The following is a 144,179-nucleotide window of genomic DNA, read 5'->3' as shown; positions in this document are numbered from 1 at the left end:
ATCAGGGATAACAGGGAAATACAACTTCTGAGTGCCAGAGTCTGGAGGATTCCTACCTTGGCTGTGGTGACTGCGGGATCCAGGGCTGTGCTCACCATGTTCTCCAATCATTGTGGAACACTGTAGTGCCCTCTGTAGCTCAATGATCACTGTACATCTAATATAGCTCAATATGCTATTTTTTCACTATTCAGAAATATTTTATCAGCAAGTTTGACAATTCTGAATCTTTTTCTCTTTTTATTTGTGTAGCAGAAAGGAACCAATCAAGTTAAATTTGTACAAGATAAGGAGAGGGATACAGCAGTATGTTTCCAACTGTAAAACAAAAGAACTCACTGTGTCATACAGTCAGTTAGTTCATGTTCTTGGTACCTGGCTCATAAGCGATGCTCTAGACGATGATACAACTGACAGTGACAACAAAGCACATCGTGGAAGAATCCATTGTATTTGAACCACAGTCTTACTTTTTTTCTTCAAACCACCTTTATTTTTGTAACTCTTTTCTGAATTAACATCATCCTGGAAGTCCCGTTAAGGAAGGCCAGTTGAAAAGATGCCAAAAAGCAGCCATGACCATTTCTTCATGTCAAGCACAAACCAGAAGTAAAAGTCAGTGTGTTACTTGAATTAGTTTTGTTTGATGTTTGGGATATGACTTGATTTTTTTCTTTTATTTTTATAAACTAAAATTTTGTTTCTTAAGTCAAACGCAGGAGGGGTACAAAGAGGTCACTACAGGGGAAAGTATTTTTTCCAAAGCTGTCATTGGTGATTTTGTATTTATTCACCGTGGGAGGGCTTTAATAACTGCATTGCTTTGTTGATTGCATGGCCGTGTTTGCACTGGTCTTTCTTCTGAATACCTAGGCAAGGCTCTTTCATCTTACTCACACATTGCTCAACATTGGATCAATGCCAAATTCCCCACCTTCATGAATGATTAACTCATGTAGCCCGTTGCTAATAATGTGTGCACTTGATGGCAGATGATATTTATTTTGGACAGAGTGAATGCAGACCTTGGACGTTTGATCAGGACGCGGTGGCACATAGTGTGTGTGGCCACACTTTCCAGGGAAAAGAACACAGTCCAAATCCTCAGGTTGCCCCCCATTTCCCCTTTGCACTGTCACAGGAAGGGAGTTTTCAATTCACTTTATCATTCACAAGTTACCTCCAACTCAGCCTTGTCATTACGATTCGTCACACTTACACTATATCCTTTTATGTGCTGTGTCTCACTGATGTCTCCACACACCAGGCTGGTGCCACAGGGTATACATCTACAACAAAGATCTCAAACATAGTTTAAAAGGAAACACCATAAAAGAGAAAAATAACGGTCACAGTTGCTACCAGAGGCTGGTTCCCACAAACCCGATAGGTTTTCCAACTTCAACCGCGGCTGAATTACAAGGACAGCTATCAACTCAGCAGCTCTGGGTATGATTTCGAGTAGTCCCACCATGACACTATCTTTTCTTCTTCTTCTTTTATAGTAATGCCCTCCTATCTAACCTTCTAAACTAAGAGGTAGAAAGAACAAAGTTCCTTTGTCTTCCTTTAGCTCGCTGGCGGAATCTACGAAGAGCAGATGGAGCAGCCTACCTGGTTTCCAGAAGGAGCAACGATTCTGCCCTCAGCCATGATGTGGGGCCACATTACCCATCTGGCAGATTCACATAACTCAGCATTGATAACTCCACTCTGATCAAGTCTGGCCATATCCGAGCTGCATGACTCTTCAGTGTGCCCTGCATGTGAGTCACCTTGGGAACATGTTAGAAACTCACATACCTGGAAGACCACCCCTGGAGATTCACAGTCAGTAGGTGTGGTGTGTGGGTTGGAAGAGTCTATATTTAACAAGCATCTCAGAGGATACTGATTCACTGCCAAGTTTTCCAGTTCCTGGTTTATATTAAAGATTTTTTTTTTTGATTTATAGTCCTGTAAATATACAGGTACAATAAAATCAAGTGACAGCCTCAGTTGGGGAGTGGAAGGAGGAGAAGAGAGACTATCACATATGGAGCATTGAAAATGTGCTAAGAAAATTACATTTAATTCTCACAAAATGCTTAGAAGTGTACTTTATTACTCCATTTAATGATGGGGAAAAAAGAAATTTGCTGCCACTACTTTCTCTGCTTAGATTAAAAGTGAGATGAGTTTTTAAAGGCTGTCCTCTGATTCTCCTTTTTCTTTCTTTCTTTCTTTCTTTCTTTCTTTCTTTCTTTCTTTCTTTCTTTCTTTCTTTCTTTCTTTCTTTCTTTCTTTCTTTCTCTTTCTTCTTTTTGTTTTGTTTTTTCTGCTCTTTCTTTTTCTTCTTTTTGTTTTGTTTTTTTCTGAGACAGGGTCTCCCTCTGTTGCCCAGGCTGGAGTGCAGTGGTGCAATCATGGCTCACTGCAACCTCCACCTCCTGGGCTCAAGTAATCCTCACACCTCAGATTCATGGGTAGCTGGGACTATAGGGGAATGCCACCACACCTGGCAAATTCTTGTATTCTTTGTAGAGACAAGGTCTCACTACATTGCATAGTCTGTCCTTGAACTCCTGGGCTCAGTCAATTCACCTGCCTTTTTCTCCCAAAGTGCTGGAATTACAGGTGTGAGCTACCACTCCAAACCTTAATTTTTCTTATTGTGAACACTTGACTGTAAAATATAAACAGCAGAGTGGTGTGGCATTCATAGTCATTGTGTGTGTGTGTGTGTGTGTGCATGCACATGTGTGTGTTTTCTGGAGAAACGATTTATTACGTGTGTATTATTACTTTCTTATCAGTGACATAAAAAACTACTGCAAACTTTGAAGCTTAATATAACAGATTTACTTTTTCACAGTTCTTGTAGCTCACAAGCCTGAGTGGGCTCCACTGATGCCTTTGTTTCAGATCTCACCAGGTCGAAGATAAAGTGTCAGACTGCCTGGTCTTTTATCTGGAGGCTGTTAGGGAGGAGGTGGAGGAATCCGCTTGTAAGTACAACACAATTTCTAGTGGTTGGGAGGCTGCAGTTCCCATTTCCTGGCTGGCTATGCTGTAGCAGCATCTCTCAGCTCCTTAAAGCCACCTGTGTTCCTTGTCATGCTGTCCTTTCCATCCCAAGACAGCAAAGGTGAGTCATAAATGTTTTGAGTCTCTGACTTTCTGTTCTGCTATATCTCTTGTCTCCAGCCAAAGAAAGTTATTTGCTTTTAAGGGCTTATGTGATTAAATTGGGCCCACACTGGAAAATATTCCTATCTTAACATCAGCAGATTAGTAACTGTAATTACATCTGCAAAAGTCATTTTTCCATATAGTGTGACACAACCAGGAGAGAAAAGATCATGGGGACAAAAGTTCTGCCTTCACTAATATCAAGTGAAAACTTCTTCCCTCAAGACTCCCTTCTACTCTCTTGCACTGATAATTTTAAGAAATAAGATCAGTGCCCTAAATACATTATTCCATGCTTATCAGCAGTTTCTCTTTCCATGGTTCCAGTTATCCTCAGCCAACAAATGTCTGAAAATATTAAATAGAAAATCTCAGAAATAAACAATTCATAAGTTTTAAATTGCACACTGTCCTGAATAGTATAATAACATCTCATATCATCTTGCTCCGTCCTGCTCAGGATGTGAATCATCCTCCTGTCCAATGTATTCAAGGTGTCTATGCTCCTAGCCCCTTAGTCACTCAGTGATCAGGCTGATCTTAATGGTATCTTGATGCTTGAGTTCCACTAACCTTTATTTTGCCTTTTTTTATAGTATACTTTTATAATTGTTCTATTTTATTAAAGTTATTGTTGTTAATCTCTTATTGTGCCTAATTTATAAATTAAATAGATATCTTTATCATAGATATGAATGCATAGGACAAACACATAGTAAATGTAGTGTTGTGTACTAGCTATTAAATTCGAGCATCTACTGTGGGGTCTTGGAATATATTTCCTTGGATAAGGAGGGACTACTATATGTAAAGAGCAAGTAAATGGGCTTTTCTGGTACTGGGCTCATATTTAGGTGTTTGAATAAATATATATATTTTAATTGAACAAATAGTACATATTAACTTAGGAAAGAAGGGTGGGTTGAAGAGTAAAAAGATTCAAGTACTAGGGCTCTCACACAGCTAGTTCTCTCATTTGTCCTTGATCATTATGTTTGTGGAATACTCTTATGTTCTTTAAAATATATTTTATAAAGATAGTAAAGCAGGTGGAGACTTACTTTCCTTAAAGCCTTCAAATACACTTTCTCCTAATTTCCTTGAGCCTCTCCCCCTTCCCTTTCTTTAATAATTTAAATCCAGGCACTTTACTGCATATCAGATAGGGCTGGGATGAGATGACAGGAAACAGAATCTTGTTTTCTTCTCACTGGAGGCATAAAGATACTTTGGCAGGCAATGCATGGCTGGTCTTGGAGCATGGGTGGGTGGACTGACCTGGCTTAGTCATTACCCCTGGAGTCTCCTGGGACTACTTGAGGTACAGACTGAGACAGAGACCATGGCAAAGTACCCAATGAGAGCCTGGGACAGGAGGAAATGACAGCACAGAGTTACCTGCCCATGGTTGTGTAGCAGCCATGGAGAGGAAGAGGTGAGAGGGGGCATATGTTTACAAAGGCCCACTCTGGCTACTTTACCTCTCTCCAGGTCCAGTCTCACTCACTCTAACATCTGGCTCATCATTTTGAGGTTACAGACCTAAGAGGAAACTCCAAAAACACATAATGAATAATCTTTCAAAATGAATTAGTACTCAGGAGATTGACGAAGGGCCAATGTTGGGCAGCAGGAACACATTTCCTAATCCTCCTTTTATCTTGTTTGCTCTCCTCTTCCCATATGCAAACACTTGATTGCCTGCACTTGGCTCCTCAACTCACCCGAAAGTGCTTGAACTCAGTCCAGTAGAAATTTATGTTCCTGACTTATGACTGAGATAGTTCTCATCCTCTTATGGCCAAACATAAGAAAGCTTCATGTTCAAATAAATCACCAATATTCAGATCTGAATGGCTAGTCCAATCATATCCTGAATTGGCTATTTAGAACTACATCTCCATATACTATCAAATGTTCAATGGCCTGGGGACAGTGGTTTGGGTTTTATCATCAACTTATTATTCATTTGTCAGGATAAATTGAGCTTGAAACTTGATGGCAAGACTTCAAGCAACTATCGAACCAATGGCCTCTCGTTTTACTATTTTAGATAGCAAGCTGCTAAGTACAATGCTCATGGGGTATTAATGTTGCTTTGTTCAACAACCAACAGAGATGAGGGCATAGGTAAGTGCTTAATAAGAATACTTAACAATTATTTTGGATATTGGAATACTTATGAGCAGAAGAGTTACACTAAAATTTCTCTCATCCACTGTCTCTGCAAATATGCGGCGGTTAATGATCATTTGGGTCATTTCATTGATTATACAAGCATATATAGAACACCTATATTTTATCTCTTATTTTCAAAATAGATGAGATGCAAAATCCCTTTAAACTGGGGTGGCAGCAGTGGGAAAATGTTTTCAATATATTGCTTTTCTTTGAAAATTTGGTTTTTTTCCAACCAGCAATATAAATCTACTCCATTTTCATTTCTTTAGTGGGAAAAGGCTTATTAGAAAAAGAAAAAAAAAAGGATAATGGCAAAACTTAGGAAAGCAATTAGCTTTGTATAAAACACAATGTACCGTAATAGTGTATACAAACTCTAAATAAGGCTTTTTAGTTTAGAGCAACCAAAACACTTATGCCAGCCTAAAAATAACTTTTTTCTCATTACTATGAACCCACAGTCAGCAACACCTAGAAGGACAAGAAAAAACAACCCATAAATGGTTTCATAGATGTCCTGCAGAGAGGTTGAATTGTAAATTGTATGTTTTTAATTATACGCATTAATGTCTGCTAGAAAAAAGTGCCCAATAACAATGCTTTCTCAAAGGTAATAATACTCCAAAGTAAGCTCCAAGATAATCACTTAACTGTGTATTATATAGGAGGTCTTTGATGCAGTGGACCATTTTCTAATTATCTGGCAAATACGTTTAGAGTGCATGAAAACTTTGTTCTTGAATTTTTTTCTTTAGGGTGGTATGGCTATAGCTTCACCACTCATAATGCATGGTCTAACTAATGGGAAATACTCCTGCTTAATGTGCAGTACTTAAATAAACAAAGAATTAAGAATCATTCTCACACATTGGAGAATGAGCAAGGCTTACTTGTGATTTAAGTGCCATATGTAAGGTCCATGCAACACTATAAATATCTCTCAACCTTCTCACTCTCCATTTCAGAATACAATACCATTAAGGTTTCATTCCTTCAAATAATTTATTTTCTTCTCTTTAAATTCAGTACCAGTTTAGAACAATCTTACTCATCATTCTCATTATAATGGAATAAGTCTATAGATCATTTCCAAACTGAAAGTTAACTAAGTGTCTGCTGTGGTCATATTTCAGAGGAGAGTGGATGGATGGGAAAGTTGAGAGCTTGAGTAACCGGGAGGGCTGGATGGTTAATTCCACTGGTTAATTCTGGCAAACTGAAAGTTGTAGAAAGGCCCTGGTTACCTGAGGGGAAGGAAGGGTGGAGCAAATAACAAAATACATTCCTTTTCTTATTTCTTGGACGTTAAAGCTGTTTTAAAGACTTTCTATATGCATCAAAGTAGCAGCACAAGTCTGCAGCTTTATCTATCACAAGTTTCAATTTCATCACAAGATTTCTCTAGAGCCACAAGTCTTCTGCCTCATTTGGTACAAGTTCCCATTCCTGCAAAGGTTTTAACCAGGTCTTTCTGCGTTCCCATGTTGATCTTCCAAACATAGGCTTTCTTTCTTTAAAATTCTCTCTTCCTCAGTCTTAAAAAGTAAAAACCATGTTTTCCCAGGCCATAGATGCCTGCGGGTTATAAGATAAAAATAACAATACTAAAGGTTACTTTTATATATGTATGCCCACCTGACCTATGGAAGCTGTAGTCCATAAAAACATTTCTTCCAGGCCAGGTACAGTAACTCACGCCTGTAATCCCAGCACTTTGGTAGGCCGAGGCAGGGGATTCACTTGAGCCCAGGAGTTCAAGGCTGCAGTGAGCTATGATCACACAACTGCACTCCAGTCTGGGTGACATAGAATAAGACCTTGTATTGAAAAAAACTAAAAAATAAAAATAAAATAAATGTCTTCCAAATGGTTCTGGGAGTCTAGAGAATGAAACTCTGTATTTAATGCTCAGAGCTAAATTTTTACAAAGTAAGGACCTAGTATATATATGTCATTTGGATGTCTTGCTGACCATAAAGGTAAGCTATGATAATATATAAATATATTTGCTTAATCACTCCTATATCTAATTACATGAATTTAGGAAAATGACCCAACAGATTCAGAAAAAAGTGACTGAGTCTCAAAAAAGATTATTCAGACCAATCAGAATCTCTCTTAAAGGTACAAAATGAATATACATATATATACACACATAAATGAGTATACATATATATACATAAATAATCATCATGGCACTCATGAATAAGTAACAAATGGAAAGATCACAACACAAATGGATTAGAAAGGATCCAGTGAAACACAGGTTAAACATAGATATAGGTACAAAGCACTGATAGAAAATTATTCTTAACTGACATTGATTGAGTACTGACTATGTCCTCTCCTTCATTTGATCTTTACAAAGATCCTATGAGGTAGGTAAAATTTTTATTTTATCTGTAGAAAAGAAGAAATAGAAGCTTACAGAAGTGAAGTGCTTAGCCCAAGTTCTAAGACTCAAACCTCAGGTTGTCTGATAAGAAGACTGAGCTTTTAACAAACTATAAGCTACTGTATCAGAGAAACTATTTAGTGGTGTGATAGAAATAAGAAATTCTTCAGAAAGTAGACACTAATTTAAACTGTGAAGCCCTACTATGAAGATGACTGAACTGAGGTCTTTACAGTTACCAGAGACCCAGTATCCTTGTAACTCCCTCCAGTCTCTGCCAAAATCTACTAAAGCTTTTGCTTTTGAATATTCATGATATCTTATTCTTTTTCTCACAGTGCCTATCTAGTTCAAGTTGCTGGGGCCTTTAGTGAATCTCAGATTTTTTATAACATAGTACCTTGCCAAAACTGGTCCAGGATTGTCTTACTGTGCGCACAGTAAGACGGCACAGTACTGTGCTCGGGAAGTTGTCCTCTCAGTTAGTGTCATTCCCCTTTTCTCCCAGTCTGGATCTTTCCAGTGATATCAAAACCATTGTAGGGTCTCCCATCCTGATCTGCCAACTATACTCTCCATTTTATCCCAAATCATCATTGCTGCAAAGAAATCTCCTAGACTGACCACAGTGAAATACTATTTCCAATTTTTCTGGATTCCAGTTGTCAGCTGATCCACTTCTCAGACACTGTGACATTTTCATGCTCAATAGAAAGCCTGAATAGAGACCCCACCCTTCTACTCACCCCTGTTCCCCTAATCTCAGTAGGACAGAGGTTACAAAGTCCTATTGCCTTGGGCTTCCAAAATCTTTTAGAGATTCTAATGAAAGAGCTCTTTCAGCTTTTAGTCAGTCTTTGCAATCTTCCCCCTACTTCCCTGGGAGCCAGGCACGAAGCCAACAGAGCCAGGGGACAATCTTAGTGAGCAATACCCAAACCCATACAGGATTCAAAATTTCCCCGCTCTTCTAACACTGACCCATTGTCCTTGGAACATATTTGGGTGCCTCTTGGGAGTTACTTCTTTGTTATATTATATATGCCAGTTGAAAGATTAAGAAAGGGCATTTAAGGTTAAATCCTATGATGCACTATAATTGATGATGAGAATGTGGCTTGAGTGGGAAGTTAAGAGAATCTCTCTCTGTCATGACAGATGATTTGAGTGAGAGCTGGGAATCTCACAGGTGAAGCAACGTCAGACCAGAATGAGAGGCTCTTAAATACAGTTTCAGTAGAGGAACTCATTTTTTTAATTAGTAAATTACTATGAAAAACTTCAGTATATAAAAAAACTTAGAAACAAAGTTTGGCAATAACACTTCTATTTCTATTTCAACCATCTCTTCTTGTTCTCTACCAACTACCATATTCCAATAGGGACTACTCTAGTATATAGTAGTAGAATAAGTAAGAGAAAATAACATTTGATGAGATATTATTATGCATCAAGTGTTACATACATTACCATGCTAATATTTATAGAGCACCCTTTTACATAGCACCAAAGCAAGGCACAGAGAGATAAAATAACTGACCACATGACTTTGATCTTCTCTTAACCATTATATATTATTTTCAGAATAAACTACCCACAGCACATGCTGACGTTTTAAAATAATTATCTAGTATAAAACTGACTTCACTTTAGAAAGAAGTAATTATTATTATGAAGTATAATTCATATGTTACATGGAATTTCATTTGTGATGAAGCTAAAAAATACAAGAGCCACCTTGAAATAATGTTTTTGAGATGTGATTAAATCACCTGTGTATGACTCTATGTGGTAATGTTTTTTATGTTAAATGTGTAGAAAAATTTCTGCTTGTGTCTGTATTTTATATAGTTGTATTATAAACCAAATTTTCTAATATCTGGCTTACTTAAAGAGGAGTTGCTTGTATTATACTAGAAGATAAAAAATTGGTGTGAGTGAAATTTGTAAATTCTGAGCATCTGAACTTAAAATACATATATATATATATTTATACATTACATATAAGTTCTATTTATTATATTTAAGAGTCAAAGAATAATAAAAATTGGGAGATTAAACTCTAATTACAGAAATTGCCTGGAATCTGTTTTGTACTATAGGAAAAAAGGCAACTAGCATTGAGCTCATATTGTATAACCAGTTGGACAAAAGAGAGAAGCGTATGTAACATTATTTCAAAGTTCCCAAGGTTGCCTCTTTAATTCTCTTTTAACGTGTATGTATTTCTTATTGATGCTTTATGTTCATTTTTTTTGTTGTTGTTAAAGCATTTGTAACAGAGCCTGGTAATCTCTTTTCTATTTTAGTAATGTCTTCTTCTTCTTCTTCTTTTGTTTTCCAACTATTCTTTATTTTTTAAAATCAAATACTTTACTGATACCCTATCTCCAAAGACAGTGAGAAATCTCACAGCATTCTTTTTTGGGAAGCAGTTGTTCCTTTTAAGTTAGGTCACAAAAGCGTCTGGAGCTTTTGCTATTATAGAAAACAAGGGGAAGGGAGGCATCTCTGGATCTCTGGTCAGCTCTCCGCATTTGTCATTCTCGCTGGCATTACTCATTTTGGCGTATAATACTATTGCCCGTTACTAGACGAACTGGCCCTGGTTGGCCTCAAAGTTGCTTTTCACAATAGTTTTTGTTTGTTTGTTTGTTTGTTTCTCTTTCACTCACAAGATTTATCCACAGTTAAGCAGTTAAGCATGACCATTTTTCTTTTGTTCAGTGTCCACATGAACCCACAAGCCAACCTCCATCTTAGGTCCTGACACCGCTTGGGTACAGACTGCAAAAAAACCAAGGTTTTGTGGGGCCTGAAGATTATATTATTTGGACAAGTCTTTTAAGGGTCAGAATACCAATTACAAATCAAAATTAGTTATGAAAGTAGATAATTAGCTGGAATGAGAAAATAATCTCTAACAGATTACAAATTAGAAAACAAAAACCTGACCCATGAAACAAACCCACAAAATCCAGTGAAACAAAACATTTAATTTTTTAAATATTTTATATGTTCTATACCAGTATTAAAAGATAACTAGATCTTTCCTTAAGAATGGTTGATAGAATTGATTTTTAATAATAATTTTATAATTCACTTTGAGCTTCACAACTTATTGTTATTTTGTATCAAATTTTAGGATTGTTGTCATTTGTTTTCCACAGAGCACCTTTTGGCTCCAGGCATTTCAACCCTATTTTCTCTCCCCCGCCCATATGTCTCTGGTGATCAGTGTTGTAGGACACATTCAGGTTGCAATACAATCTTGGGTTCTCCTGTTCCACGTCATGATACTGAGAGTGTTGATAAGGTGGATGGCAGAAATATCCTGCGAAGGCATTCCCATAGCAAGAGAGCTAGCAATAATGTAACTGTACATAACAGTGGCTGTAAGTCACAGCACTACACCCAATAAATACAAAACAAGTGTAACTGGGACACAACTTATCCTTAGTCAAATTCCAAAAATGTCGATGGTCCTGTGGCCATTCTGACACCAGCCTACATAAAAGGAGATATGATGAAGGAAACAAGTGGAAAATGCAGGTAGTTTTAACTAATTATAATGAGGATGAAATATCTTAATTCTGAAAAATGTTTAAATCCTATGACCATGTAAATAGATTGATAGGGCCTCTCGTGGGCAGTAGAATTGACCTGTTTATGTAGGAGACTAAGACAATTAAGTTCATCATCTTCACAAAAAGTATGTCCTTGATCCTAACCATCACACTCTGCAACGTCGATACACAGTTAGTTTTCTTTTACTCTTTCTTTAAACATTTTTTTCTTACATCTCATATCCCTTTATTTTTCAAATATTTTATATTTCACTCAATGTTCAGATTTCAGAGGAATATGTAAAATAAAATGAGTAGGTTAGAATTTAGGCACTTGGAATTGACTTGGTCCATAGTATGATTTCATACACAGCTTACTATTAAACTCTAATTCCTAAATGTAAAGTAGAAAGTTTCATGCTATTGCATCACAAAAGAATCAACTCAGCTAATGCTTTCCCTTTCCCAGAATTCCTTTAGTTTAAGTAATGGAGATTCAACTTACACTAGGCTGGTTTAAGCCAAATAAAGTAAGAATGAATAATAATTACTCATATAAAGTAGAAATGATGAGGCAGCTCTCCAAATCAAAGAAAACACTGGGGAAACCTTAAGAATCTCAGAACCAGGAACCAGAGATTCAATACTGCTAAAATTATTTATCTTCTGATATTTTTCTTCTTTCTCCCTTTCTCCTTTTTCATTTTGTTACCACATTATTTCATCCTTTCCACAGGACAATTAGCCATCACACAATTGTAGAGTAAAAAAGTGCAAGTCTCCCTACATATATCCTACTTTGGTAAATGAGAGACATATGAGAATCTCTCTCCTCTAGTGACACTAAAATTAAACATTCTAGAAAGAAAATTGATTTATCTTGATTAGGTAATGCAACCACCTTTGGAAGTTGGAGGAAAGTGGAATAATGTGGTCACCTCCAAACCACTCTAGATCATGGTGTGCCATTGTATAGATGGAGAGGGGTGGGGGCCAACATTTATAAATATCATAGATTCATAATAAATAATCTATGAATAACTTTATTTATTCATTTTTCTCATCTTATTGTTTGCCTCTATATTACTTCACAGGCTATAGTCTTTCAGTTTAATCCCAAATGTATCTAGCTAAAATTTAACTTCTAAAAATACAGTTTCTTTTAGGGGCAATTTTAATTGCAGTTATGAATTCTTTTCATGAATTATAAATCCTTTTCTCTGTGTATTTTACTTAACATATAATCCTAGTATTAAAGCTTTCAACAAACATGTTTATGCCGGGGACTTAAATCACAGAAAAACTTTGGTGAGTAACACTCCTAAACTATTACTTACATTTTATGACCTTAAGGTTTTGGTTGAAACATTATCCATAAGTTTAATTGTCATAACAAATTATCTTTTTATATATTTTTTCACAGTCTTTTTTTTCCTCTAGATGCGCTGTGTCTATTCTAGATTTCTTTGTGATAGATGTGTCTCAAAGAGGAAACCAGAAAAATATCCTCAACCATAAACAGGCATACTTTTTCATAATTTTCTTACCGCCTCTGTTTCTCCACTTTTATTCTTTAATAGATATTGGGGTGGTGCAAGTTTCAAGGTATAATTTGTTATTATTTTAAAGTTTGTGTAGTTATGGTTATATTAACCAAGTATGGGATTGGCTGGGAAGATATTTTATAGAACTGAAGTAGTACCTTCTCTAAAGCTACTTACCCTTCTTAATATTTTATAATCCCTCAATATATCATCTTTTTAAAAAATATATATCTTTGTTATTATACTTTAAGCTCTAGGGTACATGTGCACAACGCGCAGGTTTGTTACATATGTACACATGTGCCGTGTTCGTTTGCTGCACCTATTAACACATCATTTACATTAGGTATTTCTCCTAATGCTATCCCTCCCCCATACCTCCACCCCATGACAGTGTGTGATGTTCCTCGCCCTGTGTCCAAGTGTTCTCATTGTTCAATTCCCACCTATGAGTGAGAACATGCGGTGTTTGTTTATCTGTCCTTACGATAGTTTGCTCAGAATAATGGTTTCCAATTCATCCATGTTACTACAAAACATATGATCTCATCCCTTTTTTACGGCTGCATAGTATTCCATGGTGTATATGTGCCACATGTTCTTAATCCAGTCTATCATTGATGGACATTTGGGTTGGTTCCAAGTCTTTGCTATTGTGAATAGTGCCACAATAAACATACGTGTGCATGTGTCTTTATAGTAGCATGATTTATAATCCTTTGGGTATATACCCAGTAATGGGACACTTGGTCAAATGGTATTTCTAGTTCTAGATCCTTGAGGAATCACTACACTGTCTTCCACAATGGTTGAACTAGTTTACACTCCCACCAACAGGGTAAATGAATTCCTATTTCTCCACATCCTCTCCAGCACCTGTTTTTTCCTGACTTTTAAATGATTGCCATTCTAACCAGTGTGAGATGATATCTCATTGTGGTTTTGATTTGCATTTCTCTGATGCCCAGTGATGGTGAGCATTTTTTCATGTGCCTGTTGGCTGCATAAATGTCTTCTTTTGAAAAGTGTCTGTTCATAGTCTTCACTCACTTTTTGATGGGGTTGTTTGATTTTTTTCTTGTAAATTTGTTTAAGTTCTTGGTAGATTCTGGATATTAGCTCTTTGTCAGATGGGTAGATTACAAAAATTTTCTCCATTCTGTAGGTTGCCTGTTCACTCTGATGGTAGTTTCTTTTGCTGTGCAGAAGCTCTTTAGTTTAATTAGATCCCATTTCTCTATTTTGGCTTTTGTTGCCATTGCTTTTGATGTCATGAAGTCCTTGCCCATGCCTGTGTCCTGAACAGTATTGCCTAGGTTTTCTTCTAGGGTTTTTATAGTTTTAGGTCTAACACTTAAGTCTTTAATCTGTCTTGAATTAATTTTTGTATAAGGTGTAAGGAAGGGATCCAGTTTCAGCTTTCTCCATATGGCTAGCCAGTTTTCCCAGAACCATTTATTAAATAGGGAATCCTTTCCCCATTTCTTATTTTTGTCAGGTTTGTCAAATATCAGATGGTTGTAGATGTGTGGTGTTACTTCTCAGGCCTCTGTTCTGTTCCATTCATCTATATATCTGTTTTGGTACCAGTACCATGCTGTTTTGGTTACTGTAGCCTTGTAGTATAGTTTGAAGTCAGGTAGCCTGATGCCTCCAGCTTTGTTCTTTTGGCTTAGGATTGTTCTGGCAATGTGGGCTCCTTTTTGGTTCCATATGAACTTTTCCAATTCTGTGAAGAAAGCCTTTGGTAGCTTGATGGGGATGGCATTGAACCTATAAATTACTTTGGGCAGTATGGTCATTTTCACAATATTGATTCTTTCTATCCTTGAGCATGGAATGTTCTTCCATTTGTTTGTGTCCTCTTTTATTTCATTGAGCAGTGGTTTGTAGTTCTCCTTGAAGAGGTCCTTTACATCCCTTGTAAGTTGGATTCCTAGGGATTTTATTCTCTTTGTAGCAATTGTGAATGGGAGTTCACTCATGATTTGGCTCTCTGTTTGTCTGTTATTGGTGTATAAGAATGTTTGTGATTTTTGCATATTGATTTTGTATCCTCAGACTTTGCTGAAGTTGCTTATCAGCTTAAGGAGATTTTGGGCTGAGACATTGGGGTTTTCTAACTATACACTTATGTCATCTGCAAACAAGTACAATTTGACTTCCTCTTTTCCTAATTGAATACCCTTTATTTCTTTCTCCTGCCTGATTGCCCTGGCCAGAACTTCCAACACTATGTGGAATAGGAGTGGTGAGAGAGGGCATCCCTGTCATGTGCCAGTTTTCAAAGGGCATGCTTCCTCTTTTTGCCCATTCAGTATGATATTCACTGTGGGTTTGTGATAAATAGCACATTATTATTTTGAGATACATCCCATCAATATCTAGTTTATTGAGAGTTTTTAGCATGAAGGGCTGCTGAATTTTGTTGAAGGCCTTTTCCGCATCTTTTGAGATAATCTTGTGGGTTTTGTCTTTGTTTCTGTTTATGTGATGGATTACATTTATTGATTTGCATTTGTTGAACCAATCTTGCATCCCAGGGATGAAACCAACTTGATCTTGGTTGGTAAGCTTTATGATATGCTGCTGATTTCGGTTTGCCAGTATTTTATTGAGGATTTTTGCATTGATGTTCATCAGGGATATTGGTCACAAATTCTCTTTTTTTGTTGTGTCTCTGCCAGGCTTTGGTATCAGGATGATGCTGGCCTCATAAAATGAGTTAGGGAGGGTTCCCTCTTTTGCTATTGATTGGAATAGTCTCAGAAGGAATGGTACCAGCTCCTCCTTGTACCTCTGGTAGAATTCAACTTAGAATCCATCTGGTCCTGGATATTTTTGTTTGGCAGGCTATTATTGCCTCAATTTCAGAGCCTGTTATTGGGCTATTCAGTGATTCAACTTCTTCCTGGTTTAGTCTTGGAAGGGTGTATGTGTCCAAGAATTTATCCATTTCTTCTAGGTTTTCTGGATTATTTGCATAGAGGAGTTTATAGTATCCTCTGATGGTAGTTTGTATTTCTGTGGGATCGGTGGTGATATGCCCTTTATCATTTTTATTGCATCTATTTGAATCTTCTCTCTTTTCTTCCTTATTAGTCTTGCTTGTGGTATACCACTTTTGTTGGTCTTTTCAAAAAACCAGCTCCTGGATTCACTGATTTTTTGAAGGGCTTTTTGTGTCTCTATCTCCTTCAGTTCTGCTCTGATCTTAGTTATTTCTTGCCTTCTGCTAGTTTTTGAATGTGTTTGCTCTTGCTTCTCTAGTTCTTTTAATTGTGATGTTAGGATGTTGATTTTAGATCTTTCCTACTTTCTCTTGTGGGCATTCAGTGCTATAAATTTCCCTCTACACACTGCTTTAAATGTGTCCCAGAGATTCTGGTACGTTGTGTCTTTTTTCTCATTGGTTTCAAAGAACATCATTATTTCTGCCTTCATTTAATTATTTACCCAGTAGTCATTTAGGAGCAGGTTGTTCAGTTTCCATGTAGTTGTATGGTTTTGAGTGAATTTCTTAATTCTGAATTCTAATTTGATTGCACTGTGGTCTGAGAGACAGTTTGTTGTGATTTTTGTTCTTTTACGTTTGCTGAGGAGTGCTTTACTTCCAACTACAAGGTCAATTTTGGAATAAATGTGATGTGCCAGTCTGTGCCTTTTAATTGAAGCATTTAGTCCATTTACATTTAAGGTTAATATTGTTATGTGTGAACTTGATCCTGTCATTATGATGTTAACTGGTTATTTAGCTCGTTAGTTGATGCAGTTTCTTCCTGGCATTGATGGTCTTTACAATTTGGCTTGTTTTTATGGTGGCTGGTACCAGTTTTTCCTTTCCATGTTTAGTGCTTCCTTCAGGAGCTCTTGTAGGGCAGGCCTGGTCATGACAAACTCTCTCCACATTTGCTTGTCTGTAAAGGATTTTATTTCTCCTTCACTTATGAAGCTTAGTTTGGCTGGATATGAAATTCTGGGTTCAAAGTTCTTTTCTTTAACAATGTTGAATATTGGCCCCCACTCTCTTCTGGCTTGTAGTGTTTCTGCCGAGAGATCTGCTGTTAGTCTGATTGGCTTCCCTTTGTAGGTAACCCATTCTTTCTTTCTGGCTGCCCTTAGCATTTTTCCCTTTATTTCAACCTTGGTGAATCTGACAATTATATGTCTTGGGGTTGCTATTCCTAAGGAGTATCTTTGTGGTACTCTCTATATTTCCTGAAATTGAATGTTGGCCTGCCTTGCTACTCAGGGGAAGTTCTCCTGGATAATATCCTGAAGAGTGTTTTTCAGCTTGGTTCCATTCTGCTCATCACTTTCAGGTACACCAATCAAACGTAGATTTGGTCTTTTCACAGAGTCTCATATTTCTTGGAGGCTTTGTTAGTTTCTTTTTACTTTTTTTTCTCTTAACTTCTCGCTTCATTTCATTCATTTGATTTTCAATCACTGATATGCTTTCTTTCATTTGATCGAATTGGCTACTGAAGCTTGTGCATGCATCACATAGTTCTCGTGCCATTGTTTTCAGCTCCTTCAGGTCATTTAAGGTCTTCTCTACACTGTTCATTCTAGTTAGTCATTTGTCTAATCCTTTTTCAAGGTTTTTAGCTTCCTTGTGATGGGTTCAAGCATCCTCTTTTAGCTTGGAGAAGTTTGTTATTACCAACTTTCTGAAGCCTACTTCTGTCACCTCATCAAAGTCATTCTCTGTCCTGCTTTGTTCCATTGGTGGTGTAGAGCTGCAATCCTTTAGAGGAGAAGGGGCACTCTGGTTTTCAGAATTTTCAGCTTTTCTGCTCTGGTTTCTCCCCATCTTTGTTGTTTTATCTACCTTTGGTCTTTGATGATGGTGACATACAAATGGGGTTTGGTGTTGATGTCCTTTTAGTTGATGTTGATGCTATTCCTTTCTGTTTGTTAGTTTTCCTTCTAACAGTCAGGACCCTCAGCTGCAGGTCTGTTGGCATTTGCTGGAGGTCCACTCCAGACCCTATTTGTCTGGGTATCACCAGCAGAGGCTGCAGAACAGCAAATATTGCAGAAGAGCAAATATTGTTGCCTGATCCTTCCTCTGGAAGAGTTATCTCAGAAGGGCACCTGACTGTATGAAGTGTCAGTTGGCCCCTACTGGGAGGTGTCTCCAAATTAGGCTACATGGGGGTCCGGGGCCCACTTAAGGAGGATGTCTGTCCATTCTCAGAGCTCAAACACAATGCTGGGAGAACCACTGCTCTCTTCAGAGCTGTCAGACAGGGACATTTAAGTCTGCAGAAGCTTCTGCTGCCTTTTGTTCAGCTATGCTCTGCCCTCAGAGGTGGAGTTTACAGAGGCAGGTGGGCCTTGTTGAGCTGCAGTGGCTCCACCCAGTTCGAGCATCCTGGCTGCTTTGTTTACCTACTAAATCCTCAGCAATGGCAGACGCCCTCCCCCAGCCAGGCTTGCCACCTTGCAGTTGAATCTTGGACTAGCAGTAAGCAAGGCTCCGTAGTCGTGGGACCCACCGAGCCAGGCACAGGATGTAATCTCCTGGTGTGCCATTTTCTGAGACTGTTGGAAAAGTGCAGTGTTTAGGTGGCAGTGTCCCGATTTTCCTAGTACAGTCTATCACAACTTCCCTTGGCTAGAAAAGGGAAATTTCCCTACCTCTTGTGCTTCCTGGGTGAGGTGATACCCAGCCCTGCTTCAGCTCACCCTCCATGGACTGCACCCACTTTCCGACCAGTCCCAATGAGATTAACCAAGTACCTCAGTCGGAAATGCAGAAATCACCTGTCTTCTACATTGATCACGCTGGGAGCTTCAGAATGGAGCTGTTCCTGTTTGGACAACTCCAGTACATAATCTTTTGATAACAAGTATTGTTTTATAATACATTTTTAAAAGACAAAAAATAGAGCAAAGCAATAATTGATTATGTATGTTAGGAAAAAAGAAAGCAACTTGTATACATCATTCACAGACAATTCTTAAGAAATAATTGAAATGTTTTTGATGGGACTACTGTTAAAGATTGCTTTAAAGACCATCAAAAGCCATTTCTGTTTCCTGAAATTTGCTTCCTTAGAAATTTTATTCCATTCAACAAGAACAAAAAAAATCTTAGAAGGAATTATCCTGTCTTTTCCAAGATACTGAAATATGTGCTGTAGAGATTCTAGGAGAAGAGTGAAGGTACAAATTTAATCAGGAGTGGATGTCCTTTCTTTAGACTTATACATCAGGGACAGAATGTCTTTGGAATTAATCTGAGTTTTTGTTATCAATGAAAAAGATAGTAATGCTACTGGACAGGTAACCAACCATGTCTGCCACTAGGGAGTAATAATACTTACTTCAAGAATTATTTTATGGATTCAGTGGGTTAGCATTAAGTTATAATATTTGTAAAGAATTTAAATTTGTGTCTAAGATGTAGTAAGTGCTCAATACATTTATATGTTTTTCATCCTCAAAAAGTAATCATTCTGGCCAAGATGGAGTAACAGGAACTGAATTATCTTCCCACTGGAAACATAACAAAAGCAATGACAACAAAATGCAGACAAAATAAACAGTAGCTTTCAAGACTTAGGATATCAGGTTATGAAGGTAATATCATGTTATGAATACCTGAGAGGTGGAAAACAAACAAGGTGAGCCCTAAGTTTGCCCCTAGGTTATTGCCTCAGTGGTTACCTGGCCACAGCACGAAGAGAGGGAACTGAGATGGAGCCCAGAGAGATTGCTGAGTTGAGTAGAGAGAGCTGGGAGCCCAGTGAAACCAAGGCCATTAGACATCATGAGACAGAATACCTGAAGGAGAAAGCTGCACAGGAGAACCCTGCACATGTGCACAGTCTTCCTTCAGAATTCAGCAGTGTACCAATCAGCACATGCATGTGGGAAACTACTGAAGGCTGGAGAATCATTCAAAACGATTAGAGGAAAGAGTACCTGGTGTGCACACAGGGCCAGGAACGATGCTTGTTCCTACAAAATATACCAGAAAGACTCTTAATTCACAGAGCATTGGACAGTGTCCTCAGGAAGGTCTTCCCTCAGTACTGAGGAATAATTATTCCTGAGTGAACACTTCTGACCTAAATTGCATCCCAGAACAAAGCTCAAGATTTAAAAGAAAGAAGAATAGATAGCATCCAAAGAGACAAAATCCCAATGTTTGGCATTGAATGAAAGATTAACAAGCATGCAAAAAGACAAGAAAATGTGACCTGTAATGAGGAAAATTATCAGTCAATTGAAATGGACCCAGAATGAACACAGATACAAATAATAGGAATGACATTAAAAAAACAAAAACAAAAAAACAATTATTACAAAACAAGGAAGGGAACAAAAATCCAGTTATTACAACTCTATTTCTTATGTGCAAAGAGTTTATAGAGCAGAGAAAAATATGAAAAGATCCAGAATGAAACTCTAATGGTGAAACTACAATGTCTGATATGAAAAACAAAACCAAGCAAACAAACAAAAAACACTGAGTGGGATTTAAAAGGCTGGACATTGCAGGAGAAATACTAGTGAACTTGAAGCCTTAGCAGCAAGAAAGTATCTAAAATGAAACACAAGGAGAAAAAAGGTAATTTTAAGAGATAGAAAGATCATTAGTGAGCAGCAGAATAATTTCAATTGACCCTAACATAGGAGTAATTGTTGTTTCTGAAGAAAATGTATCTGAAGAAATCACACCTAAAACCTCCAGATTTAATGAAAACTATAAACTCACAAATTCAAGAAGCTCAAAAGACCCATAAAAAATAAAAAAAATAAAAACTATACTAAGGTATATCATGACAAAATTTCTCAAAACCTGTATTAGGAGCAACCCTGAAAAAATCCAGAAGAAAAGGACATGATCTGTTCAAGGAAACAAAGATTAAAAAAAAAAAAAAAAAAAAAAAGAAAAAATATTAGATTTCTTGTCTAAAACTTACTTTGTTTTTTGACCAAAAAAAAGGTCAATCTAGAATTCTATAGCTGGCAAGAAATATTTTCCAAAAATGAAGGCAAAACATATTTTTATTTTTATGCCTGAGGGAATTTATCACCAGCCCTACAAGAAACAGTAAATTAAGTCCTTCAGACTCAGGAAAATGAGAGTAGATGAAAATCCAGATTTACACAAAAAAGGAAGCAGAACTAGAAATGATAACTACATAAGTAAATATACATTCCTTTCTTATTATCTAAATATCTTTAAATAATAATGGATTCTTTGAACAAAAATAATAAATCATTTGGGGTTTTATAACATGGGGAGTAAAATGCAGAACATCCATTTTATGGTTCTGCAGATAATCTAGGGAGTGTTTTGAGCATAAGCCAGCCTAACTAATAACATTGTTGGAGAGAAAATTATAAGATAATGGTCCTGAATATGGGACGTACATGAAAATTCTAAATTAAACGAATAGAAATGTGTACAGGACTGTACTTTGAGATCACTGACATATAGACAGAGGTATTGCTGTAGGATCCTTCATAGTTCCTTCATTTCCCAGTCTCCACACATGAATCTCTCAAATGGTACCCTTAATACAACTGAATTTTACTAATAAATTATGAAATATTAATTAAAAATATAAAATTATATATCCCTCTTCAAGGTTGAACAACTAGGGTAAGATGAATACTATACTTTAAATGATGGCTCCCAAAATATCATTACAAAAATGTGTTCCTTATGTCTTAAATCACAAATCTGTGGAGAAGGAGATCAAATAGAGAAAAAGGAGGAAAGAATCTTACTTTTGAACACTTGCACGTGAAAGATTATAGGCATCACTGGAAACTGTACAAAGGCTCTGCAATTATAGATTGATCTACCTGTATATTTTCAGAACCAAGTAACATCTACCACTCCAAGGGTTTTTTTTTTTTTTTTTTTTTAAGGCATAATAGTAGTTTTTTAGCTATATACAAATGATAAAAGCAAAGACATCAAAGTGGGTAGCCTTTCAACTCATGCTCAATTAGAATAAAAGTTTGGTTGCTGTTTTAAACATTTATGACTAACTAACTGTGACAGACTCTCAGCTTTGCAAACGGGATGATTTTCAGTTGACTTTTGATCTGACTGACAGTTCCTTATACACTTCAGTGTTAGTTTATAACACATGAGCCCACATCTGAATACACATGTGACTAATTAGGGACTGTTTATGGGCCATCTATATAAATTTAACACACAAGAGTGAAGGCATTTTCAACTAGAGGTCATGATTTTAATGAAATACAGCTAATTAACAAAGGTGCCTGACCTAATTTTTTGTATTGTTAAATTTTTAAAAAATGAATAAAATCTAAAATAAAGTAGATTTTGCATATATATTTCTGATGGAACATAGTAGATCATTTTAAAGGTCAATATTATGACTAGGAAACAAAAATTATGAAGGTATTTCTTTTAAAAGCATGGTAACACTATAATAAGCTAATATTGTAGACAGTATTCTGGATCTTGATTTCTAAGAACTTTGTGTCTGAGCTTTCCCAAGTGTCATAATGTGCTTTGTTTTAGAGGTTTGACTGCACCCCAGAATTTAGGTCTGAATCCCAGCTTTGCCACTTACTAGTTGGAGAATTTAGGGAAGACTCTTAACCTCATCTGCCTTAATTTGTGTATCTAAAAAAAATGGGAATAATAACAGTGAAACTCCCTTCACAAAAATTATATTAGTGAGATAATTTTGTCAGTGGGGGAGATCCAGTCTAAACTACCACAATTCTTGCCTTTAGCTTTCAAGCTGCCTTAATTATTTCTGGGCTTAGGCGGAACTAACTTTGGAAGATATTTAGATTATAGTTTAAATGACAATAGTCCTTCCCCTAAACTCAACAGCTTTTATAAAGCTAATGAGAGACCACCAAGCTAGGGGGAGGAGAAGAGCATGAATTCTTTTAAGGTGTAGAACGGTCATAAAATATGAAACTTCTCCAATCACTCCTACAGATAACCACTATTGTAGATTGGACTTTTGAGATATCTCTTCTGGTTTTTTTTGCATGTCTAACACTGATAGCCCCAGTAGTGACTCAGCTCAAGAGGACAGCTTTAACCCTCAATGATTTCATCTCTAACCCAACCAATCAGAAGAAAGTACCCATTTCATAGTCACCCCCACTCCTTTCCCCAAGCTATCTTTGAAAAACCCCTAACCTATAAGCTGTCGATGAGATTAATTTGAGTAATAACTCCATCTCCTGTGTGGCCTCGTGTCAATTAAACTCTTTACTGCAATGCCATGGTCTTTATTTGTGCAGTGGCAGGAAGTGTCCATGAGGTGGTTACAACAGTACCAACCTCAGGATTGCTGGGAGAAGTTAACTCATGCAAGGCACTTAGAAGAGAGACAACACTTGGTAAAATACACAGTAATGGCTATTTATTATTATTTAAGAAAAACAGTAACTGTCAGGTGTGAACTGCCTATACTGTGCCTTAATGAGTTATGCAGTGGCAGTTGTATAAGAGGAGAGTCAAAAAAAGGTCTTAGAACTTGTTAGGCAGGAATCTAGACCCAACATGGAGGCATTACCCAGCGTAGCAGGCCTTTTGTTAAAGAATCCCTTCACCCTTGTACACACCCGCAGACTTACATGTGTCAGAGTTCTGGTTGGGCAACCACACTCCCCCATGACCCGCAGCTCATCTGCATTTCACAAGTTCGTAAACAGCAGTTTCAGTTAAACAGTTTCCAAAGACCCCTTCCTCGTGACATTGCAGTTTCAAGACCCCCCAGGACTTGTTTTGCACAATCAACTTCCCCATCGCTCAAGCTATAAAAGGTCCCTACCCTCTTCCCTCAGCACGACTTCGTCGGCTGGCACCTTTGGACAGAGGAACCGCCCATGAGCCCTAATAAAGGCTATTCTCACTGCCATTTGCCTTGTGTCTTTGTTCCCGGTTTGGCTCCAGCCTCAGTTTACCTTTACAGAACTCAGATTTATCAGTGAGATGTTATCAATTTAGTAATATCATTGTTCCAATTCACCTTTTCTTCTGTTTCAAGCAGAGAATACTGCTTTTTTTTCAAGTGTGAGTTGTCTGACAAGAGTCTCCTCTGAACTTTTACTTGAATCTCTCCTAGGAAATACTATTTACAATGACTCACCATGCTGGACATGGAGGGAAGACCCAGTATTTCACTGAAACTCTCCATAGATTTTAGGGTATTGTGGTGATGTTCTCATTTCCTCTAGACTCATCTGGCTTTGAGCTTTGGACTTTTCTGAACTAATTCATGTCATCACCTGATCCCTAGACTTTTATTCCATATCGTATCACACAATAATGACTACTTTTTCTAGCTTACTTCTGTGGTTCACATCACGTGTCCTGAGTCCACATCAGATTTTAGCCACTGCATGGTAGACCATTCAGCTTCACCCCAAACCTAAGATCATCCCATCTTAGGCACCCACAGTGTCTTTCTGCATTCTGTCGCAATATCTTCTTTGGCTATGTGGGGGCTCACTGACCTGGACACAAGTGTCATCTATAAATAGAGAAGAGCTAACACTTCTAAGATGACCCTCAACCAAAGGGAAACAGGAACCTGTGGGTACAGTGCTCCAGGCTCCTGTCTTTTCATACCATCCTGCACATTTCTGTGAGACCATGAAGGAATGAAGGACCTAGTGTATACAATAGAGATCTCAACGATCCACCCTTACTCTGTTTTCCTCCTACCTTTTAAAATTTTCTCTGCATCTTAGAATCAGAATTTATTTATCTAAAATAAATTAACTACCTGGACACAAGTTATTTTTCCACTTGGGCTTTGCCTCAGGGAGTACCTAAACTGAGTTATTCTTCAAAATTCTATTGGCACAAAATGCTGACTTGGGAGGCTTTTCTTTAAGAATGAAGATTGCAGGGGGCATTTATGTGAGAGAATTGCAAACTAGTTAAGGCTGAATAATTAGATATTCCTGTTCTTAAAATCACCCAGTTTCCTCCATGATTGGAGACTCTAAACTGGCAATATCTTACAACAGGCTCTACCCTCCTGCCAGGATGCATGGCTCACTCTGCTTCTCCCCAAACTTGGTCTTCTTTCACCTCCCACCTTCATCCCCTAATCCATCTTAAATTTACAAATGAGCAGTTTATCTATTATTGGTTTTCTTGGTTTATTATAGTGTTGGTTTGTGAAATGTTTTCTCAATCAAAGTTTATTATCTCAATGGAAGAAATCTCTGGGACAAGAGGTTGAAATAACAATACTTACCCTATTAGACTACCATTGTTTACTAAATGTAGAAATTCTAATAGGGTACCCAATAAATGGGACTTGTTTTTTTTTTTTATTATTTTTCCAAAAGAAGGTTCTAAGAGATACTAAGCAAACATGAGCCATTACATTGGAACAACAATTCTTTGATATCTTTTTCCCTCAACATTTGGACGGTTTCCATTATCTCAGAGGAGTAGCTAGTAGAATCCTTCATGCTGGCATGGCTTGCCTCTACCAATCTCCTGTGTTATTCATAAACTTTTTTTGGAGATTTGCATAGTGGTCTCTGAGCGTTTTGGGAGACAATGAATGAATACCCTAGCCCATTTTTGTTGAGATCCAATGCTTGCTGAACTTCTCTAATTAACTATAACACTCCAAATTGAATCACACATTTTTGTAAAGTATACTAAATCCTTAGAGAAGAAATAATCATACGAGAAGTCAAAGTCAAAAGTGGTCTCCTGGGCTTAAAAAACAGAATATGGCTTTTCATATTGGGAATGAAGCAGAAAACCTTGAGACTCTTGCTTTGTGATAGTGCTTTTGAAAGTGTGATTAATTTTTCAGTATAAACTAATATTAGTTTTAATTTTAACTTTAGTAGCACACATTGGTCTAAGTAGGGACTGGCCTTGTGACAGTACCTCTGCTACTGTGGTTTGAAATCTAATGTTGATGTTAAGACAACATTAAAAAGAAAAACTTTAGTTCTCCTTTTCCTCTTCTCCCCTCCCCTTCCTTCCCTTCCTTTCCCCTTCTACTCTTTCCTCTCTTTTCCCTGGTGTTTGGCAGTGCAGTTAACCAAGATATGCATTAACTGTAGTTTCTACTAAATATGCATATATATGAACACATATAATTAATCAGAAAACAATATATAATGTGATCGTGTACTCCAAGCTAGTGGAAAAGGTCACGCTAGTCACATGTTATGTTTTGCAGACTCTGCAGTGGGTAATAGCTCTATTTGGGTACTATCTTCATACTCCTGTCTCAAATGTTGAGCTGATATTCACTACATGCTAATGAATATGTGATAGAGAATAGAGATAGTTGTACAAATGTCATTCATAGAAACAGTAAGAGACAGATGAATCAGTAAAAAAGAATGAAATTTTTGAGAAAAGGAAAAGGAAATCAATAAGGTAGAACATCACAAGATCGAGGAAAGTAGGCTTTTGAAATTGACAGCATGATAGGTGATGTCTTATACCTTAGAGAAATAAGAAAGAAGATTCAGAATAAGTCTTGATATCAGGTTTGTATATCAAAATACTTCAAAAGCCTAGGTTTTAGAAAGTGTGTACTTTTATGCTTCCCAGTTCCTTATAGCTTTTTCCACTGGAGTTGTTGCATGGCATTATGGTGATAGTAGACAGTCTATAAGTTCTTCATATAGGAGTTTGTCCAAGCAAAAAGTATCATGCTATGGGAGAGGGGAAATTTACCCATGGACACTGCAAGTTCTTCATTAGATCCAGCAGGTGATAGGAGAAATGGACGGATGTAAATTAATATGATTAAAAAAATCCCTCTGTCTTGCACTTTTGATTAATTAATATAGAAAAATGAAAGCTCAAGATGATGGTAGAAAAGAAGAACTACATAAAATACGTAAAGAGACATGCTTTAGAAAGAAGTGACAGTTTTTTCCACCAATAAAAGGATAAAAGACAAAATATTTCACTAGAGTTATTTTCTACTGCCACATAGCAGTTGCATCAGATCCGATGACATAGTAAAAAGTCACTGGGATACAGCATCATGTGGAAATGGTTGACGATATCTTTATGGAAATACTAGAACCTTTCAAGGGGTGATATGTCTACTCGCACGCAGAATGAGATTACATGTCTGTAAGAAGAATGAGGATGATGAGCACCATGGTCTGCGTCTCCTAAATTTTAGACATCCGTGTCCGGTCTTCACATTTTTACCACAGCATTACCTATATATTCCCTTTATTCCCAAGCAATATTTGAGGTATTTTCATGCATAGATTCATTTTCATATAATGCATGTTAAAGTAAATGTGCAACTATTTAAATATTTGAAATAATAAAATCTACCCATGCCTTGTCCAAATTCATCACATGAACAATTGGTTGTGAGCTTGCTACACTTTGGGAAATATTGTAATATGAAATATAATAGGAGAAAAGAAGGGGGGCAAAATAACAGGTGAAGTTAAAGGTTATCTTGACTTATTTATGCCCAAACTTGTAGAATTCCAGGCTGCTTGGATAATACTAATTCTTTGCTGACTCAGAAAGACTTTTCTAATTTTCAGAAATATATCATAATAAAGAATGTAGTGCTTTCACCAAGACTGTTCAGTAAAATCCATGAGGTTGCTTAAGGTGTGACTCTCCCAGACTACAAATCTTTAACAAGCACCTAAACATAATTCAGCATATAGTTTTAAATCTCTTCCAATTTCTTCATTGAGTTTGCAATTTTCAAACATGAGTGCCTGTTAGTCAAAGCTTCAGACTTTGCTATGATTTCTAGATAGAAGCAAGCAGAAAAAAGAAACAGAGGAAACCTTGCTTTTTTAAATCACTTCCTTAATTTGATAACTCAGGATATTTTACACAGGTAATATTCTACCACCACATACTACAAGTATCTGTGGAACTTCCTGAGAATCTGCAATGAAACGTGCTCTAATGTCTAAAAATATAATAACATTTTCTTGATAAAATAATGCTTCCATGTCACATAAAATAAAATAATGCTTGATAAAATAATGCTCCCAAGTCAGCGTTTCTTTGTAGGTTTCTCTCAAGCTTAAGAGCAGGTCCTTGACAGTTCTAGCATTGCCTTTAAATATCTTATTGAAATGTATATTAACACTATAACATCTTGTAATTGTTGGAAAACCTTTTCCTTTTAAGATTTGTAGATAAATGAGTATTAATAAGTATTAACATAGCCACTACATTTTAGCATTTTATTCTAAATGTTGATCTTCCCCCAGGACCTAATATTTAGATTCATTTTAAAACACAGCAGATTACCTAAGACTACAAAGTGGATTTTACAATGAAAGGCTATGTAGATAGATATGTCTTCAGATAATCAATTGCCACTGCTCAGTCATTATCAAGATCAAGTTGAAGATAAAAGCAATTGCTTCTCCAAATATCTGTAGATCCAAAAGGATCTAAAATTGAGGGGGAAAAGTATACCCCATACAATTTTAGCACAGTGTCCTAATTTAGCAATACTTGATAAATGTGTATTTATTGATTTAAAATTATAATTAAGTCTATGATAACACAAGTGAAAGTAAAGGTAAGAAAGTAAAAGTAGAGTTTTGGTGTTTTATTAGAGGCTATTGACTTTCTCCTTCATCGTTACCTGCACCCCACTGGTGGGTAGGACAAGATTGAGTGCTTATCTTTTACCCAAACTTTCCTGCTGCACCTGCCTTCAGGGTTCCACTTCCATTTATTTCTGAAGTCAGGGTAATAATCTTATTACTCCCAGTAGCAATCAGGACATATTGATCACATCTAACACCAAGTGAAGACCTGGCAAAATAGTTTTTCTAAATAAATGATTCTTAATTTTTTTCCTTAATGAAATGCCAGAGTTTTGCTTTTAGTTTTTCAACTCCAGCATTGCTAAATTAACTGTGTAATATTTCTTAATAATCAGTTGAGATTGCTAAATATTTGGAGTAAAAAAGCATATAATTATCAAATATTTATTCATATCTAGAAATACGCCAGGATTTATGAAAGATGCAAAGGACATAAGACATTGCCTTGCCTTTGTGTGAAAATTCAATCATATTGGAAAAACTAGGTGGATATGCTTCAACTCAATTAGAAACCTTTAGTATAAAGACAGTGAAATAAATGGGGCAGAAACAGAAATCAATATTGGTTGCATTTGGGAGAAGGTAGAAAATGAATAACTAGGAATCAAGATTTGGGAATTAAAACTTTTCTGAAAACCTTGGTGGCATTTATTTAATTATAGAACTCACTTATTGGAGAATCTGTCGAGAAATACCCCAGGTTTTATAAATTTACTGAGACACGCTATTACAGCTTCAAATTTGTCTTATGACTTGTAACCTTTAACTTTGCCAAGAACAATTATAGAAATATTGCATTATGAATGCTAATACATAGGATTAATATAGGATGGATGTTAATACATAGCAAACACAAGGAAGGGTAACCTGCTCATGGAAATACTGTAGATTACATGTTAGAGCTAGTGCCTTTTCAATATTATATGCTCAAGAGGAATTCCCCTAACAAATTGCTTTTTACCCAGTCATTTTCAGTAAATTAGAAATTATACTGACATTTTATTTTAAAACGAAGGAATGAAATAAAGATATAGCCATTTTTATCTTTATCTATACACATAAATATCTTTACAGACATGCTTACATATACATATTCTTAATTGTCATATCAGTTTATTGAAAAATTGCATCAAAAATACTTAAGAGATCATGAGAGTTATTTATGCCCCCAAATGGTATAGTATTTAGCTGAGTAATTTATTATTGTTTAATTACTTATCTATAAAATAGGAGATTTTAAAATAGGAGAATTATTTGGCAAAAGTGGTGTTAAGAAAAAAAAAAGAATGTGTCACAGAAATGGAATTACTTCAGTGCTGCAACAGGCAGATGCATATCAAATGTATATAAACATCTGAGTACAGATAAGAAAATATTGGCCTTATTTCAAATGAAATGGGGACAAGATATTAAAGAAAATTTATCAGAAATGAAACAGTAAAAGATCAGAGCCAGGTATGTGGAATCTCAAAGGCCTATGAGCCAAAGAAAAAGCAATTTAACTTTAAAATACTCAATGAAAATGACCTCATTCCTATAGAATTGCTTAAATATATAAAATAGTAAATGTTTAAATTGTAGAAAAGAATTTGTTCTTCTACAGTATCCAGTAATGAAAATGCATTAAAGCACCTCCTTGGGAAATGTTTCCTCTACTCAAATGCAAGATTAGATGTAAATAGGTTCACCATAAAGTTGTTCATGTTTGAGCTTTAAAAAGGAAGACATACTTAGTTGGCCTAATCCAGGTTAAATTTGATATCTAAAAGGATTAAAAAACTCGGAGCAAAAAAAAAAAAAAAAGACGCAGTCAGCCTTGGGCAAAGCAACACATTTTATGAACACATCTTGAGTTCTTAATTAACATACAATAACTGAATTCCATGATTTAGGATTAATTATCTTAATTCTTTTTTTTTTTCATAATCTAGGGCATTTGAAGATTAATCATTCCAATAACGCTTTTGAAAATCTAGGCCATTAGAATTACCTGGGAAGCTTTTAAAACTATAAATCTATCTTCTGAAATTCATTAATTAATCCAATATTTATTTAGTACTTGTTCTGGTCACATTGATAGGGGACTCAGAGATGATCATAGATGATGCCTGCCTTCACAGAGCTCAGTCTAGTAAGGAAAAAAGGTTAAGAAAATTTATTTTTGCAATAAAAGTTTTACAATTTTAAAACGGGGTGTTTGGAATATACAGAAATAAATAATAATCGAGACACTTTAATCATAAGAGCTTAAGACAGATTTCATCCTAAGAGGGGAACTCTGGCTACTGTGTACAGAATGGATTTAAGGATTGGTTTTGGTGAGAGAGAAAGCTGGAAATCCAGTTACAAGGCAACTGCAGTAGTCAAGGTAATCAGACTCCAAAATGCTGACAATCATGAACAGCATAAAAACTGCTCTTTTGTCTTTCAACTTCCAATTTTGTTGAGCTAGTAGGAGATACCAGCCTAAGAAAGGAGAGTGGCAGCAGAATGAGTTGGCATATTTATTCCCCCTGCTCCCTTCTCGTTTCAACTTTTCTAGTCCCGCTCTCAAAGGCAACGCCTTATTTCAGACAGTTCTTACCATCACGCTATCCTGTCTAGTTTCCAGTAACTGTTCCCCTCCATTGTCCCTTTAGCCTAAATTGTTACAGTTCTCTGTTGCTCCTAGCCCTAAGATCTTGAAGTATTTCTTTTTGTTTTCCTCGAACCTAATCGTATCTTTTAAATATGTTTTTATTAAACTCCCTCTTCACATTGCTTACTTTGAGCAGGTTACTCTTTCCTGGCAAGCCTCTGAATAATACATGTGGCAGTTGTGGAGGGAAAGAGATGTGGACATACTTACATGCATTTGATGATAAAGAAGACAAGACCTAGTGATGGTTTAGAATTGGAGGGTGAGAAAAAGAGAGGTATCAAAGATGGCTTCCAGATAGTTTCTGGTTTGACCAATAGGTAGATGGAGGGACCCTTTGTAAGAGACAGGGAGAGTAGAGGAGAGTAGGTGGGATTGAGCAGGTCAAGAGTTCAGTCTGAGCCATGTTCAGTAGAACTGTTGAGCAGACAATATGAAATTAGTCAGGAACTTAGAAGAGAAGACAAAGATGTCAATATGCATTTTGTTGAGGTGAGCGCATCAGTGTTATTTCAATGGCATGCAGAAATGAGAAATACAAAGGTCTAGGTCCCCATGGAAGTTAGGATATGCTAGGGAAGAAGATTTGAAAGAAATGATAAACTACAAGATTGAATTAATGCTACACAAAAAAGTATAGGAAAGCATAAGACAACGTAGTAAGAAGACAATCTTTTTTAAAGAGTAAAAAAAAAAAAAAAATTGCAACTCAAACTACGTCCCAGTGGAGACATGTTGAGTGGTTGAATAGATGGAGGAAAAAAGTTCGAGGCAGTTGAAACGGTATTTGTTTTAAATCTCTGTGGAAAGAAGGAAATTAGTTCATTTGAGAAACTAAAGAGTGGCCAGTGTGGCTGGAGAATAGAAAGAAAAAGAAGAAATGGCTTAAGATAAAGTTGTAGGTCATGCTAAAGATGGGTCTGTTAGGTTCTGACTGTTAGGATGCTATTTGATATCTAGAGATTTTGCAGCTTAACTCTAATCAAATCCTAAAAGGACCTCAGCTGTTATGAGAGATCCATTCATTATTAGGTATTAGGTCTTACCCAGGCACATCAGACAAAATTGAGACAATATTGTTCAAATGATTTTATGGCCAGACCAATTGACATCTAATCTGTGGTAAAGCACTATTAGACAAGGAAAGGTGTTGATGGAAAAGAAAGTGTATTTGGTATATTAAATCATATAGAAACAAATATATACAAGTCTAGTATTTATGTATGGTCTTATACCTTGAGTGGAACTTTGTAAACTGAAAATCATTTGTGATTTTTTTCTCTTATGTACCCTTGCACTTGTTTATATTATTATACGTTCAAACCAAACCTATCACATAGAAATCCTAGGAAGTAAAACTTAAGGTTACTTAAGGCTTATTTTGGAAAACTTCACTATGATTTGAGCATTAAATTTAATTATCCAGGTCTCTTAGCAAAGGCTTGTGTTTTCATTGACTTAGAGGAAATACATTTATAGCTAAATCCCACATTGCTGATGGTCACTGACTCTGGTCCACATAACAAGTACACATGAGTGAATTACATTTGTATTCAAGGATTATGCATTTCTTCCTCAAATGAAGAAAAAAAAGTTAGGAATATTTTCAAACAATGAACTCATATAGTGGTGCTATATGCCAGGCACTGTTCGAAAGCCTTTATATATATTAACTTATTTAATCCTTGCAACCATCCTATGAAGGAGGTACTATTATTATAACCATTTCAGAGATGAGAAAATCAAATCACAGATGGTTACTGAACTTGTCTAAAAATGCACAGCAATAAGTTGTAGACTGGAATTTAATTAGACAGTCTTGTTTTAGAATCCACAATCTCAGCTCTCACTGATTGGTACTTTTTTTAATGCAAAAAGATCCATTTGGAGGCATGTAAACACTCATATTGTTGAGTAGGTCCCTAAAAATGATTTGGTCACATTTTCTTCCACAATCTTTTCTTGTGTGACAACATAATTTTTTAAAAAAATACGCATATTACAGAAGCTCTTGAAACTGGCCAGTATTTCTTGTAACTAGGACTATGTCACTGTAGTCAGATAAAGTCATATTCAAATCAGTTTTTCTTTTCTATTTAAACACCTACAGAATAAAATTGAGTAATGATTTCGATGTAGTTGCTGATTTGACCTAAACATCGGTTGATGAAATTAAATGTAAACTTGACTCTTACGGAAGTGGATTCAGCTATCTTTTAAATGATGCAGAAAAATCTGAAAAGGAAAGAAAAAATATTTCTATCTATCTAAAATCTTCACACATTTCTTCAAATGTCGGAATCAAATAATAGCTGAGTTTAATGAACATTTAAGAATATTTGGCCACTTTATTTTTGAAAGAATAAAATTTCAGTAATTATCTGGAGTCGCTTCTCAATCTTAAAATGTCTTTGAATACCACGATGAAAATAAAGTCCATTTTGTGAGATTTTTATTCAGACTGTGAAGGTGATTTGTTTTGAGAAGTATCTAAGCATCTACAGTCCACTCACCGTTTTAGTAACTCTGATCACTCTGTGTAGCATCAAGTTGCTTCATCCAATTTGGACAGTTCCCTTATATGTAACTATAAATTTCATTCTCTGAGATTATCAAAAGTTGATTTGGGGAAAATATTCATCATTATTACAGGTAATGAAAAAAAAAGTCAATCAAACATAGATTTCAAACATCCTATAATATAATCACACACTTCTAGGTAGGATTCAAAGTATAGAAGATTTTAAAATACTGCTGTGACCTTTAATAGTATCCATTTTATTTTATTTTATTTTTTGCTGTCGATATAGACATAATATCTACTGAGAAACTGGCTTCACTGTTAAGAATGTCTTTTGTGAATGTTGTTTTCATTTGGAATTTCTTTTCCGTGAGATATTTTGCTGTTCAGAATTTAATTCTAGGATAAAGTGTCAAATATACGGTTGCTGGCTACATAAATACTAACCCTCTACCCCCAATTCAATTTCAAAGAGCAACTCAGGTGAATGTAAATAAATAAATAAAAGGTTTGGTTAATGTCGGACATTTGCTTGGTACCATGTCATTCAAAACTCCTTCCATTTAACAACAAAATTTACATTGACATATGAATGATGTATAATGCAGTATAATTACTTACGGGGTCTTTGAAAAGAGAAGCCCCTTTTTTTCCAAGTGATTTAACTTTGAAAAGGAATTACTTTACATGCTCAACAAATACTATTAAAAGGCATTTTATGAGGCTTTTTTTCTGCATATTTCTACACATGGACAGACTATTGTTTGTTCTAAAACCTGTATTTACATGACACACTTTTATGGTCCAATGGGCAAACACTACTTAGTCCTAAAATAACATCACAGTAATGACTACAGTCAAGACAGCAAGAACACTCCACCATTATTATCCATATCAGACTGCACCAGATGGGGTATCTGTGGTAGAGTGCTGACAGTGGAGAACATGGAGCAACTGTTTCTGGTGTATTTGTGTGCTCTTAGGCACAGCAATATTACACTCAAAATAAGTAGCACATAAGCTCTTTCATTTTTGAAGACATGCGTTGTATTTTGTGTGTTTATATATGTATATATACATATGTTTTTATCTGAATTTAGTAGACAAATAAGTTAAACAGAGAATTGGAGATTAGTCACATTAAACGGGATTTAGCCCAATTTCACTAGATATGAAGCAGGATTTCTAATATTGATCTTTCTATAGTGGATCATTCTTTGTTACAGGGGCTGTCCTGTGCATTGCAGGATATTTTGCTGCATTGGTAGCCTCTACTGGCTACGAGCTAGTACCTGCCTCTCAGATTTGTGACAACAGAAAAACGCCTTTCAAATGGGAATTACTGTTATAAAGGAATGAAGTCTTGAAAGTACACATACTCTTTGAACCAATTATTGTTTGTCCTTATATATATATCAGTTTGTATTAGTTTTCAGATACAAGGTATGTATTTTTTCTCATCATGTGTTTCATTTATGTTTGTTTTAATTTGCTGGCACAGCTATAGTGGGTAAGCATTTTGCATCTACAATATTATTTTATACATCTTATGTAGTCAGCAAGAAAATAAGATGGGAAATATTAAGGGTTAAATAATACTGATATAAGGAGACATATTTCAGACAAAGACCTCAAGTCTTTTGTTAAGGAGGGGAATTGGCTCCTGCAGGTCCCCATTAAGTCATAGGCTCCTGCAGGTCTGAGCTTTGAGATAGTTTTTGCCCAGTGTTAAAGAAAAGTATCTCAACTAAGGAATACTTCATGACAAAAGCTGCTCCCTCCTGGTATCAGTGTTTTTTAAAGTTACTTTTCTCATCTTATGCTTTTGGAATAAAGAGGCTGGTTCCAGGAAATCAAGTAGTTGGAAGAAAGAAAGGGACAAGATTATTTACCACATCACTGGTTATAAACATGACTCGAATTGCAATAATAAACAGAAAAGAAGTCAGTATCCCTGCTTCTTCATTTTTGTGAGTGTCCACCAGTGGGTCTAATTATCATGCTAAGACTGTCAATTCTGTCATTAGGTGTAGTCAGGGATTCACCGTTTTAGTTAATCAAAAATTCTGCTTTGCAAGGAGTAACCATAAATATATGAATTATCCATTTTCAAATTAGTAGAATATAATAAAAGTCTACTTAGTACTACATTTTTTCTCATATTATTTAATCTTTTTACTTTGATAATTTAAAAGGGATTTCAGAATGTTTTGTTTGCTTTAGGGTTATCACTATAAAGCTAAGTTATCTTTATTCCATAGTTATGAAGAATAGCTATGAAGAAGCGTCCTCTGACAAGGATTTCTGGTTAATATAATGCCAAGAAAAATAGCTTTCAGCATCCCATACTGACATTGAAATATTGATAAGCACTAAACAAGTACAATGACAAAAATAATAGTATATGTAATTATGTACTTTGCATAGTATGTAATGTTATAAACATTCAACAAATATTTTAAAAGATCAAACTTCCATTTTTCTATAAGCTCCTAGCACTATGCATAAATTGCCTTGCTAAATATTACACAGTATATAGTGAACAGAGAAAAGGAATGAGACTATTGATATTTCAGAAAATGCATGCTTAACATTGGTAATTGTGGTTTTAATATTGCACTAATTTTCTGCATATATACATTTTTTCCTTGAGCAAAAACATTTAATGTGCCAAATACCTATTTGTCATTGTATATTTCTCCTGACTTGAATAGTTTAAAAAATTGACCTATTCATGTAAGTTTATCAAGTCTTTTCTGAAACTATAAGTGTAAAAACACAAACCAAAGTGTTGATAGGTTAAGAAAGAAAACAAAGTCTGTTTCAATAAACAACCACATCAACTCCCCCCAAAAATATATGTTCTAAAGAAATAGAGATACGGAATAGGCATTGTGAATTTCTAAATTTACTTTAATTTTTAATGCCTTTTTTCTTTGTAATTCTCAAAACTTTTGATACATAGGGAACAAAAGAAGAACCATCCTGCAGTTAATTTTTATAATTTCATCAACTGGTACCAGAGGTTTCGTTGCTTGGTGGATAAAGTGTTAGCTTTATATTCTAAAGGACAACTTCAAATCCTGTTAAGGTTATATTTTTATTAAAATTTCCATTAATTTTTCCATCAATTGTGATTATAGATTAATATTAATTAATTTTTACAATTTTTTGAAGAAATAAATGGAGCCATATCTGATTTAAAGTTAAACAAGACACAGCATTCAGGATTTCTTGGTAACCCTTTCCTGGGGTGCAGAATTGGTTGGGGAGCAGGGGAATAAGATATCTTTAATGGCACTTTATTGAACTTAGCAATTTAAATGGCCTACCCTGATTTTTGAAGATATCAAATTACCATATGGATGATGTCTTTTTCATCAAATCTAGCTCTTATTGTTTACCAAGAAAATGACAAAGGTAATTTTTAATGTTGGATGTAGTACTTATGTGAATGAGTATCTGATATTAATGAGAGTTCTGGGATGAGATCTCTCTGTGCTAAAAACTGCTACATCAACCAACAGATTAATATTATAGAAACTGATCACAGAAACCACTGACATTGCTTCTTTGGAGTTTTAATTCAGTATTATAAAAAATAAAAAAAATATATCCCATGAAGAGGATAATCGTCATGCTCCTTAGGGAATTCTGGGATATTAAGGTGAGGCAAAAGATATCCTATTTGCATAACATTCTAAAACTTCTAGGAGAGAGGATTGACAGGTTTGGTATTGATGGGTTTGGCTCCGTATCATTGGGAACAATCCTTTACAGACAGTGTGACAAATAATTATTACAAACTTCAGGGATGGACTGTTATTCAAAGTAGGTTGCAAACTTGACTGGGCCTGGCAGCTCCCACTTGTAATCCCAACACTTTGGGAGGCTGACTCAGGCAGATCACTTGAGCTCAGGAGTTCAAGACCAGCCTGGGCAATATGGGAAAACCCTGTCTCTGCAAAAAATTAGCCAGGCTTAGTGGTGCATGCCTGTGATCCCAGCTACTGGTAGGCTGCGGTGGGAGGATTCCGTGAGTCCAAGATGTCCAGGTTGCAATGAGCCATGATCCTTCCACTGTACTCCAGATCCTTCCACTGCACGACAGAGCAAGACTCTGTCTCAAATAAGTTTTTTTTTTTTTTTTTAAAGTATGTTGCAATCTTATCCTAACACCCTTAAGTTTTAGTAATTAGTTTGAAAGTCACATTCTCTGAAGCACTTTGGAACAAATAAAATTCATGTTCAACTCTGTCATCATCATCTAACTCTGATGGGAGATTTTCAGCATTCTAGGATTTAGACAGAGATCCAGAGCTCATGTTTTGGAGCATGGCATTCATATTAAAATTTACAGAAGAAGTGTAGTAACTGATATTTCTCTACATATTGCTTGCTTATTTTTTTGTCTCATGTAATGTTTATGTGAAGAGAGGTTTTTAATCATTTTAGAAAACATGAATACTATAGAAATATATCAAAATATAATCCTGAATGTGACAGATCAAAGAAAACCTGTCAAACCCCCAAACACGAAAATGCATGGGGCCAAATATTTTATGCTATATATTGATATTTTTCACAGTAAGAAACTTATTAGACTATTATTTTTAGCAATAAAATTAGGAGTTAACATATATTGAACATTTTTGTTTGCGCCACACACTGCCAAGAGCTTTGAATCTCCCTGAGTCCTGACAGCATTCCTGTCAGGAAACCATTTTTATTTTTCCCATTATAAAGATAAGTCAACTGAGGTTTAGGGAAATTAATTATCAAAGACCAAATAGCAAACAACAGAACAAGGCAGGGATAGTTTCAGAATGACTATGTAGGAATTCTTCAAAGTAACAATTTGGTTGGAAATTGCATTGAAAGTAGTATTTTCAGAGAAGCACAAAAAATGAGAGTGTATTAATTGTCCGTGTCATAAGTGGGGGGAAGAGGTGCAGTGTTCCCTCTTAATGTTGTTTTGCAGCTGGGATTATTACATTAATAACAAAATGTTCTAGTAACCCATAGATAGACATTCCCATTCAAAAGAGTGAAAAAAAAAAAAAAAGACTGCCATATCCAAATCTTCCCCCAAAACACACGCAATCCATATGGGGCTTGGGCGATCCAGAGCCGAGGTTCAGCACTTTTTCTCTAAGATTGGATTTCATTCTGCTAACAGCGTGTTGGCTGAGTGCCCACTAGCAAGCAATTAAGACTTTGTGCTTTCCTGCATTTTAGTAGCTCTCCTTATGAAACATGCAGCCACATGGGAGCAGAAGCTTTGCCAGCATGGGTCACGGTCTGGGAGCAACATCAGGAGAGCTTCTATGCCCTCAGGACTCACAGTCTTCTGGAAGGTTGAGGAGAGGATGGATGATTGATTGGCTGTGCCTGTGAGAGAAGATCACGAAGGGAATCTGAGAAATGGAAACTATAGGAAGATATTGAATTAGAGTTAGGAAAAGAAAGCCAAATGCTATTGTGGAACCTAAAAAAAAAAAAAAAGAGAGATAAAACAATTGCTGAAAATTCAGAAGCAGTTGGGTTAAACCAAAAGGGAACAAAAACTGAACTCTTGATGAGAGTTTCTTACCACTGAAGTTGAATGATGTCCTCATTGATTATTTTTTATAAACTACACACACATCTAAAATGTGCCAGGTACTGTGCTAAGGACTGGGGATATAAAGATGAGTGAGACATCTTCATGTGAGGATGAGTAAGAGGAGGAGAGCCCCCAGACATGTCAGACTGACTGGTTGTCGTGCCATTCATATGGGCTCTGTGTCAGTGGAGGCCTGCCGCAGATCCTGCTTCTGTCTCCCAGCTGCACTTCACTTTATGTCTGGAAAACATCATGACCGAGCTGGACCTAAGGTATGATAGCCTTAAAAATTAGGAAGCTTTATATAAAAATAAAATCATCTCCTTGGAAAGAAGTAAGCCTTTCACATCTGAAAATCAAATAGGGCACATCAGTGGTTTCAAATCTGATTGATTAGTCAAGATCTCCTGGGCATAATTTTACAGTACAGTTTTCTGCTCCCTACTCCTGGAAATTCTAGTTCAATGGCTCTAACCAGATATAGTCTCATAATATAAGCAATGCCCTGAACAATTCTGAAAAGAACTGAAATCTCAAAAACAGTATTTTCTGCTTCACGATAGACTTTGTTAGGTTAAAATTAAATGAAGAACTTCCCTCTTATCAGCTATAACTTGCATATAATCTAGAAAAATTCAAATGAATAAAAGACTGCCCTGCCCTTTGAATCATTAATACAGCCCCTTGAATAAGCAATCTCAATGATGTATATGAAAGCAAACTTATACACGTTATTTTCTATTACATTAACTGGAGCATAAAGGTATATAATTAGTAATTCATACATTCTTACTATTTGAAAAATTGAGCATAAATTAGTTTATATTGAGCACTAGTCTCATCAGTGACTTGATGTCTTGACTTTAAGGGCCTTTTCATGTCATGCAGAAATTGCAACTTCATGTAAATTATTGTCTGGATCAAATTATTTCTCAAATATTTTTAACATGCTCAAAGATCTGAGTCATAAAAATTCTTGGATTTAAAACATTATTTTTTAATAATATAAACCTCTATATAAATAAAATCCTAATGTGTCAAAAAGGTAAGAGTGGATCTTTATACAATAGCAGGAGTGGGGTCTCAGTGCTACCTCTTTGGCTACGTGTTCGCCTCAGTAGGAGCTCCTAACCTCCCTCTGCAGAACTCTGGAGTTCCACAGGGTACAGAGGGAAAACAAAGAGCACCCCATTTTTAACTTTATTTCCAAGAAAATTTCCACAATTTGATCATTATAATGATTCTCTATAGACATGTGAGGTTAGTCCCTAACTGGCTACCCATTTGTTAAATTCCCCAGTGCCTTAGGCCAGGTAAGTGCACACTTGGCCAAATCTGGCCTCTGGGTCACTCCATTGGGGCACTCCAAATGAGGTAAAAAACACAAGCCTATTTGTCAAACCTAACTAGGTTCAAACCTCTAATCTCCATTTACCAGTTAAATTACCAGGAGCAAGTTAGAGAAATTTCCAGGGTCTTCTTCCCATGGCCTGTAAAGTAGGGATAATAAATTCTACCATTCACTCTGGTCTCCACAAAATTAGCGTCAAGACTGGTACTTGGTATTTCTTTCCTTGCTTTCTTGGGAATGGATCAGGTTAGGAATTTGCAAAGCTGCTCTTACTCCTTCAGGTCTATTCAGAGCTTATTTCTTTCACGTCTCTACGCTACATTTACTTCTCATGATACAAAAGAATTAATAATGGGATTCCATTGACAAAAAATTGCTACAACTTCTTCCATGGAACTGTAGAGAATATCTTACTAAATTCCTGATTTCTCAAATGTGTTGGCCACACCTTAGTTTATGATAATTATTTACTATGGTCTTCAGATATGTTTATGTATTAATAATCACAGAAGGTAAGTTTTGTTACAAATCACTGCATTTCAATATGCTCTGGAAAGTACATATCTCAACATAGATGAACCTGTAGATTGGCAAAGAGAAAGAATAGGACCCTCTAAGTATACTGTGTGTATAAGGAATGTGTGTGTGTGCATGTGTGTGTGTGTGTGCATGCTCACATGCATTCCCCAAGGACTACAAGGGAAACAACAACAACAACAACAAGAATGATGAATGCCTCAGAGGTGGGAGTTCCATCTCATTTTTGAGATTAATTTTTAAGCCAGTATAGGCAAAAGAAAGAGTTGTTTAGCTTCACAGCTTACCACATGTTCTTTTCAAAAGAGTTAGTACTATGGCATATGGTCCATATATAGCTTTTGTATAATGACCAGATTTTTCTAAAACATAAATGCAATATAAGCATAAACTAGTGCAACTGAGATATTTATTTTTATTTTTAACAGGTAGGACACCATCACCTGTTTAGACAAATATTTCAACACTGAAAGAAAAATTTCCCCAAATTCTTCATTATTGATGCACTTCACAATGATTTTGCAAGCACCTAGGGCAGAGAACCTAATGTTTTATTTTGGCAAGGGAAGCTTTGTAGAAATATTTGCAATATTTTGTGCTAATCCCTCCACTAGTCACTTTGGTGTGGCAAATATTTGTTCTAGTGGACTTTACTACAGTAACAGAGTACATCAATCTGTTGTTTAAACCTTTTGAAAATAACCCTTGTGTCTTCTTGAAGGAAATAAAGAGTCATTGATGAAACCTTTTAAGTTTTCAACTTCTTTGCAATAAGGTGCCTGGAAGAGAAATTGGTGTGTTATCTCAAGGGAATAGATTAAAGGGAATTGAGTGCATCTCTGCTTACTTTCTTGGCTCATAGCTTTATGGATATGAGGGACCTAAAAAGTAAATGGTGGTCAAAAAGAACAAACACATTTATTAGAGCAGTTAGAAAGGACTGGTTTGATATTTGCCAAGTTTCTTCTCAATAACATGTTTGGCAGCTACCAAATGACATGGCCTGCCCAGAGTTGATTTTGACGAAGCCTCTGGGATGTGTTAAAAAGTAAACCAGAGCAAATCACGTACTGGAAAGCATAACTCAATCAAGGAAAAATGTATGATTAAGGGTGACATGGGCAAGGAAAGCCTTGCCAGAGCTCAGGGTAAATATTTGTATCAGTGTGAAGAGAAAGCTTCGTGACGCTGATGTCAACCAGCTGGAATTTTCATTGTTTATAAACTTTTGTTGTTAGAGTTGAATTCTGGCAGCAAAGGTACCAAAGAAAGAGCAGTTTCCCAGCATGAAAGTTTGAATTGTGATAAGGCAGCTTGACCAGAAACAAATGCAGCCATGCAAAGTTTCAGCCACTTTTCTCTTCCAGAATTCTCCTGCCAAGAAGCAACCTTCTTGCCTTAAATCTTACTTTGACAAAATTCATCAGGATTAGTTAAAATAAAAGTTTTTGGCTTGTTCTGTTTTATAAGAACTTATGGCATCATTTTCCTCAGATAAACATAAAATGGAGAAGAATGTAAATGATTTTCTGTTAAATTTTTGTACAAAAGAATGTTGTCATCTGAAGTAGATTTTTAATGATCGAAAATAAACGCCTTGGTATTAAACCCAACTTTCTGAGTAGTGTTTATTAATTTTATGACACAAAGCTATTTTTTACCTCATGATAGACTATTGTATAATTTTAAATAAAAAGTATAGCAATTAAAAGCATTTGGGCACTTAATTTAACTCACCAACTATTTCTGTTAAAAAGGAATCTGTATTTTCTCCCTAAGCTGTGTTTTGTTATACTTTTCAGAACTTTGAAGGTAGCCAAAAGTTATGAATCAAACAATATCACAAGGACATAGGTTTGTATAAAAATTTACCATAGTTCAGAACAAATAACTCAACTTTCAGGCAGAGAAAGAGAGATTGTTGGAAACTGATTCCTGACACTTAGTCTTCCTCTCGGAAACAGAAGCACATAGATGGTGTTCTATTGACAAAGAAAGAAACCCCGAGCTTTTGCATTTCATAGATTGCCTACTAGCAGAAACCTGCAGCATAGATACTCTCTGAACAGTAACCTTACTTCTCCCTCAAGGTAGCCTGGAAGTTTCAATCTTATCTACTTTCAGTGAGGGCTGTGTAGTGAGATACACTGAACAGGAAATGCAGATAACTCAAAATTCCTATCAAATTATCTGTTGTTTTAACAATTTTATGTTTTACATAAACTTCAATCGTATTGTCCTGAGACACAGCACAATAAGAATTACATTGATATGTTGCTTTTGGGAATCCTGAATTACCTCTATCTAGGAAAAAGAGCAAACTCAGAGACCGTCCATTTGTGCACCCTAACACAGAATGAACTGAAGGCTATCCCTGGCAGTGCAGAAACTAGACGCATCGTGAACATAACCACATTACCCAGATGCACTAAGAATAGAAACCAAGCCCCTGCTGGTGTAATTAAGAAATCTTCTCTTCCAGTCCTGGGCTTTAGAGACCTGGATCACTAACTAATTCCAATTTAGAATGCTCTTTTGATAAGGGTTTTTGTAAACTAAGAGTGAGCTGAACATGAAAACTTTACATTATAAGTTTCTGAGCTAGCATGTCCCACTTATGCAGTAGAGTCTCTGGCTTACACTGGCCAAGGAAACAGCCTTCAGAGTGTGGCTGTTTCTGGGACATCACAATGATGGTGTATTTTCAGGAGCCAAAGAAGTGCAGTGACTTCCACTGGAGTCTGCACGTTTCTGTTCTATTGTGGTACACTCACAGTCTTGGAGCTCAAAGGAATGCACAAAATCCAAACACCGTACACAGAGCTAGAAAGCCCACTAGGTGGGAGTTCTGGGCTCAGACATAGTTAGGCTTTAGTTATAGTAAGTCATGCAAAGATACAAAGGTGACCAATCTGTCACTGAGTTACTTCTCTCTTATCCCTTTCCCACTTCTCAATGACAGGGCATTCTCTAGGTCATTGTGTGTTGTGGATTGGGACCCTTGGGCATTATATTTTAATTAAGTGGTCAGATTATTAATGCATGGAAATCAGTCACTGCAAATGTTGAGCTAACCATTTTTCATACATAATGTGTCCATATCAACATTATAACAGCCATCTACTAAAGATTGACATGGTCACTTTAAAAGAAGAAGCCTTGATAAATACTTGAATTAAATATTCTTGGGATCATATTAAGGGACTAAGAGGTCAAGTCTCATTGCTGATTTATTTCCCCTGCTGTGTGGTGGTGAAGAAACCACTCAGCCCCTCTGTACATTCATTTTTGAGTTTCAAAACACAAAATATTTAGTCATGTGTTTATGGTACACTAACATGTACTTAGTATTTTGTTAGAAATGTAGGAAAATCAGAATTTTTTTTAAAAACTATTGCTATAGTCTAATGTCACATGTTTTCCTAGTCTAATCTCCCTTTTTTGTGGTACCAGCGCTGTATCTTTTGGGAATTCTCCTCCCCTCACTTCAACCTTATGTTACTGCTGAAGGTACCAAGTTAATACAATTTTTAAACTCTTGCCTAGCCACATTTTATTGGTCCAAGTTAAAGAAATCAGATTACTTCCTAAAAATTTGATATAAGAATAAAAACTTTCTAGCTCAGTTTAGAGGCACTCTTGAATGAAGCAGATGCAAACAAACCTAGGGTCTGTTGGAAGCCTTGTACCTCACTGTATACTGAGAATGAGACAAACCCAAACATGGACTAGGGAGGAGAGCTGAAAAAAATAGTTTGGTTTTTGTGTCCCTGCTACCAGTTAACCCTTGCCTATCTATGTCTTTCTCCATGAGATATTACATTAATGCTTTTTTAGAAGACCCTTTCTGTATCATATTTCATACACCTTACTATGTACTCACAAAAATGTTTAAAATAAATATATTTTTAAATTAAAAATACACTTTACTTAAATTAGTTAATTTGGGTTTCTTATCTCCTACATCCATAGCCCTCAAGGAAATGATCAAGGTGTTTATTGAATGACTATTGTGTACAAGGCTGATTATATGAGATCCCTTAAGTCATCCTACAACTTTGAGTAGCCTTATTTCCATTTTAAAGATGAAGAAACTAACAGACAAGTTAACTAACTTATTCAAGGTCACACATTTAGTCACATCAGAGTGAGTCCAAACTTCATCCTCTTGCACAGCTTGCAAACATCCTCTGGAAATTTTGGAAATCTTGAGAAAGAAAAATTATCCTGCATTAAATAATTAGAGAATATAATACAGTTGTGAATATTATAAGTGGTGCTATGATTACAGATAAAGGAATGTCAATTCAGGATGGGGTACCAAGGAAAAGTGTCTCAGACATAACTCTCTGAGTTACAAATGAAAGCAAACATGTTCAAACTAACCTGTTGACTCAGGAGCTCGAAAATCCAAGAGTCAGTCTTCCTTCTCACACAGCTGGATCTAGAACTCCAAGAAGTTCATCAAGATTCTGTCTCTGTCCCTTGATTGCTTGTCTCATCATTGGTTTCGCTTTTAGGCACACTGACTGCAAATAGTTGCCCTAAGCATTCTCCAAACGCTTTCAAGGCCTGCAAATGTATATTTTAGGCTTGCGTAAAATAGGGATGCCTGCCTTGAAGTCCTTCCCCTCTCCCTGAATATGGAGCCTTAAGAAGAGCCTGTTATGGGCCCTGGAAACTGACAACTGTTTGGCAGAAAATTCTAGTGTTTTTGTACCAAGGCAGGAGTGTGCTTCCGGTAGTCATGTCTCCTTTTCTCCTTAGGAAAGGGCATGGTAGGAGAGCAAGAGTATGCCTTGGATGGGGACAATAGTAACCCCCATCTAAGAGGAATACTGGGTGGTAACCAGCAACATCAGACTTAAAGTTTTAAGAATCAATAGAAAGTCCAATAAAAACATAAACAGACAAAAGTTCTAAAAGCAAAGCCCTATATTTAAATCCTATTAGCCAGACTTTGGTCTGATGCTCAGCCTTGGCCTAATTATTATTGTCAGAGGATTGGACTATGCTAATTTGGTAGTTCTGGTTTGGAGGACACATCTGGAATAGGGTGTTGGGGTCAACACCACAGAACCCTACAAACAGAGAGTGGTTGAATGGTTACGCTGCTACTTCAAGCCAGGCAATAGACACTGAGCAGGGGAAAAGAACACAGACTGACTACATAAAAGAGTTATAACCTGAGATAGCAAGAACTATTAGAACAAGACTGCTACTGGATTCTAAGCAGTAACCTCAAAATAATAGCCAACATTTATTGAGCACTCAGTATGTGATAACCACTTTGCTAAGAACCTAAAATATGTCATTTTTATTAACTTAAGAACCCTGTAATTGCAGCACTTTGGGAGGCCAATGCATGCGGATCACTTGAAGTCCGGAGTTTGAGACCAGCCTGGCCAACATGATGACACCCTGTCTATACTAAAAATACAAAAAATTAGTCAGCTGTGGTTGTGGGCACCTGTAATCCCAGCTACTTAGGAGGCTGAGACAAGAGAATCACTTGAACCTGGGAGGCAGAGGTTACAGCAAGCCGAGACCTCGCTGCTGCATTCCAGCCTGGACAACAAGAGCAAAACTCTGTCAAAAAACAAACAAACAAAAAACCGTGATATATACATATATGTATATGTATATATCAGGTATATTAATATGTATTATCATCTTTATTTTATAAATAAACTAAGGCTTAAAGAAGTTAAGCAAAGTGCTTTGTATGTGACAAAGGTAGGAATAGATCTCAGGACTGTGTAACATCAGCATCTTTTAATTAGCTTCTACAATATGTACAGAATATTCCATTTCTCACACATTAAGCTCTGAACATCTGATGTTATGAAAAAAAAATCTGAAAAAAAAAGTTGCAGAATTGTAATTCTAGATCTTCAATTCTATGCCAAGTCAAAGGTGAACACATGAAGATTTCGGTACAAAATCTTTTCCCCATAAGCCTGTTCCTCTGTAAGAGCTATGCCTTTAGTTCAAGATAGTAGGTCTGAAGACACTGGAGCCTGAAGTCTCTGCTTGCAGACTCAGAAATTTTTCTATTTTGCTTTGTTTTTATTTTTATTTTCTTTATGGTTTTTTTTGGCTACAAACTGTGTAATTTTGTTTGCCCAGGGGAGGGATTTGGGTTGAATACAAGAATCAAAGCTTAAAATTTCTGCTAAACTCTTTGGCAGATATTTTCATGACTCTCAAAATTCAAGACTGAAAAAAAAATCTTTTTCTCTTGTTATTTTTCCTATTTTTGCTTTTTTTGAAACCAATTTTATATGGTGATAATCAACATAATTTTAAAAATTCATGGACTTGTGAATAGTTAATGCATTCAATGGTATAAAATAAAAGCAATATAACATTTGCACATTATAATTTTATTTTTTCTACCTATGGCCCCTCTTCTCCCTATTTGTAATCACTTTTTTGAGTTTTGGTGTAATTTTTTGTGCCTTCATAGTGTTAACAAAAGTATTATGTAAAATTATTCCATCATAAAGTTTACAACTTTTAGCTCTCATGTTCCTTACTAAAGTTTTTCATATGAAAACAGTCATAGTGGCAGGTAGTTCACATTATTTTTTTCTCATTTGAAATCTTGCAAAATGTCTCTCATCTATTCTTCAACATATTAAAGGACTAATTTGCGTGCCAGTAGTCTCTGCAACTTCAGCTAGGTCCAAAGTCCAGCTACAATGACCAAAGCTGACATTCCTGATGGAGCCAGGCATTTATGGAGTAGTCAACTCCCGTCGAGGTCTCAGGGCTGTGGGAGTTAAAGAAATAAAACCCCTGAAATGGGCAAGAACTCATTTACTGTGCCCAGAAGCCATCATATAAAAGAATACCACCTGGAAGTTTCAGCAGGCAGATGAAGACATGAGTGGGTGTTCACGACATGTGGGTTTGATTCAGATTCAACCTAGGAAAGAGGGTAGTGAACAATGCTGATGAACTTTTAACATCTTTGCAATTATGTGGTAATTCTTCTTCTGTACTCAATTCCAAGCTCTGCAGCGGCAATTTTGTTTACCACTGTAGCCCCGTTTCTTGAGTGGTGTGAGACAATAAACAAACATGGAATAGAAAGCCTAGAAGAGGAAAGAGTGCTTCTTCAAAACATGTTCAAGCAATACTCAGTTCTTCATGCTGGGAGAAATTTGTGAAGTGGCTGATCTGTAAGCCTTCATCCAACACCAGGATTCTAGGATTCTCAGAATAACAAAATCAATTACTATTTGGATTCATCTAAGGAAAGGCAGAAAATGGATGGCACACAAAGAATACTGGCTCAGGCCCTGCAGGTGATGCTGGAAGTGAGGGCAGTACCATGGGCTGGGTCCCTTCTGAAGAAGTGGGGCGGTGCCGTGGGCTGGGTCCACTGCCATCAGAGAGAAGAGTGGAGCTTAACGGCTTAGCTGAAGGGTCAGATCACTGGCATCAAGTCCTTCCATTAGCCATAGTGCTTTTCCATATTTCCAGCAAAAAAAAAAATGTAGAAGACTGTGCTTCCTAAACAAAATAAGAGAATGCAAAGGTAAAAAGCAGACAAATAGTCTCGGAAATGAAATGAAAACACAAAAATGAAAACAAAAACCAAGTAAACAAAAATCCAAGATATCTAAGAGGAATAAAAGTAGAGCTGGAAGCAGTAAATCAGAAACAAATGGAAGCAGAGTGCTGTGTTTTCCATTACCCACTTTAACCAAACTCTATAGTTAAACCTTCTCATCCAGTATCTTAGCAATGTGGTAAGCACCTGTAATTGGTTTATTACTGAAGATCAATTCTGTTAAAAACCCACTTGCCTGAAAAGGAAATCTAAATATAAGACTGATACAAATGGGTCTTTATATAATTGTATTTCTTAATTGATGATATATATGTAATTCTTTATTGGGAAGGGGCTTCACCTGCCTTTAGGGAAGGGGTGTTGGTACCCCTAGAGAGACAGAGCTAAGCATGTGTAGGTTGCAGCCCCTGGCCTAGGGACTGACAGGCAGCTATGTGAAAGACCTCAGATCCTTTTCGGAGGCACCTAGTCCCCACCCCAGCTCCTCTCCCTCTTTAACCACAGCTCCAGAGCAAGTTCGACTCTGCACATAGAGACTGGCCTCTGCACATAGAGACTGTGCGTAGCAGGTCACAGGAACTGCCAATGTAGTGCATTGTTCTTGAGTTTCCACAATCCTTCCTTCTCTATCTCCATCCTTTTACAGCAAGCATTTCTCCTCTTATAAACAAACAAACAAAAAGAAATAAAGCAGTAATTATGTTTTTCAAACACTTTACTAATGTAAGTTCTGGAAACATCTGTTTTCTTTCTAAACTTTGTAAGCACAGGTTTGGGGTCCAGCAAGCATTATTTTAAAAGGGCCGTGATTATCTGGTACTAGAAAGAGCAGGAGCAGCAGCTCCTAATTCAGATCTTTTAAATCAGTCTTCTCAGAATGCATACATTTGGAGTATTTGAAAACTTGATCTTCTGAGGCCTGTTACTTCTTCTCTCTGGATCTTACCTTTAAATGGCTGAAGATATAATGCCTCAGAGACCTAAGGTGAGTGGAGATAGGTTAGCTAGGTCCCAGAGTAATCAGAAAAGCAAAATAGCTTTGTAACTCTGTCTCTCTCTGCATTATTCCCTGAAGAGGCAGCTGAAGCAGAGTGTGGACCCCGTGTCTGCACATGACAGAAACCGGGCTGCCTCACATTTAAGGCCTAAGTTAGCCAACTTGTCAATGAATGCCATTAGTGCAGACGGGCCACAGGCACTCAGGGATGGAGTGGCAGGCAAGCTCAGATCAGCTCGGGAAGAGCAGGCATCGGGTGGTAACAACTTTCAGTCATTACTGACCTGGGCTCTATTCAAACCAGTGACCTAGAAATGAAGGGCTCCAAATCCCATTACTAATTCCCCGAGCCATCAAGTCTCCCCTATGGCCTGGATCTTGTCCTGAAACCCAGGTCTCCTGTTGAAATAGCATTAAGACAGCAGCCACTGCGTTGGCAGGCAAGGTTTTTAAAATAAAAGGAGGGGAGGGAATGTGCACGTAGAGAGTTGGCTTTAATTATTACTTTAAAGTTTTTCAGTTCCTTTCAACCTAAAAACCTGAACCTTCTTTAAAGTCGCATGCTTGCCAGCCAGCACAAAAATGGTGTTCAAACAAGCACAGCTTTTTATTTTGTTTCAATGGTGAAAATACACACACCCCCTCCCAAATGAAGGAATAATGAGAGGAAACCAAATGAGAGGAAGTTGTTGAAAAGGAAAGAAAGAGATTAAATGAGTATTGCGAGGACAAGAATATTTACTGCCAAAATAAGAAAAGGAGCTAAATGAAAGCACCCTTGAGCTGCATTCCCCTCACTTCTTATCTCTGTGTCGCTCTCTGAATCCCTCTCATCAAAGAGGGACACTTATTTTTTAGTAAAAATGTAAGATTTTCGTCAGTGAGGTGAAGCCCATGCAAAGTGAGCTGGATTAAAAACTGCATGTAAAGTTCTGTCTTGGGTTTTAAGCCAAAAGATCCAAATTTACAAACTGTCCTGTAGATGGAGCTGTGCTCTGCAATTCTAAGATCACTGCCTCAACAATGAAGCAATTGTTTCCTGTCTCCACTTAGCAATTCCTCCCTCTCTTTCAGTTCTTTCTGCTTGCATGTTCTATTTATTTTAATGTATACCTTTGTGTAGAGCCTGTCTCTGAGTGGTTAGATACCCCGTTGATATGTGGCCTTCAAGGGGGAAAAGGGAGTGCAGCCTATTCCCATGACATCCTAAGGCTTTGTAGGGCCAAAAAAACCTTCTCAGGAACACCTAATCCTTGGGCTCTATCCAAGTACCACAATCTCTCTGTACAACTGACATGGGCCACTTGGGACACTTGAGAGTTTTAGGTGTGTCTCTCTGAAGTCAGCCCCGGCCAAGCATGAGGCAAATGTGCCCGACCAAAGAAAATAAATTATGTGGACTCCAATTTTCAGCAGTTATGAAGTATTGAATTACACATGCAAAGAATTCACTTTGGGATTAACCCTTTGGAACCGAAACACAATCTTGTCACAATGCCTGAAAAGGGAGCATGCTCTGAGTGAGGCCTGACTTTCCAAAGACACAGAGTTTTGCTGACCAGGAGGCAGAGATGCTCAATGAAAGACGAATGGAGTTAAATGCAAATGTCTTAAACTGCTGCCTGAGTATGGAGGAGGGTATATGTAGGGGTTCTGCCCTGTCTCTAGATAGTCTGGTCCCTGGATACTCCAAGTTTTGCTGGCATTGTAAAGTTTAAGGATTCACTGCAAAGGCCACTTCAGCACTTAACGGGAATGCATCTTAGCATAATTCACACAGTCCCTGTGGCTGCTTCTTCATTCAGCTTTAGAGAAGTGGTTGAAAGCCACTGGAACTTGACTGAAATCACAACTACAGAACCCCTGAAACGGCATTCATCCTCCATGACTCACTGAGCGATAGAAAAGGACATCCTGTCCTACCCCTTTAAGAATTCCTAGTTCCCCATAACTATCTGAAGCACTAAGCTGTGAGTACACGATGTAGCTGAAATTTAACACATAAACCCTGCAGTAGAAAACCAAAACAAGGCCATTTGTTTTTCCCTATAAAGCTATTTATTTACCAAATGACCATAGAAAGCAAACCTCTAACAATAACAGGAAACAATCAATCTTGAAAAACTTAGGGAAAATTTTTTTGGGGAGCAAAGTTAACTTTATAATAAAGTACGTGTCTTGAGTATGCAAAGCAGGATTTCAGGAAACAGGCAACCTTGCACCTCTTCCCCTCAGGTTATTATCAGAAAATGTGTGATCTACAGGAGGGACACTGTTTTGGGACTGAGAAGCTGTGTCTACATACAGATACCTCACTTATTTCACATGTGCCCTGGAGGAAATAGAACTGTACAACGATATCCCTGACAGACACTGTGGACCTCATCCACTGCCCTGATATTAACCAGTGAAGAAGCTGAGTTGCTCAAAGTTGCACAGATACAACTAGAAGCAATCGGACTTTTTATGTAACTTGTTTCTAAAACAACAACTCTCTAATCAGAGAAATATCTCTGTCTCAGCTGCTCTTGCCTGTTCAGAGGGATGATAACTATCTTGTCAAATACTTGCTATTCTGAGTTATATGGAGTATTTTGAGACACATGTAGAGATCTGCTAAAACAATATGAGTGATAATAACTGGGTGCCTGCGTGTTAGTATGAAAAAAGGAAGAGAAAGAAATGAATGAGAGGGAGAGATAAAGACAGAAACAGATGAAGTTTCTGACATCATATGATTGTTGGGTGGAGTAACTAATAAAAGTAATTGCTAAGCACGGTGAAATTAGACTGCTGTGTAAAGTTAAACCAGGATGAACAAAAATTTGCAAATATCATGAGACTTTTATTTTCAACAGGTGGCATTTTAGAATGCAAACTAGTAGCATGCAAGTGAGAGCACGCTGTAAAGGGGAAGAGACGTGGGGATTTACACGCTTAGGAAATCGGGGTGACTAGAAAACATTGTTTTATGTTTGCAGTCTTACAGATCCACTTATTGAGAGGAATGGCTGATTAGAAATATGCTTAGAAAATGCTTCTCTTATTTTCACTGGCAGAGGGTTAACATAGGTTTCTACTTACAAGGTAAGAAAATCTGCTGCGAAAGGAAAAAGCCAACTGACACTGCTTGTGGACAAATGTGTGTGAGCCAAAAACTAAAATGAGGCAGGCAATAAAACCGTATCAAAGCCCACCCGTTGCCCCTCTCACAATATTCTTACCAAATTGCCTTGCCTTTATCAGGTCCACCCTCACTTATTTACTGAGATAAGAAAGAACTTTTTTGCTGGCAAGCACCCCAAGTTTGATTTATCATTCACAATGGGAAAAGACTGCCAAGTAAGCCTTTATAATTCCCAGTCCTTAAAATTATTATCATCATAGGGTTTAAAAATAAGGCCAGAGGTGGTGGATGTGTATGCAGTGTGACTGAAAAGAGGCTGGTTTGTTGAGGCTGGTTCTCTCTGCCAAGAAAGTATCATAAAAGAGGTGCCTAGTTCATGTCAGACCTAATGAAATATTTTCCCCAAGCTGTTTGCAGATAGCAAGGGGTTTGTGTAGTGTGGCAGTTGTCCTAAGAATATATTATTTCTCCTTAACAGGAGGCCCAGACTCAATCATCCTCTATGAATATAATGGTGACCTTATTTACCTGACCAAGGAATAAAAATGTTCAACCCTAAGACATTTCCGAAAAGGTTGCTGTAGTTTTTGGCAATCTGAATTATTCTCTACCTGTCAGATAACTGATCAACAGCTACCTTTGAATATCAACAGGGTATGAGACACTCAGGAATTTTCCCACAGTGAAGACTTAGGTATAATCCCAATCCCACTTCTCCCAATCCCACCCCTTGCAAGAACTTTTTAATGGTTTAATGGATGCACAATGGAGGCAAAATTGAAATGGGTGATGCAATAAACTTAGTGGAAATCAAAGATAGGTTTCTAGAAATCCTAACTTCCCAGCTGTACTTCAAAGTATTATGAAAGGGGCCAGATCTCAGATTCTCCCAGTTTAAGGCTTCATAGCATTAGTTTGAAAAATAATTTGATTTTAAGTGAGAGCTTCCACTGGACATGTGCAGAATTCAGTGTGCATGTGTAATTCTGAGGTGAGGTTTTGACTTGTTATCATTAAAAATAATCTTTAGTTTCTCTTTTAGTCTCCTTTGTTTGTTTGAACATACAGTGAAAAATAGCTGTTAGAACTTTTTTGGTGGAGTGCACACATTATTTTTTTTAAAGCAGACAAAGGCATTTTGACCAATGTGTATTATGAGAGCAGATTTTATATAAATATATGTGTATAAAATAAGCTCATTTGCACATGGCTCAAGGGAAGCTAAACTCACTATAGAAACTTCTCTAATGTTTATTTCAGCCTAGTTTTCAGATTTCAATATGTGTAGGGAAAATAAATGCAAGTGGAGAATAGTGTAGGAAAGAGGGCTACATTCTGTAACTTGAATTTGTCTTGATAAGATGCACAGAATAGAGACCAACTGAGTTTCTTTATCAGTCAGATACAGACCTGTTGACATTCTATCACAAGACACTGCCCAATAGCACACTTCCTTCAAAATGCCACTGAAACCAAAATATGTGACTCTTACTGTGTTTAAAACTATCAATCGCTTATCAACCAATGTATCTATCTACCAATCTATCTAATCTATGTATCATCTATCATTTGTCTATCCTCTACTGTCTATAAACCTCTTAATGCCTTTATTAATTCCAGAAATGAGATACAGTAACTTACATAAGTATGTAAAATTGCAACATAATAAAGTAAAATTAAAGATTAAGTGTGTTTAGGGAATAGAACAAAGGTAAAATAACAGTAGGAAAGATAAGAAAGAGGCACAGGTGAGGTTAGTACATAAAACTTGTTCCCTAAGGGACTTTACATTCGCTAGGGGTGTCTAACCAATTAGACTCTATGCTTTCAGAAGCACTGTAAAAAAAAGGTTACAAACTATTTTAAAATTTGTAGTGTCATAATGTAATAAAATAGTTTTTCAGGAGGAACATAATTATACATAGTTCTAGGACGAGAAAGAACTTTCTTTCATGAGGCCTCAAAAAAAGGGCAGAAAATTTAACCAATGCCCACCAATAGTATAATTCTCCAGCTCAAGTTCCTAAGAACAACTCGACATAGTCTCAACATGCTTACGATGTAATCACTCCATTCTCGGACTGATTGCTAGATACTCTTCAAAGCACTCAGCCCTTGAAACTCCCCCTCTCTATTTTCTCATCCCTTTGGTGGTCTCATTCAGACTGCAGATGTTAAATATCATCTTTATATGGACAACACTAAAATGTATCTATCACAGCCTTCTCCCTTGAGCTCTAGACTCAACGTTTCCATTGAGATGCTCAATAGGCATCTCAAACTTAATTTAACAAAAATAAAATATACTTTTATCCCCCAAATCTGCTCCTTCCCCAAGCTCACCTTTCCAAATAAAATGTAACTCCATTACTTCAGTTATTAAGCCCCCAAACTTTAGAGTTATCCTTTATGCCTCATTTTTTTCATATTGCACATTGATAATTTCTGTTAGCCCTTTCTTCAAGATGTCTTACATTGGACCACTTCTCACTACTGTCATTGCCATACCCCGGGACCGAGGCAGCATTGTCTCTCTTCAAGAACATTTCTACTTTTCAATCATTGTATCTATTCTCTGCCTATTAGTCAAGGTGATTCATTTAGTAAATAACTCTGATCATTTCATTACCTTTCTTAAAACTTTCATTTGCCTTCTTACTCAATTTTCAGTAAAAAACAGGCTTTTTTTTCCCCCCATGGCTTACATAGCCCTATGTAATAGCGACTTCTCTGTTTTCTGCAACCTTATCCCTAAGCTCATCTTGTGATTGCAATGGTGACTTCTTTGCCATTTCTTGCACATGCCAAGCACAATCTCACCTCATGACCTTTGCACTTATTATTCTCTCTACGTGGCACATTCTTCCCCTAGAAAATATCATGACTTCTCTATAGATCTCTGATCCAAAGCTACGTTTTCAGAAAGCCCATAACTGAGTGCTCACCTCCCCTGACAACAGCTTTTTCTCTTACCATGTTTTATTGGTTTCCAGAATACTTAGCATTAACTGATGTTGCTTTTTACCTCATTTATTTTCCGGATTGTATACTCCATGAGGGCAAAAATTTGTGTGTTTTGTTTATTGACAGGTCTCAAATGCTTAAAACAGTGTTTGACTTCATTATAGATGCTCAGTAGAAAACATATTGATTAATGAATGAATAAATCAAAAGATTGATTTTTGGAATATCCAGAAGAATGAATAATTTGTGTATCTATCAACTGATTTTTGACAGATAATATTTCCTTCACTCCACATTTTGTAATTATTGATCCACAAGAAATTTGAAGGAATTCTCTATCATAAGTTACTTGGAGGGCAACTGTTAAATTACATATAATGGACAGATACATACACTTTATTAAGAATACATGATGATAGTCTTTTTGGTATCAGTGTGAGAAAATAAGGAGTCTGATGATGACAAGTATCTGAATTGATGACCAATGACCTCTACTTGGAGATGTACCATGAATGGGTTGTATAAAAAGCTAAGATTCTCCTTCAAAGAAGAAAACATAGAGTACAGAGGGCAGTTATATCACTAAATTTTAAGCCACAGAGCATGGCCATGGTGATATGAACTTGGAAAATTTTTCAAACACATGTAACCAAATGCCTGCCTTAGACATTTAGAAACAACACACAGTAACAAAATTTTAAAGCAAAACTTGTGTAAATGTGCATAGATCATTTAACCTCTAAATTTAAAATATTGGAAAAGATACATGCAGGCATTTGGTAGATTTGACCTGTGGTAACAGATTATTGACTATAACTTACCAAAATGTATATAGTCCTATTTGTGTTTTCCATGGATGCCATAATAAATTACTGCAAACCTACCAGCTTAAAACACCACCTATTTATTTTCAGAGGTCCATTAGACCTATGGGATTCTCTGCTTCCAGTCCCACAAAGCCAAAGTCAAAGTGTCAGCAATACTGCCTTTCTTCCTGGAGGTTCTAGGGAAAAATCTATTTCCAGGCTCATTTGGATTATTGGCAGAATTCAATTCTATGCTGTTGCAGGACTGAGGTCCTTGTGTCCTTGTTAAATATACAGATTTTGTTTTCAGCTTCTAGAACCTACCTGCATTCCCTGGCATGTGTCCCCAATAACTATCAAGTCAGCAGTAATAGGTTGAGCTCCTTTCATGCTTTGAATCTCTTCTGTTTCTTCTTCAGCCACATCTCTTTACCTTTTTTTTTTTTTTTCACTTCAGTGAAGAAACATTCTCTTCTTTTGAAGGCTCATGTGATTCCTACCTGGATAATACAGGATAATCTTCCTACCTTAATTTCAATCAATTTAACTCATTTAACAAATTTCAGTTTGCTATATAACCTTAGTAACATACTTACAGGTGAAACACCAAGGAGGAGATGACCATGGGGGCTACAATCCTGCCTGCCACTGGCCATTTCAACATTATATTTTATTTTAGAACAGTTGATCAGTAACTCTTGTTTACAAAGATAAATTGAAATCAATGTTCTAATTTGACCAGAATGCTTTCAGTTCGTGGCAAGGCCATAGTATCACCATGTGATGTGCACATAATCAAATGCCTGTTTCTATGTTCTCAGTGCTAGGAATAAGCCTCCATGACTTTTAATAAGATCAAAGGCAGTGGGGATAGTCAAGTTTATTTCCTAAGTCACTTCAGGGCAAGGGCTATGGCTTCCCTGTACATTTCACAGTATGTACATCAAATATCCTTTCTAGTATGTCAAGAAAGACATAGGGCCAGACAATCTTGGAAATCAGCATCAGTCCACCTGGCAAAGGCCTAAAATTAGCAAATTGATTTCTTCAGGCATACATAAAAGTACTAGTAAATTTTCTTTTAATAGCATTGTCTCATAGAGTACGTCTATGTAAGTAAGTAAGTATCTTTACTGCAAGTCTAGATCCTTAGAAAAATGTTAAGTGGATAGTTACCAGAATTTTTTGTTCAGGAGCCCAGAGATTAAACTTAAATCACAGCAGGACTCAGAAAACATAACAGCATGCACCTGACTTTTAATTCTATTTCTCTTTGTTTGAGAAGTTTACTTGACTTTTATAATATACTCTATTTACTTTTATATAGTTGAGCATACTTAAGGCTCTGCTTCTTTTACTTCAGCTTAATCAAACAGGACAGGAGAACTGAGATTCAGGCATTTTTATGTGTCATAGATAAAATAACTGTGTAGCATATCCTAATATCATTTTCTCCCTCCCTTAATCTCTTCTACCCTCCTTCCTTCTTTCCTTTCTCTCTGTTTGCCTGCCTGCCTTTATTTCTTCCTTCCTTCTCTTTTCCTTCCTTCTTCTTTGTTTGCCTGCTTGCCTTCCTTCATCAAATATTGATTAAGCATCCATTATATAAGAAATGCATTGGTTTCTAAATATACACGTATGAAGAAGACATAGTTCTTATTCCCGAAGTGTTCACAGTCCAGAGACAATGTCAGGTGTATTTCTGGAACACAACAGGAAGAACACCTAAGTATATCAGGTGATGACAAGAGGAGGAATAAATGTTTGAACAATTTTTCAAAGATGAATGGAGGGAGTGTAATGGACAGTTGAACAAAAGAAATCACAAGCCAGCATAGTGTGTTCACGCAAATTCTCAAGGTAAAAGTGGAACATTGGTGACTGAGGAGAGTAGCCATGGTTAAGTCTGGACAGTTAGGCATAAGTCCAATATATTAACATAATTATTTATTATATAAATCCCAGCAAAAGTATTAGGTAATTATGGTTTCTATTAAGAATACATGGGCCGGGCAGGGTGGCCCACACCTGTAATTCCAGCACTTTGGGAGACTGAGGTGGGTGGATCACCTGAGGTTGGGAGATCAAGACCAGCCTGACCAACATGGAGAAATTCTGTCTCTACTAAAAATACAAAATTAGCCAGGCATGATGGTGCATGTCTGTAATCCCAGCTATTTGGGAGACTGAGACAGGAGAATCGCTTGAACCTGGGAGGCAGAGGTTGCGGTGAGCTGAGATCATGCCATTGGACACCAGCCTTGGCAACAAGAAGGAAACTTCGTCTCAAAAAAAAAAAAAAAAAAAAAAAGGAAAGAAAGAAAAAAGAATATATTAATAGGCTGGGTGTGATGGCTCATGCCTGTAATTCCAGCACTTTGAGAGACCCAGGTAGGAGTTCACGACCAGCCTTGCTAACATAGTGAAACCCCATCTCTACTAAAAATACAAAAATTTAGCCTGGCATGGTGGTTGGTGCCTATAATCCAGCTACTCGAGAAGCTGAGGCAGGAGAATTATTTGAACCAGGAGGCAAATGTTGCAGTGAGCCGAGATTGTGCCACTGCACTCCAGCCTGGGTGATAGAGTGAGATTCTGTCTCAAAAAACAACAACAACAACAAACAAAAAAACAAAAAACAAAAGAAAGAAAGAAAGAAAGAAAGAAAGAAAGAAAGAAAGAAAGAAAGAAAGAAAGAAAGAAAGAAAGAAATGGACACACAAAGAGATATCAGAAAGCATGGAAAACTATCTCACCCAGATGCATGTCAGGACCCACGGGACACTGAACGGCATTCAAGATATGAGAGCTGACTTTATAGCTTGCTATTCTTTTAGGATTCCACTTCTCTATCTATGCCTTTGCATTTTGTCTTCTAGCAAGCAACTGCTGATTGTATTATTCTTCCCACTCATAGATGCCCTAATTTGTGATATACTCCCTTGTCTTTCATGGCTTCTACTCAATTCTTTCTACATAGGTCTTGGATTTCTGTGTCATTCACCAGTCTGCATCTCTCTCTATCTCCATGTCTCTCACGTTACAACTTAGGAGAAAAAATAATCTGTCTGGATACTCTGCAACATCAGTACTTGTAGGTATTAGAGATCTCAGGCCATTTGAAGCTCAAGTGTGTGCCTGCCTGTAGACGGCTATATTCATCAGAGACTCAAACACTAATATGAGAAGCTGGGGTTAAGAAACCACAAGCAGCAGCATTGCTCAGAAATTCTAGCCATGGTATGACTCAAGCATCCTTGAATAGAATGATAAAGAGTTTGACATTTCCTCTGTGGACTGTGGATGATAGGGATTCATAACGAGATTTTAAGGAAGAGAGTGAATTGACTGTGTTTGCATTTTAGGAAGATCAAGGAGAGTGCCTTAGTTCTAGAAAGGAGAGACAGAGAAGAGTAACAAGTTAGGAGACTTGTAATAATGAAGGAAAGGAAAAATAAACTGCAGGATCTCATGGGGTGGCAGCATTTCGAGGTGTAGGTGGAGAGATAAGAGAGAAGGTACAGTATTTAGAAGAGTTTATGCCCTGGAATCACACAGCAGGCCTGTGTTTGAAATTGTCTCTGAAACTTAGTAGCCCTTACTTCGCCTCAGCATCCTCATGAGTAAAATGAGGATAATGCTAGTGTATTCTTTTTAGGTTGTGGTATGAGTTTCTTGAGGTTAAATGAGAACATTTGCACTAAGAATTTAGCAAAGAGCCTGATACGCAATAAGCATTCTGTGATGTCAGCTTACATTATTTTTCAATTTTGTGGTACATCACTTGCTGGATGGGGAGAGCAGTTAAGTAACTGCTCTCATTCAAGGAGTCATGTTCTCCTAGAGTGCTTAATCTGTGCTGGAAAGTCTGAACCAGATCGTCTCATGCAATCACCATTTCTTCATGCTCCCAGGGGAGATAAGAAATGTACAACAAAGCTAGATATAATGGTTGGAGTTCCGTATGATTCTCATTTTGGAAGAAGGCACTAGTTAATGACATGGCTGAATCTTCAAAAATAATATTTGAGATGCTCAGATAAGAATGATTAATTACGGGCCGGGCATGGTGGCTCACGCCTGGTAATCCCAGCACTTTGGGAGGCTGAGACGGGTAGATCGCTTGAGACCAGGAGTTCGAGACCAGCCTGGCCAACATGGTGAAACCCTGTCTTTGCTAAAAATACACACACACACACACACACATACACACACACAGAGCTGGGTATTGTGGCAGGTGCCTGTAATCCCAGCTACTTGGGAAGCTGAGACAGGAGAATCGCTTGAGGCAGAGGTTGTGATGAGCCAAAATTGTACCATTGCACTCCATACTGGGCAACAAGAACAAAACTCTGTCTCAAAAAAAAAAAAAAAAAAAAAAAAAAAAAAAAAAAAAAAAAAAAAAAGAGAGAGAGAGAGAGAAGCAAAGAAAAAAGAATGATTAATTATGTTATCAATAGCCTACAATGTAAAGCATAATTCAAGAGCATTTCCCAAGTATACATATTAGAGAAAAAAGTGAGGAGACTTCCCAAATAAGTAATGCTAAAAGGCACATTCTCAGAAACTTTGTCATACCTTGTTCCTACCATGACAGTCCTCACCTTACATTCTGTTGACAAAAGTTCTAAACATGTTACTAAAACAGAGGTTTTGGAAAGACAGAAGGGAAATCTATGAGGAAGAAAGACTCATGCTGTACTGATTTATCTTGATTGACACATTTTCTTTTCTTTCATGTTCCCAATGAGACCTAAAATCATAAACATGTTTGCTTCTCTTTTCTCTCCATAAACTTCTTCAAAGCTGGGTCTTTATCTGTTTATTCAATAACAATTTACATACCACCTTCTGTTTTTAGCACTATGCTAGGTGCAGTGGTGTCTACATCTAATTATTGTTAAAAAATCATTTATCCTTCTCATGATGTCAGAGATCCAATAAGAATTGGTGTTAGAGTTTGTATCAGTTTAAAAATATGATACAGATGAACGAATTTTGAAGTTCTCGCGGTTTCTTTTTTTTTTTTTTTTTTTTTTGAGACGGAGTCTCGCTCTGTCGCCCAGGCTGGAGTGCAGTGGCCAGATCTCAGCTCACTGCAAGCTCCGCCTCCCGGGTTCCCGCTATTCTCCTGCCTCAGCCTCCCGAGTAGCTGGGACCACAGGCGCCGCCACCTCGCCCGGCTAATTTTTTGTGTTTTTAGTAGAGACGGGGTTTCGCCGTGTTAGCCAGGATGGTCTCGATCTCCTGACCTTGTGATCCGCCCGTCTCGGCCTCCCAAAGTGCTGGGATTACAGGCTTGAGCCACCGCGCCCGGCCAGTTCTCGCGGTTTCTAACTGCACCAGAGGCATTCTGTTTGAAGGTTTCAGTGATGTTCTTCCACAGGTTTGATTTCCCTAAAGAAAAAAAAAATGTAGTTTTTAATGTTGTATTCATTTACTACTTGGGATTTTCCTTCCTCTTTCTTTCTTAAAAATGTTCCGTGCCACGTAAAACTGATAGAGAAGTGTTTTTCTTTTTCTTTTTTTGGTGGTTGTTGTTGTTGTTATTGTTATATGGTGCTGCCTGAGAAGGCAAAATAATTGCAGTAAATGAATTTTTGGCTGGCCGGTTTGAGTTTGTGATACACATAAAAGGTATCATCTAAGGAAATACCCAGGCAGGAGTGAGGAAGGAAATGAAGAGGAACTGAAAGAAGCTGCCCTCTCATGGGAATAACTTCTCCATTCAGCTGGATTCTTTAGGTCCCTGTTGATATTCATCCTCATTACGCTGCTGTCAAAGTTATGCTGCATCAGAAATTACTCACTGTGGGCAAAAGAAAACAGTGAGAGCTACAACCATTGCTCTGAGTTCAAACCGAGCTAGAAAAAATAAGCACACATTAAACTGTGGAAAGAAAAGAAATTATTCTGCAAAGAACCTTAAATGTATACATAAGGTCTTTCCTATGACTAATTGCTGCTTTTAGATTTAAGCTGAATTCCAAAATACCATTACACTTTGCAGCAGAAAAAGTTGTCACTGCTATACATTGACTTAATAATCATAAATGTTGCATTTTCTATATTGTTCAGGATATCATGGTAGGCCCTGGAAATTTACAAGGGAAAAATATACAGCCTCTGATCTCAAGAAACTCACTGACAATAAAAACTTAGTAATGCTTTAGAAATATTGTTTTGGGTTTTGAATCTAAGTCATACAAATTATACTGTAGTCAAATAATTAATAGCCTGAAGTAATTGTTATGATGCATTAATAAATTGAAAACCTATAAATTTATCTCTGGCAATTTCTACTTCTGAGAGAAAGAAACACCAAACTTTTCCAGTTGTAAAACTATGTATCATGTTACTATAATTTAAAACAATTTTTTTGCAGTGCATTATATAATGTTGACTTGTTCAATCAAGGTGCAGAATATAATTGTGAGGAAAAATGACATGTACAAAATGAAGTAGTGAAATTGTTCCTGTATAACTAAAATTAGCAACTTACAGTTGAAACTGTAAATCTAGGCGAACATTTCCACTTGACTCTTTTTTCCCCTCCGTGGAAGAGGTCAATTAAGATGGCAATGCCAGCCCAGGATTTCAGATTTTTGTAGGTTTAAAGATTCTTGTATTTTTGAAGCATTTTTCTTTTCCTGATTATGGCAACCTGGAGTCTGTCATAATGCAGATATTAATATTGGACTTTCATGAAAGCACTAACCCTAACACTAAATCTCACCTTAGGCTGTGCCTTCAAATTAAACCAAAAAAAATTTCTCAGTCGGATGTTTGAATAAAACCTTTGCCATGATGGTGTATGTTTTAGGCAAAAAGTATTCTGTTGGCCTGCATTGTTGAGCTAATGGCCTCAATCCTCCATAACCTTTGTGTATGTTGCAGCACAGCCATTAGCCAGAATGGGTATCTATTCGGAATTATTTTTTTCTTTTCCTGTGAATAGCTGCTCTTAAGTTGCATCTATCTAATAACTATTCATAAACAGCTCAATTCTCATTCCTTCCTCTTAGAAGTAGATCTCCATATGAAGAACTCTTGCTAAATTTAAAAGTTTCCTTACACAGACAGAAGGGAATTCAAGGCATATATTCACAAGTCATACATGTCAGTCAGCTTGGCACACATTTAACACTACTGTAAGTGTAGAATTATTTTCTATAGTGACTACTCCTTTTCTTCTTTCTTTTTAGTCACAAATTGGTTTTTATTCTATAATATTTTTAAGAGCAATGCAGTTCCGTTGAAAAGAATAAAATGGGAAGAGAACATTTTAGTGGGTATATAAACAGGGACATAACCTGTAAAAACTGGAGATAATCAAAGTTTAGAACATGTGAAGTGTTAGTTGGGACTGATTTGAAAGATTAAACTTGTCAGATTGACACAAATACAGAACAATAGGGAGCTCCACCAATCAATAAGAGGGATCCAGCAGTGGAAAAAATGAATGTGAGAAAAGTATTGGAAAATAGAAACCACGAAGAAAGAAACTGACATTGCTTAATCTAGAGAAGAAATTGTTTGAGGGAAACAGTAGAAATTTCATCATATGAAGAGTTATTTTATAGATGATGGAGTCCAGATGTTTCCCTATCCCCTTAGCTAATATGGAACTATGTGAAAACAGAAATTTTCAGTTAATTATTGTGACTATACAGAATGAGAAACCCTAAAATTGTTGATCAAGAGATAGATATAGGAAGATTTACTCAACTATGCAAATTGACATTGAGCCAGGTACCTATAGAGCTTTCTTTAAATTAACCCTGAAACCAGAAGCCAAGATGTTGATGGCCTCAAGTATCACAGATGCATATGCATATATGTATGATATATAATTTTTTAAAAGAAAGGTATTTGATATCTATCTAAGATTATTTGGGATTGTTACTCTACCTTTTTCTGTATCTGAGAATGGCCATTTTCCTCATGCATGTTTCTTATGTTTTTCAGTGGTTTCCATTGAATACCTCCATGAACCTAGATATCTAGGAATAAATTTCCATCTGGTAGAGCCCATTTGTCAGTAAAAGCAAGAAGCTAGGTCACATTTAGAGTAGTAAGCCTTTCTTAAGAGTGTAATATTAGTGAAATGTGTAAGATAAATTTATTATTATTAACTGATATAGTTTGGCTCCGGTGTTCCCACCAAAATCTCATATCAAATTATAATCCTCATGCGTCAGGGGAGGGACCTGGTGGGAGGTGATTGGATCATAGGGGCGGATTTTCCCTTTGCTGTTCTCATAATAGTGAGTGTGTTCTCATGAGATCTGATGTTTTAACAGTGTGGCACTTCTCTCTTGCTCGCTCTCCTCTCTCTCTCTCTCCTGCCACCATGTGAGGAAATTTGCTTTCCCTTTGCCTTCTGCCATGATGGTAAGTTTCCTGAGGCCTCCTACTCATGCTTCCTGTTAAGCCTGTGGAACTGTGAGTCAGTTAAGTCTCAGGTAGTTCTTTATAGCAGTGTGAAAATGGACTAATACACTAACTTTCAGTGAAAGCTAGATATTTTGAGTGATTCATCACTTTTTTTATGAAATGGCCCCTTTGATAGTGAAATAGAAAATTAAAACAAGTAGTCATTAGAGGCAACAATTTGAACAGGTGATTTGAGGTTGTTAATTTTTTTCAGTGCAATGAGGTGATGATTATGATTCTTTTATTGTATAATGTTCACAGAGAGACATAACATTCAAAACAACATGTGCAATCAGAAGCAAATACTATATGCACTAATTATTTATATCAAAAGTGACATTGGACAGTTCCATTTCTGGTTTGGTGGAGTAGCCCATCAATTCCATTGATAATAACAGAAAACTCTACACAAATTATTTCTAAAAACAACAAAAACAATTATCTTAGGATACCAGTAACTAAACAAAAGTATACAACTTTTGCATGGGAGACCAAAATTATAGAAGCAACCCACAGGAACATGAGTTTCCTCTTACTCTTCTTTTTATTCATAACTGAAACTCCAATGAAACAAATCTTCTTGAACCACAAAAGCAGAAAACAAGACCCAGTGGGCTACAAGGTATAGATGAATCCCTGCGACATGAGAACCAAAGAAGGGGATATGCTAATTCTGGAGACAACTACACACAATTCTTAAATTAACCCAAGAACTATGCATTTTTGGAACAGCAGTGAACCTGTCTCATAGGTTTTGAGAGCTGAACTGAGGTTTGAGCCTCCTTCACAAATCTTACAATAACTCTGAACTACAAATACAATGCATAGATCCAAATCAGCATAGCAAAAAGTGAGAAGGAACTGAGATTTGAACTGAGATAGCTCACAGGACAAGGGACAAAATTTATAATCTGAACATAATGAGGTTGGTTAGCGGTTAAAACAAATTTACAATCTCTACAGGATTATAATAAGACTCAGAGGTTGCACAATATAACATTTGCAATGTCCAGAATATGATTCAAAATTACCTGGCATACAAATAACAATAAAAATGTGTCCAAATCCCATGGGGGAAATTCCAAAATGACCCACAATTCGGAATTATCATACAAATCTTTAAAACAAATAACGCAAGTATGTTTCATGAGATAAGAAAAGATAACACAACATATAAGGGTAATCATAAATGTTAGGTAATCATTTTTGTTGATTTGGAAACACTATTATATATAGACAAATATTCTAGATCAAGTAGAAACATTAAGTCAATGTGTAACACAATCCTGACAAGTTTTGGTCAGAGAATGACTCTAGAATAGGTTACAGGTAATTTCAGTTTATTGGAAAGATAAAACCAGAAAAGTTGCATTGTAAACTTTGCCACTAGAGGGACCAATTAGTGACAACTTTGTGACAGTTTTGGACCCTTCCAAGTTTTACTTTTCTCGTCTGTACAAATTGGCTAATCTGCCTATATCACAGGTTTATTTAGAAAACAAAATTACTGCAGTGTTCTTGGACTGTAGATTGCACTCCATCAGTATTTGATGGTGTTCCCATTCACTGAATATTTGGTACTGAGTCACTTGCTTTACGTATCTCAAAACTCTTTTATTAAATTAATATTATGCCATTTTATAGAATTCTACATTGAATCTTGCATAGCAAGGTGACCTGCCTCCAAAGCCTCTGTGTTGATCCCCTGTGCTATGTGAGCCACACATCTGGGAAGGTTTTCTGGGAGAAATAACTCTGTGTGTGTGCATGACAGTAAGAATAGCACCACTGGGAATGGCAAGTCTTTCCACACAAAACGAACTGAACAAAGCTTAAGGCGTGTGGTGCAAAAAATAATTTTGTTTAAATCAACTCAGAAATGAGTCAATTTATACTGCTTAAGAAAATGAGACCTGCAGTAGATTTTCTACTGTTAGAAGATATTGTTTTTGTATCTAATTGTTTTAGTGTCTCTTCCTGATTGAATATTTAAAGAATGGTCAAAGCTGATTATAAATGTAGGTAAATTCATTCTCCATGATACCATCTGAACAGTGAAATAGATACTTATCTGTACCCTCCTGTTACAGTGCTCTCTCTCCATCATTAGAGTTTGTTCCTTGGATTCACATATGTCTATCAATTTCGGTGCCAAACCTGCTCATTTAACGTATCTTTCCAAATATCTCAAAGTCACTATTATGTAAGAGAATATAGATTTATTGGTAGTCTGGACTGCGTGAGGAGATTTAGAATTCGGGAAGGAAAAAGTGCATCAGAAAAAAAAGGTGCATTAAAACATAGGGTGCTGTAATCACAAGAACCACTTATGATGAGCTTCACCTCCCTTTCAATTTGGATAATTTCACACTCAACAACTTTGTTAGCCACTTCGATCTTTCTAATAATAAGCAGAATAGAATGAGATGAAAAAAGCTAAACAATCAGGTTCTTCATATTCAAATTTGTAAAGATTTGTATATTCCCAGGCATTTATCTAAAACTAAACCATTTTTTCTTAATGCTATGATTATTTTTATTTTGAAAGCTTTGCATCAGATAGTCAAAACCTTGAAATAACCACTTGGCACATATCATATATATTTTTTATCTAAATATATAGGTAATTTGGAACAATTCTTCCTCCAGTCTTTATTGAGCATCTTGCCTGTATTAAGTATTTTAGTGAGTGTTACCTTAAGGATGATTAACATTTTAATGAATAATAGCTGAGAGTTTGTTATTTGTCTAACAACCCAAACTGTCATTTTCTATAGCCTATTGATGGACATTGAGAGCTTAGTTATTAATTCATTCAACAATAGTTTACATGAGATTTGTCACTTATTATTTGGTAAAAGTCCAGTATCCTTTCTAGTAACAAGAGAAGATGAATGAAGGCATCTATAAGACAGCCGCTACAGTACTTGCCATCTAAAGAATTGTGTGCTTTTATAAAATGTTTCTTTGCAATCCATAGTATGTTATACTAATATTAACATAATATGAGAATACTGTATTTGTATATAAGTATTAACATATAATGTCATGTAGTATACATTCTACACTGTACTATATCCTGTTATATTAATATTATATTAATATAGAAAATATTAACATCAAAGTCTACAATTAAGACAACCTGTCAACTGAAGCAGAATAAATAAATCCAAACTAAGTGTTATCATTACATTCTTATCCATTCAATGTATCGTGACCCAGGATTATTTGGTTCCTCCAGTACAGATTATTCTACATACCAAGTGGCTTGCATTGAGACACAATAGCCATGTTCTCTTTCCAAAGCCATCAAAGAGTAGCAACCCTCATGATGAATACTTAAACAACGCGGCACTTATGACCCTTGTGGGAGATATAGAAAAAATAGAGGAATAAATTCTCAGATTACATTGAGAATCTGACAACTGACATTTACAACAACATTAATGATTCAGTCTTCAGATCTACACCGTCATGAGAGCCTCCAATGATACTGCCACCTGCATGATTCATATGCTGTCTTCCCCAATACTACATGGAAACATGGAGCTTCACATTGCTGGAGAATCAGGATCCGTTTATCTCTACCAATCTCTTGTTACTGGCAATTATCCATAAGAAAATTGGGTAGCAATAACTCATTTCCAAGTTCTTCCACTTTGTATCTTAAATTAGAAAAAAAATGGGAGGCACATTTTGTGTTGCTTTGTTTCAGGAAATAGGATACAGAAAGTAGTAGAAATTAACATGATCAACTCTAAGAAGCCTAAAGTTTTAATATTATATTTATACAAACTATTGCTTAGTATTGATGAAATGTCTTGGGCTTTTCTTGACTCCCAGTTCTTATTGTTAGTCAGAGGCAACACTAGTTTATTATCAGGACTTATTTTTAGCTTTGTCTCTGAGTTTTTTTGTGAGGGCAGTTGCAATGATCTCATCAGATCCTAGTTTAATAATCATATTAAAATTCTTAGATTGTGTAGATGGTGATGTGTTTCATTTGTAAAATTAGGGTTCATAAATGACAGTTTTAGTAAATTTATTATTCATGTGCTTTATGCTATTTCAGAATAACATGAATACTAAAAAATTAAAAGTAAAATCATTAGCAACATAATCTTCAGCATATTTTTGTGATGTCAATAGAATAGGCAAATATGCATTGTTAATAAAAATAACAATAGATACCTTTTAGAAAGTATTAAAAGTTTGGCACTTGGTATTTTTCTCTATTTCTTTTACTTTTTGATATTGATTGATTGATTGATTTTACCTTTTCATTGGCCAAAACCAGTCTAATTCTTACAATGAAACTTTAAGATAGGTGCTATTATCCTTATTTTACAGGTGTGAAAATAACACTCAGAAAAGCAAAGTAAACTTAAGTTCATACGGTTAAAAGGCGGTGTAATCAGGATCCATACCTAATGTTATCTCATTCCAAATCCTGTGTGCATTACCCCAAGTCCTGTGCTTCCCACTACAGCATGGAGAGTATGTAAGGTGTACTGTAAGTGATATATTACATATGCGTTGTAAAAATAACATAAATATCTTACAATTTGAAACTCACTATGCCAAAGAGAATAGTCAAGCTTAGGAAACAAATAAAGCAAAACTGCCTCCTATTTTGTTCCTAAATAGATAGCTGCAAAGATAAAAGGCTACATACTTCCCCAAGGGGCCTCCCTCACAATTTGCTCAAAAAATAATTTCTTGTGGTTCCAAGATTCTGTGAAACAGTCCTGTTGAATTTTACCCTGACAATATACATTAATAGCTTATATGGGACAAGGACAGGACTAGGAGTCATTACTCCATTCACCTGAGACAAATGCATGTTTGACTGCTTCCTCCATTCTATGTTTACTTTATCTTATGTAAAACTGCAAATTCACTGAGCAAGAGACAAATGCATAATTGACTATTCCTCAACCCCCTCCTTTCATTTGTAACGTGTGGATTCAGTGAAGGCTGATAAAAACCTTAAAAGAATGCAACAAATTGCTCCTTTTATCTACCCTCCCCATCTTTTTTTCTTTCTTATTTCCCCTACTGCCCCCCCCTCCACCTTTTTCCCTTTAAATATTGAAATCCTTAGACTCTCTTTGGAAAAAGCAGGATCACAGATGTTTCTGTGATTTTGTGTTATGCTTTCCTTGGTGCATCTTCAACCTTGGCAAAATAAACCTCTAAAATGATTGAGACTCACCTCAGTCATTTTCTTTGATTTATAATATATAGACACAGCGCGAGACTCCGTCTCAAAAAAAAAAAAAAAAAAAAAAAAAGAAAAGCATGTTTTCACATGTAAAATCTTTCAAGCATTATAACATGGATAGATTGAGGATTAAATGTGACAAGGTGCTTACTAAAATATAAACCAAAATATTGTCATTCATATATATATGTGTGTATATATATATATATATATATATATATATATATATCTCATAGAATTTGTAATCCTTACAAGTCCAACACATAATACATGCAAGTTTAGCATATAGGTTAATTAACCATATAAACTACATGCTATATACATGCTTTTATTAACTGCTTGTATGATCTTTATGCCACTGAGACACCTGGAGGTCAAAGTTACCTATAATTTTATTGACTTTTCTTTTAATATAAATATTTATGAATAACAGCATTCACATAAGAGTTATATTTCTATTATAACAAAATATTTCCAAACTACCAAATATTTATTAAGGTTATACCAGATGGCATACTTACTCTACTTTCTTGGTCAACTGAACAAATTTATTATGATTTTAGCATTTAAGTTACGTTACATGAAACGTAACCAGGCCATTTGTGCTGTGTGCAAAAATTGACCAAAAAGTTAAAGTCACTAAATAGCATTTACATCATTTCGACACTCTATATGATGTTCCTTGTTGGGTGAAGTAGTGAGAAATACTAATATATTTCTACTGCTATGGATCCATTTTCTTCTCCAAGGAGAATATTCGTGGTTCAAGCTTACCAAGTTGAGTGGATTCCATTTACTTAAACTATTAATTGCTCAAACTTATACCATATATTTCACCTGGTATTTGGATAATGATTTTACTTCTTTCTTACACAGATCTTCCCATAAAATTTTTCTTTTTCCCCACAGTGGGGTGACCTTTTAATTTAACTTTTGTCTCGAACTTTGTGGTTCCAGCTCTCAATTATTCTAGCTTTTGCATATTCTCCGTTTATGTGAAACGTTTCCCATGAATTTTTCAGTCTTCCTGTTTCAATCTGGACTTTTTTTTTCTCTCTCTCTCTAGGCCTGCCACACACGTAACATGCTGGAAATCTACTCTTTTCTACATTATATATTTTCCAATCTCTTCATATGCTTCCTTGTTTAATTTAGTATAGCTCAACAAACTGTTTAAATTACCTGAAAGGAAAAGATTCTATTTTCATATATCTAAAAGTGTTCTGTCCTCTCACAAAAGTCTGATAGATTTGCTGGGTATTGAATACGATAATCAAATTAATTTCCCTTTAAAATTTTGTAGAATTTGCATCACCATCTTCTAGAATCCAAAGCTGTAATTGAAAAACAGGTACTTTTTAAAATTTATTTCTTGGAAGTTAAAGATGAATCTTTCATTCACTTTCGTGGGCATGCGGCGGGCCTCTTTAAATTGAAGATGTATTCTTTAGTTTGTGGAAAGACCTGTTTCTGTTCTACCATTATGCCTCTTATGGTGTTATTTTTAGTCTATGTGTATGATGTTTTTAATAAAAACTATTTTGATATAGTCATAAAGTTATTCATTTTTAAAGCTCTTTTCTGTTTTCTAGTTCAAAAATTATTTTTTTCAAAGATCAGGTTTTTTTTTATTCGCTTCCATTTTGTTGGATTTTTGGTGTGTATCTAGAGATTCTTGACAGTCCATTTATATTTAAGATTTAAGAAATGTGAGTTTCCTCTGCTATTTTGCAAGTAGATAAATTCCATAATAGTCATCACCCATGTGAGAGAAATACGGCTGGAAGTAACGATACAGTCTCAGGTTTTGTTTGGAGATGGATGAGGAAGGAGCTGGCTTTCAGCCTGGAACACTTATATTCCAATTTTCAAAAGGCTTTGTCCTGGCGAAACAGCACCCACACTAAAGTTCTCCAAGTTATTTGTAACTACCCAAATAATAATATTTTTTATGTATTTACTCATTTATAATTTACCTGTGGGATGAAGCCAACCTGCTTCCTTCTCTGCATAGAAATAAGAGAGTAAGAAGACACTAATTTTTCCCCATATAGATTTTAAACTAATGTTCTTCTCAGCTCCACTTTTCACTTCTGTTCTTCATCAGATCTACAAACTTCATATTTAAAGTTCTCCTGGGATTCTCACAGAAAAGTAAGCTTATCAAAGTATGTTCTGGGTTGTAACTTCTTCTGACCTACCCACTTTAACTTGTCTAAGAATAAATTGAAAATCTTCATCTACTCATGAATACCTTTTACCTATTCTCTTTTCTGTAATGAGTTATCACATTTTTGTACTTCAGGCCTTGCCTTTCATTGGCTCTGAAGGATATGTGAACACATATGTGTTCAGTCATCTTGAAGTGGCAGATGCCTTTTTATAATGTCAAATGATACATTTAAACTATTTTCCAAATTGTCAATGGTATCTCCTGAATTACCAAGCATGTAAAATGAGGAAATTAGCATACCTATGCTTCGCTCCAGTTTGTTCCCTCCCTCCTTTATCCCACTACTCTCATCATTCCATAATGTTGAAGTCACAAAATTGGTAACTCTTGCATCTTTGTAAGCACAGTAATATCTTCTGTGCTTGTTAAATATAATGATTCTGAAAACTGAAAACTAGAAAACAGTGTTTATGAATTGTCCAATACAGAACATTATATTCAAGGAGTTTTAAAAATAAAAACAAAGGTTTAAACTTATAACTATGACAATGAGGATAATAAATTGTTCTCATATTCCCCAAATAGTCTTCATTTCTTTAATAAAAATTAATGGCTGAGGTTATTAGGAAGTTAATTCATACTATTAATTTTGCATTGCTATTGGTCAAGTAACATTCCTAATAGCCAAACACAACACAATGGCCTTTTTCCTTTCTTTTCTTTTTTTTTTTTTTTTAGAACCTCACTCTGTCACCCAGGCTGGAACGCAGTGGTGTGATACAGGCTCACTGCATCCTGCATCTCCCAGGTTCAAGTGATTCTCCTGACTCAGCCTCCCTTGTAACTGAGATTACAGGTGTGCACCACCACACCCAGTTACTTTTTTTTTGTATTTTTAATATAGATGGGGTTTCACCATGTTGCCTGAGTTGGTCTCGAACTCCTGACCTCAAATGATCCTCCTGCCTCTGCCTCCCAAAGTGCTAGGATTACAGGTATGAGCCACTGCCCATGGTCACAATGACCTCTTTTCTGATGACTTTCTGTTCAAACATCCTGCATGCAATTCGTCCACAGCTTCGACAGCCCTGCCTTCTTCTTCTTATTATTACAGAATCTACCTATTCGCTCTCTCATAGCCTCACTTCTCTTCCCCAAAACACATTTTTAAGTACTACTGACTTAAATTCCATGCTCAAAAGTCAAATGCATGTGTGTGTTTTTCTCTTTCCATGGTTTGACATCTACGTGGTTTAGCAAAAATTACACTTACCAGCTGGAAGACGATCTTTCTTGTTTCTGATTTGTACTTCCCATTGCCTGTTGAACATTTTTGCATAGATGTGCCATGGACATGTGAACAGAATTCATTGGCCCTTACATTTCCACCTCCACACTGACAATGCTTCTTCCTTGGGGGTTTTCTGTTTCATTTATTACACCATCTTTTATAAAATCTTCTAGGCCAAAAACATAATTTTTCTTCCTACCCCCCATTATAGTTGCTTAGTTTTCTGTAGTGTTTCTTTCATCTATATCTGTCTGTCCATCTACTTTATGGAGACCTAAATTCATCATCTTTTGCCTGTCTAACCACAATGATCTCCAAACTAGTTTTTCTCTCTAGTTACTGTCTGTCCCAATGCATACTTTGCAATACCATCTTTCTAAGCCAAGAAGGTATTAACTCTTTGCTCCAAAACATTCAAGTATTCCCCAAAGTCTTCAAAAAGTAGAGGCAGGGTTCCTCTATATTATCCAGGCTGGTCTTGAACTTCTGGGCTCCAGCAATCCACTTTCCTCGACCTCCCAAAGTGCTGGGATTATAGGCACGAGCCACCACGCCAGGCTGGGTGATTCTTAAGCACACTAATACTGAAAGCCACTGTTTTTCTTGCATTTTTCCACTTGCAATAAAGCAGAACTCTCCTGTCTCTTCTCACTTGTTTCATTTTCGTTAATGATGAGTAATATTTACTAAACATTTGCTATATAGCAAATATTGCATTAAGCACATTGCATGCTTTATATCATCTGATCCTCACAACCAACTTACGAGAGATTCAATAATTATACCTATTTTGAAGATGTGTGAATCCATGTGCAGAGAGGTTAAGTCCTTTGCCTGATGTCACATATAAAGTTCCAGAGCTTGCTTTAAAACTTGTGTTCCTAAACACAGTGCTCTTCTGGCTCAGCATCTTATGAAGACTTACTGTTTTTCTCTTAGTTTATCGTGAAGTGTTCTCTGGTGTGAGATTTTCATTTAGCCTCAGACAGCTAAAATATATTCACTTTGGCTTCATTATTTGTGAATCAAAAGATTAGTGTATTTTTCAAAAGACATTCCATCTAGAGGGCTGGGTTAAGCTCTTATGCTTCAATATCCTTAATTGATGAAGATTTTCAAAGTATATTCCTTTCAACACATGATGAAATCATTAGTAAATATAGATTTAGGACTGCTGTGAAAAGTTAGGCTAAATTGCCTATCACAGTTTAGCACTTTGAAGAAAATCTCAACATTGAAAGCCTTTTAAACTTTACTACTGGGGTGACATGAGCCGGCAAGGCTGTTATCACCTGATAATGCATTTCTAGGTGAGCTACATTTTCCAAAGGCCATTGTATCCTGTGGTGATGATGGTTTGTCATTGCACAGCCCACTGGGCAGCACTGAGAGAAATTGTCCTAGAACATAGATAGAACCACACAATTAATGTGCTCTGCTCCTGAGAAAAGCAAGGGGAATACAACCTTTGATGGTCTCATTTAAGAAATAGCTTTCCCCTCGGCTAAACACTCCCCAACAAGCCTCTGTCATTACTTAAAAATCCAAAAGCGACTTGTCTGACAAATACCTGGCCCCGCAGTAAACCATGAGGCTCTTGGTCTAGGAGAGGGAAAGAGAGCAGGCACAGATGATGTCACCCTCTGTCCCTACCACCTGTTTATTGACTTGGAAACACAAGCTAGTTTGTCTTTATCACTGCACAAACTGTTCTTCATCTAGTATTTTTCTTGGCTGCCTCATTCTGCTATCTCCTCGCTGTGTAGTGCATGATTGTAACTGGAATTCCGATGGCTCTCATTTTACGTCCAAACAGTTCTAGTTTCCCCTTACCATATGGTCATCCTGATGTTACCATTTGCCTCAATCATCCTTTTTGTAGCTGCTTGAACATCTTAATTGATCTCATGAGCTATGTTAGGGATTTATAACAGACATCAGTATAATTCATCTCACACACACGGACTGGGTCTTTTTTCTGGTTGGAAGTGTGTTACATACACATAGATATTTATATTTCTCTAAAACTTATGTTTCACCTTAGTGAGAACATAAATGAGCTTTCAAGGGCTACAGCTCACCAGAGGAAACAATTTACCTGTGTTCCCTTATCTGATATGGTATTTTCCATTTCCCTGAAGTGTTTGGTGTATTACAACATACTTAAGCCCTTTCCTCCCGTTTAAACAGAATGGTAAATATACTCAGCTTTAAAAGTTTTCTGGAATAAACTGTGAGTTCATATTTTACTTGGTACCCACATTGTTTTTCTTACTTTCTCACTCATTCATTTTTACTATCAATAAGACACTCAAAATTATTAAACAATATGTGTTCATGATTTTTTTAACCCTCGGGACACACCAATTTGCATTGGATCTTTCCACATTTATCCAAGATTCCACATCTTTCTTAAAGCCTGCTTTTCATCATTGACTCCTATGTCATTAAAGCAAATTCTCAAAAGTAGATGCCTATAGCTATGCAAACTCACCCCTGACACACACAATTATAAACCCAGTAGAGTGAAAGCTAACACCATAGACTGAAAGGATAGTTTATAAAATTTCCTGCTTGATATATTTTAAGCCCTGGCAAGTGGGTATCTATCTAAGTCATTTTTCTGGGGGGAAGATGACTGACTAGTTTATTTTCAGTATCTGGGATTTGGGCCCACTTTAAGAAAAACTATCAAGTGAGCAACTTTGATTATTGGTACAATCAGGGCTTCTTCTGTTCTTCCCAATTGCCTATCTTATTTTAAATCAAGGACCAGAGACTATCCCCATGTTTTCAACCTTTCTCCGTTTTATCCCAAGGATGTAAACTAGATCTTATATCTTATCCAGGAGCATTTACCTTTGGAAATTGACTTACAATTGTGAAGCCAGAGGATTAATCTTCAGGAAGAATTTTGAAGTTTTGGGATGATTTATTTTTTGTGTGTTCATTTGATGATCTGGTTTCCTAAAATCATTTGCCTGAAGTTATGTCTCTTGTGTACAATGCTTTACAGAGTATCATATAGATTTCCTGACTCTGCCTAGGGGAAGAACTACTGGGTCTGAAGCCAGATGTCTCCAAGGAGAAAGAGAACATTGAATGTTCTAAATAAGTAATATCAAAAATGAATCGGAGGCAGCATAAAGCCCAGAGTTTTTGTTTACATGATGTTAGTCCATTGAGAAATTTCAGTGACTAGATCACTCTCAGTAGACAATAGTCCATGTAAGCCTATATAGTACCACTGTGAGATTTTACTTAGAAAATCCATGGACTTCAAACTTACATCTTTTATTTACTTATGTATGTTATTTAACATATTTCATTTATGTGGCTTAACTTGAAATAAATTAGCACATGCACACACTGGAACATATACTTGACTGCACAGCTGTGTCAGGTTACATCCTCTATGTACTTTAGTTTTCTAACTTGAGAAATAAAAACATTTGTACTTACCTTTCCACAGAGAATCACCACATCATTTTTTATTTTTTTATCTTTGGAGGGCGGAATTGTTTTATATAGCATTGACAAATTCCAATTCTGTCCCTTACTAACTCTGTATTTATGTGAAAAACACTTAACTTCTCAGTTTCCACTTCTTTGAAGTGTGGATAATAATATCAATCTGGGATGGTTTTCAGGAGAACTAAATGTCTTAATATATGTGCATTGCCCAGTGTTGGCAGAGCAGGCTCTTACCAGGCATCAGTTCCTTTCTGATATTAATGTGTGTGGCAAGGATGAATCTTTCTCCAAACTAATATTAAATCCACAGAGAATTACATAATGCCCAGAATAATGCTATTGCTATGGGCACAATTCCTATAAAGTAGAAACAACGGAATTGATCGTTACAGAACTGAATAAATGGCCTAGAATTGAGACTTATATTAGAAACAGAGATTTGAATGAGACACTGAGAGTAGAGCATTTGGGAAATCAGTTCCAAAGATGACAAGGACAAGAAGTAAGAAAAGGGGGCATCAAAATCTACACAGAATGGTAAAATAAAGAAAAGTAAAGTGTTGTTTGGGTGTGGGAAGTGTTTCATTCTTAAATTATGTTTTTGGAAAAAAATCTTTTGGAAACTACAATGAAAGTTTAGAATGTGCAACTGCCCAGTGGGTTCACCTTGTCCCCTGCCTAGACATAGCCGATTTATCAAGACAGGGGAACTGCAATAGAGAAAGTGTAATTCAGGCAGAGTCAACTGTGCAGGAGAACGAAGTTTTATTATTACTCAAATCAGTCTCCCCAAGCATTCAGGGATTGGAGTTTTTAAAGGTAATTTGGTGAGTAGGGGTTCAGGAAGTGGGGAATGCTGATTGGTCAGGTTAGGGATGGAATCACAGGGGGAGTTGAAGTGAGGTTTTCTTGCTATCTTCTCTTCCTGGGTGAGATCACAGAACTGGTTGAGTCAGATTATTGGTCTGGGTAGTGTCCACTTATCCACTGAGAGCAGGATCTGCAAAATATTTCAAGTACTACTCTTAGATTTTACTATAATGTTGTTATCACCAGGAGCAATTTGGGCAGGTTCAGCTGAAACCCCCAAAGGAGCTGAACTGAGACAGACATCCCACAATGAATGTGGCTACAGAAATAATCAGGAGAGAGAAGAAGGAATTGGCAGTGCCTAGGATACTCACAGAATAGGTCACCCCATAGTGGAACTACTGACAGATACCCCACTCTCTGGCTACAGACAGATACCCTGTGATAGGGGTACAGTTGTGGGGTGTCTCCCCAGGACTATTTCTCCATGACAATTAAATCCATGCACATTGGGTCAGCAGGGCCCCACTGGTAGAGACATTGCCAGAGTCAGCCTCCTGTCCAAGAAACAAGGTAGCCACTTGGGCTGGCCTCTGAATCCATTGCTGGAATTGGGCTACCAAACCACAGGCAGGTATCCCCAAGAGCAATCCTGGACGAGCTCCCAAATTTGTAACCACCCAATGGTTTCACCTTGCCCACTGCCTAAACACAACCAGTTTATCAAGACAGGGAAATAGCAGTGGAAAAAGAGTAATTCAGACACAGCCAGCTGTACAGGAGACCAGAGTTTTATTATTACTCAAATCAGTCTCCTAGAGCATTCCAGAAATTGAGTTTTCAAAGATAATTTGGCAGGTAGGGGCTTTGGAAGTGAGGAGTGCTGATTGACCAGGTTGGAGATGGAATCAATCACAGGGGGACTGAAGTGAGGTTTTCTTTGCTGTCTTCTCTTTCTGGGTGGGATTGCAGAACTGATTGAGTCAGATTACCAGTCTGGGTGGTGTCAGCTGATCCACTGAGTGCAAGGTCTGCAAAATATCTCAAGCATTAATCTTAGGTTTTACAATAGTGATGTTATCTCCAGGAGCAATTTGGGGGAGGTTCAGACTCCTAGAGCCAGAGGCTGCATAACCCCTAAATCATAATTTCTAATCTTGTAGCTAATTTGTTAGTCCCACAAAGACAAACTGGATCCAAGGCAAGATAGGGGTCTTTTCAGGAAAGGGTTATTATCAATTTTGTTACAGAGTCACCCATAAACTAAGTTCCTTCTCTAGGTTAGCTCAGTCTATGCCCAGGAATGAACAAGAAAAGCTTAAAGGTTGGAAGGAAGATGGAGTCAGTAGGTCTGATCTCCTTCACTGTCATAATTTCCTCAGTTATAATTTTTGCAAAAGTGGTTTCAACATGGATTCTGCTCTCAGTAATCTTACAGGCTGTGGTTTGAGAGTAGGATTTGAGACTGTTACAAATAGTGGGCATGTGTTAAAGACATTGGATCAACTGAGAGGTGAATGTTATTAAATGATATGACACTGAGCAATAAAGACACCTAAGATGATCATATGAGTCAGGATAGAGATAAAAACTGGACTAGTAATGTCTTCAAGGAGACCAAGAAGTCCTACAGATGACAAAGACAAAAAGATGGAGATAGTAGAGGGGGTGATCTTCAAAAGAACCTAAGATTTTATATAAACACAAAGGAAGAATGAGTAGCAGCAGGAGTCATTCCCACAGAGGTGATAATTGAAGCTGGGATTGGATCAAATTGCCAAAGGCTTATATAGAGCAATAGATTTCCAGGATGAAATCCTTATGTGAAGGTCAGTGCAGACTACAGAAATAGAGTCATTTTTATTCTGTGAAGTGGATAGAATTAGGCACTGAGCCTGGGTTTTACATGTGACTGTGCTCTCTGCCTGGCATTTTGGCACACATATTTGTTGATGGTTAATTGGATGCCTATTTGTCTAATTTCACTCTACCACACTGCCTCACCAGAAGAGAAATTCTACACTTGTCTCCTAAACTTGTATGGGCTCTCAGAGTAGTTCATTTTCTCTCCTTATTACAATTTTCTGATTCATAATGGCTTTCCTTTCATTGAAAGAGCCTTTGCTTTCAACCCATTGTCATTCATTAGCTAAGAAAAGGATGTACTGCGAGAAAGGAAATCTAGATGAGAAAGCTTGTAGAAATGGTGTACAGATGTTTTTCCTAATTCCTTGCACAACTATGATGCATCTTTAGCAGGAGACCTCAAGTCAAACCAGATTATCTTTAGTTTAAAGTACATACTAGTTAGTGCATTTCCTCATACTGATGTTTAAACAATAAACTTACTGCTGGCAATCATGATTCAGCTATAGGAAAATGTTCTCAAATACTAAATCAGGATATTCTGGGTCTTATATTATCTAATATTTTCTTAAATTGAGGTAGAAATGGCCACCCAAGTTTGTTTAGAGCTATCTTTCAGGAGAGAAGTTGATGGGTTTAATGTTGCTTGAAGTTCACCTAAGGAATCAAGAGTTTGCCACTACTGAAGACATTTGATGCATTTTAAAACCTTTTTTCTTTACCTCAATATGTTGCTTAAAAATGATAATAATGGGGGTCAGGCACGGTAGCTCAAGCTTGTAATCCCAGCATTTTAGGAGGTAGAGGTGAGCAGATCACTTGAACCCAGAAGTTCATGACCATCCTGGACAACACAGCAAAACCTTGTCTCTATAAAAAAATATGCAAAAATTAGCTGGGGTGGTGGTGCACGTCTGTGGTCCCAGTTACTCAGAAAGCTGAAGTGGAAGAATCACTTGGTCCAGGAAGTTGGGGTTGCAGTGAGCTGAAATCACACCACGGCACTCCAGGCTGGGTGACAAAGTGAGACCCTGCTTCAAAAAAAAAAAAAAGAAAAAGAAAAAAAGAAAGAGAAAAACAACAATAATAATATTTGAGTGCTTAGAAAATAATGGTATTACGCTAAAAGCTTATCTGCATTTTCAGAGCTAAACATTGTTCTATGAGTTGTTTTGTTATTAATGATTAATGTAAGATAACCATAACTGGGACATTTCAAAGAGTGAAAGAAAAATGTATGTGGTTACTCTAGCCATGTCCTCTTCTAACTATGCAGAAATAAAAACAGAGAGTTTGCAAAAATTGTCATAGCCAGTGCAACGGGCATACTGATTTCACATTTTTAGCAGTTTACAAAATTCAGGTTTAAAACATTTTAATTAATTTATTTTTTCTATAGAGCACTTAGCCTAGTTCTTAAGGACTACTAGTAATAATAATAATAATAATAATAATAACGTTAATTCTGGAACTGAGCCACTTCCAGTTTAAAACTGGGTAAGTGTACAATCAGTTGAAGATTCCTTAACTTTCCCGTCTGCTGTTTCTACCAGAAATGACCCAACTTCCTGGAAGACAGAGGTATCACCCTGGCATTGTGAAAGGGTACCTTTTCAGGGTCCCCTTTGATATTGCTAGTTGTCCTTCAGTCTTCAAGCAGGAGCCTCTGACTCCACTGTAGTTGCTGAGTTAATAGCTAGTCCTCTATATTCCTCAGTTGTTAGAGCCTCGCTAGTCTCTCAGAGTCATCTGTGCCTGAACTTTAAGGACTACTGCAAAAGTGCTACTTCCCTTGGAGTCTCCTGCCTGCTGTCTAGGGACTCAGAGACTATACTTTTTCTACACTACATTGCAGGTTGTAGGATCCTGCTATGCTGCCCTTTGGGGTCCTAGACTCAGCCATCTCCCCCATAATTATGCCTCTCTGAGGCACCAAGCTACCTAAGATTTAACATGGGAAGCCAGTCAATGCTTGTGCTTCTCAGGCATCCCCCAACTCCTCCTGGGGCCTTGGCACATATCTCTGGGGCTTGGCCCAGAAGGATGGGGTTTTGCACACCCTCTTAGACACTCAGCCTCCTTCTATCCCTCTATGTGCCCTCTCCAATTTTTCCTCCCCTGCCATCTGGTCAAATTTTTGTCTCTTTTTATAGTGCCCAGAAAGTTTCTCCTATACCCTTATTTCTTCTGTAGTCTCCTTTTCCTCTGTGGTTTCTGATTTAAATTCTATTTCCCAATTTTTAATGTTAAATTAAAATACTGCAATTATAAAATAACTCTTTACCCCGCATCTTTAGCCTAGCTCTTGCAAGGTATAAGTTAACTAATGTCTACAAAGAAACTTAAAACAAGAATCTGATAGGTTTCTCTGTATCCTTGTACCTTTCCATTTATATCATAAGAAGGCTGATTTGTATAGAAAGTTTTGGTGGTGAAATAGTGTAAGGAGGATTTATGGGGAATTTAAATAAAATACACCAGGAATTGTTCACTGTTAGTTGTTTGCCCCGATCATTGGCATATTTCACATAAGAAGATTTACTCTCACTTATGACCATTATATTACACTTACACTATGTTAGATTTTAACTGGGCTCACAGTCAATAAATGATTATTCTTATTTCTGAACTGGTGAGGTTTTTTAAGTTTATTCATTTTTTCAACAATTATGTTTTAAACTTTCTATGCAACAGATACAGTGATAAGTCATGTAATATAGACATTTAAAAATCGTATTTCCTGTCTTCAAAGAGCTTTCAGAACAGTGGATAAAAACAGATGCTGAAATAAACAATAATAATACTTCAGAAAAAAAGAGCTGTCCTGAGATGACTTTGGTGTCTTCTAAGGGCAGGTCTACCCAGTTTGGCCTATGTCAGACAATTGATTTGAATTTCTTGGAAATATTCAAGTGGACAAAGTATACCACGAACATTTTAAAAGTCGCGTTGTTGGCCGGGCGCGGTGGCTCAAGCCTGTAATCCCAGCACTTTGGGAGGCCGAGACGGGCGGATCACGAGGTCAGGAGATCGAGACCATCCTGGCTAACACGGTGAAACCCCGTCTCTACTAAAAAATACAAAAAACTAGCCGGGCGAGGTGGCGGGCGCCTGTAGTCCCAGCTACTCAGGAGGCTGAGGCAGGAGAATGGCGTGAACCCGGGAGGCGGAGCTTGCAGTGAGCTGAGATCCGGCCACTGCACTCCAGCCTGGGCGGCAGAGCGAGACTCCGTCTCAAAAAAAAAAAAAAAAAAAAAAAAAAGTCGCGTTGTTCATGTGGAAGTATGTTTTATTACGTAACAGACTGTAAAATTTAAATTATTTTGATTTTAAGTACAAGGTTGTCACCCACAAAATAGATATTAATATTAGATAGTGTGCGCAAATTCCAACAAAAAATTTGAGAAAGAAAAATAATCAAAATACTGTTCCACAATTCTTAGACCCTTGTGTTGGATCAGGGCCTTAGAGGCGTCTGCACACAAAGAGATTCCTTTAGAGAGCCTTTGCCGTCCTGTGAATTTCAATAACACTTCCCAAAGTGGCAGCTGAATCTTACCTTCTCAAGCAGTATTTGAATCTTACCTCACAAATCTAGGGGAGAGCACTTAGTGGGATCTCTGAAACCACAAAATGCTTTCCCTGACTGGGCGCGGTGGCTCACGCCTGTAATCCCAGCACTTTGGGAGGCTGAGGCAGGCAGATCACGAGGTCAGGAGATCAAGACCATCCTGGCTAACATGGTGAAACCCCATCTCTACTAAAAATACACACACAAAAAATAGCTGGGCGTGGTGGCGGGCGCCTGTAGTCCCAGCTACTCGGGAGGCTGAGGCAGGAGAATGGCCTGAACCTGGAAGGTGGAGCTTGCAGTGAGCTGCGATGCCGCCACTGAACTCCAGTCTGGGCAACAGAGCGAGACTCCATCTCAGAAAAAAAAAAAAAAAGAAAGAAAGAAAGAAAATGCTTTCCTTGGTGTTAGATGGCACAAAGTACTCGTTTATACCTAAAATAACAGTAGCAACTATTGGTCACAGGATATAGATTTAGACTATGCTTGGATCTCAGAGTTTACTAGGGCAAAAGATGTATTTCCAATGGACTAAATGTGAGCCACAGGGAAAAGAGATTGCTAGGCTAGAGCCTTTTTAAGTTCTGCCAAAGAATATCATGAGACTTCCAGAGCAAGCATATGTGTAAAATGAACAGAGGAGGTTTATAAACAGAGATACCCCCAGGGAACTGGGCAGTCTATGAATTTGGTGTTAGAGTATGGGTTCACTCTTATACCCTCCATGGCTGAGATAATGAAGCTACCTTACAAGAGTATACATCATCAGTCAAATAAAATCTTTTCCTGATTTATCAGTGTCCTCTGTTCCTGGTACCGGTTTGGACTCAATGTTTTTGTAAAACTGCAGCTAGGAGTCAGGAAGGAGGTAAAAAGGGAGAGGGGGAAAAGGCCATACCATTCTCTACCTGCACTAAATTAAATTTAATGATAGTTTCACTTCAAGGGGCCTTAAGAATGTTTTTAAATGAGTCATGTGAAAAACAAAACAAGAAAATCGACCTGTTTCATTTTTAACTAGAGAAAGAGAAGGCTAACAGGGCCCAATTACATACATTTTAAATAAATAATGGGATACCGTAATAAACAAATAAACAAAAGTTACGCTTTGATTATATCAGAAGTGATGCTTATTAAACTTATAGGTTACATTTGGTGATGTTCGTGGGGTTTTTTCATTGAGGAAGCTTTAAGAATTGAAACTGATAAACACAGACTCCCATTTTGGCACTATGTGATAATTGTTTCCAGAAATTTACCATTCCATTAAATTTATTTTGACAAATTCATAGACATCTCTCTTTAATCGGGTTAATAAAATAAATATTTGGCCTTTTGAATTATTTTATTAATATACATGTCCAAACTGTAGGAAATACTAGTAAGTACAAGCTATTAGCAGAGAGCTTGCTACCCTCAAGCTCAGGGCCCATTTTCATATCCACAAAGACTCCCTGTGGCTCCTTTTCTCTTTTTAGTGTAGCTCCCATGGGTACATTTTGCTTTCTTTTCTCAGTGGTTGCCACTGCCCACTCTTATGCTTGTAATATTTCTTCCAAAAGCTTGGCTGTGAAGTGGAGCACATAATCCCCTGTTTCTGTGAAAGCATGATTCCCTAAAAGAAAAGCACAGGATAGATACTTCTGCTCCTTGATATATACAAAAATAATAGAAAATATAGAACACACACACACATACATACACACAGTGTGTATACAACCCCACACAAACACACATATAATTCCTATTTGCATGCATATATGCATTTGGAGAATTCTAAGGGCAGTTGTTGTTAATATAATTTATAATGCCTGACTTTCTTTTGAAATGTTCAGTAGAAAAATCAATGCCAGATAAAAATTCCAAGTCCCAGAATTGACATGATTAGCTATGTGACCTTGGAAAGCTTCTTTTTATTTTTCTGAGCTTTAATTTTTTTTTTTCAGTAAAATTGGTACAATTAAATAATATTGCCAAACTGACAAGAATTGTTCTAGTGATTAATTGAGAGAGAAGTCTCTGGCATATAGTAGACTTTCCATGGATATACTGGAATATTTTTTTTACCTTTCTTTTAGTAGAAGGAAAAAATGGAACCAGCAAAACTACATAAACTATGTGCTCCTGTGGTCCTAGCTACTTGGGAGGCTGAGGTGCGAGGATTGCTTAAGTCTGGGAGGTCAAGGCTACAGTCAGCTGTGTTTGTACCACAGCACTCCAACCTGGGCAACAGAGCAAGACCCTCTCTCAAAAATAAAAGCCAGGAAAAAACACATGAACTAGAAAAATGAAACTTTGAATTGTTACCACCTCCAGCCCAACTTTCTCCCAAATGGACATTCTTTTCTTGTTTTCCATGGGTTACACTTTGGAAGACTCTGCTCTGGTTACTGTGTTGCATAGTCCTATAGCTTCATTGGGCACACACAAATCAAGTTGTATATTTCCTCTGTTGAATACAATATAATTGTAGGCACACTAACTGTGGTATCACATTTCGATTATATCTGGCCACATTCAATATAGTAGAATTGAGTTTAAAAGACAAGTTTGGTCTCTTTATCCTTTTCCTTATTTTTTTCTTTTGAAAAACTACTTTTCTGTTATGGCTTACCTTAATATTAGCCACACTTTTGCTTTCCAGAAAATTAATCCACAGATTAATCAAAATTCAATTTTCAGTTATTTTGATTAATATTTTTATGTAAAATATATTGGTCTGGCAAGTCATACCAAAAGAGCAATTATGAATGAGAAGTGAATGCTATGGTCTGAATGTGCCTCCCACAATTTATATATTGAAACATAATTACTGATGTAAGAGTACTCAGAGGTGGAGACTTCAGAAGTGATAAAGGCATGAGGGCAGAGCCATCATAGATGGAATCGGGCTCATATAAAAGATCTGAGGAAATGGATCATTCACTCTTTTCCACTTTTCTGCCATGTAAGGACACAGCAAGAAGAACCTCACCAGACACCACCTGCCAGTACCTTGATCTTGGACTTACAAACTTCTGGAAGTATGAGAAATAAATTTCTATTACTTATAAATTTTCTAGTCTCAGGTATTTTGTGATACCAGAATAAACTAAGGCAAATTTTTAGGGAGACCAATACATTGGAAAATTACAAATATTTCAGTGTGAAACTTCCTACCTCTTCCATTTTATGAAGAAATCCCTTGGCTCCAAGTAGAACTTGTGTCGATAGACAAAATAAAAGTTGCAGAATTGCAGTCATTAGAGAGATGAGTCTTGCTATTACATTTAGGTATGGAAATCTGAAGCAACTGTTTTGGATGGAGTTTTTCTCCTTTTTAATCTTTATTGATCTTATTGAATGATTATCAATTGATTGTCAGCACCTGACAGGCCTTCTGGTAAACTGCTAAGAAAGTACTAAAGGACTTAGCTTTTCAAGATTTTAGATTTACAACACTTGCTTCAGCAATAATATCTCTTTAGCTCTGGTCACTAAAAGAAATTTTATCTAGAATTTCAGTAACTTATCTGAAATATTTACCTCAAATATAGTGTAGAAAGTAGAAGGCAGTGTATCACATAAAATCAATAACACGGGAACTTAGGTTTAATAATTAGTTCTGACATGAAATAATTATCACCTCTTTAGGCAAATTTTTAGTCAATCTAAGTCTCAGCCTCCTCATCTGCACCATGAAAGTGGTATCTCCTTAGCTGAGTTGTTGAATGAAATAAATTTAATAATGCATGAAAAATGTCAAACACAAGGATGACAGATACTCCAGCTCAATTAAAAAAACAACTCCTTAAATAATACTACTTAATATAAGTAGCTACCAGTATTGTGTAAGGATATTTTTTAGGCCTGTTACAATAGATCTTTAAGAACTTCTTAATACCAAGGGAAAAATCTGTTAACTGGGATTTTTGAGATGCTATGTAACATAGTGGGACAAAAACAAGCACATTTGCTTCCTCCTGACTAGACAGATGTGCGATCTTGGGAAATGCCTCTCTAACTCTGATCCGCAGTTTCCTCCATTGTAAAATGAAAGTAATCCCTCTCTCAACCAAACTGCTGTCAGCTTTAAATAATGGAGTGCTTAGCATAAAATCAGGTAATGGCAAAGTATTTCATAAACTGTGACAATCATTATCAGAATGAATGACATGCTCTCAGTACAAATTGATCCCTAGTTATAGCAGTATCATAAATCAGGCTTTATTTTTTCAATATTATTTCACAAATATAATCTCATTTTATACATACAGTAACTATAAGAGTTTGCATGAAAGAAATCTTTTTTTTTTTTTTTTTTTTGAGATGGAGTCGCGCTCTATTGCCAGGCTGGAGTGCAGTGGCTCTATCTAGGCTCACTGCAACCTCTGCCTCCTGGGTTCATGCGATTCTCCTGCCTCAGCCCTCTTAGTAGCTGGGACTACAGGTGCCCACCACCATGCCTGGCTTTTTATTCTTCTTCTTTTTTTTTTTTTTTTTTTTTGTATTTTAGTAGAGACAGGGTTTCACCGTGTTGCCCAGGCTGGTCTAGAACTCCTGAGCTCAGGCAATTCGCCCGCCTCGGCCTCCCAAAGTGCTAGGATTATAGGCATGAGCCACCGCGCCCTGCCAAGATATCATTCTTTATTTTGTAGATGAGAAATCTGAGGTTATGAGAGACTTATATTTCCTCAAATCTTTCCAGACACTAACTGCAGCAAAAGATCCCCAAATCAGGTGTTGTAACTCTCCATTCTTGGATACTTGTTATGGCATTATATTGCATTCCAATTTTAGAATTACTAAGTTACGTATTTTGGTTCATTGAAAGACTTTAAGGCTACGATTCTCCTGAATTAAAACAGAAAGAAAACCATGAATCTTTTAGCTATTTTCCCTCAAAACTTGGTTTCATATTTTGATTTAAATGATTCTTAAGTGTTGTTAATAAATTTCAGAAAGATTGATCTAGAAAATTATTAAACCTGATTTTGTTCTTCAATGAATAAAATGGCCTTCAAGAGAGTTATAGTATGATTTTCAAACTGTACTTTATGTTTTGACAAAAGAAACTTTAATATTCCTGTATTTTTCCACTGCAGGTGAATTGGATATTCAAAAGATGAGAAGACTAATGGTTCTGATTAGAGTGAAGCAGAAAGTGAAGAGGATGTGTGAACTTCCCCACACAGACATTTAGCCAGATAATTTAAGCTTGGGTGTCTGTTACTTTATTTTATTTAAAACAAAATTGGCTCTATTTCTGGAAATTCCTGACTTAACTATGCATTTCAATCTTTACCTGAATGAATACAATCCTTATACAACTAAAATGAAATTAGTCAGGTAGGAAACCCACAAAGCATGCATATTCAAGAGCATTGTGCTCTTTAATCTCTCACATTTTCTGATCCTCCAGTATGTCTCCATATTAATGACTTTGTATTTGCACAAACAGACATTTCATGGCATTGTTTGCTTGTATTTAGTTTATCATTTTCCAAAATATGGTCTATTTAACAAATTTTATGTGGAAAAGAAATATTTGTCAATCAAAGATATTTGTATGATGCCAGATTTAATTATCTAAGTCTGTAAGGAGAAATAATGTGACTACAGTTTCTTTAATTTATTTGACCAGAAATCAATCATTTTATAAAGCATATCTTTTTTTTTTTGTAGTTTTCCATGAAATATACTTTGCTAGGGCGTATGCATACTTTAACAGTGAGGACTTTCATACTTCTCTACCTCACGTTCCCATTTTTAGCGTTGTCGGAATAATGGTATCGTAGCCAACTTTCTGGAGTTTATCTAAGACTTTCCCAGTTTTAGTACTGAAATTCTAACATCCAAAGAAGCCCCTCAGTCCCAGGAAAACTGTTCTGGTTGGCCAACCTCTTGTGAAACTTGATGCCCATTATATAATTTTATATTGAAAATGTGCTTATCATTGTGGTGCTTGTACAACAGATCTACAAATGGTTTTACACATTTGCTATCAAGATGCAAAATCTAAGTTCTCTGCCCTGGACTATGGGCTGGCTTTAGTAACTTTCTGCATCATTTCTGAGGATAGAAAATATTTTTGTAGTTGCTTCATTCTCTTCATTTGGATTTTAAAACATTCATTCCTTCAAATGAAAAGAATATTAGTTTTTCATCAGAAAAATTAATTGTTACCATGCCCTGCTAAGTTTCATCCTGTTGTAGTAACTATAAGAATTTTCCTAAAGTATGTCCATTATTCCATGTACATAATTCCATTTGATTGTTCTCTTTTTCTTCAAACGTGTGCCAATACAAAAGAAATTGGTAGTAAATTACTTTTCTCACATATCTTTTCACAAGTACAAATACTAATCCAGAGAGCATATTTAAATATAAAATATGGCAAGACATTTCATAAGCATGATATTTTCTGTCATATATGGCTTCTTTTCTAATGTTTCTTATCATATTTTTCAGACAAGTTTTACCCTTTTTAGCCTCTTTGGTATCTGACAGTTTTTGAATTTTGTCTTGTAATTTATTTTTGTATTGATTAGCTGATCTTTTTCTTTTTTAATTTTTTCCACACCCCTTCTTGTTCATAGTTTTATTTTACTCTTAAGTGCTCTGCCTGTAAGTTTCTTCTTGCCAGCTTTAGTGGTCCATAATTTCCAATGGAAAGTCTGCTGCCAGAACCTTTCTCCTCCAGTGTTAATGGCTGCTCTTAAGAACCTGCCCCGCCCTCCATCATCTAATTTGAGTCAATGAGGGGGCAGACAAAACAGATGGTTGGCACGGGGTGGGATGATTCACTGTTTGAAATCATGGTGAAACATTTTTGAAATTGGTGAGGGAGAGGGAAGCCTGACATTTGACAGAGCCATGTAAAAATTGCAGTATCCAGACAAAGTTCAGTTTAATTTTCACTGTTATTTTCCAGACGTACTGATCATATTATTACAATTTTAAGATTATATCAAGAATATACCTTTTCCCAAATGCATTGTAATCATGTCAACAAAAGGAGTTTATTATTGAGTGTCAATGTCGGGACAGTTCCCAAAGTTACATTGTTGCCCTAACTTACTTGTTTTTCCTGACTTATTGAATACATCCTCTGTTATTACTTATGTTAAAACTTTCTTTTTTTGGGTAATCTGTTTCCATGCTGTCTATTTAATTTCTTCACAAATTATGGCTGTAATGAAATCTCAAACTATGGTGTAAGGGAATAAGTATATATATATGTAATATATATATATATAACATACATATATATACGCACTAACATATAATTGTATCTATATATAATTTAGTGTCACAGATTTATGACACAAGATTATATAACTAAAAAAGTACTTCTTATAGAACTAAATTATTATGACTATACAATGAGAATAATATAATAAAAAATTGAGACAAATTAAAATTTGAAGTTTATTTTAAAAATTCATTTAATTTGTAACCAAAGTTTTCTTAATTGTTTTAAATTTGAATTTCTGAATGAAATAGAACAAAAAATGTAGCACCATGGTCAACCATGATGAGTTGACCTTACAAACCATGCTTTCTCTATATCGGTAATATAACCCCCAAGGGGCCAAAAATGAACTCTTGGGTTATAAAAAAATGTATGGCTATTTCAAAGCTTTGTGGCCCTCCAAAAGGCCGCACTACACAGAAAGATATGCAGTATTTCCTGATATTAAGTTTGCATGAGATGGAGATTGGGAAAAATATTTTAAAGAGTTTCTTAGGGAGATATAATAAAAAGGTGTTTGAGAAACACTTTTATAGACAAGTCAAGTCTTTATTTTTCCCAACACAAAGACAAATGTTAGTTTTATAATCAAATTTCCAAGTTATATCATGTAACTACAGTTATACATGTGTATTATATAGCATGTCAACCTAAGGTATGGAACATCAAATAATAACCTACAAAGCATTAACCTTTTTGTACAATCTTCTTGGTAAAGAAAATATTTTTAAGGAAAATAAACTAAAAATGCATAGATAGATAAAAGGATGTAATACTTTTAAGGATGCATCTAATGTGCAGTATTTAAGCATATATATACATACAATGTTATATATAGAAGATTTATAAAAGTCATAATATAGTCATAAGATTATAGCTCTATACATCTCCCTGAAGTCATTTTTTAGTACTGAAGGCAGTTGTAAAAGAGAGTTATGCTTCCTGCTTTTTCTGCATTGCTAATAGTTAATAGCAAAATTAATTAATGCAATGGCAAAAATAAACAGAATGAGAAAAAAAGGAATAATAGAAATAAAAGGGCTGAGTTCAGCAATTGTGTAAGTAAAAAGCATATATGTGTGTACAAACATGAGTAAACACTTTTGTATATTGATTAAATATTTGTATCATGCATGCTTCATGTATTTTAATCATAAACTAATAAATTATTTGAAGTCTCCAGGAGCAGTTCAAATATAATAAAAAGATGATGAAAACAATTAAATACTGTGAGTGCCATAACAAAACCAAGGTAAAATGTTTAAACACATTGGTTTACTTAGAGGGCGAATGTTGATGACCTACCAAAAAACACCTTTGCCAAAGTGGTGAGTCAAGCCCAGATTACAATGGCAGAGGTATACATACTTAGCTACCTCTATTATGGCTCCTATCAGCAATATGCTAAATTTTGCTGATTTTTTTTGTTTATTTCTGGACCATAACAACATGATGATAAGACCTTCTTCTGTTTTGCTCACCAATATAGAACCTACAAGCGTATCTAGAAAATGTATTTGTGTGTGTGTATGCATGTGTGCTAAACAGATAGCTCTAAAATTTAAAAAAGTGCATTGAAATGAAGAATTAAATAGAGCCTACTCTTTTAATAAATTGATCATATGGAAAGAAGCACAATGGATGTTTCAGGAAATAGTAGGATGTAAGAAAGTTAATTTTGGAATTGTCCATGCCTAGAATCTCTTCACAGAGTGGTAGACAGATTGAATATGAACTATAACCTGTCTAATTTACCTCACATGACTATAAAGTTTATTGTACACTTTAAAACACTAGAAAGCTCTAAGGAATTAGTGAATTAGTCTGGTGTGTTAAATTTACCACTGAACCAGCTAAGATAAAGTCCAAATAAATGTTCATCTTTTCTTTTCTTGGACATCATTTCTATTGTAAGACATATTCTTCACATTCCTTATATCTTTCTATTGATTGTGCTACATTGGGGCACATTATAGATTCTTAAACTATATTTTAAAACACTGGAAACAACTTTGCTTAGTCAACTTTACACATTTAATTTTTAATGGCATACCATGTTTATGAAACTTCATCTAGTTTTCTTTTCAAATTATATTAACCATAAGATATGGCCAAGGCAATTTAAAATAACTATGATTAGTACATTAAACACTCTAAAAGTTAAGTAAAAGGCAAAATTTGAAGGGTAATCTCAATAGTAACATGAAGACTCTGGTAGAAAATTACATGGAAATGCTCTAAATAAAAATACAGTAAAAGAGATATAAAATTTACCCAATTGGCTAATAAGTAGAATTAAAACAGCTAAGTAAAGAATAGGTGGCGGGCGCCTGTAGTCCCAGCTACTCGGGAGGCTGAGGCAGGAGAATGGCGTGAACCCGGGAGGCGGAGCTTGCAGTGAGCTGAGATCCGGCCACTGTACTCCAGCCTGGGCGGCAGAGCAAGACTCCGTCTCAAAAAAAAAAAAAAAAAAAAAAAAAAAAAAAAAAAAAAAAAAAGAATAAGTGAACTTGAACATAGTTCAAGAGAAGATTAAGAAAAGTGAAAATAAAATTGAAACACAATATCCAAGATCTCTGGGATGTTACCTTATACTTTAATATGTAAGCAATTGATTCCAGAAGAAGAAAAAAGAAGGAGAAGAGGTAAGAAATATTTTCAGTGGGCTGGGATATTCAAATTTAATTACAGAAAACAAAACCACAGATCAAAGAAGCTCCAAGAATACCTACGATGATAATTCCCAAAACATAACCGCTCCTCAATTTGTCATATTCAAATTACTGAATGCAACAAACAAAAAAAAATATTAAAGTCAGCCAGTAAGGGAGAGGGGTATTACATATAGAAGAAAAAAAATAATAATTACAACAGTCTTCTCTTTAGAAACATATAAACCAGAAGACAATATATTGACATAATTAAAGTGTTGAACACTCTCAAGACAAAGGAATACGAGTTTTCTGCTCTTATCCTCCCACAGAGCAAACAATTTTGACAACCACTCACAGAGGAGAACACCTTTTTAGGAGACTGGGAATCTAATGCATAAGCCCCACCACCTGCTGGAGTAAAAACAACTGCAAGAATAGATGTATTGAAAAGGATAAGAAGAAAAGTTTTACTTTACCCGCATCCCCTCTTCACCAATGTGGCAGAGCTCAGTGAGACCCCTTTGGCTCTTGACTTCCTCCAAGGGAGAAGTAAGAACATAGTCAGCACCCAACTTCACCAGAAATGTGATATGGCTAGGAGCAGGGAAGAGGGTTGGGGAATCACAGCACTGGGATGTAGAACTCAGTAAAGGGCCATAGTTTCTATAAACCTCCTTGCAAACTACACCAAGAAGTGTGCCTATAGACCTTGTAGAATATAATACCTTTATACCCTCCACCCCCCAACTAGCCCATTCATGCTCCTAGCACTAGCACTCCATGTACCTCTCCCTGGACCCTGTAGCTGGTGCCCAGTGTGCCACCCCGCATATAGTGTATGTGACTGCCTGAAGATTGTGGGCAAGCACATGCAGACAGCTGATTTATCTCTGCAGGATTGAGAGATGGTGTTTATCCTTCAACATTTCAGGGCACAATGGCCCTAGGAAACATAGTGTTCTCACACACTGACTGGCTTTGCAGAATTGAGAGAATACATACAGCCCTAAGACTGTTTCCTCCCACAAAAAGGGAAATAAGAGAAGTGAAGCAGGTGCATCCAAAAAACAGGTCTAAAAGTCCTAATAATCTCTAGCCTGGATGAATGGTGAAGGTCTTTGGTTCTTGAAGCTAATCGTAAGACTGAAAAAGGTGTCTGATCTTTTAAATGTGAAAACAGCAATACAAGACTTCAAGGAACATGAAAAATTAAGGAAACACAACACCACCAAAAAAATCAAAAACAAAACAAAACAAAACAAAAAACTATAAATTTTATAACTAATCTCAAAGAAATGGAGATTTACAAATTGTTTAACAAATAATTCAAAAAAGTTGTTTTAAGAGAGTTCAGTGAACTACATTAGACCAAAATAGTAACTTCAACAATATTCATATAACAATTCACAAACAATACAAAAAGTTTTAAAAAGAGACAGAAATCATAAAACAGAACCAGCAGAAATTGTGGTGCTGAAGGAGATAAAAAATGCAAGAATATAAAACACATTCAAACAAACTGAAAAAAGAATCTATGATCTTACAGACAGAAATTATCTAATTATAATAGTAAGAAGGGAAAATAAATTAAAAGGAGTAGAGAAAACCCAAGAGATTTACAGGACATCACCAAATATAACACTACAGGCTGAACATCCCAAATTTGAAAATTGAAAATTTGAAATGCTCCAAATTCTGAAACTTTTCAAACACCATCATGACACTGAAAAATAATGTGCTTTGGAGCATTTCAGATATTGCATTTTCAGATTTGGCATGCTCAACCAGTGAATGCAATGAAAATATTTCAAAATCTGAAAAGAAAAAGTAATTTGAAACACTCTGGTCCCAAGCATTTGAGATAAGAGACATTGAACCTCTATGTGCATTGTAAATTCCCAGAAGGAGAAAGAAGGTTAATAGAATGAAAAGCATTTTTCAAAAAAATGTCTGAAGATGTCCCAAATCTTGGAAAGGATGTGGACATACAAGTTCATGAAGTACAAAATATCCCACATAGGATCAAGATTACAAAGATTACACTGAGACATATTATAACCAAATTATAAAATGTCAATAACAAAAATAATTTTTAAAACAGCAAGAGGAAAACGTGTAACAAACAAGAGCATCTCCATAGGGCTATATGCATTTTTCTCTGCAGAAACCTTGTATACCAGGAAACCATAGTCAAAGAACTAAAAGAATAGGGGGAAAAAACTTTATAGCTAAGAATATTACACTTAACAAGGAGTTTCTTCAGAATTTAAGGAGAGAGAGATTTTCCCAGACAAATAAAAGCTAAAAAAGTTCACCACCGGACCTTTCATAAGAAATGCTAAAGGGAGTTCTTCAAGTTTAAATAAACAAATGTTACGTACAATATGAAAACATATCAATGAAATAAACTCACCATAAAGGTAAAAATGTTGTCAAATACAAAATACTCTAATATTATAACGGTAATGTGTAAAATACTTTTGAACCTGATGTAAGAGTTTAAAAACAAAGCATTAACAATAAGTACAGCTACAATAATTTGTTAAAGGATATACGGTATAAAAATTTGTAAAATGTGACATCAACAACATGAAATGTAAGGGTAAGACAAGCTAAAGTGTTGAGTTTTGTGTGTGAAACTATAAGATGTTCTATGTGTATTACTACAGGGCTTACACAAAGGAAATCCTGACATAGATACACAAAGATAAAGTAAAATGAATCAAAGCATATTACTATAAAAAAATTATCAAACCACGAAGGAAGACAGAAAGGAGAAAAAGCGACAGAAAAACTATAAAACATTTGAAAACAATTAAAGAACCAGAGTAAGTTTTTACAGTCAATAATTACTGTGAATGTAAATAGTTTGAATTTTTTGACCAAAAAACATAGAGTGGCTGAATAGATTGAACAAAAGAAAACATCCAATAATATGCTGCCTATAAAAGACTTACACTAATTTTAAGAACACACACAGTCTAGAAGGAAAAAGAAAAGAAAAAAAATGGTAAAAAGGTATTCCAGACAAATTGTAACCAAAAGAGTGGGAAGATATGGGGGGCTATACCTAGACAAAATAGATGTCAGGTCAAAAACTGTAAAAAGAAATGAAGAAAATTATTAAATAATGATAAAGGCATCAGTTCATCAAGCAGATATAGCCATTGTAAATATATATGCACCTCACATCAAATCACCTAAATATGTAATATAATATTAATAGAACTGAAGGGAAAAATAGACAACAATACAATACAGTAAGGGACTTCAATAACCCACTTTAGACAATAAATAGATTGTCTGGACACAAAAGCAGTAAGGAAACAATAGTTAACAATTCCACAAACCAAATGGACTTCTCAGACATACACAGAATATTCTCTCCAACAGCATCAAAATGCACATTTTTTATCAAATGCACACAGAACGTTCTCTAGGGTAGATCATATGTTGAGACACAAAACAATTCTCAACATATTTAAGAATATATTGAAATAATATCAATTATCTTTTATGACAATTTGTGAAGCTAGAAATAAAAAACAAAAACAATATTGGAAAATTCACAAATTTGTAGAAATTAAACAGCACATTTTTGAATAACCAGTGAATTAAAGGAGAACTCAAAGCAAAACAAAACAAAACAAAAAACCCTGAGAGAAATGAAAACAGAAAAACAACTAGCAAAACTTACGAGACCAGGCATGGTGGCTCATGCCTATAACCCCAGCACTTTGAGAGACTGAGGTGAGCAGATCACTTGAGGTCAGGAGTTCAAGACCAGACTGCCCAACATGGCAACACCCCACTTCTCCTAAAAATACAAAAATTAGCTGGGTTTGGTGGTGTGTGCCTATAATTCTAGCTACTAAGAGGCTGAGGCATGAGAATTGCTTGAACCCAGCAGGTGGTGGTTGCAGTGAGCCAAGATTGCGCCACTGCACTCTAGCCTGGGTGACAAAGTAAGATTCTATCTCAGAAAAAGAAAAAAAAAAAAACTTACGGAATGCAGCAAAAACAGTTTTGAGAGTTGAGTTTATAATAAAAAACACCCATTTTTTAAAAAAGACCTTAAATAAGTAACCTAAAATTACACCTCAAGGAAGCTGAAAAAGAACACATTGAGCCCCTAGTTAGCAGAAAGAAGAAAATCATATATATTAGAACAGAGATAAATGGAATAGATGTGAGCAAAACAATAGAAAAGATCAATGAACTAATAGTATTTTGGAATGTAAAATTGAGAAGCCTTTAGTTAGACTAATTTTTTTAAAAGGAGAGAAGATACGCATAAATAAAATCAAAACTGAAAGAGATGACATTACAAGTGATATCACAGAATTACAAAAATTGCAAGAGACTACCATGAATGTTTAGATGTTAATACATCGCAAAACTTAGAAAAATTGATAAATTCCCAGAAGCATACAACCTACCAAAACTGAATCAGTAAAAAACCAGAAAATCCAACGAGACAAATGGCAAATAAGAAGATTGAATCAGTAATCAAAAAACCTCCTAATAAGGAGAAGCCAGGACCAGATGGCTTCACTGGTGTATTCTACCAAACATTTAAAGAAGAATTAATTCCAATCTTTCTCAAAGTTGCCCTAAAAATTGAATAGGAAGAAACACTTCAATTTTTTTACAAGGCCATCATTATCCTGATACCATAGCCAGACAAAGGCACTGCAAGTAAGGAAAATCACACGCCAATATTTTTGAAGAAAATAGTTGCAAAAGTTCTCAACAAAACAGTAGCAAGCTGAATTAAATGGCACATCAAAAGAGTCACACACCAGATCAAATGGAATTTTTCCTTGAATTGCAAGGATGAGTCCACAAAAGAAAATCAACAAATATGATACATCACTTTAGCAAAATTAAGGATAAAAATCATATGATTATCTCTATAAATGAAGAAGAATTGTTTGACAAAATCTAGCATTTTTTTCAAGATAAAAACTATCAAAATGTTATATATAAAAGGAATGTACTTCAACATGATAAAGGCCATATATGACAGGCTCACAGCTGACATCAACGCTCAACAGTGTAAAGCTGAGAACTCTTTCTCTAAGATCAGCAATAATGCAAGGATGTTCACTGTCACAATTTCTACTTAACATTGTACTGGAAGTCCTAGTGGAGCAAGTAGTCAAGAAACAAAATGAAAAATATGCAAAGGAAAAAAGTAAAATTTTCTCTGTTTGCAGGTTATGAAATCTTACGTATAGAATACCTTAAAGGTTTCACTACAAAAATATTAGAATTAATAAACAAATACAATAAATGTGTAGGATACAATATTAACATGCATAAACAAGTTGTGCTTCTACACACTAACAATATGATGTACAAAATTAAATCCAGAAAACGTTTTTACAATAACATCAAAATGGAAAAAATATTTACAGATAAATTAAACTAAGGAAGTAAAATACCTATACACTGAAAACCACAAAACATTGATGAAAGAAATTTAAGAAGACCAAAATAAATGTAAAGATATCCCATGTTGATGGATTGGAAGGATTAATAGTGTTTAAATGCCCATAGTGCTCAAACCAATCTACATATTCAATGCTAACTCTGTCAAAATCCCAATGGCATTTTTCACAAGAACAGAAAAAGACAAACTACTTTAAACTTCATATGGAACTCCTAAAGAGAAAGCAAAGCAATCTTAAGCAAAAGAAAAAAAAAAAAAAGATAGAGGCATCATATTTCCTGGTTTCAAAATATATTAGAAAGCTACAGTAATCAAAATTATGTGGTACTGTTATAAAAACAAACATATAGAAAATTGGAACAGAATGGAGAGCATAGAAATCCATTACAGCCTAATGATCTTTGGGAAGGGTGCCAGGAACACAAAATGGGGACAGTTAATGGTGTTCAATAAATGGTGTCGGTAAAACTGAATATCCACCTGCAGAAAATGAAATTGTCCTATTTTTTCACACCATATAAAGTATCAACCCAAAATAGATTAAAGGCTTAAATACAAAATTGCAAACTGTAAAACAACTAGAAGAAAACATAGAAAAAGCTTCTGACGTTTATCGGAGCAATGAAATTTTGGATAAGATCCAAAAACACAGGCAACAAAAGCAAAAATAAACACATAGGATAGCATCAGATTAAAAATCGAATGGACATCAATGGAAACAATCAACAGAGTGAAGAGAAAATAAATAGAATAAGAGATAATATATGCAAACATACTACTGGTAAAAGGTTGATATACAAAATGTACGAGAAACTCAAATAATTTAATTACAAATATATCTTAAATAATTCAATTTAAAATTACACAAAACACCTGAATAGACATTTCTTCAAAGAAGATACTCAAATATCAAATACATATATGAAAACATCCTCAACATCACCGATGATCAGAAAAAAAAACACAAATTAAAACCATATTCTCACTCTTGTCAGAATGGCTATTATCACTCTTATAAAAAAAATGAAAGATAACTAATGGCAAGGATGTGGAGTAAAGGTAACCCTTGTATACTGTTGGTGGAAGTATAAATTGGTAAAACCACTATGAAAAAAATGAAGTTCCACAAAAAGTTAAAAGTAGAACTGCAATATGATCCAGCAATCTTACTTCTGGTTATATATTCAAAGGAAATGGAATCATTATGCCAAAGAGATATCTGCAGTCCCTTTATAGCATTATTCACAATAGTCAACATATGTAAACAATCTAAGTTGATGAATGAATGGATAAAGAAAAATCTGATTACATAAAATAATATTTTATCATTATATCTATCCATCTATTAATCTATCTATCTAAAATGAAATTATATTCAGCCTTGAAAAGCAAAAAGAAGCTTCCACTTGTACAACATTGATAAACCTGGAGGACATTATGCTGAGTGAAATAAGTAATAAGCCAGACACAGAAAAATAAATACTACAAGAACTCATTGATATGTGGAATCTTAAAAATTTGCATTCATAAGAATGACAGTTTTCAGAGGCCTGGGGTGTGAGGTAAATGGGAAGATGTTGCTCAAAGGGTTCTAAGTTTTAATTATGCAGGATAAATTAGTTCTGAAGATGTAATGTACAGCATGGTAAATATAGTTAATAATAACTATATTAGATAATTGAAATTTATGACAGAGTATATCTTAAGTGTTCTCAAAAACAAAGTAATTATGTGAGGTGGACTTTTTAATTAGCTTGATTGTGGTAATAATTTCACATTGTATACATGTTATACATCTTAAATACATACAACATAAACAGTATAATAATATACAGTATATACAAATGTATATACTATATAATATATTGTATATATAGTATTAAACATATATACTATATATGTTGTATATATTGTAGTAAATATTGTATATATTATATTAAATATTAAATATTGTATAGACTGTATTAAATATAAATATATTGTGTATATTAAATATATTTTATATATACATATATATCTACATACACAAATATATATTGAAGTACACCTCAATAAAGCAGGGGGAAAAAGGAAAGAAAGTATCAACTCAGAATTCTATACCCGGCAAAACTATGTTTTAAAACTGAAGAATTAATACTCTCAGTCCAATGAAAGCTAAAGTAGTTCATTTCTAGAAATCTTGTATAAGATTTTTTAAAGGAATTTAGTTGGAGAGAAAAACTATGAGATTGAAAACATGAATCTAGATAACGAAATAAAAAGTAGTGAACATAAGATGAATGAAGGCAATATTAAATTAAATTTTTCTAAATTTTACTTGCTTTGAAATATATCTGACCTTTTAAAATAAAAACAGTAACAATATATTGAGTTTTATAGCATAATTAAAATAGAAGATATAACAAAAATAGCACAGAGATGGCAGAGAGATAGACTTTGATTAATCTAAAATATATATCATAAGCTCAAGGGAAACAACTGGAAAAATGCAAAAAAAGTGAATAAACAATATGTTAATAAAAGAGGAAAAAATAAATCTTGAAAAATGTAAAATTATCTCAAAAGAAGTCAGAAATACACTCATGAAAAAACACAAAAATAAAATGAAAAAATGTAAACAATTAACCAGATGACAAATTTTATGCCAACTGGATCAATAATCTCACTAAATATGAATGATTTAAACACATAAGTTAATATATCAAGATTGTCAGTTTGGAGAAAAAGCAAGATCCATCTATATGTTCTCTACAATAAACCACTTAAAATGGAAATATATAGATAGGTTAAAGCTAAAAGGATGTAAATAGATATACTATGAACACAGTAACCATATTAATTTCAGAGAAAGATAACTTCACAACAAGGAAGGTTATCAGGGATAGGAGGAGACATTCTTTAAATAAAAAGGATAAACTCTTCAAGGAGACATAAAAATTATAAATATTAATATTTCTTACAAGAGAGCTTGAAAATATATAAAGAAAAAACTGGGTGAGCCGAAGTTATAACTGGACAAATTAATAATGATGATTAGAGACTTCAATATTTCTTATCAGTAATTAATATAATACATAGCAATTGCTTATAGGAAAATCAGCAAATGCATAGCAAAACTGAAAATATCATAAAACAGTCTAAATTGATATGTATTGAAAACATCATCTAACAACAAAAAAGCACACACACCTTTTTTCAAATACAGAAGGAACATTTACCAAGGAAAACAATAATCTAGACCATAAATAATCTGAAAACATTTATAAGAAGACATATGGACCACGATACAATTAACTTAGAATTCAGTAACAGAAATTTATCTGGAATATCTTCAAAATTTTGAAATTAAACATATTTCTGAATAACCCACAAATCAAAGAGAAAGTCTCAAAGGAAATTTAGCTTTGAATTGAATGAAAATAAAAAATACAACACATTAAAATTTGATAGATGCAGCTATGCCTACAGGAAATATATAGTGTTAAATACTTTTATTAGAAACAAAGAAAGATCAATATTAATAATCTAAGCTTCCACTTTTAAATTAAAAATCAAACAAGCAGAAGGAAGGAAATGAAGCATTGGAATAGAAATCATGAAATTTAAAATATAAAGATAATAATACATTTAAAATATTATTACTTGAAAATATAAATGGGCTTGATAAATATCTAAGAACATTGCTCAAGAAGGAAAATATGGGCCGGGTGCAGTCGCTTATGCCTGTAATCCCAACACTTTGAGAGGCTGAGGCAGGAGGACTGCTTAAGCTCAGGGGTTAGAGAACAGCCTGGACAACATAGTGAGACCCTATCTCTACCAAAAATAAAGAATTAGCCAGTCATGATGGTGTGTGCCTATAGTCCCACCTACTCTGTAGGCTGAAGCTGGAGGGCTACTTGAGCCAAGGCAGTTGAGGCTACAGTGAACCATGATTGTGCCACTGCACTCCAGCCAGCATGACTGAGCAAGACCTTTTCTAAAAATAAAATAAAATTTCAGGTGCTATGGCTCATACCTGTAATCCCAACACTTTGGGAGGTCAAGGTGTGAGGACTGCTTGAGCCTAGGATTTCAAGACCAGCCTAGACAACGTGGCAAAACCCTGATTCTACCAAAAAAAAAAAAAAAAAAAAAAACAAATAAACAAACAAACAAAACCAAAACCAAAAAAAAAACGGAGCCCAGTGTGGTGGTGCATGCCACCATTAGTCAGGGATGGTGGTCCCAGCTACTCTAGAGACTGAGGTGGGAAGATCACTTAAGCCCAGGAGGTTATGGCTGCAGTGATGCAAGATGGTGGCATTTCATGCCAGCCTGGGCAGCAAAGTAGGAAAAAAAAGAAGGAAAATATGGGAGAGTCAAGTTATCCATATGAGGAGTAGAAAAGGAGGCCTCAATAGTGAGACAAAATATTAAAAGGACAATAAAGAAACACTATGAATAAGTTCATGCCCATGAATTCAACAACTTAGATAAAATTGACAAATTCCAAGAGTGAGAAACTACAGAAACTCACTCAAGAAGATATAGATAAAATGAATAGCTCTATGTCTATTTTATAAATAGAATTACAGTTTAAAATCTTACAAAAAATAAAGCTCTTGGCCTAGAATGTAAATTCTATGACACAGTTAATCAGGTAATAATACCAATTCTGTATAAAATTTTGCAGAAAATAGAAAAAGGATGAAATATTTTCCGGCTCATTTTATGCATCCTGAATTACTCTGATGCCAAAACCACTAGAGTGTGAACATGAAACATAATAACTTTATAATGGAGGAATCTGGTAAACACCACCTTGACCAAGTGATCAAGTGTAACATCACTATTGATAAATCATGTTGTTCTTATGTACCACCTGACATGATGCAATTATTTCCCAATATTTCTAATTTCAGTCTAATCATGAGAAAACATCAGAAAAGTCCAAATGGAGGGATATTCCACAAAACACCTGACCACTATTCTTTAAATTAGTAACATTGGGTAAGATAAAAACTAACAAACTTGGACAGACTTGAGAAGATTACAGACATGACAACTAAGTGCGATATTTGATCCTAGTTGGATATGGGAAAATTACACCATGGAAAAGTTGTGGAGAACTGAATAGAGCCAATAGTTTTGCTAATAGTATTGTTTCAACGTCTATAGCAAAGTTTTGATGAATGTACTCTGTTTATGTAAGATCATAACACTAACAAACTGAGGGAAACATATATGAGAACTCTCTACTGTTTCCGGAACTCATCTTTAAATCTAAAATCATTTCAAAATAAAGAAATTTTAAAAATCCATTAAAAAATTAAAAGTCAGAATTCAAGATGCAACTATTAAGTAATTTTGATCATTTATTTTGTTAAGTAAACATTCAAAATGTATTCATCCAAAGAATTGCTAGCTTTCAAAAAATAAGTTTGTAGGCATATAATGTCATTGCTCAACAGTTTTGTATCTTTTCCTTTTCTTTGTAAGTAAGCTTAGAATATAGAAACATTATAAGAATGCTAAATTGTAAAGTTTATCTAATTCAACACCATATTTTATATCAGAACCCTGTGTTATATGTGACAGTCACTCATCACAAATTAGTTTTTAAAAAATAAATAAAATAAAATAGTAAATTGCTCTCCACCAAGCAAAAGTCAATGATCTGTTACCCAAAAGAAACACACTTCACTTATAAAGATACAGGTAGACTGAAAATAGTGGAATGGAAGAGCTTTTCCATGCCAATGGAAACCACACAAGAGCAAGAGTTGTTATACTTATGTCAGACAAAATAGGTTACCTGACAAAACTATAAGAAGAGATAAAGAGGGTCATTACATAATGATAAAGGGTTCCATTCAGCAAGAGGATACGGTGATTATATGCACCCAACACTAGAGACCCAGATATATAAAGTGAATGTTATTAGAGATAAAGACAGAAATACACCCCAAAACAATAATAGCTAGAAACTTCAACACCACACTTTCAGCATTGGACAGATCTCCCAGATAGAGAATCAACAAAGAAATGTAGTACCTAATCTACACTATAGAAAAATTGACCTAAAAGATATTTACCAAACATTTCATCCAATGGCTGCAGAATACACATTTTTCTTCTCAGCACATGGATCATTCTTAAGAATGGGCTATCTATCAGGTCACGAAACAAGTCTTAAAACATCCAAAAACTTGAAATAATATCAAGTGTCTTCTCTGATTGCAATGGAATATAAATAGAAATCAATAACACAGGAATTTTGGAAACTATACATAGAAATTAGACAATATGCTCCTGAATAACCAGTGGATCAATAAAAAAAATTAAGCAGTAAATTGTAAAGTTTCTTGAAACAAATTATAATGAAAACACGATGTATGAAAACTGATGGGATACAGCAAAAGCAGTACTATGAGGAAAATTTATAGCTATAAGTACCTACATCAAAAAAAATGATAAAAGCAGCTGGGCACAGTGGCTCACGCCTGTAATTTCAGCACTTTGGAAGGCCGAGGTGGGCAGATCACAAGATTAAGAGTTCGAGACCATCCTGGCCAACAGAGTGAAACCCCATCTCTACTAAAATAATACCAAAAACAAACAAACAAAAATGCTGAGTGTGGTGGTGTGCACCTGTAATCCCAGCTACTCAGGAGACTGAGAATTGCATGAACCCGGAGGCAGAGGTTGCAGTGAGCTGAGACTTCACCATTGCACTCCAGCCCTGGCAACAGTGCGAGACTCCATCTCAAAAAAATTAAAAATAAAAATAAAATAAATAAAAGCCTTGAATAAATAATCTTATTATGTGTCTTAAAGAATGAGTAAAGCAAGAGCAAACTGAACCCCAAATTAATAGAATAAAAATAATAAAGATCAGAGCAGGAAGAAGTGAATTTGAAATGAATAAAACAACACAAAAGATCAATGAAAAAAAAAAACTGGTATTAAAAAAAAAAAAAAAAAACGAAAAACCTTTAGCCAGACTAACAGAAATAAAGGGAGAATATCCAATAAATAAAAATAGAGATAAAAAAGGAAATAATACAACTGAAACCCCAGAAAATCAGAGAATCATTTGTAGTATATGCCAATAAATTGGGAAAATGTAGAAGAAATTAATAAATTTATAGACACATACAACCCACCAAGACTGAACCGGAAAAAATCTGAAACCTGAACAGAGCAGTAACAAGTAATGAGATGGAAACCATAATAAAATGTCTCCCCAAAAAAGAAAAGCCTAGGACTGGAAGGCTTCACTGTTGAATTCTACCAAACAATTAACAAACTAATATCAATCCTACTAATACTGTTTCAGAAAATAGACAAAGAGGGATTACTTCCAAACTCATTCAACAAGTTCACTATACCTGATACCCAAACCACACAGACACGTCAAAAAGTAAAAACTACAAGCCCCTGTTTTTTATGAATATTGATGCAAAAGTCACCATCAAAATATTAGCAAACCAAATTCAAAAATACATTAAAAAAGGTCATTCATCATGACTAACTGGAATTTATCCCATAGATGCAAGGATAGTTCAACATACACAAATCAACCAATGTGATACATCATATCAACAGAATGAAGGGCAAAAACCATATATTCATTTCAATTGATGCTGAAAAAGTATTTGATAAACTTCAACATCCCTTAATGAAAAAAACCCTCAAAACACTGGGTATACAAGGAACACACCTCAACACAATAAAAGCCATATATGACAGACCCACAGCAAGTATCATACTGAATGGGGAAAAACTGAAAGCCTTTCATCTCAGATCTGGAACATGACAAAAATGCCCAGTGCAACCACTGTTTTTTTTAACAAAGTACTGGGAGTCATAGCAAGAGCAATCAAATAAGAGAAATAATTAAAAGACATCCAAAGTGGAAAGAAAGAAGTTGAATTATCCTTGTTTGCAGATGATATGTTCTTATATTTGGAAAAATCTAAAGATTCCAACAAAAAACTATTAGAACTGATAAACAAATTCAGTACACTCAACATACAAAAACCAGTAGTATTTTTATATGTCAACAGTGAACAATCTGAAAAATAATTTTAAAATTATTCCAATTTTCAATACCCGCAGATAAAAATAAATACCTAGGAATTAACTAAACCAAAGAAGTTAAAGATTTTAACAATAAAAACTATAAAACACTGATGAAAGAAGTTGAAGAGGACCCACAAAAATGGAATGATATTGTATGTTCATGGATTGGAAGAATCAATATTGCTAAAATGTCCATACTACCCCAAGCAATCTACAGATTCAGTGCAATCCCTATCAAAGTACCAATGACATTCTTCATGGAAATAAAAAATCCCAAAATGTATATGGACTCACGAAAGACCCAGAATAGCCAATGCTATCCTAAGCAAAAAGAGAGAAAACTGGAGGAATCACTTTACCTGACTTCAAATTTTACTACAGAGGTATAGTGATCAAAATAACATGATAGTGGCATAAAAACAGACACATGGACCAACAGAACAGACTAGAGAACCCAGAAACAAGTCAACATACCTATAGTGAACTCATTTTTGACCAAAGTGCCAAAAGCATACACTGGGGAAAAGACAATCTCTTCAATAAATGGTACTGGGAAAACGGGATATCCATATGTAGAAGAATAAAACTTGATCCCTATCTCTCATCTTCTACAGGCAACCAAGGCATAAATGGAAAAACGGGATTCTATCAAGCTATAAAGTTTCTGCTCAGCAAAGGAAACAATCAGTGAAGTGAAGAGACAACCCACACAATGGGAGAAAATATTTGCCAACTACTCATCTGACAAGGAATTAATAACCAGAGTATATATGGAGCTCAAACAACTCCGTAAGAAAAAAAATCTAATAATCCTAATTTTAAAAATGGGCAAAAGATTTAAAGAGACATTTCTCAAGAGAAGGCATACATATGGCAAACAATAGTATAAAAAACTGGTCAACATCATTGATCATCAGAGAAATGCAAACCAATACTATAATAAGATATTATCTCCTTCCAATTAAAATGACTTTTATTCAAAAGTCAGGCAATAACACAGGCTGGTGAGGATGTGGAGAAAAGAGAACCCTCATACACTGCTGGTGTGAATGTAAATTAGTACAATCACTATAGAGAACAGTTTGGAGGTTCCTCAAAAACCAAAAACAGAACTAGCATATGATCCAGCAATCCCACTGCTGAGTGCATACCCAAAAGAAAGGAAATCAGTGTATAGAAGAAACATCTTCACTCCCATGTTTGCTGCAGCACTGTTCACAATAGTTAAAATCTGAAAGCAAACTACGTGACCATTAACAGATAAATGGATTTTAAAAAGTGGTACTTACATACAACCTAGTACTATTCTGAAATAAAAAAGGAGATAATATCATTTGCAACAACGTGGATGGAACTGGAGGTTATTAAATTACGTGAAATAAGTCAGGCACAGAAAGACAAACATTACATATTCTTACTTATTTGTGAGATCTAAAAATAAAAACAATGGAACTTACGGAGACAGAGAAAAGAAAGATAGTTACCAAAGTCTGGGAAATGTAGTCAGGGATAGAGGGGAGCAGCGAGATGGGGATGGTTAATGGGGAAAAAATAGTTAAAAAGAATGAATAAGAGCTAGTATGTGATAGCACAACAGGGGGACTATAGCCAATAACAATTTCATTGTGCACTTTAAAATAATTAATAGAGTGTAACTGAATTGTTTGTAACACGAAGGATAAATGATTGAGGGGATGGATACCCAATTTTCCATGAGTGTTCGTTATGCATCTCATGCCTATAACAAAATATCTCGTATATCTCATAAATATATACACATACCATGTACCCACAAAAATTTAGAATAAACAAAAACCAGGTACTCCAGAAAAAATATTTTATTTATGACATACTATGAAATGTCAATAAAAAGTGAATCAACCGTAACCTACCAAAAGGAAACAGAACAAGCAAGCACAGAAATCCAGAAGTTGGAACATTCTGTGAGAAAATTAGCCAAACGTCATGAAAAACTGGGTTTTATTAGATTAAATGTGATTTAAGAGAACAACAATCAGAGGTATGATATATATTCTGTTTGTATAGAGATTTCAGAAAATGTTAATATCATCTATGTGTTGATAAGTTTCTGAAATGAAATAATGGAGGTCAATTATTGAAAAATCAAGATTACAAAAAGATATTATTTCAACTTTTTTTGTAAATCAACTATTACAAAATAGTTTATAAAAAATTTAATTAATACATTTATTTTTAAAAGTAAGTAAAAATAATGGCACATATATTTATTTTGTATCTGTGTAGTTTGCATATAAATTGTACAGAAATATAATCTAAAATATTAACAACAATAATTTATGGATAGTGAGAATGTGACATTTTATCTTATTTTATTTTTGCCAGTCTAAATGTCATTAATTTATACAATAAATACTTATGATTTCAGTAATAATAAAAGATTATTTTTAAAAACCCAAATGCCAGGCATATGTTGAAGTCCTAACACACAGTATCTCAGATTGTGACTTTATTTGGAAATTGAGTCCTTAAGGATGTAACTATTTAAGTTAAGATAAAGTCATAGTGAAGTAGGATGGGCCCTTAATCCAATACGACTGGTGCCTTTGTAAAAACAGGAAAAGAGACAAAGAGACACAAGAGATAATATCATGTGACAACGGAGGTAGAGGTTGAAGTGTGGTAGCTACAAGGCGAGGTATGCCAAGAATTGCCAGTAAAACACCAGAAACTAGAAAGAAGTAGGAAAGGATTCTCTACTGCGGGTTTTAGAAGGAACATGGTCCTGCTGACACCTTGATTTCAAACTTTCAGATAACAAAATTGTGAAAGAAATAAATTTTGTTGTTTTAGGCAACTCAGTTTGTGGTACTGAGAGTGGCAGAAGGCAGTCAAATGCCTAGGTAGATAGGGGTGGGCTCCTGGTGAAACCCCTCCAAGTCTAAGACAGTTTAAAGCCTGAAAGCCAAGAAACAATTGAGAAATTGTCTTCTCATTTGGTGCATTTTCCTCTGACTGTTCTCCACCCTTCACCTATTTTACATAAACCTGCCCTTTCCTAATTGATTTTCTACACTATCATGCCATGCCCACCTATAAGTACTTTTTGGGAGACACAATCTAATTCTTAACACTGGGCACAGAATTCTGATGGTCTGTTGTTTCTATACCATCCCCTGAAGATAAAGTCAACTGCTTCTTTTCAGTATTGCTGTTAAGAAGTCAGCTCTTGTTCTGCTTGCCATTAATTTTTAAATTATCTGTATTTTTTTCCTCTGGCAGCTTTTAAGATTTTTTTTTTCCCTTCATTGCTGTTCTGCAGTTTCCTTCATTAATGTTCGGCACTCAGTGATTTGTACTTGTATAGAGCCTTCATTTCTTTTCAACTCAGTATTTAATGACTTCCTAAACCCAAGAATGGCTAGATTTCATTGTCAGGGCAATTCTTACCCGGTATTGTTTTAAATTCTGCCTCCCTCCACTTTCCTCCTTAACATGTCTGGGAATCTGGTTAGATGAGTTTTGAAATTTATCTCTCTTTTTTCCATTCTTATTTAACCTCGTGAACCAATATCCTCACACTACAAGTCACCACCAATTGTGGTATGTTCCTATGGGTAAACTGTGACATCAATATTTACCTTTCCTAAAGATTGGTACTTTCTTAATTATTTTTGACCTATTACAAATAGTCTTAATTTTCTTTTTTTTCTTATTATACTTTAAGTTCTAGGGTACATGTGCACAACATGCAGGTTTGTTACATAGGTATGTATGCGCCGTGTTGGTTTGCTGCACCCATTAACTCGTCATTTACATTAGGTATTTCTCCTAATGGTATCCCTCCCTCAAACCCCCACCCCACGACAGGCCCTGGTGTTTGATGTTCCCTGCTCTGTGTCCAATTGTTCTCATTGTTCAATCCCCACCTATGAGTGAGAACATACAGTGTTTGGTTTTCCGTCCTTGCAATAGTTGGCTCAGAATGATGGTTTCCAACTTCATCCATGTCACTGCAAAGGACACGAACTCATCCTTTTTTATGGCTACATAATATTCCATGGTGTATATGTGCCACATTGTCTTAATCCAGTCAATCATTGATGGACGTTTGGGTTGTTTCCAAGTCTTTGCTATTGTGAATAGTGCCACAGTAAACATACATGTGCACGCGTCTTTATAGTAGCATGATGAGCCTTAATTTTCTACATGCAAAGGTTATATTAATAGCTATGTTAGTATCAGATTAAATTCACCAGAATATTAAGACAATTCTAAATACATACACAGCCAAAACACAACTTGAAAAATTGAAATAACTGCAAAAAAATTGACAATTTTGCAAACATACTAGAAAATGTGAACATTTTGCTTTCATTAACATCACCCTGATATATCCAACAGATTATAAAAAGCAGTAAAATTTTTAATGTAACTATTATTTTGACTTATTGGTCATATACCAAACATTGCCTAAAATACATTCTTTTCCAAACTGTAGGACAAATTTTAAAAATTAAAAATATTTTAAAAATTGAAGATGCATTAAAGATAATCAATTCTTTAAAGCAAAAATAACACCACTATATTTAGGGTGTATAAAATTTGTAAAAGTAAAATGTACAAAAGCAGGAAAACAACAAAGCAGTGGAGATGGTCATATACGCTTAAAAAAATTTATTCGCTCTACTTCAAGTGTTATATTCTTCTTGGTGGATTGGGATGAGTTTAAGATGTGTATTGTAACTCTAGATCAATTAACAGAGAACAGATACAAGGAAATAAAGCTAAAAGCCAAGAATGGAGATAAAATAGAGTAATAAAAAATACTCAATTAATCAAAAAAATGGGAGAAAAAAGAAAAATGAAGTATAGGTGGGTCAATTAGAAACATTTTCTAATACATATTTTCATGTTTCAAATTAGAAAGTAACAAAATGTAAATGGCCTCAGCATCGCAATTAAACACAGAGATTAGAAAAAACGTATTTTAAAAAAGAACAAAAGACATGTTATTATACACATATTTCAATTTTAAAAAACAGATATGTTAAATAAGAAACTATGAAAAGATATACACTGCTAAAACTACTTTGATAAAAGGTGAAATAACTATATTAATATCATGTAGGATAGGCTTCAGGACAAGGACTAATGCCAGAAATAAAAAGGTATGTCATAATAATAAATGTCTGTACACACCTATTAATAGAGCTTCAAAATAAATGGTGCAAATGACGTAAATGAAAGAAGAAACAAAAGCTGTCACACTTGGAAATTTCAACACTCATGTCTCAGGAATTAGCAGGTTAAGTAGACCAAAAAATTTAGTGTAAAGAAGACATGAATAATATTAAAAATCAATTTGACTTAATTGACACTTATGAAACACCATTAATTTTGCCATCAACAGCAGAATGAATATTCTTTTTAGGTACACTTGGAACATTCGCCAAAATAGTATATGTGATAGGCCCAAAAACAAGTTTCAATAAATTTGATAGGATTTATGTTATACAAAGTGAGTATAAAGAATATATATTGTTCTCTAATACTGTAACAAACTAAGAATGCCTTCCCTTACTGCTTTTGACTGTTGTACTAGCAGTCTTAGCCTCAGCATTAAGACAGGCAAAAGAAATAAAAGGCATATACATTGGAGTTAGAAAAATAAAGCTCTATTTACTATAAAAAGACATAATCTTGTGCATGTAAAATCTTAGAAATCTACAAAAATGCCACTAAAATTAATTACTTACAGAGTTCACAAGATACAAGGTCAATATGAAAAAATATCAGTTGTATTTCTGCAGTGTAGGAATAAATAATTTTTAGAAACATATTTTAAAAACAATATAATATCAAAAATATAAAAATGGAAATAAATATAATAAAATGTGTCAAAAACCTTACTCCCAAAGATATTTAAATACGTAAATACTCATGCAAATAAAGACTGTTAAGGTATCAACTCTCTCCAATCAATGCACTGAAATAATAACTGTTGTTAAGATGCCATATCTCTCCAAGTTACTCTACTGATTCAATGCAATCTCAATAAAAGTCCCCACAGATATTTTGTGTCATTGTCTGTGTGTGTGTCAATTGAAAAGCTGGTTCTAAAGGCAAAGAACATAGAACAGCCCAAACAATTTCAAAAAGAAGAATGAATTTGGAGAACTTATACAATCTGATGTATAAACTTAACTGAAAAGCTAAGGTAATCAGGAGAATATAATACTGGGAACAGATATTAATCAATTACAGAATATCGGTAGGGTCTATTGATTTCTGACAGTGATGCCAAGATAGCTCAACGGAGGGAACATGGTCTTCTAAAAAACATGATGCTGGAATCTGACTCTTTATCTGCATGGAATAAAGTATCTCTCAACTCCCCCCGACTCAACCACACACACACACACACACACACACACACACACAAACCCGCAAACCAAAATAGAACAAATAATAACGTAAAAGCTAAAATGATAAAACTATGGTAGAAATATGAAAAAATATTTTAACAACATTAGGATAAGCAAATATTTACTTAATAAATATTTATTTAATAGTAAAATCACTAACCATTAATGAAGAAATGACTATTTGTGGTAAACATGCAGCGGAACACAATGGAGTTCCTAGGAACTCAGGGAAAAGAAAGACAACAGTACATATCATAACATGAATGAAACTTGAAACCTCTATGCTGAGTGAAATTAGCCAGACAGTAAAAATTATTTGTCACATACACACAAGTCTAAATGAAGCAAGAATCATATGGTGATAGAAAGCAAATGAGTGGTTTTCTGGGTCACTTGGGAGAAAAGGGTTGTCTAGTTTGGGACGTAAAGAAACTTTTGGGGATGTTGGAAAGAATCTATATGGATTGTGGTGGTGTTCTATGTGCACACGTTTTCAATAGTTTAAAATAGGCACATTTTGTTGAATGCATATTATACCACAATAGGGTTGATTTTAAAAGTTAAGCACATACTGGGCTATAAAGAAAGTCTTCACTAAATTTATGACTTAGAATCCTTCTGTCTGCCCTCAACAATTAAACAATTTCTCTGATCCTAAGTTTCCCAAGTCCTTATCAATTTCATTAAGATGAAAAGCAATAATGTGTAAGGCATGTGAAAAGGGCACAATAAATGTTGATTTGCTTTCCTCATCCTATCTCCCACTTATAGAAATATTCTAATAACTTATAGAAATATTCTAATTGAAAAATTGTGGCTTCTTTACTTTTGCTATGCTTTTCTAATAAATTTTACCATTCATTTGTTACAACTCTGCCCCTAGGTCATTAGACCACGATGTGTGCTATCATTGTTAAAAATAGTTGCCGTCTTTCATTCAGAGAGTACATATGTGATCTGCCAGTTCTATCAGCTAAACAATATTTTATATAAGAAGCAGATATTTGCTGAATTGATTTAAATTTTGGTACTCATATTCTAAGTAGTCTGAGTCCAGTCATTTTTTATTTTAAAACTTTTTATTAAATATATGCTATATATCGTGGTAAATTTTCTGTAGTGATAGAAAAATGAAAAAGATCACAGCATCATGTAACTAACATCTCAAAAAAACGATTGAAGATATAACTAAGAAAACTGAGCAGGAGAATTTTCATGGGAAGATAGTTGTTTAAATATTTTCTGGATGGCAATTAACTTATCATCTGGTTGCTTCTAATATTTTTTATTGTGACTTAGTAAAAGCACCAATCAATTTATTAGAGGAAAAAAATCAGTTGAATTTAGGACTATTTTTCAAGCATATATATAAGAAGTAAAAATAAAATCTTATAGATCACTGCATGCATTATCAGTTTTCTGACTTATTACAAATCCAAGTTAGTTTTGTTTAGTTTTACTTAATTCAGATACTGTTTCTAAAACTAATAAATATCAGAACTAGTGGCCTGATCTAGAAACTTCCTCTCTTAAACCTATTCAAGTTAGACAAACATCGTCAAGCATAGTCACCCCAAATTACCTTGAGTAAATCTGTTCACTGAAAATCAGATGCCTGGTCATATCAGATGTTAATTATTTCAATTACTTTCCAGGAAGAAATACATCATCAGCAACAAAAAAAGGATCCGTGATTGTGAAAGGTATTCCTTTTACAAATATTTAGATTTCTAGTTTTAATCTCTTTAAATTTCATACTTTAAAAATTGATTTGTTTGACCACATTTCAAAAAAAAAAAAAAATTCAAAGTTGCTGCATGCGAATGTTAAAACCTGTGACTTCTCAGATGAGTTCATGTTTACCAGCAGGGCTCACCCTAAAGGCCGGCTGAACATCCAGTGTACTTTCCCTTCACTGTGGTCAGTGAATCAGCAAGTGTTACAGGAGTTCAGTGTGAAATGCCAGGTGCTATTTCAACAGTCCTTCTTTCACAATGCTTAGGGTGGGGTCACTCTGGTAGACCCTGATAAGGTTACTGGAAGTGAGTTCCTGGGGTGGTCAAGTTAACATCCTCTAAGCTCATGCTCTCTGAATGTAGAAGGTAGTCACAGAGACCTGGTTCCCTTTTTTGGGCTAAAGGCTACTCAACCGCAAGCTGCTTATTAAACTCTGTCTGGAAAATATTATTCACTGAAATCATGTCTCAATAGCACCAAGTTTAATTTTGTAATTAACCAAACCATCTGTCATTGCAAGCCTCTCTTAAGGGCATCCAAACGGGAGAACTTGTAGAACCTTGCATGGTGAGTAGTAGTGAATGGCTGCGAGAAGGAAATGGTATGAATTTCAAATGATAGCTACAAATAGATTGTCAACTTACCGACTCAGAACAAACTACTTTCCTAAAGAGATGCTCCTGCATCTTTCCATAAACAGATTATTGCCCTTTACATAAAATGTTTAGCTCTTCGCTGTATAAAATAAAGTTCATATAAACATAAATGCTGCTGCAAAGGACCGTCCATCTGTGTTTTTGCTGTGTGTGAATAACAGCAACATTTCCTTGAAAACTTAAGAATAATTACTAAATAATCAACAATGAGTATTAATCAGTTATATAATTTATTCTTCCTTCTAGATTTCAAGGCTTTCTGTCTTGCTGCATTAAACATACATAGATACTTACAATACATGCAAATCAAAAATATCAAGAAATAAAATATCTAGAGGTGATCAAACATTATTAGTTGGACACGCCTTGAATCAGGTTTGAATTAGGTTTAAATATTTAATGATGCATATTTGGATCTGGCATCATCCAAACAGTTCTGAACTAATATCCCAGACAGGATCTTAAAGACAATTTTTTATTTTGGTGGTTTTGCTTTTGGATGTACATTTAAAAGTTATCAGAAAATTTGTATAATTTTAAAAATTAAATATTTTAAAACCTTAAAATCAAATATAGATACAACTATATCTTTATACTTGTAATATATTTACTAAATAAGGTGAAGTCACAATGATGGGAAAGTATTGTGAGTAATTCAATTTACACAATTTTTTTTCATCTTTTAGCAGTTTATATCATCAAATTTTGATACTATGTAATCCACAGGAGGGATGAATAAATGCCAGAAAAATAATGGTGATAAATACACGTTGATTGTTACACTTCCTCAATACCTCGGTCCACTGGTATTTAAAGTTTTAATTAATAGCTGAATAGGTGCTTTAATGGTCAAGTAGGATATTTGGTTCTCAATAACCTGTAACATCTTAAAGTTAATATTGAAATGCCACTTACATACATCCTTTCCTCTAGTGGTGAGGATGGACAGGAAAAAGCAGTTCTAGACCCTGAACAAGTTGGTTTGTATGGGTTAGCTATTTTCCGATGAGATCAGTCTAGTGCTGCCACCTGCACTCCAAAAGATTGGTCCCAAAGGAGTGATGATGTCATTATGCCAACACCATCACATCTCAGTGTTATTATATTGAGTCAGCCAAACTTGGCCCCATATTGGTCTGGTTCCTGTTCTTCTGACTTCAACCCACATCGTTTGGAAATGGTATTCTTTGTGAAAAGATTAATGGCTTCAGTTCTAATTACCTTAATTATCAGCTACTCTCTAATATGAATGTTATCTGGATAATGACTAAAAATTATGAAAATCAACCTCAAATAGAACAGGTTTTACCCTTTAAAAGTAACATAGCTAATATCCTACTTATGACAACTTTTCCAGTATGTAATCTTACATGAGAACTATACTCGTATAGTTAATCAGTTGCCAGAAAATGATTGCCAGTAAAGGCAGAGGAAGAAAAGAAAGACATTAAGTTTTCCTAAATTTCAAGCTATTTTCACCAGTAAAAGAAAAAGATAACTCAACTAGGTTATTCTAGACTGGAGGGATATGTACAACTAATATTTCACAAATCTCACTAAAGATGCTAGAGGAAAGAGCTCACCAGGATGAGTGAAGCTATTGGATGTGTAACTCCTAATTATACACCTATATTGATTTTTTATTAGCACACAACTGTTAAATAAAACACTAAGTGCATTTCCCATGTCATGTTTTCAGAATTTCTTTTGGTAAAAACATATTTTGTCCCTTTGAAGTACATCTATAATTGTTCACCTTAGATTTGGAACTTAGTTTTAAGTAGCACACAATTATCTTATGAAATTGAGCTAAGCAGTAAAACTCCTTACCTTTGAGGATTTCTAGATTATTTTCTTAAAAGATAAATGAAACAACAACAAAAAGAAAGGGGATAATTCCATTCCAGTACTGAAATTAAAACACTATACATAATCTGCATTAGAATTTTTAAAAGTTATGGAGTATCTGAAAGGTACATACTTAACATTTCAATTAAAAATAATTAAATTAAAAGTAGAAACCCAATAGTTATGAAGAATGTTTGCCTATTATTGTTTATCTGAACGGGACTAGTTTGAAAAGAGAAAATCTTTTCCAATCCCACCCTCCCTTCCCATCTTAGTAGAAAAACAAGATGAACAAGGTAGTAATCCATTATGACCTTAAGTCAATTATCTTTAAGTAAAAGATCTTGTTGTAAGGAAAAAAAAAAAAAAAAAAAAGCTAGTTCTACAACTTTTAAATTCTTTGTACTTTGTTACAACTAACATTTCCAAATTGTCCAGATTAAGCAATGTTTCCCCCTTATCTATTTAACTATACTTTAAAATCTTATAAATGAAGTTGCAAGTCTGAGGAAGGATAAGGAAATTCTATCCATTTGCACTGGAGTAAATAAAACATTGGGAGAAAGTAAAGATAAGAAATTACACGGGGAAACTAAAATTATTGTTTTAAAATATCTCTTTTCGTTGTTATTACATATGTCATGCTTATCATTTATCAGCAGGCCTTATGTTGGTAAAATCAGTACAGATTGGGCTGGTTATATGCTGCTGAGTCATCCAGTTTGGAAATTTACCAGTTATAAATCACTACAGTTCAACCTCTTTGCTACCTCCACACATATTTCTAAGTAGTTACAGTCAGAACAACAATGAAAAAAGAAACCTTACAGTTTTAGGTTTGTTCAAGATTCAAACATCACTAATAGCCTGGGTGCAAAAAAGCATATTACCTTTCCTAAATGATTTTCAATAAGTTTGACTTATATAATTATACTATTCTATCAAAACTGGATGTAATGTAAGTCAAATCCTGTTTACCAAAAAACAGCATTTCCAGATAAGTCAGACTAATTGTAAGTGCTGCCTTTCAAAACCTAACCATGACTTTATTATTGAGTACGATGAGAAGAAAGAAATATTTTCACATTTAACTTGGTTTTGGTGCAAGTTATCATCTAAAAAAAGTGGTTGATTGTTTTAGAATTTTAACATCCTATTTGAGTCTTTAGTTGACTTCAGCTAGAAACTATTAAAAATGTTCTAATGCTCAATTATTATTGTTTTAAAATTATCTTAAAATTTATTTTAATAAAACACAAAACATGAGTTTTTGTAATTAATTTCAGAAAATCACACACAATGGAAATTACCTTAAGTATTTTATCTGTATTTAAAGAGAAAGGATAAATATTAAAGCTTTCTATATTTTGAGATAATGTTTTAGAATTTAAAAAATTGTCATAATTAAAATAACTGTGATAATTAAAATGGTTAATTTCTGTTTGTTGTAGTTAATTCCTTGGCTGTAATATTCAATTGCTTTGAATGTGTTTTTATAAGATATGCTTTCAGAGCTTTCAAAAGGTTAAAGACTTGGAATGAACCCAAAAGCCCATCAATTATAGACTGCATAAAGAAAATGTGGCACATACACACCGTGGAATACTATACAGTCACAAAAAAGGATGAGTTCATGTCCTTTGCAGGGACATGAATGAAGCCGGAAACCATCATTCTCAGCAAACTAACACAGGAACAGGAAACCAAACACCACATGTTCTCACTCAGAAGTGGGAGTTGAACAATGAGAACATATGGGCACAGGGAGGAGAACATCACATATCAGGGCCTGTCGGGGGTGGGGTGCTAGAAGAGGGATAGCATTAGGAGAAATACCAATGTAGATGATGGGTTGATGAGTGTAGCAAACCACAATGGCACATGTATACCTATGAAACAAACCTGCACATTCTGTACTAGTATCCCAAGACTTAAAGTGTAATAAAAAGAAAAGAAAAGAAAAGAAATAAAAAGTTACCTTTTCATCTTCATTACTTTTTGTTTCTGAAACATTCCTGACTGGAAGACAGACTTCAGGGAGTTTAAACACACACTAATTTATGTGGACCAGTTGAGAGAGTTTCTCCTGAAATGAATCATTCTGATAATTTTTAAAAACCTACTTCTATAGGGTATATCATCGAATATTACAGAATTTATTGTGTCTATCAGGATGTTTGGCTGTCATATAGGACAACCTATCACAGTCTACATGCTAGCAAGAACAGTTAATGTAATATAAAATCTGTGTAGTGGGCCTAATTCTGTCTCGTTAATACTTCTTCTTTCATTTGTTATTTTTTATACCCTAAAACAATGTCTATGGAATGTCAAACTCTCTATCTTACTTTACCGACCGGGGTCAATTTTCATTGGCAATGTTTCATTATAGACTCCAACTCAAAAACAACATTGTATATTTCCTTATAGAAATTATGATAGTGATGTCTTATATTTCAGGCAACAATTATCTTTTCTATCAGCATCTGTCAGTATGAGAAGAACTAAAATTAGTCTCAGTTTATTCATCAGTATCATGAGTGATAATTATTTCCTTTTGAATCTGTGACTAGGAAAAAACCAATTATTAACCTAGCTGTATGTATATAGTTTCCATATAGCAGGAATAAATAAATATGCATATATATATATAAAATATATATATAGAACAAGCAAATTTGTATGTTAATTCTATTATTTCTCATCCCTCTTACAGGAGTGAGTCATAAGCAAAGTAGTTAAGAAGTAAAGTCTGAATCTGACTGCGTCAATCAGGGTGGGTTTACACTTAGGTTCTAATTCTAACAACTCTACCTAGTTTGCAAATATGGCTAAAACACTTGTTTTTTCCTACTGCCTGTTCTTTCCACCCTGTCCCCACCACATATCACCTTCCCCAAATTAACACCTCCTACCCCAACCCCAAACATTCTGGCTCCTCTTGATAGCTTATAAACCCTGTATCAAACACCTGTGTGTGTAATTTGTTCCAAGAGAAAACATGATCTCTCATCAGAAGCAAATAAAGCATATGGCATTTGATTCTCTAAGCACATCCTCAAATATTTTAAGCAACTTCTTGATTTTCATAATTCCGACTTCTGAAGTGCTTCCTTTTTTTACCTCAATTTCAAAATTACTAGGTATCATATGATTATTGTAAAGCTGTGCATTTTGCAAATCAACCTCAATTATTATTAGACTTTGCTTTTTCAGCAGGAGAAATAAATTCCCCACAGTGGCCATTCATTTGCCTCTCAGCATGGTCTCGTTCCTAAAGAAACTTGAATCTGAATTTACTTCCTCTTTACTGGTTGGAAAACAAATGTTTGATTTGGGGCGAGCATGAAAGTGAGTTTTAAGCACACACGCAGGTAACAACGTGTCCCCAGCACAACCTCAACCATTTAGGAAGTTTCAAATTCCCAGGAATATAAATTGTTTCACAGACCCAGCAAAGTGCTGGGGGAATAGTAGGTAAGCAATTTGGGGGACTTCAGAAATGCAAGTACCCCAAGTAACTTGCTGCACTCTGCCTTCATTCCTTCCTTCAAGCTAGAAAGACTTGGGGGAATGTTGCCAACCTATCAGCATTTCCAGAACTGAAATATTCTCTTACCAAGACGGTACTATTGCAATGATAACGAGACATGTGGAGCCCAACTTGCCTGGCTCTCTTCAGGTTTGTAGAGAATATGGTAGTTTCACAGATCTGTTTCACCTATGATAAAAAGCGGAAAGATTAAAAACCTATACTTCTAGTTCATGCCTTTTTTTTCCTCCTTTTGACTTTCTTTTGCCAAGGAGTCTTTGTGCAGAGGCTGGTGAAAGTACGATCACAGCTTATACTCTTCGTGTCACATTATTTCTTAAGATCTCTTATTTTTCATATTTCCAGAGGTGGTAATCTCATTGCAGGACTAAAGTGATGATGACTCTTAACAGTAAAGAAGGAAAGAAAAAACAAAGAAAGTAGGAGAACATTACATTTAATTGCAAGTGCGGTAGAAAATTTTATGTAAGCAATAGAATAAAACAAAACAAAATAAAACAAAACAAAATAAACCCTCCCTGCTCTGGGGAGGGAAAGATTAAATATTTAAATAAGATAGCTTATAAGAGATGTCTAAGTCAAATAGTCTACCTTTTGTTTTTCTTTTAATCAACAACTTCCATTTCCCTCTATTCCCCCTATAAAGGCATTATGACTTTTAGTGAGTCCTGCCTTAATAAGCCATTCTAAAGATGAGTATGTGATCAATTTATGTTTACAAGCCTGCAGAGGGGCCCAATAATAGAGTAGACTGTTGGTATAAATTGTAATAGTTTATGTCAGGAAGTTCTTTTATTTTTTAGATAAAATTCAGTGTAACTGTATGTCATATTTACAGTAGAGAATACAATGTAAATAGTGCCTGCTGGAGTTGTGCAATATGGTGGCCCTCAAAACTCTCATTATTTGAGCTGCTCACTTCTAAAAACATTAGTTCAACTCTATAGTCATACAGGCATAATTTGGGGGAAGGAATACATTCAATTTCAAAACTCCTCAGTAAGAGAAAATTAAAGAATGGCAAACAAATGAGTAAGGAGAAATCTGAATACAGTTGTTAATAATATTATCCCCAGAGCATAGGTTCTTACAATTATCACCTAGTCTCCTTTTGCGTATTTTGTTTCACTCATCTAGAGTCATTCAAGATGAATATGCACTGCAAGTCTACTGATTCCACCCAGTCTATTAAAATCACCTCTAAATCAAGTGTGAGATAGAGTGCTGCCCCAAATCTTTAACTCAGAATTTTCTGTGTGACATTTAATGCTGATTCTGTCTCCTTGCCTACTGCATTTATAACTAAGGACCCTTTGAATATATTATTGTTGTTATTTGCAACTGTCTGGCAGCAGTTACACTAATTCAAGTTGATAAGCAGCTGTTTACATTCTTTAAGAACTCACGGTGGAATATGATGTAGTAGAACACCTGAAGAACTTTGTTTTGTGATATTATCATGACATAATGTAAAATACCATGGAACAGGTCACATTGCCCAAGTGTCACTACACCTTGTGTCAAAAACCTGAAACCTCTTTTGTCAGTTGGCTAATTGGCTTATTTCTCCAGAGATCCTCAGGTACATGATATTGGAATTCACAGTTCAGAGGGAGTTGACACACCCATTCCTGTGCTTAGACATTATTCCTGCCTTCTAGTCTGTCAACCTCATCCTCGTCAGTTTAATGAGAGTCTACAGAAGGTGTGGTCTGGTTTTACTCAAGCAATCAATAAGTGACGGCAGCATAGGAATGTAAAGTGAACAAGCATGTGGCAAATAAATAGAAGGCAGAAAATAATGCCTTGCAAATAGACTCTGAAAGTTCATTTAAAGTTGAAAAATTTCACTATTTCTTAAGTTGTATTTTGGTAGGTTCATACATACAACTAAATTGACTCAAGTTTCAACCAAAACTATTTTTACAACCTACCTTCCTTCTAGGTAATACTCATTACCAAAATTTTATCTTGGTTACTCTGGTCTATGGAGTAACTGTAAATGACTCACTAATAGCTACTCATGAAGTTTTCTTCTGGGAATTACTTTCAATAAGGCAAGAGATTAATGTGGTGAAATGCTTTCTGAGCTGAAGCTATTATCTTTGTACTGAACAGAAGTCTAGATGTGAACACATAGATGTGTGTCTGCTCAAATGCTGAAATCCAGGACCTATTCTATACCAGAGTATTTGGAATGTATTTTACTAATTGTCCCATTGACTATTAAAGGAAATTTGCAACGAGAGAGAAAGATACATACAACAAACCTGATTCAGCATGGTCAAAAACTTGAAAGAAACCATTAATAACAACAAAAATATTAGAAATCTCAAGAAAAATGGTTTTCCTTAGAAGATCATACTACAAGCCTACAGGTCATATCTGCAGAACATATTCTTTTGTTCTTATTGGTAAAACCACTAATCTGACTTAATGTATGACATAAATACAAAATAATACTTTTAGAGAATTTTTTCCATGCCAAGTTTTTGGTCGTAATTTATGTAATGAATTAGAATTCAACAAAATAATGTGAAGATTAGAAGATAGCACGTGCCTCATCTTGAATTTTGGGTGATCATGGCCAATTGTACAGTTGTTCTTTGGTATATAGGTGGAGGATTGCTTCCAGAAGCTCCTCATATTCTCAAACCCATGCATACTCAAGTCTTGCAATAAGTCCTGCCCAGTGTGTGTATATGAAGAGTTACCCCTCCATATATATGGATTTCACATCCAGAAATATTGTATTTTTGATTTGCAATAGGTTGAAAAACATCCACATGTGTACCTGCCTGGTTCAAATCCATGTTGTTCAAGGGTCAACTGTAGTTATTTTCTTAAAATGTCTGCTTAATTGTATAGTGTGTTTCTTTTGTCTAATAATAGGCAAGGTAAGTTCCCTTAAAAAGTATTTTTGAAACATGTATTGGGTTTTTACTATATTCAAAGCATATCCATGTATGTTGTTTGTCCTATACTTCATAATAATACATAGAAGTAAAAATAATTGTTCATGAATGTTTATCCTTAAAGAGACTAAACATCCAAAGTCAAGCACAATTAGAAACTTATACAGCTAGAGTGTAAACTCACTTGGCATGCATCATCAGGCCAGTAGTCTTCCCTTTACATGAAAAGGAAACCAATGAAAATCACAGAAGTCATTCAAAACACAGTTCTTCTTGGCTCCCTCAAGGTCTAAGGCTTAGTAATTATTATTAATTATTATTAAAGTTATCTTATTATTTGTTATGGACTAAATGTTTGTGTTATTGCTGCCTTGTGAGTTCATATACTGAAGTCCTAACCCACAATGTAGTAGTATCTGGAGATGGGGCCTTTGGAAGGTAAGAAGAGGTCATGAGTATGAGGCACTCATAATAGTATTAGTGGCTTATAAGAAGAGATAAGAGCTCTCTCTCTCTCTCACACTCTCATTCTTTCCTGACTCCATGCCCATACAAAGAAGGGGTCATGTGAGCATACAGCAAGGAAGCGGCTTCCAAAAATACAAGAGAAAAGACCTCAGAATGAAACCTGCCTTGCCAGCGCTTTGATCTTGGACTTTCCAGCCTCTAGAAGTGTGAGAAATAAATTTCTGTTGTTGAAGCCGTTCATTCTATGATATATTTTTTATGGCAGCCTGAGCGACTAAGACATCATCTTATGTGAAATAAACTGACTATAATCTTACTTGAAGAAGTAATATGGAGGTGAGGAGGTTAGTGAAGAGGAAGATCAATTTCTTTCTCCCTCCTAGAAGATATATTTTCATTGGATTGGGAGGCACTACTACTTGCTAAATACTACTTGCTAATAGTACTACTTGGCATATATACCCATTACTCTTCTATCAAATCTCAAGTCTCCTCCCAGACTTAAGTCTATGGTTTATCTTTATAAAATAAAAATATGGACTAGGGATCCATATGTCCAATAACATATTCAGTAAATTATATTTTCATACTTCTTTACCTCATTCTAGATTTATAATCAAATGTTGAAGTTATGTGTCAAAATAATTTATCAGGATTTTGGTTGAATATTAACTCTTCTCAGGTTTTCTCTCTAGCTACTATCAATCTGAGAAGGAACAACTCATCAACACATGACATTGATGAAGAATTCAACCAAAGCCTGAGCTCTCTTCAGACAATGAGAGAAGATTTGCATGTAACAACTGGGGACATATAATTTTAACTTTTACAATGAAGATAGACTACAATATTCAGGATTACTTGTAGGAATTAAGTGATAATCACTCATTGTTTAAGGCAGATTCAGCTCTTTGTGGTCACAGGAGTTGAAAAAGATAACAAGCATTTGAAATGCAGCAAACACAGTCTAGAAAGTCAGTATTACATGTTTTTAAAGCCGAAATGGAAACAAACCAGAAGTGAGCTAGAAACTAAGTTCTTGAATAATAAATAGCATGCTAAATGGAGGAGAGTAGGCACACTTTGATAACAATACTGTTCTCATCAGAAAAGCATCAAGAATCTGGAAAGATAAACAACTGAAGAGACAGGAAGAGTTTTGCTGAGAGAGGAGGTAAGACTCACAACTGTAATATTGTGTAACTGTTTTTTGAGGCCCACTTTCACTTCTCTTTGTCATATTATTTAAGTGTTTCAAAGTAAAGGACAGACAATCCACTGATACTTGCCAATTTGCTAGCAGCTCATTAGAATAGACAACTGGTAGCACTTTCAATTAAGTACGCTTTAGCTCCTAAATATGCATTGAATTTATATTTAAAGGATCTGTTACTGCATGGTAATTACACGGAGCCATGAGTACTGGAACCTGGCACATCCCAGGTTCCCTAAACACAGCAGTGCACTGTCAGGCGAAATTGGAAAGGCTTGACCAAGTTCCTCCCAATGACACATTCTTCACTAATCTTTAAATCAACATAACCTTAATCTTCTCTAATCATGGAAGTATATAGCTCTCATTATAGCAAATATGGAATGTCAAGCAAACTACAAAAAGACAAATTTATATTCATTTTTATATATTAATTTTTGTTCTATGCAATTTTGGGAAGTGCTTTTATTATTAAAGCCACTCTGCTTTTAAAATGATGTTTTCTACACGTAAACCCCTCCACTTCCCAACGATCAGCTTTTTCTCCTCTTCAGAATAACAATTTCTGCAATAGAAAATAGCAGATTTTTCCTTCTCAAAGGGTACTTATTTTCCCCTTCTTACGTTATAATACTACAAATTGGTGTCTTATAACATACATACTCTAGCTTCTATGAAGAGTTTCTTAATGAAAGTGCCTTAAGAGTCTCATGTGCCGCACATGGGATGCAGGTGTGTGGAGCTGTGCATGGCTCCCCCTTAGGGAAAGTGTGCGGGACCTGGGTCTTGTGGAGCCCCTGGAGTCAGATGCCTTTGGCAGTAGACACTCTTCTGCTTTACCCCAGTCTGTCACACAAATCTCATTTGTTTTTTAACGCTGTGAAGAGGACTGGGAAACTATGCTTTTCTATTTGGAAAACCGTGTAGTCCATGCTCTTGTCACATAAAGCATATGGCCACAAAGGCATTCTGACCACATTTACCTTAATGGGAGGAAAATATTAAAACTTTAAGTGTTTTGATATGAACATTATGCTGGGTTAGTCATAGGATAAAACACTAATTTAAACAATCATGCCTTTAAAACTGCTTAACATAATTTTTTTAAAAAATTTAACTTCTTTTGACAAACACAAATGATCTACTAACTGGTCTTCTGAAAGTTTTGTTTAGGCATCATCCCAGGTACAGACATCTTGATCTGTGTTATTTCTACCACAAGTACCTATAACAAATTTCATTCCATCAGATCAGTACCCTACTGGGTGATTAACTAGTAATTTGACAAACCATTTGTGGTTAAGTGGATTGATGTATTGGCTTATTTAGATAACATTTGCATTTTGATAGGGACTATCAGTTCTCCTGGATGGCAGGAAGTTCGCGTGATGCTTGCTTGACTAACCTCTGGACAAAACGTCTGATTCATCGATTCATAGCCAGTGCTTGATTTTTCTTTGTTTGTTTTGTTTTGTTTTGAGATGGAGTTTCACTCTTGTTGTCCAGGCTGGAGTGCAATGGCGCAATCTTGGCTCACTGCAACCTCCGCCTCCAGGGTTCAGGTGATTATCTTGCCTCAGCCTCCTGAGTAGCTGGGATTACCGGCATGCACCACCACACCTGGCATACACATACACATTTGTATGTGTGTATATATGTGTGTGTGTATATATATGTGTGTGTGTGTGTGTGTGTGTGTGTGTATTTTAATTGAGACAGGATTTCTCCATGTTGGTCAGGCTGGTCTCAAACTCCCGACCTCATGTGATCCACCCGCCTCAGCCTCCCAAAGTGCTGGGATTACAGGCGTGAGCCACGGCGCCCAGCCTGTTTGCTTTTTAATGAATTAAAGAGTGGGTGCACTCTAGTAGAGATAGATAATTGCAACAGAAGTCACTATAAGTTCCTTTGAATCATAACTACTGGTTGTATGTCTGTCCCATCTACAGGGTTATCAGTGCTGGTTTACAATAAGACTAATGGAATGTTCTTTTCATGGCAGAAGAAAAGAGAATTTACACATGTTTGAGAGGTAAAGATGAGTAGTTGTTAAACTGTCATGTCTAGACTGGACTGTGTGAGGAAAATATTTCTTTGGCGTTTCTTCCTAAATGATTCAGATTCACAAGAATAAAACGTGTGTTAATCTTTTTATTAAGAGCAATTTTGAAGGATTTACACTATATATAGAACCACTAAAAGTAAGACATGCTGACTGATAATGAAATAAGGAATCTTTCCACTTTTGTTTCTTTGCTATTGTGACACATTTTATTTTGAAATTAAACTTCTCACATTTGGATGGGAACAGAGTATGTTCTTTAAACCCTAGTAAGGAAAACATGCAGAATGGCTTTGGATTAGAGGACATAAGGTATTTCTCTCAGTGGCAAGCCAGTTTTCATGAGGGGGCGGTGTGCTCCCCTGCACCCATCTGCAAGCCTGTGAACAGACCTTCCACCAGGTGTCCACCCCAAGCACACACAGAACAAGAAGAAGGTGTCCCAGTGGAGAAGAGGGATGGCCCTACAATAAATTACCCAGACACGATGTTCTAGCTGGAGATTGCACCAAATTAATTGGAGAGGGAAAACAAATAACACCATGCTTCATTATACACAAGGCATCTCTCAACTATACGTATTTTTTTCAAATGAAAATGGATTCATTAAGAAAGTAACTTTTTAATGCCACACATCACATCATTGTGTGTAGTAGTAAGAGGCACATCAAGAGGTATAAAGTATAATTTCTGTCTTCAACGAGACTGTAATCTACTTGGAAGTAAATATGCTGTAACATGAAAGAGAGGAAACAAGACACTTTGGTGAGCATTTGAGGTAAGTTTTAATATATGGTGCCACAACATTGTGTATAAACATTTCCCTTTAGGTGACAGGAGCCACTAAATTCTGTCGTGAAGAAAAGCGAAGCACAAGATGAACAACAGTCAAATGAACAATTGAGTGTAGTCTTTAAGACACAAGTCCTGGATTTAGACTTTGTGTACAAGTCTCAACTCCATCATTTATGGAAGGAATAATCATTATGGAAAGAGGAAAATTAAGGGAGGAGAATCAATGCAGGGGCTGGCAGTGGTAAGACATAAACTTAGAGAAGTAGGTAATGTTTGGGTCAGAGCTTTCAACTTGAATGCCATCTTAAGATTTTTTTTTTTTCCAGTAGAGGATGGGAGAAATTGTCCACTAAAGGAGGAGATTGTCTTACGGAAAGTGCAATTCCTGCTTTAGATGACCTCGCATATCAGAAATACACAAAACAAATGTTGTACATTACAGATGAGGTTATCTGGAATTTAGGATCTGGCACTCAGCAGTCGCCAATAAAATTAATAAAATTCGTAACCCTGAAGGTTCACTTTGTTGTTCATACCAATCTGTCCTCAAGAAAATACTCTTCCACATCTCTTGTCCAAAGTCCTTAGAAAAAAAAAAAAAAAAAAGACACTTGCATCCACATACCATGAAGATGTAAGACTTGTACTCCTGCTGATGCCAGAGGGAGACAATGCTTCAGAGAGCATGGGACATTTAAGCAGTGGAAGTGCTTGGTAATAGAAAATACTCTTTTTTCTTTTTTTTAAAATCAAATTATTCCTCTCAGAAAGTATGCATGCAACACATTTTTATGAACTAGTACCATTTCCCGGGAATGTCAAGCTTCCATTTTGTTTCCTCTTTTCCTGTTCTAATTTGAAGTTCTAGAGACACTCATGAATTAGCACAATTTTTACAATAGTTGCTCTTACTGGCTATGGAATATTTTTCAATGTGAAAAATTTAATGGCTTTTTTTCACTGTAGGTCTAGATGTAACATGGCGATGCAAAGTACCATTTTTGTTGTTGTTGTTGTTGTTCTTTTTGAGACATAGTTTCTGTTGCCCTAGGTGGAGTGCAGTGGCATGATCACGGCTCATTGCAGCTTTGACCTTCCTGGGTTCAGGTGATCTCTGGCCTCAGACTCCTGAGTAGCTGGGCCTACAGGTGTGCACCACCACACCAGGCTCATTTTGTACTTCTTGCAAAGATGGGATGCACCATGTTTCCCAGGGTGGTCTCAAACTCCTGGGCTCAAGCAATCTCCCTGCCTCGGCCTCTCAAAGTTCTAGGATTACAGGCATGAACCACCACACCCAGCCAAGGGATCAATTCTTTATATCTGGAATAGAACACAGAAGAACTGCAATAGTTTTATTTTTAATAACAGAATTTTAAAAAATATTATAAATCTTTCAAAATTTGAATTTAAAATTTTATTTAATTTAAATAATTTAATTTATAATTTATTTTTGACTCTTAATTTGTTTTTGAAGTGTAGTCTCATAATATTGCCCAGGCTGGAGTGCAGTGGCATGATCTCGGCTCTCCAACTCCTTACTTCAGGTGATCCACCCTCCTTGGCCTCCCAAAGTGCCAGGATTATAGGCATGAGCCATCACGCCAGACCTGACTTTTAACTTGAATATATGTGTTTGCCTGTCTAGTATAAAAATACATTTGAAAACATGGAATATCATAATTTTTCTATTTTGCATTTTCTTTTTTAAAATTTTATGAAATGATATACAAGTTTAATATATTGTGAATATGATTGCATTTTATTTTCATCCATTACATCAGTTCTGCCATTAGAATTAAAATTATATGCAAATACAGCAATAATAACTTAGTAATTTTGCTAAAATTAGAAAATAAAAAGTAAATTATATTGAATAAAGAAATAATACTTTAGTAATTAATATATCTTTCTTTTGTTAACTCTCCAAATTTTACCAGCCCATCAGAAGAATAGCCATACTTCAAAAATAATACTTAAATTCTGTCTGATACTTCAATTATTTTCAGTCATTTAAAAACAGTTTTATGTTTTTAATTCCATCTTTATGAAGGCATATTTGGCAAATATGGGGGGAAATTTTATTTGACAGCTTTTAGCTTGATTTATAATTTTTAAGTACTTAGACAAATTGTGAGCCTACATATGTATTTTTGCCTTAGATTCAGTGAATCTTGAGGTAGACTGAGGAGACAAGAAGCCATTAAGAACTATTCCAATTAAATGCATTTTAGGAAATAATAATTCAAAAATTACCTGATTTAAAAAAAGTAAATGCATTGTCTCTTTTAATAATATTGCAATGAAAATGAAAATGCAATGTCATCAAGAAGCAATTTCTTCTCTCAGTTCTTTCTTGTCTATGCTGGCTTTGTTCTCACGATTATGGTGGCCAATGGCTGCCACTTTCAGTCATACATTTTCCAGACTTAAATTCAGCAAGAAGAGGGAGCCTCTTTTCTAGGTTTCCTGCAAGAATCCAGCTATTCCTCTTAATGGACTTGTTTAGGTTATTTTTTCACACCAGGAGAAAGGCATATATTACCTGGCTTAGAACCAAACTACTAACTTCATCCCTGAACACTATACAGGAAACTTGCAATAAGGGTAGAAAGTGATAAATCCTGAAAAACAAATAAACAAACAAAATCCCAAAGCCAAAACAAAAACAAACAAACACACATAAAAAAGGCCTGCTGTAGGAAGAAGAGGGGAAGGGGCTGCAAGAGAGTCAAGCCACTACTGACCACTGATTGCATTGGTTACAGATCACTGAGTGACCACGAAAGAATGAACTAAGCTGGCTAATGGGAGGTGAGGGAAGGAATTCAAGAAATATTAAGTACTGTCGATGTACTAGGATTGATGCAGAATAATTCTAAGGTTGTGGGAGAGAACCTGCAAGATCTTCAGATTTCTGTTTTCAGTAACAATGCAGTTTGAAATAGGAAATACAAGAAGAGTAGCAAGTCTAAAGGAAAAGGTGATGAGATCAATTTTAAAGATCTGGGGTATGAGGTGTTCTTAAGATTTCCAGGGGGAGATGGAAGATGGGCTTATCTTGGAGTTTAGTGGAAAGGTCTCCACTAGAGATATACCATGCAAATATGAGAATGGTGTTGGTTTCATGATTAATCTGATATAAGGGGCCTTTCTGGGAGTAAGCATGAATGTCCTAGCGCAAGAAGGGGAAGAGCCAATGGTGTCAACAAATAAATTTGAACTTATTTATATATCAGTTGGGTAAGTTTTAATTAGACAGCTTAATGAGGTAGATTACTTCAAGATGTAACCAAATAAAGTTTTTAAGTCTATCGAAACAAGCACAACACCCTTAAATGTGCTGACCCTATCTATAAGAACTTGTTCGAAAGTGAGGCAGCCTCCCACTCCCACAGCGCTGCAGTATCTTCCTCAAACTGCAGAACTGGCAATGCTGAGCAGGCAGAACTTCCACCTGTCCTCAGACAGTAGCAGATTTAACTTACCTAAGTCCCATATGCTTATGGTCTCTGAATATCAAAAAAATTTAAACTGTCTTTTGTAACTGAGTGCTTCCACAATAAAATATTATAAATATGTTTTTAGAAATTTTCTCTTAAAAAGAGACTAAAATACAACTTGCCACAATTCAGAAAATAACAGTTTTCTACATGTGGGGAAAAAGGATATCTAACTTGTGGCCTATAGTTCTTGTAAATTAACAAAAATCAGTCAGTGGTAAATTACCTTTATATAAAAAGTAAATGACTTTGAGAAGAAAAGAATATCCAGTTTGACAATTTATGGCTTAGATTTTGTTGTAGATTAAGAGCAGGTTTTAGATAGTTTTCTACCTAGTTTTAATGAAAAGTGACCTAAACAACTATAGAATGGTCATTATATAGTTAATAAATCTCAATAAATCATAGTGAATAAATGATTGAAGATTCAATTTGTTTTTAATTAAAAACAATAAATGCACACTAAATACATGAAATCTTTACTTGTGACATTAGTATGCAGCTGAAAATCTTTATTTTTTTTTTAGGCGAAGAATCCATGCAGCAACCAGGACTATTAATATATATGTTAACAATATATTTACATACACCCACATATATACAGCTGTAGATAGCATATCTGTATGTATCTATACCTGTATATACCTTTATATATAGGCATGCATTTTTTTTCCCACTTTATTATGCTTCACAGATTTTTTATAAATTGAAGGATTGTAGCAAGCCTGCATTAAGCAAGTCTACTCCTACAATTTTTCTAATAACATGTACTTCAGGTCTCTGTGTCATATTTTGGTAATTCTTATAATATTTCAATCTTTTAAATTTATATCATATTGTTATTATCTGTAATCATTGATCTTTTACATTACTGCTATAATTGTTTTGAGGTGCCACAAACCATGCCCATTTAAGATGGCAAACTTAATTGATCAATGCTGTATGTGTTCTGACTGCTCCACTGACTGGGTTTTCCCCAGTCTGTCTCCCTCTTTGCAGGCCTCTCAATTCCAGGAGACAACAATAATGAAACAGGTCAATTAATAACAATACAATGGATTTTTAATTGTTTACGTGAAAGGAAGAGTTGCACATCTCTCACTTCAAATAAAAAGCTAGAAATGATTACGCTTAGTAAGGAAGGCACGCCAAAAGCCAAGATAGTCCAGAAGCTAGACCTTTGGGGTCAAATAGCTAACCAAGTGGCCAATGCAAAGGAAAAGTTTTTGGAAAAAAAGTAAAAGTGCTCTTCCAGTGAACATGCAAATGATTAGAAAACCAAACATAAAGGTTAAACCAGCTACAATATTCCCTTAAACCAGAGCCTAATCCAGAGCAAGGGCCTAACTTTCTTCAATTCTGTGAAGCTTGAGAGTGGTGAAGAAACTGAAGAAGTAAAGGTTGAAGGTAGTAGAGCAGGTTGGTTAATGATGTTTAAGGACACAAGGCGTCTCCATAACATAAAAGTGCAAGGTGAAGTAACAAGCACTGATGTAGAGGCTGCAGCAAGTTATCCAGAAGATCTAACTAAGATCACTGATGAAGGTGGCTACAATAAACAACAGATTTTCAACATAGGTGAGACAGCTTTGTATTGAAAGAAAACATCATCTGAGACTTTCATAGCTAGAAACAGGAGTCAATGCATAGCTTCAAAGCATTGAAAGACAGCCCAGGTCTCTTGTTATTAGGGGCTAATGCAGCTGATGACTAAGTCGAAGCTAATGCTAATTGACCATTCCAAAAATCCTAGGGTCCTAAAGAATTATGCTAAATCTATTCTGCTTGTGCTCTATGCATGGAACAAGGCCTAGATGACAGCATTTCTGCTTATGGTATGATTTACTGAACATTTTAAGCCCCTTGTAGAGATCTGCTGCTCAGAAATAAAGATCCCTTTCAAAATGTTGAAATCTTTGAAATCTTGACAATGCACCTAGTCGACCAAGAGCTCCGATGGAAATGTACAAGGAGATTAATGTTGTTTTCATGCCTGCTAACACAACATCCATTCTGCAGCCCATGAATAAAGGAATAATTCAAATATTCCTGTCCTATTATGTAAGACATACATTTTGTAAGGTTATAGCTGCCGTGGATAAAGATTTCCCTGATAGATCTGGGCACAGGAAGTTGAAAACCCTCTGGAAAGGATTCATCATTCTAGATACTATTAAGAACACTAGTGATTCATGGGAGGGGGTCCAAAAAATAACATTAACAGGAGTTTGGAAGAAGTTGATTCCAACCATCATTGATGACTTTGAGGGGTTCAGGACTCCAGTGAAGGAAGTAACTGCAGATGTGGTGAAAAGAGCAAGAGAACTAGAATAAGAAGTGGAGCCTGAAGATGCGATGGAATTGTTGCAATCTCATGATAAAATTTTGCTTCTTCGGGATGATCAAAGAAAGTAGTTTCTTGAGATAGAATACACTTCTGGTGAAGATGCTGTGAACATTGTTGAAATGACAATGAAGGATTTACAAAATTAGATAAGCTTGGTTGATAAAACAGCGGCAGGTTTTAAGAGGACTGACTTCAATTTTGAAAGTTCTACTGTGGGTCAAATGCTATTAAGCAGCATCACATGCTACAGAAAAATATTTTCTGAAAGAAAGATTGATGTGGTGAACTTCACTGCTATCTTATTTTGAGAAATTTCCACAGCTACCCCAGCCTTCAGCAACCACCACCCCAATCAGTCAGCGGCTATCAACATCAAGGCAAGAACCTCCACTTGCAATAAGATTAGGAGTCGCTGAAGGCTCTGATGATTGTTAGCGTATTTTAGCAATAAATTATTTTTAAAATTAAGCTATATGCATTATTATTTTAGACATAGAGCTATTGAACACCAAATAGACTACAATACAGCATAAACATAACTATTATATGCATGGGAAAACCAAAAATTTATGTGACTTGCTTTCATGTGATGTTTTTATTTCTTTGGTCTGAAACCAAACCTGCAAGATCTTTGAGTTAGAGCTGTATATGTTGTATAGTACAAACTAAAACATAATGTGTTATGGTAGAAAGTTGAGTTGAGATAAAAATTTTACACACATATGTACATATATGTGTGAAACACAATTACATTTTTTTTCTCCTGGAAACATCTATTTTAAACATCTATTACAAGAAATCAATAGTAAATTTTCACTTTGGTTTTATAAAAACAATTTCTGTTAGCAGTTCTTAACCTTTTGAGAATAAAAGCCACTATATCTAATTATTAAATCATAGAAAGTAAAGGGATAGTACTATCAGAAATCACAAATTGAATTACATCAGGACTTAAAAACAAAATTTCTAATCAAATTGAATGTTCAGGAGGAGGAATGTAAAAACTTGGAGTGGAAGAGATGGATGGACATGGGTTACAAAACTTGTAATCCAAAATGAACTTAAAAATGTAAAAAATTAACTTAAACAATTGTAAAACAATCTGAGTCAACAAAATGTGAGTAAAGAAAGTGTCACTCCTCTGTAATGTTGCATAGAAATCGGTATCAGTCAAGGCCTGGATAGAATTAACCAAACTTAATAGGATGTCAGACATACAAAGTGAGAATAAGAATAAAATCAACTTTTCAAAGACTTTCACTTCCCTAAATGTGACTGTCTAAAAATCAAGAAAACTGAGGCAAAGTTGTTCTAGTTTGATTCCTGATAATTGTTATATTAATATTCCTAATATTAATACAAATTCCTAATAATTGTTATATTCTCCATGTTGTATTCTGTTTAAATCTACATTTTACTTAATTACAATGTTTGAAATCTGCCTTGATAACCCTGAAACAATAATAATAGTAGGAACAGCATTAAATAAAGTTGTTTTATATGCAAAGCCTTGTGCTATGTTCTACAGATGTATCATATCAACTGCTTTACAGGATTACACTGAAGAAACAGAGGCCAAAAGAGAGTAAGTGATTTAGCCACCAGTCAGATAATTTATTAAGTGGTAGAGCTGCAGATGGTACCATACATGACTGACTCCAGGGATAGTGACACACTTCACTACATTAGCAAGATGTAAAGAGCTGATCCTACAAATGATAGTTAAAGGGGAAATAGTATGTCATCTCCCCATCGGCAACATTTGAACTTCCAACGAAGGTGACAATAGAGTCAAATAGAACTAAAACTGATATGGAAAATATTATTCTCCAGCATAGGACACTATACAGTCCAGTAATATTTCATGGTTAGCAGAGTTAAAGGCAGCTGAGATATCTAATAAGATGAGTACAGTCAAAGACCCTATTTCAGAGTTAATAGGCAGATCATTACAAGGTTTGACCAAAGCAGTCAACATACTGACCTAATCAAAATCCAGAATGAAAATTATCATAAAGTGCATGATGAACCAATTAGCCTGGAGCTGGCTTGATTCTATCTGCTCAAGTATCTCAGCTGGGAATGGCAAATTAAAAACTAAAAGGAAATGGGGAGGAAAAAAGGAGTAGAAGACAGGAGCATTAGTTGAAGTTCTGGGTCCCTTCAGAGGGAGACCATTTTTCCTTTTTTATAGTAAAACAAGCAAACAAACATGTACCCAGATCTCTGGCAAAGAGCAGGTACTCCTGTGTGGGCCTCCACCCACCTTGGAGTAGCACATATAGTACTTGTTCCCTATCTAAACAGATAATAACAAAGAAGTGCTCTGGTTTGCTCTCTTAACATTAAACTCTGTTTCTGGAAAATACCTTAAAATAATGTGAAGTTACAACATTAGAGCTGTAGCTGATGAAGATTTGGAATAGGAGCAAGAGGCTCATTTGGAGCTAAGATAACGTAGTAGAAATTTAACAAATAGCCTATCCAGAAATGATACCTTTACTACTTCCTGATTTTCTTTTGCTTTCATTATTTAACAAAGTAGTTCTTTTTCTACATCAAATATGAAAGTATCTAGTCCTTTTTCTATATCAAATATGAAGGGAAAAATTGAAGAAGATTATGAGGAAAAACAAAAGAAAATAATTTTACAAGGTTGACATTACACTTTTTCTGGAGACCTTAAATTTTAATATATCAAATCTTAGAACTTTTAATAAGACTGAGGAATGTAGTAGAAAGAAAATGTGCAGAACTATAGATCAGGAAACTACTTATAACTATGTCATTCATTAATCATGTCACAATTATCAATTCTGTTTTCATAACTTAGAGTCCATTTTTTGTTTATTTTGTTGTTGCTTTGTTGAATGAGAGGCTTGGGCTCATACAATGTGCTAAATAATTTCCAATTCAAAAATGTTCTTTTTAATATTTCATGTGGACATTGGTAGGAAAATAATAATTTAAGAAATCAATACCAGGATAAGATTTGTTTTTTTTTCAAATACGCTTTCATATTCTGTCAGAAACAGAATGTTCATCCATGCATTTTCTAGTCTTCTGGCAAATTCTCCCTGAGTTATTTTCTTCCTTTCATTTTGTTTTGAAAATACTATCTATATCAATGTGTATTACTACCTTCAAAGCAGTTACCTAAGAAAATGATGTACTGGCTCTAAACATGTTTCCATTGCTCTAAACGTTTTAAAACTCCCTTCATGCAAATTTAAACAGCAGAAAGACATTATTACTTGTAAGTCACAAGTCATGTCGAAAAAAGGTATATAATTAAATTTGATCACCATATTTAACCTCAAATTACTTTAGGCTCTTTTAGGAAAAAAAAAAAAAAAATATATATATATATATATATATATATATATATATATATATATAAATTACTTTCAGTGTTGGAAATGTGCTATCTAAAACTATTAATACTTAACAGAAAGTGCCACAGCCTGTAAAGAAAATTTAAAAAGAAAAAGAAGATGTTCCAAATGGTTCACAACAAACAATTCTTTCTCCCTAAACATTGTTATTTAGTACAGAATTGTCTTCCTAGGTAAATAGTCTATGTTGTTGGGGACATGCTCATTTCTAGGACTGTTATTCAGTATTACCAGTCATGTCTCATAGCTGGGTCCTTCAATTTATCTCTAGATGGTAAATTTGAGTCAAAGTTACTATAATATCATGCCTTGAGTATTAGATTCAGACACAGTTAAGCTGAAAACACAGCTTCAATCCCTTGCTAATTATGAGATTTCAGGCCGGTGATTGAGCCTCGGTTTGTCAACTTGTAATTATGGGAATATTATCTAATCTTGAGGCTATTTTAAGAAGAAAAAAAAAATGAAAACTCATAGCACAATGTCTGGAACAGTGCAGCTGCCTGAGTACCAGAGGAAACCATATTGCATTTCCTAATCACCTTCATATGCATAATAGAGAACTCTTCTTTACTTGCGCCTCAACAAAAATACTTCGTATACTGGATAGACGATGGTGATTTTCCACAAACATAAAATTGGAAATTTTTATTAATGAAATAGAAGAACAGATCAGGAAGAAGCTAAAGTAAAAAAAAGTTCTTTGTACCTGACAAGACGGTTAAATGGTAACTAGAGAGAGAATGCAGTTCCTACAGACAGCAGGTGGCCTAGATTCCTCACTCCTCTAGGAAGATGCAATCGGTTTCAATATCATATTTGATTTAAAGGAGAGGTCCTCACTTTGGGAGGCCGAGGCGGGCGGATCACGAGGTCAGGGAATCGAGACCATCCTGGCTAACACGGTGAAACCCTGTCTCTACTAAAAATACAAAAAGTTAGCTGGGCATGGTGGCGGGCGCCTGTATTCCCAGCTACTCGGGAGGCTGAGGCAAGAGAGTGGCACGAACCCAGGAGGCGGAGCTTGCAGTGAAAAAAAAAAAAGAAAAAAAGAGAAAAAGAAAAGAAAAGGAGAGGCCCTCTTTTCATTAGAGTGGAAGCTCATTTGGGAGCCATTGGCAGGAATTAAGTACATCTGGCAAGTATATACTTCATTTAGGAGTGATAGGTGGAAGTATTTGGGTGCTTAAGCTTCTCCACAAACCCATGCAGCAGAGACTACACTAAAATTGAGCCAGAGAGAGAACTCCAGTCGTGAAATTTCAAGATATATGATAATGCAACTTTCCTTTGAACATCCTACTGGATCTGTTTACTCTCAAACAATTCATGTGCTCACACACAAACTCAAAGATGAAGCCATTCTAGGAGCAAAGTAATTGACAGATAAATATTATTGATTGCACTTGAGAACATCAAGAATGCTGGTTGGACTAAGAGCACTGACTTGATCTATGTCTCTGTTACTGACGTGCAACTCTCCCCTCTCTCCTAGAGCTTTGCATAAAGTTTTTCTTTTTTTTTCTTTTTTTTTTTTTGGTCAGAAAAAAATTATGAAAGTGTCACTTTCCCTTTGCAGTTAATTCAGGAGAGATCCTCAATTCGAGCAGGGCACATTTTCATGCAAATACAGCAGCACAGTTTCCAGCCCCCTAATAGCTTCTTACAAATGATGTGCCATTACAACGAGGTTTATTTAAACAAATTTAATACATCTTTAATCAAGCTGGAGAGCATTTTCAAAGGTCACGCTCCAAATCAGGATCACTGTACTGAGCTTATCAAAGTATTAGCTTAAGGGGGAGGGAGAATTATTTCTTGGACAAGTAATTTTAGGCAAATCTTTATTTACATTTTTATTCAGTTATTAAATTTTATTTCTTTCCCTCCTCCTTCTAGTCTCCATTTATGAACCTATAAGAAAGTCTGCAAATGGAGCTATAAGCATATCACTGCAGCCAGTCCTTCTAGAGGCGATGCCTTTGAACACAGAGAGTCTGAAAGGCAAGGACAAGAGACAAGGCATTTTCAATGTCAGAGATAATCTTTTAGTGCCTTTAAAGCATGCTTCCCAAAGGTCTCACATTAGGCTCTGTATACATTGCTGAAATTCTAATGCACTATTTCTTCAGTGGATAGATGAAATAGACTTTGAGAGTTGCCCTAACCTATACCCTCATTCTTTCTCCTTCCCTATCTCTCTGTCTCTGTCTCCTTCTTTTATATGTATCACATGCAGTATATGCAAACAAATATTTATTGCCTACCTATCATGTACAAGCCCCTGAGCTCTACTCAGGTCTTTAAACTCCCATTAATTATTCCTACAAACTCTAATATGGTTTTCCGAGGCTCTCCCTGACTCTTGAATCTTTGCATGAATATTTATGGAACAAAAAAGATCAGCTTCATGCACCTAAGAAAAATAAGTTTATCTTGGTAGCAAATCTCTGGACAAATGTCAGTAACAGCAACCACCATACGCAGTCACAACGACAGATGAAATGTCATTGTTTTCAGAGTGTGAGCTTCCATTCCATAAAATTCAACCCTTTGTCCCAGTATAAAAGTAACTAATGAGGCCCCAAGATTAAAGGGGAAGTGAACTCTGCAAGAACATAAAAATAGCTGATGGGAAGAGGAGAGTTACTCCTGAGGATTTTAATCCTCATTAGACTTAGGAGCTTTCGAACTTCTCAACAACATAGAAATGAAACAGAGCCTCTGAAAAGACAACCCTGAGATAATGAAAAGATCATGCAGCACTGCTGTTGAATCTATTTTGGAGTCTTAGCTCACTACCAACAATTGCCTGTAGGGTGAAGAAAACTGGAGGACCAGGGAAAAACGGGAGAATCAGAGAGATCATCATTATTGCAGGCCAATAAGGGACAAAGCACCGCCCCTCCACATAAATGATTTGCCTGTAGCACCACACAGAATGAAGCACCTAGTAGCTAAGGGTAAGGAAGCAGTAGGTAAACTTGTTTTTCGCTTGATATACAAGGAGATTCATATGTAATCAATAACAGCACAACAAAGATCAGACAATGATGTGGGATTTGGGTTGATTCTCAAAGAAATTATTGAATGCCTTGTTATTAAGTCTTTGGGGGCAAAACAAAAACACAGCCAAAAAATAAAAATAAACCCTCAGATCAAGCAAATAAACAGATTGCTATCCTGACTCTGTCTAAATATGATTCTCCTACTATCCTGAAGGCACAGAACATTATTTTTAAGGAGTGAGTGGTAAAAGTTAAACAATGAAGATGTAGTAGAGTTTTGGATGATTTTATATCTCTGGCCCACTGAAATTATATGCCCTTTGAAAAAGGTGATGGGTGGAGAAGTATTGAAAGTTACCTCAACATAATTAAATGGCAGCTAATATTATGTGTAATTTCTAGGCAAGTTTTTATTTAACTTGATGTGCCTGCATTCTATATCAGCAACTCTACATTAGCCTGGCTTATTGCTTTTGTCACACAACAATGCAGTAGCCTAGCTTCCCTGCAAAGGGTGATTGGCCACACGCTGTTTCCTCTTGGCAAGCTTGGTTTGAGTCTGCCTTCTCTTTTGTCGCATTTGCTGTTGTTCTCCCCACTCCAGTTCCACGCTTTTCTCCCTGCTCTTCCTGAACTAGAGTCTGTAATTCTAGAAATATAGGCACAAGATTTGAGTGCCTTAGGTGCCAGCAACTATGTTACCGCACTCAGATGTAAGTGTGATGTGGCACAATTAACAGTTGTCAGCTCTCACTTCTAAGACTAACCACGTGTGCAGGCTTAGAAATGTGTATCCCCTGTCACTGGACTCAGAGACCCTGATTTGTTGGGTCTGGCCTCAGGCATGGCATCTATATTTTGAAAAAGCTTCCCAGGTGATTGCATAGAAAGAATAGTGGAATTCTGAAACAACTGTGTCATCTTCCTAACTAACTCATTTTCTAGCTGTGTTAGCTAATCACTTATCCTCTCTAAGCCTCAGTTTGAAAGATGGAGATCCATTCATTTATCCTTTCATTCTTCCAGAAAGTATTTATCCGCTGTATACTATGCGCTTTGCATAAATCAATAATTCCTCTAGGATATTCCCGTCTAATGGAGTAGACTGACTTAAATTTAATAGGTATGTATGAAGATCTAGGAGAACTGGAGCTACCAGTTCTCTTCAGTGATGTCAAAGTTGGTAAGACTTCACAGATCAAATGATATTAGCCAGGTCTTAGGTGATTAATATACATTTATCAGGAAGAAGAGGAAGGAAATTTTAGCAAGAAGGGGGTGTATACATAAAACTTGGAAGCATGAAATGCACAGTATTTTAAGTCTGATAAATTCTGTGGACTTGAAAATAAAGTTTATGGGTTAAGGAATGAAGATAATACTGGGAAATGTAAAAGGAAAAGAAAGTTAAGACTAAATTCTGAAGGCTCTGAAAAATGTGCTGAAGAATTTGGAATTTTTTTCTTGTGGAGAAATAGGTTACCAGTTTTATCTTTGTCTGCTTTTAACATGGAAATGGTACACACACACACACACACACACACACACACACACACACACAGAGAGAGAGAGAGAGAGACAGAAGAGAGAAAGAGAGAGGGGGAGAGTGGAGAGAGAGAGAGAGAGAGAGAGAGAGAGAGAGAGAGAGAGAGAGATTGATTCATTATTCCACAGCAAATTTAGTATCAGGGATATAGGTAGTGACCAGGAAAGGAAAATTGGTTAACAAAGGAAAATAAAAAGAGAAAGAGTTTGGAGTCATTTCAACACACCTTGCTGACTAAGTGTAGGTAATAAGAAAACATCAGTGGTCATTTCTATGTCACTGGATTGAAGGTGGATGGAACTATGTACATAAAAATATTTTGGTAAATTGTTAATTTAAAAAGGTCACATTAAGGAAAGTCATAGTAGAAATTTCTAAAGAAACTCATATTAATCCAAATGTATGTCTTCGTTTGGATTAACGTATATCTCTTCAAATTAATAGCTTGAAAGATGTTATCACTGGAATGTAGAGAACTCCATATGCTATTCAACGAAATTTCAGGAAGAATGACTTGATTTTGCGAAACTGTATTTTTTTTTCACATATTGAAAAAATCTGGAATTCTGCAGACTTATTCTATCTCTGGCTCTATTTTGCACATTAGTCTTCACAGCCTATATATATGCCCCATAGCTCCTCCAACAGTGAAACTATAGTAAAACTGTTTATCAACTTCCCATAGACTATGGCCCAATGAATTCCTGGATCCAGTGTGAGCTACTTGATATTATTCTACATATTTATGATTTTAATTAACAGAAATAACAAATACATGATTCTCAACTCCTGAGTTAGGGAGCTATGAGGTGGTGTGGGAGTGGGAATGGAGAGACAATCACTCTGCAAAACAGAAGATATCTCCTCCATCATTCCTCGTCTCATTTTATGTTTTTGTGTGGATAAGGATGGAAATATAATTGAAAACTTTGACTACAGATTTATTTTTTGTTATCGTTCAAATAGACTTTATCTTTTAAGGCAGTTTTAGGTTTACAGAAAAATTGAACAGTAAGTACAGAAAATCTCCCTATGTTCCCTGGCCCCATCAGAATGGTATATTTGTTTCAATCAATGAACTAACATTGACACATCATTTATTATGACCCAAAATGTATAGTTTACATCTGATTTACTCTTGGTGTTGAACATTCTCTGGGTTTTAACACATGTGTTTTGCAAATATTTTCTTCTAGTCTGTGGCTTGTCTTATTGTTTTCTTGACAGTAACTTTTGCAGTGCAGATTTGTTTAAATTTTAATGAAGTCCAGCTTATCGATAATTTCTTTCATGTATCATGCCTTGGTGTTTCATCTAAAAAATCATTGAGATATACAAGATCACCTAGATTATTTTCCTATGTTATTTTCCAGGATAATTATAGTTTGGCATTTTAAATGTAGGTCTGCAATTCATTTTGAGTTACTTTTTATAAACACTGTGAGATGTGTTTCTAGATTTATGTTTTGACCTGTGAAGTTTAATAGTTTGAATTTACCTTTGCCCAAGGAAAAAAATAATGTATTAAGGGGTGGACATTATGTTGTTTAGGAAAGCAGTATGATGGACATTTCTTATGTTTTGTAGTCCTTTCAGCCCTGTCTGGAAACTGGAAGATGAGTGAAGGGGACTGACACCATTCTGGAAAATAGTGTATAGAGTCAGATCTATGAAAAACAAGTTCTTTTGTCAATACTTTGTCTTCAAAAAGTTATTGATCTTCTTTTAAAGAAATTTTGATTATACTTTCTGAGAATATAATCAAATCATTGTTTGCCCGTGAGATATGATGTTATGTTGAAAAATTAACCTAGAGGTTCTAGAAGTTAGCAAAAGCAAAGATGGGTCATATTCTAGACTAAAGCAGCCATTCAGAAATATGTAGCTGAGAATTACTGAGTGCTATGGAT

Source organism: Theropithecus gelada, chromosome 12 (genome assembly GCF_003255815.1).
Source record: "Theropithecus gelada isolate Dixy chromosome 12, Tgel_1.0, whole genome shotgun sequence".
Lineage (NCBI taxonomy): Eukaryota > Metazoa > Chordata > Mammalia > Primates > Cercopithecidae > Theropithecus > Theropithecus gelada.
This window is presented reverse-complemented; position numbering follows the sequence as displayed.